The sequence below is a fragment of the Bolinopsis microptera genome, chromosome 1 (genome assembly GCF_026151205.1).
Source record: "Bolinopsis microptera isolate Bmic1 chromosome 1, MBARI_Bmic_1.0, whole genome shotgun sequence".
NCBI lineage: Eukaryota > Metazoa > Ctenophora > Tentaculata > Lobata > Bolinopsidae > Bolinopsis > Bolinopsis microptera.
In genome coordinates this window covers 16,439,258-16,561,467 of record NC_087072.1, presented here as the reverse complement: position 1 = coordinate 16,561,467, position 122,210 = coordinate 16,439,258, and the positions used below count along the sequence as shown (strand labels likewise).

General features: G+C 38.6%; 8 protein-coding genes and 2 long non-coding RNA genes across 17 annotated transcripts; 6 read left to right on the top strand and 4 right to left on the bottom strand.

Annotated features, from left to right (window-relative positions):
• The first annotated feature begins 12,987 nt into the window (after positions 1 to 12,987).
• LOC134819004 (uncharacterized) lies at positions 12,988 to 21,928 on the top strand. Its single transcript, XR_010160717.1, has 4 exons — positions 12,988 to 13,010; positions 15,134 to 15,242; positions 20,369 to 20,509; positions 20,756 to 21,928. It is a non-coding gene; the product is annotated as an uncharacterized LOC134819004 (long non-coding RNA).
• A 10,724-nt stretch (positions 21,929 to 32,652) lies between these two features.
• Positions 32,653 to 37,940, bottom strand: LOC134814953 (synphilin-1-like). Its single transcript, XM_063823323.1, has 5 exons — positions 37,792 to 37,940; positions 35,536 to 35,638; positions 35,141 to 35,237; positions 34,311 to 34,449; positions 32,653 to 33,854 (listed from the first exon to the last, which is right to left on the bottom strand). Exons 1-5 carry the CDS (start codon positions 37,888 to 37,890, stop codon positions 32,727 to 32,729), a joined length of 1,566 nt encoding a protein of 521 aa, XP_063679393.1. The 5' UTR covers positions 37,891 to 37,940; the 3' UTR covers positions 32,653 to 32,726.
• A 14,895-nt stretch (positions 37,941 to 52,835) lies between these two features.
• On the top strand, positions 52,836 to 62,006 carry LOC134815769 (proteasome activator complex subunit 3-like). The gene is made up of 11 exons (XM_063824362.1): positions 52,836 to 52,904; positions 53,121 to 53,153; positions 53,298 to 53,360; positions 53,910 to 54,072; positions 54,270 to 54,304; positions 54,761 to 54,826; positions 60,359 to 60,427; positions 61,235 to 61,302; positions 61,404 to 61,458; positions 61,603 to 61,689; positions 61,821 to 62,006. The coding sequence occupies exons 1-11, from the start codon at positions 52,863 to 52,865 to the stop codon at positions 61,899 to 61,901; spliced, it is 762 nt and encodes a 253-aa protein (XP_063680432.1). The 5' UTR covers positions 52,836 to 52,862; the 3' UTR covers positions 61,902 to 62,006.
• Positions 62,007 to 62,246: 240 nt separating this feature from the next.
• LOC134820827 (sodium/hydrogen exchanger 9B2-like) lies at positions 62,247 to 66,826 on the top strand. Its single transcript, XM_063831497.1, has 11 exons — positions 62,247 to 62,380; positions 62,489 to 62,579; positions 63,325 to 63,427; positions 63,597 to 63,729; positions 63,973 to 64,082; positions 65,132 to 65,358; positions 65,531 to 65,733; positions 65,874 to 65,982; positions 66,093 to 66,229; positions 66,385 to 66,557; positions 66,715 to 66,826. The coding sequence occupies exons 1-11, from the start codon at positions 62,315 to 62,317 to the stop codon at positions 66,824 to 66,826; spliced, it is 1,464 nt and encodes a 487-aa protein (XP_063687567.1). The 5' UTR covers positions 62,247 to 62,314.
• Positions 66,827 to 67,169: 343 nt separating this feature from the next.
• Positions 67,170 to 69,836, bottom strand: LOC134820753 (uncharacterized). The gene is made up of 3 exons (XM_063831380.1): positions 69,165 to 69,836; positions 68,570 to 68,897; positions 67,170 to 67,543 (listed from the first exon to the last, which is right to left on the bottom strand). Exons 1-3 carry the CDS (start codon positions 69,714 to 69,716, stop codon positions 67,170 to 67,172), a joined length of 1,254 nt encoding a protein of 417 aa, XP_063687450.1. The 5' UTR covers positions 69,717 to 69,836.
• A 773-nt stretch (positions 69,837 to 70,609) lies between these two features.
• On the bottom strand, positions 70,610 to 74,723 carry LOC134820685 (uncharacterized). The gene is made up of 3 exons (XM_063831248.1): positions 74,522 to 74,723; positions 71,948 to 74,031; positions 70,610 to 71,791 (listed from the first exon to the last, which is right to left on the bottom strand). The coding sequence occupies exons 1-3, from the start codon at positions 74,721 to 74,723 to the stop codon at positions 70,610 to 70,612; spliced, it is 3,468 nt and encodes a 1,155-aa protein (XP_063687318.1).
• Positions 74,724 to 81,578: 6,855 nt separating this feature from the next.
• On the top strand, positions 81,579 to 84,027 carry LOC134817323 (uncharacterized). Its single transcript, XR_010160538.1, has 3 exons — positions 81,579 to 81,990; positions 83,599 to 83,683; positions 83,875 to 84,027. It is a non-coding gene; the product is annotated as an uncharacterized LOC134817323 (long non-coding RNA).
• Positions 84,028 to 89,335: 5,308 nt separating this feature from the next.
• Positions 89,336 to 93,114, top strand: LOC134826496 (centrosomal protein of 95 kDa-like). The gene is made up of 6 exons (XM_063838880.1): positions 89,336 to 89,608; positions 89,808 to 91,097; positions 91,241 to 91,363; positions 91,757 to 91,863; positions 91,974 to 92,087; positions 92,229 to 93,114. Exons 1-6 carry the CDS (start codon positions 89,350 to 89,352, stop codon positions 92,340 to 92,342), a joined length of 2,007 nt encoding a protein of 668 aa, XP_063694950.1. The 5' UTR covers positions 89,336 to 89,349; the 3' UTR covers positions 92,343 to 93,114.
• A 2,043-nt stretch (positions 93,115 to 95,157) lies between these two features.
• Positions 95,158 to 110,118, bottom strand: LOC134816043 (zinc finger imprinted 3-like). Of its 8 annotated transcripts, none has more exons than XR_010160349.1 (9): positions 110,061 to 110,118; positions 103,934 to 103,990; positions 103,763 to 103,781; positions 103,046 to 103,086; positions 99,380 to 99,506; positions 99,192 to 99,245; positions 96,751 to 96,852; positions 96,399 to 96,450; positions 95,158 to 95,711 (listed from the first exon to the last, which is right to left on the bottom strand). XR_010160349.1 is itself a non-coding variant. In XM_063824756.1 (5 exons), the coding sequence occupies exons 2-5, from the start codon at positions 103,977 to 103,979 to the stop codon at positions 100,402 to 100,404; spliced, it is 429 nt and encodes a 142-aa protein (XP_063680826.1). In that variant the 5' UTR covers positions 103,980 to 103,990; positions 110,061 to 110,118; the 3' UTR covers positions 99,513 to 100,401. The 8 variants fall into 8 exon arrangements, 1 of the variants encoding a protein (XP_063680826.1); XR_010160352.1 differs by having other exon boundaries at positions 99,380 to 99,451; XR_010160347.1 differs by lacking the exon at positions 99,380 to 99,506 and adding an exon at positions 95,983 to 96,034.
• LOC134816038 (uncharacterized) lies at positions 100,032 to 109,770 on the top strand. The gene is made up of 24 exons (XM_063824743.1): positions 100,032 to 100,107; positions 100,821 to 100,933; positions 101,049 to 101,226; positions 101,414 to 101,542; positions 101,817 to 102,055; positions 102,242 to 102,390; positions 102,497 to 102,698; positions 103,239 to 103,395; positions 103,558 to 103,716; positions 104,318 to 104,426; positions 104,720 to 104,879; positions 105,131 to 105,278; positions 105,377 to 105,564; positions 105,772 to 105,924; positions 106,059 to 106,245; positions 106,382 to 106,525; positions 106,655 to 106,982; positions 107,099 to 107,155; positions 107,295 to 107,510; positions 107,671 to 107,880; positions 108,056 to 108,293; positions 108,417 to 108,544; positions 108,654 to 108,888; positions 109,127 to 109,770. The coding sequence occupies exons 1-24, from the start codon at positions 100,092 to 100,094 to the stop codon at positions 109,211 to 109,213; spliced, it is 3,930 nt and encodes a 1,309-aa protein (XP_063680813.1). The 5' UTR covers positions 100,032 to 100,091; the 3' UTR covers positions 109,214 to 109,770.
• Positions 110,119 to 122,210: the final 12,092 nt, after the last annotated feature.

Genomic DNA, 122,210 nt, shown 5'->3' with positions numbered 1-122,210 from the left:
ATATTTTTGTCGACAAAATAATATGTAAATGTAATGTACGCGCACAGATTGAGATAGTGCTCACGAAAGTTACACTTTGTACAAATTTACTTCGAAAATTACGCGGGAATCCGCCCACGTGTGAGCCCCGCGACGGCCAACCGCACCCTAAGGTATGTGTGTAGAATAAGATAATGTATATAGATTGACATCCTATCGTAGTAATTAAGTAGTGACCTAATTGCGATCATCATGTGTACATCTTGTGATAACATAGTTTTTGGTTTTACTAAAAGCGTTGTTAGCTGATCAGATCGCAAATAACTTATCAATAAAATTCACTTACATGGTAGATTGCAGAGTGCAGACCAAGAACTAGAACATGGACTGCATGTGGCGAAGTCTTTTTTTCCATATGGTCAGATATCATACCGATGAGTCAAGTGAGGGATACTTCGACAATATCTTTCCTCTCTAGTCTCCATTATGGATACCGAAACTTTAAACCTTATTCTCGGCTCATTATTAAGTTATTTACCGGGCCAAGAGTCAACACGTTACCTGAGTATGGAATAAATAAGCGCATTGTACTGATTGTAATTCATGTGATAACTTGTGATAACATACAATATAAACCTTCAAATGCAAAAATTCAACCGTCTGCGACCTTGAAAATGGACCTATAGTCAATTTAAATAGACACTTAAAAGTCAAATAACTTGCCTGCATATTCAGTGTAGAGAATACTGATGTTATCTTGTTACATATTACACTTGATAGTCCTTGCTATGGAAAATTATATTAAAGCAACATTACTAATTGGTTTAAAAATACCTAATTTCAAGATAAAAATTCAATACAAACTGAGCTCTTTGTTTTAATATCAATGTTCGAGGGCTTAAATGGTTAAAAGGTACGATCAATGTTTAATTCCACACAATGGTTTACTGTTATATTAAGCAAATCGTCGAGTAACACAGAGTGAAAACAATATATGAGGAGACCATATTAGAAACACTTAATAACTGGTTTCCTAGCAGCGATGTCATGTAGGTATAATAAGCACTCACATTCTGTCGGGCCTATTATTATGGTAATTCGTCCGGTGGGGTTAAACAATTTGAAGGGCAGGCAGGAGCCTCCACAAAAGTCACGTATTCAACGTCCCACTTGATGTTTAAAACTACAATAAAAACTGAGCTCTTTGTTTTAATATCAATGTTCGAGGGCTTAAATGGTAAAGGTACGATCAAATGTTAATTCCACACAAATGTTTACTGTTATAATAAAGCAAATCGTCGAGTAAACACAGTGTTGTAAACAAATATATGAGACATAGTAGAAACTCTTAATAAACTGTTTCCTAGCAGCGATGTTGATGTAGGTATAATAAGCCCTCAATTCTGTCGGGCCTATATTATGGCAATTCGTCCGGAGTGGTTAAACAATTTTAAAGGCAGGCATGAGGAGCCTTCACAAAAGTCACGTATTCAACGTCCCACTTGATGTTTAAATCTATAAATGATCGAAAATAAATTTTCGTGCACATACAGAATGTATGGTTAATAATTTTTATATATCGTAGACCCAAGCTCTGTGCACGGGATGCTTCCTGGAAGATTCCAGTTCTTTTAGCTTTTTAGCGGGCACCCTACCTAAAGCCAAATTGAGATATAATAATCATATTCCTAGGAAAATAATCAGAAATCGAATACCAATCAAATAATATATATATATGAGTAGTAACCATATTTACTATGCAAAAATGCCCCAACCACACAGTGTAAATTAATATATAATATTCAAATTCCATATCATCATTAAAACCTCAATAGTCAATATAATAACCCAAGCAAAATTCAATAACTTCTTATATACGATACCTTACTGTCATACTACAAATTAATTATACATTTGAATTTGTTAACTAGAGAATAAATTTCTAAACCTAATGCAAGTGAAATAATTTAGATGCAATAATGAATGCCTATGTGAGTATCATCTGTCAATGTCCTTGTAAAACAGTCTGTACAAGAGATATGAGTAACTAATATAGAAGAAAAAAACAGGAAGTTGTCGTCTGTTGAAAAATAAATAAAATATCTAGAATATAAATTAGAATATAAAATAACAGTCAATGTGTCGTCAATAAACTGTACAATTATCAAATGTTAAAACTGGGTGATACAGTCACCAAAAATAAATATTAAGTATAATAAGTTAATAAATTAAATGTGGTCTATAAAACTACCACTAGGTATAATAGGTCAATAAATTAAAAGTGGTTTATAAAACTTACCACTGTGCGAAACCCCTTCTCCAGTTAAAACATGTCAGTCCTGTGCAAAATCAATCAGAATGGTAAGGTGGTAAAAAAAGGGAATATCCTTTCGATACATCAATTATATATGCCTCAGATTTAAAAGAAATTAGAAGATACTTAGTTATCGTCGACTATGATTGCAGTGTAAAATTTGTCAATTATATGAATTGTCGACGGTTATAATTAGGGTCTGTTTGTTATAGATGAAAGTAGCTGTTTCTTATACGAATCACTAAAGCTTTTAACATCGGGCAGATTTCGTAGATCTGTTGGAACATTATTCCAACATTTTGCCCCCAAGTATTGAAAGTTTTATGTGATGTTGATCTATTAACATATAAGTTGCAGCTTTCGCCGCTCCTACTACTTTCTGATATGTAACTAAATTTGTTCATAAGTTTGTAGGACAATTGTCATGGATGATTCTAAACATATAATTTGACAGATGGAGTTGTCGTCTAAGATGGAGTGGTAACCATTCATGTCTCTATAAACATTAGGCCTGCCTCTCTGTTTGTGGACGTTGAGAGCTATTTTGGCTTCCTTTTTGTACAGAGTGTCAATGTTCAACAGTTTTGTCTTGCCAGCTATTCAATAGATCGTGTCTAAATTGAATTGTGGTACATGAGTGCATTGGCAAACATTTTATCCTATATTTAATGGGTAGCAGTGCTTTACTTCTATACATGGCACCCAATTCTCTTCATGACCTTCCTAATAATATAAGCTACAGGGCTTTTGTTGTTTAATTTCCTATCTAGAATGAGGCCTAGATATTTTGTCTCTTTGCACTCCTTGAATTGTGAAGTTACCCATTACATTCAATACAAACTGAGCTCTTTGTTTTAATATCATTATCCAATGTTCGAGGGATATTTGAGGGCCTAAATAGTATAAGGTACGATCAAATGTTATTTCCACACTTTGGTTTACTGTTTTAATATTTACCCAAAACGTCGATAAACCCGAGTGTAAACAAATAATGAGACCCCAAAATTTGAAAACCCCTTTAAAATGGTCCCTAGCGCGTTTTCATGTATAAAATTCCTCACATTCTTTCGGGCCTATTTTTGGGTTTTTGTCCGGGGGTGGGTTAAAAAATTTTTTAAGGGAAGGGGAGGGCCCCCCAAAAAAAAGTCAAGATTCAACTCCCACTTTATGTTCAAATCTTAAAATTTTCAAACTTTAGCTCTTTTTTTTAAATTTTATTTTCAATGTTCCAGGATATTTTTAAAGGGGTTAAATAAAAGGTTCTTTTAAAAGTTTTTTTCCACACAAATGGTTTACTGTTATAATTTTTCAAATCGAGAGTAAACCGAGTGTTAAACAATATATAGACTTTTTAAAAAACCGGGAATAACGGGTTTCCCAAAACGTGTTTTGTTTGGGAAATTTTAGCCCTCACTTTTTGTCGGGCCCCCATTTTATGGCAATTTTCCGGGGTGGGGAAAAAAATTTAACCCCGAATTTTTCAAGATTAAAAAATTTTTGTTTTTTACTAATTAAAAAATTTTAAAAAAATAAAATTTTTTCCCCCTTTCCCCCGGAAAAGAACAAAATTTTGGGGGAAAACTTTAAACATGGCGAGGAGGTTAAAGGTCCCCACCCCTGGGGGTAAATTTTTTTCCCCGTATTGCGATGGTAAAATTTTATGATATGAGAAACCCCAACAAAAAAAAACACAAAAATTTAAAAAATAATGTTTTCCCTTTTGGGGGAAAAACGGGGCAAACATAATAAAGACTAATTTAAATTTTAAAAATTAATTTTAAAAGGGGAGGCAACCTCCACACAAGTCCAAAGTTTTCAACTCCCCCCTTGTTTTTAAATCTTTAATTCCCAAAATGGCTCTTTGGTTTTTAAAAATCAATTTTTGGGGGCTTAAATTTTTTTTTTGGGACGAAACAAAATTTTAAATTTCCCCACAATTTTTTACTGTTATAATTAAACAAATTTGTCGATTAAAAAAAACAGATTTAAAAAAAACATATGAGACATATTTTAAAAAACCTGTGGGGTGTGATTGGGGGGTTGGGGGGGGTGGTTTTTTTTAAAAAAGGGGGGGGGGGGGGGGGGGGGGGGGGTTGGGGGGGGGGGGGGGGAATTGGGGGGGGGGGGGGGAATTTTTTGGGGGGTTGGGGGGGAATTAATAATTTTTAAAAGGGGAAAATTTTAATTGGGGGAGAGATTAATTTTGGGGTTTTTAATTTTTAAAGGTGGAAGGGTTAAATATTTGGGAAAAAGGAAGGGAAAATGGTTGAAAAGGGGGTTTGAAAATTGGAAGGGGGTTGGGAGCTGGAAAAAAAATTTTTTAGGGGTTTAAAAAGGGAAAATTTTTTCTTTTTTTAGGGAAATAAAATTGGGTTGAAATTTATAATAAAAGGGTTTAAATTTGGCAGGGGTGGCATGGAGGTTGTAAATTTTAAATTCCTTTAAAAACCCAATTGGGTTTTCAAGGGGTTCCAAAAATTGAGTGCCTTTTTTTTAATTACACAAAACATCCCCGTTAACCTTTAATTAAATTTTAAGGAAAAATCTTAAAAAAGGGAAAAAAATCCCCTAAAATTTAAAATTTTTTAAAATTGAAATTTTTTTTTAAATATACAGTCAGAGGGGTCAAAAGCGAAACTATCCATAATCCTACCAAAACACAGCAAATAAGGGCGAAAAAATTTAACCCCCGGTAGATTTGATAATAACTAAAAATTTAAATTTTAAAAAAACCTTAAAGAAAAAAATTTAATAAAAAGGGCGATCGAAAATTTTAATTAATAAAGCGGATCCAATTTTTAAACCACAAACATGGTTTTTCCCAAAGGGGATTTCTAAAAGGGGACACTCAAATATTTAAAACAATCACATGGGGCCGGGCTTTATTTTGGAGGGGAAATGGGCTGATTCCCTTTTGGGGGTTTTTTATAGTTTGCCCAAAAAGGGTAACCCCCTGGGAGCTCTTCGACCCCAAAAGGGGAGCCCGCGCACTTCGTGCGCGGCGGGTCATACAACGTATGACAACGCGGCTACGCGAGGGACTGATGGATAATAGAACCTACAGTTGTGTCAACTCTACCCAGATGTATAACATTGTGCATTTGCAATTCGGCAGGTCAGTGCCCTATCTAAATAGGGCAAATGTTTGTTCTTAATATATCATAAGTGACGGTATTTGGGCCATTTCGTCCTCTTTGAAAGAAAAACACCGAGTTGGCGGCAAAATCTGCATCATTTGGCACTTTTATTTTCGAAACTGTTTGCTCAAGATAACTAAATACTGGATGTCCCAAAAAACCTGCTTATTTGGCCCATTCTCTTTTGTGCTAGATATGCACTGATTGGAGCTTATAGTTATGGAACTGACGCTAACACATTTTTGTTTAAAATTGGTTCAGTGTAAAGAATTTCAAACCGCGAATCGACTCCCAAAACATTTCAAGGCTCTAACTCATTCAGAAGCTGCTTGATCTAATCTGCTCGTGGGATCAGCTGATCACCTCATTTACTGATTAGGTGCCCGGTACTCAGCTGCATGCCAACAAGTCAGTAGCTATGTTAGAGCCGATCTAGCACCGAATCAGCACATGACACCCGCAATAAATTGCTCATTACATGACAAGATTCATGTGAGGTTTTCAAGCAAGTGAGATGGTCATGGTTATACAAGCTTAGCAACGCGCGATCTTCTATCAAGATATCAGACAATTTGTAAAAAATTGTCATGAGGCTGGCACACCCTACTCAAGTGTATTTAAACAGGAATTAAACAGGAATTAAACAGGAATTAAACAGGAATTAAACAGGAATTAAACAAAATTGGGTCAAACGGCAGATGCCGTGTCTGACCAATATAGGAATAGAAGGTTTAATATTCAAAACTACCCCAATGTAACAAATAACCAAACATGGTGGTAAAAGTAGATAGCCATGTAAAAGAATATAGCATAGATAGCACAGTCGTATGCAGAAAAAAACTCAGCCAAGAGCACTCAACAATGACAAAGAAAGTATCATACAATGTCCACACACTTATCAAAATATACAAAACACGACATTCATTCAGTATTTTTCTTCGGGAACCTCCGTTCATCGACCTTATTTAAAAACCGTCCAATGTCTCTAATAGTTGTTGAGTCGTCGAAGATTTCTCCCGGGTCTTCTCTCATTACTAACAGGTCCCTCGTTCGTTGATGCAGGTTTTTGCGTAGGTCTTCGTATAGGGGGCATTCGTAGAGGATGTGATGCTCATCTTCTATCACTGGATAGGCCCCTGGTAGCTCATAGAGAAGATCTAACAAGTCATCGTCACTTGAGCAGCAATGTCTGCAGGCCCGATGTTTTATGTTAAACCGCTTTTTGCCGTAGCGACCAGTTTCAACGTTAAAGCGGTGGGAGCTGCTTCTGAATTGCGCGATCTTCTTTGAGCAGTTAGGTTTAAGATCAAGGGCTAGATACGTCTCTTGAGCAAACTTTCTCTTCACTAAGTTGTAGAATGATAGTTTTCTGTTAGATGTCCTTTCTGTTTCCCATGAGTTTATAAACCACTTTTGCAAACTCTTTCTAATCTGGCTTGGTCTTAATCCTTGGTTTCTCTCTGATGCCTCGATGGTTTCTTGCATCTGCTCGAGAGTGGAGAACCAGCTCAGGTTTAGGGTCGCCTGCTCTTCGAAAGCGTGTCTAGCAAAGCAGTCACGACCGTCTACAACCATTTGTTCAAGTCTTTCTTTGTAGTTAAACACTTGCTTTGATAGCGTGATGCCTAGTGGATGCCTGCCTGTGTCACCCCATATCGCAGCATTGGATGTTGACTTCCTCACCCCTAAGGTCCATTTCAAAAGAGACAGATGAAAGTTCTCTAGAGGGTCCCTGGCAATGAGTGTACACACGTTTCCTGTTTCTGGTGTGGTGCTCGTGTTTGTGGGGAAGTTGCGGAACAGAGCTGTGCTTGGCAGCCACACTTGGCAACCATACGACACCACAGGTACAATAAGTGTATCATATAGCTTGAACAGTATAGATTTCCTGATGTGGCGGGTATCAATGTAGCTTTTCAAAGAGAAATAACTTCTTAATGCTTTTTGCCTCAGCTTTTGTTGTGTTAGCTTAAGTGATCCGCTCAGAGTAAATGTAATGCCAAGGTAACAGTACTCTCTCCCGGAGGGGATCTGTTGTTCTCCCAGTTTGAACTCATGACTTTCCTTCAGATGCCTTCCTGTTGGGTTAAACACAAGGACTGAAGTTTTTCCAATGTTTACTGTCAGGCCCCATTCTGAGCAGTAATTGTTTAGGACATCAAGCATTTGTTGAAGACTGTGTTTGTTGAGGGCTAGAAGGACAAGGTCGTCTGCCCATAGCAGATGAGTTATATCTGTATCATTTAGGACAGGGACTTTCACTCCTTCGATGTTGTTGAGATCATGTGAAAGCTGGTGGACAAAGCATTTAAACAGTTCAGGGGACATGGGGTGTCCTTGCTCGGTACCACATAATATGTCGATCTTCTGTGACAGCTTGTCTAGTAGCTTCACTTTGGCTGAGGAGTTTGAGTACATGAACTTAATGCACTCAAAGAATCTCCCTTGAATACCCATTTTCCACAACTTGTATAGGAGTGCCTCACGACAGATGGAATCGAACGCTTTGGCATAATCGACAAAGCATGTGTATAGCCTTTGGCGATTCTTGGTGACATACTTTTCCACGCAGGTTGAAAGTGTGAAAATGTGGTCTGCTGTCTGTGCGTCTTTACAGAAACCTAGTTGGTTGGCTGTATCAGGATCACATTGATCACGGAATGATATCAATCTTTTCAGCAATATGCTTGCAAAGAGCTTTCCGAGATTGCTCGCTACAGCGATGGCTCTGTAGTTGTTTGGATCATAGATATCACCTTTTTTGTGTAGTGGTGTAACTACTGATGAAGTCCATGGGTAAATTGATAGGCTTAGGCAGTGGTTGAAGAGGTTGAGGACTGCTTTGAGCATGGATCGTGTTGAGGCTTTGAAGAATTCATTAGAAATTAGATCTTCGGAAACTGCCTTTCCTTTTTTAGTGGCCTTAATGCAAGCACACAGCTCTTCCATCTTTATATCTTGATCCAAAAGCTTGGTCAGGTCGTTACAAATGTTGTTTTTCTGCATCTTTGACTGTAGCTCTGCGATCTTAGAGTCTTTGATGTTCTTTTTGCCGTAAAGTTTACTGAAGAACTTGCAAAAGTTGATCATATCGAAGGCATCAAGACTGGTTGCAGGCGATTTTGTATTTTTAAGAGCTTTGAAGGATTTCCAGCAGATGTTGTTCCCTGTTTCTATGTCCTTGCAAAGCTTCTCAAAGAATTCTGATCGCTTATGTCTGATCATCTTTCTATATTGTCGCCGAGTGTCGTAATAAGAGTCCCTGAGGACCTTGTCCAATGGGGATCTTCCATACTTTTTTGCTAGAATGTTGAGTGTCCTCTTAAGACGGATACATTCACTGTCAAACCATGCCATTTTTGGCTTCATTCGACTCTTCTTTTTGGTGCTACCATATTTATTATGTCTCGGCCCTTTCTGACGACTTGAGGCGTTTTTTCGGGGCATCACTTGTTCAGCAACCTGATGATACAGCTCAACAATTTGGTTGTTAAGGTTAAGAACGTCTTGAGGGGTTTTGCATGAACTTGTAGCCAGAGTTTCCGTCTTTTCCTTTATACTAGGGTCACCCATAGCTAGCAAGAATTTGAGCTCAGCATTATCCTCACATGGCCATTTGTACTTCCTGGGCGCGTCCTCGAGGTCACGCAGTATTTCTTCTGAAAGGGTTATGTTGTGTCTCAGGCTAAGTGTTGTGACAGAGGGTTTGTGATCGGAGAATTTGTTCAAATCAAGGACTCTAAAACTCTTAACGATCGCTTTTATGTCAGCTCCTACAGCAACATAGTCTACAACGCTAGCTCCGCCATAATTCACCGATGTGAATTCCCCTAAGGAATCGCCAAGTACGCTGCCGTTTAGGATGGTTAGATTTGCACAGGCCAGAAAGTCAAGGAGTAACTTTCCTCTAGGATTAACCATCTGGTCCTTGCTAGAACGATCATTGAGACAGGGGTGGCTGCGTTGGCTAAATGGGTTTGCAGCAGATAATGCTTCAGTATCTTCCTCGATGGTGTTGTTCAAGGTTGCGGTCCTTGCATTGAAATCACCTGCTAGTATCACCTTCCTACCGTTTTGAATACTATTCATGGTGAAGTCAAGTAAGTTGTCTAGAGTTGAAGCATCGTCATCGGATGTAATTTTGCTTGATTTCAATCTCTTCTTGTAGGAAGAGTGCTCAGGGGAGTCGTATAAGTTGATGATAACTAGTTCATCGACAGCACTCTCACTTCCTAGTTTTATCCTTACTGATTGGATGTCACTACAATTGGATGTTATTTCTTTGATATCCTTGGCAATAGACCTGTGGACACCAATGCAAAGTCCTCCTGAGCGACTGTTTGGTCTGTTAGCATTAAAACATTTGTAGTCTGGAACAAATATTTTACTCTTGGTTTCCTGAAGACAGAAAATGGGACAAGAAGTGACAATGGCAGCAAATTCAGTGTCATCAATTTTCCTGCCTTCTTTCCCGTTTGAAGCATCGTGTATGTTCCACGAAAGGATTTTCAATGTCTCCCTGTTGTGGGAAGGCAATCTGATCAGGACATCAGTTGTTTTGGGACTATCCATTATGGTTTTTCTTCTGTTGAGGTTTGATTGAGTTTTTAGTCCCTCTTGATAGCTCAATGTCGAGAGATCTAAATAGCCCGTCACGGAGATGAAGCCACAATTTCCGAGCCCCTCGTTCATCGAGACCCAACAAGACTCCATGTGGTCCCACGCTGCACGCTGGATGAATCCTCCGAGATTGTCATTGTGACATATGAGTCAACTTTAAAAACATCAAAAAACATGAAAAAATATGAAAAAATTAGCAAAAATTAAAAAAAATTTTTAAAAAATTAAAAAATTAAAAAATTAAAAAATTAAAAAATTAAAAAATTAAAAAAATTAAAAAAATAAAAAAATAAAAAAATTAAAAAAATTTAAAAAAATTAAAAAAATTAAAAAATTAAAAAAATGAAAAAATAAAAATTAAAAAAATAAAAAAAAAATATAAAAAAATTAAAAAAATTAAAAAATTAAAAAAAAATTAAAAAATAAAAAAAAATAAAAAAAATTAAAAAATTAAAAAAATTAAAAAATAAAAAAATAAATAAAAAAAACTTTTTTTTGCGCGGCTTGTCCCAATTGAGTCAAGTTTTTATATACTTGACTCAATTGGGACAAGCCGCGCAAAAAAACTTTTTTTTTTTAAAACTTTTTTTTGTTGCGCGGCTTGTCCCATATGAGTCAAGTTTATATTCGCGTGCTGCGAGTATGAAAATTAGGTAAAATCAAGACCGAAAATCTTTACCCCCGTAGTGCATTTATGTTCCGGGGTAGGTGGAACATGTTTTGGTGGTTAAATAGTTAGTACTTGACCGAAACCGAGTTTCGACCTCCCAACCCACTCAGGCCACTCCCAGGGGCCACGCCCATCCCAAAATTACTGAAATCCAGGTAAAATCAAGACCGAAAATCTTTACCCCCGTAGTGCATTTATGTTCCGGGGTAGGTGGAACATGTTTTGGTGGTTAAATAGTTAGTACTTGTCCCAAACCATCATAAAAACCGAGTTTCGACCTCCCAACCCACTCAGGCCACTCCCAGGGGCCACGCCCACCCCAAATTTACTGAAATCCAGGTAAAATTAAGACCGAAAATCTTTACCCCCGTAGTGCATTTATGTTCCGGGGTAGGTGGAACATGTTTTGGTGGTTAAATAGTTAGTACTTGTCAACCAAATCAGTCACGAAAGGGAGCACTTCAGGGTATGATTTTATTCGAATTAGTATTACATACTGCAGAAGTCCGCAAAGGGATTAAAAATGACGAAGTTATCAAGCAACCTGTTTATCTTGGTATTGAATTGGGTAAATAATCATGTGATAGCGTGCTAAGATACCGTAATTGGGCTTTCTGCACGATTTCCATAGGGCGGATCTAGTCTCAACCCAATAAACTGATCGCACGTACGCGTAAGGGGTCGTTCACATACTATATAATCGATATTTTGTCAATCATCCTCGATACGTACCTCTGAAGGCATTGTCATACGTTGTATGACCCGCCGCGCACGAAGTGCGCGGCTCCCCCTGTAGCGTCGAAGACGCTACAGGGGGTCATAGTCAATTTGCAAACAATAACAAACCAGAGGGAGAAAAAAATTCTCCCTCCATAATAAAGCGCCGCGCCGTCCGTATTTGTATTGAGTATCTGTGTGTTGCTTATACGAAATATTTGCGGAGGGTTGCTAAGCGTTTTAAATATTAAATTATTTGGAGACATATCGATATACAATATATTTTAAAATGCTTGCAGAGTGTATTACGTTATGAACATCAGATTGCTATATAAAGGTAACAATTCGTCTGCACAGTGTGTGTTGTTTGATGCCCGTCTGCCTTGTCATTGCTTGTTGTTTGCGTCGTGATTCGTGACCCTCATCATCATTTCATTTAATTTTAATAAATTCTGCAACTTCGGCCCTTCTTCAATCTGGCATTCTCATCCTCGTTTTGGCTTAAACTGTCAAATATTAGTCACATTATAATAGCGTTTAACACACGATTACTTTGTGAATCCCTGCGTGGCGTTTCTTTTCTTTGCCACAAAGACATAATTATTTATTTATTATAGAGTGTCGGTCAAAACTGTTAACGTGACCATTGTATTATTATTAATAACTTAGTCGGTTCTTGAGATTTTGCCTTCTTCATATTTGAAACAACTACCGTCCACGGTATGAAGGATAATTGTTATTTTAATTTCTACTAATTTTTAACTTTTTTCTTGTTCTCAGCTCGTTGGGACAGAATTGTAATGAACAAAATAATTATGATTTTATTTGATATGTTTCATTTCTTGTTATTGTTTCTCATTCTAATTTGGTAGACGGCCCCAACGTTAATTAGTATATAATAAGTTTATTATTCTTTTTTAATTAGTTGTCATCCGCCCACACAATTATAAGCAACTTATACTAGTATTACAGCACCATTCATCAATTAGTACATCAAAATATGTCATTTTAATTTTGCATGGCTGAAATGTAACGCTTGATTTATATATACTAATCAATTGAATTTTCAAACGAAAAAACCAGTATCTCTATTAGATGTCTTGCAGTCAAAAATAATGCTGGATTGTTGTTCGACCTTATATTTTTCTGCTGAAGCTCCATGACGGTCGACACGTATAATACCTCTCTTGGAACCTATTTGTACATGTTCAAAGCATGAAACCCGAAGGTGAGTTGTAGACTTATTCTAATATTCTCGTAATATCTCACTGCTTCCCTAATTACCCCCAACTTGAGCTGAATGCTTGTGAACCACATCAAAACCCTGATTTATCATACACGACGATTATTCGCACAAGTTGTCTTTCCCTCAAACAGCAAACTGTGCAGTAAATCGTGGTGTTACTGTACATGGTTTGCCTGGTGAATACCATGATTACAATAATTAGTTATGATAAAAATTCTTGTAACCCTTAACACAATACGCCCACTTTGCAGTTGACGAACAGAGAAAAAATCATATCTTGGGATATGCCGATATTGATCGATAAATCTGTTGATCTTTGAATAAGAGGTGAGAATTAATTTTAAATATATCGAATTTGTACTTTGTTACTTTGTTACTTTGTTGGGCTTCATGGAATCCTCTATCGGGCCATCGAAAAATTCGACCCCCCGGACAGTATAGAAACTGTTTTATCACCACTCCAATCCAGTAAGTATCCTGGAGCTGGAGGCTCGTCCGGAAATGATTTGACAAAGTTGGGAAAGTTCGTTAAAGTTGCTTTGAATTCCATAGGATCCTCGATGGTGAGCATATGTGTTGGGATTACATTCCATAATCGAGGTCCAGTGACTGCAAAGTTGTCATGTAGTGCTTGATTACGTTGACTGCTGGACTTAGCTATACTGGGCACAACTGCTTTTTGACCATGTCTGAGAGTGATCGAGAACTGGATACCAATATCATTAGGGCACTTGCAATGCAGAACTTTCCACATGTTGATGATTAAATACCGTTCTCTTCTTCTTTGCAATGACATCAGATCTAGGGCCTTTAATCTCTGCCAGTAGTTGAGGTGCTGGGTGCCATATGAATCCCTTCTAGCTGTTGGATTTCCTTGTTCTTAGAGCAATTCTACAGAGGACAGCAATACTCTCAATGACTTCTAACGAGAGACTTGTATAAAGTCATCATGGTGGCTTTTTCTCTCGTTTTGAACGCACTTAGCACCCAAGAAGCAACATTTCTTGCACGTTCAGCTATCATGTTGACGTGTGGGGTCCAGGATTGAAAAGTGGAGTGGTCCGTGATTTCCTCGGATGAGGACATCTGTGACGCAACCAAGTCCTCCTTGGGTTGCTGAGATTCGGGATCTGATTTGTTCACAGTACTATCATGCCGGCCCTTCGATTTCCGTGGTTTAATAGGAATACTTGATTCCTTGCATGGTTTACACAACCAAACATAACTAGAAAGAACAGTAGCACTAGTCAAAACATCGTGGAAACTCGTAACAGCAGAACAGTTGTGTGATCCCCGAAAACACATGACAGTGAAAAACAGGTTTCTGATCGGCTTCAAACTCAACAATGTACGTTTCGTTATATTCCAAGCATTCTGATGGCAGTAACGCACGGAGCTCAAATTAAATTCTGTTGATAAGACTGTCCTTTGTATACAGTTTGTTCCCGTCTGAGTCAGCTAAATCAATGTTCAAAAACTATGCACACGGTTCCAACATGTAAGTATCCCAGGCCCGGCTATGCCAAGTGAAAATCTATATTAAATCACGGCACTTTATAGTATTAAGCCACAATAATCCAGATGGAACTTAAAGTTACATTTAAGCCCCACTCTCATCCAGCTCCCACTCTGGTAATTAATGTTTTGGCAACCCCGCACGGTACGCTATAATATTACATATATTGCACCAGTCCAGCGGAGTGCCATGAAGCTTCTTAAATCATCCCCGGTGCAAGCCCCAATTACCAGCAGTATTAAGGGAAGTCGACTCGAGCCCGATACCAATTTATCCTAACCAATCAGATACGCTAACAGCCCTCTTAGAAATGTAAAACTGACCGACAAAACACGTTGACAGAAATTTTGATTAAAAAGATTTTATAATGAAATTTCCTGGACAACAGGGCGAGCCCCTGTTGCCATTTCCGAGCACAAATCCACTAAAAGATTTCAACACAATTATAAGGCTTCGGAAGTCTGGGATCAATGAATTCCTGAACTCCACGGGATAAGAGATCTTTGATTCGGTAGCCCACCGGACAATTTTAGTTTGGAGGAGATTATTCACCTCACCATGGCCGTAGAAGGGCTGTCATGTAGGACTATTGAGCGGTGGACTGTTGAGCGGTGGACTGTAGGCCGGTGAAGGTCGGAAGTAGGACTGTAGAACGGCCCTCCCTTATAGATCCCATAACATGAGGACTCTAGAGCGGTACCCTCCTATAACATGAGGACTCTATAGCTGTTGAAAATTTGAAGATTGAACACTCAACGAAGCTAAGTTATACATTGTAACTCGTGATTGATTATGGTCATGACATTCTAGGATGATAACTTTATTAAAAAGTCATGGAGTTAATGAACATTTTCATTTACTTATTATAAATATTTCATTACTAATATTATAGTGCAACTTAATTTAAGATTATTGTAACGCTTCCTCGTTACAGTTTTGGTAACTCAGCCAATCCCTAGCTGGAACCTTTTAACCGTCTTGGTGCTGATTCATCATGATCCAATCCTGACCTCTCCCTTCTCATCGACTCAACTTCACATCAGGTTATGTACCCTTTCTTTATTTTATAATCAACGTCTAATTAGCTCTTAGATAATGCTTTTAAGCAAACTAGATATCCCAATCAATGTGAATGACCATCATAGTATTTCTCTAACCGATAGCCCAAGGCATAAAAGGCGGCCCTCACACAACATATCAAGATTAATTAAAAGCAGATATTGACTTGACATTTGCTAAACTCTTTGCAGAGTGGTCAAAAACTGAAATGACACGTTTCACAATTTCGTTACTTCCTGTACGGAGAAGCAGGTTCCCAATAGCCAGTTTATTAGAGTTATCGCCTGACATTGTACACTTCTTGTACAGTTACACACGTTGTACACAAGGTTAGCACAGAGTAATACCGTTTTATCAATAGAGATAAGAGAGCTGCGGAATGTACAACCAAAGCAATTAGCAAAAAGGAAATAAAATTGTAGGGTTTAATTTTATTATGAGGTCCTATTATGCATCATATAACGGGTTCGAAATGATACCACCATGCCCACATAGGTCCAAATATCAGAACAAGTCAGTTTACACGGCCACAAAGACTTTCCAATAAGACAGTACCAGTCCTGCTTGAGTTTATCAGCTTTATATCAGATTTGTCATAGTTTGTTGGTCAGCTGCTGTCAGAATCAAGTTCACGACCCCCCACCCTGGACACCCCTCGCAAAGACAAATACTATAAACATCCTGACTCATACTGATGTAATCTAGCAGTGTGGCTAGAACTATGCCAACTATAATTGATAGGTGAACTGTGCTCGGTTGGGCCTGGGTAACATCCGGTGAGCGGACTGAATCCCTAACGGACTGAATCACTACCAATCACTATTGGTGGGGATTGAGGTATATTTGGGTGGTAGTGATTCCGTACAGACTATCACTAACAGACTAAATCACTACCAGTAGTGATATTTGGGTGGTAGTGATTCCGTCCGTTAGGGATTCAGTCCTACAATCCATTGCACAGTTAGTGTGTGTCACTGATAAAATCAGTAATATTTACGGCAGATGCCAGATCCTGTAATAAAACGGAATCATAGCATATGTTTTGATAGATTACATCGGCTACGCTGAAATTTGCTTCGCACACACCATGGCACACATTTGTACATTCCATTGATTGATAGATACTCGCTTAACTCGCACGTGTGCGCGGCTCTGAACGAGCCACAATTATCTGGCAAATATCATATTAGAGACACACCGAATTATAGACCAAAATGTGGCAAAGTTTCATATAAATCACACTTCCTTCAGCATTTGTTATAAAATTTGAGTGCGCATTACAGAAATTTCGAGATCTTCTCAGTGTATAATACGTTGCGTGAATTGTCGAGTTGTACTGGTACAGACAGATCCGTCTGAAAAATTCGATCTGCCGACACACAAAGCTTACAAAAGATTTTTGAAGTGTTTGAGTCCCATTAGGTGCCCTTTATGGCTGACCAACTTTTCCAAACTTGTCCACTTGTCTCTAGGCCACTTTTTGCCACTTTACCACTTACTTTTCCACTTTTCTTGTTTGTCGAATATCTTTAGTTGTGAACATCTTAAAAGGTTGCAGATTAATCGAGAGTGTTCAAATTATCAGGAAGACAATTTTACGTCTGATAATCAGTTAATTGGATAATTATCAATTAGCTAATTAGCAAAAATTTAAAAACTTTTTGGCTCAAAATGAGTGGAATAGCTTAAAACACGGAGAAAAGTAGTTTTTAGTAATCAATTACTAAGTCAAAAGGGCTGAAACTGAAAAACGTTAACCACAGGATATTACTATTAGAGTTTCATAATTAATTACAGTACATCCTTATCGATTCTCACAGAAACTGCACCAAAGGCACATTTAAGATCGAACCGATAGCCTGCTGTGCTATTAATGCTTTAATGCTTTTCATACAAGGGTACAACAAAGTCTTCATGTTATGTATCCTCAATAAATGTAATAGTAGTGTTGTAATTATCATTTTATTGATTTCAATAATGAATCAGTGGAGTTAAGATAATCGCATAATATGTATTTAAAAACACCTCTCTGTACCGTCAATTGTGTTAATCTGAACCGGCTTACCTGGATTACCATCTACCTGTTCTTTTCCTCAACAATCAGACCGAGTTGTGCAAGAAATGTGATTTATCATAGCTCATAATAATTACATCACCCACCGAATGCGATATGAGTCATATCGCATTTGGTGGGTGATGTAAATGATATCGAGCTGTTTTCGATCACACTATCACAATAAGACACAATAGCATGCAAGTCATCCCACATAGTCATATCTGGGATATCATTACAGCCATTAAAATCCCAAACAATTTTTTTTACGCTAAATATATAAACTACATAATAAAGAATGGCTATGCTATAATATACACCAGATACAGAACATTTTACTAGCTCTAATATTGTTCAGATACACCAGACTTTATTAGTATTTATATTGTTACGATACTTACTTACTTACTTACTTACTTGCTTACTTGATAAGGTCTCCTCAATCATTCGAGTGGCCTGCACCAAGGAATTGCTGCTTATGTCGTATCATCTCTCTCCAGTGCTTGCGATTTCCTGCCAACGCTCGGACCTTATCAAATACAATGTCTGAATCTCCTGTAAATGTTACTGCGTCTTCCAGGACACAGGTTCGCCAATTCTTTCTTGGCCGCCCACGTGATCTTCGGCCGTGAGCAGGTGTCTAGTCAAGTAGATACTTTGGTAGCCTGGTGTCCGGCATTCTAGAAACATGTCCAAACCAGCGAAGACGGTTGGCACTGATGTAGGTTATAACCGGGTTTATTCTTGCCCGCTCCAACACTTGAAATTGCTCGTCTGGTGGAACCACTTAATTCGAAGGATTCTCCTCAAACAGTTTTTATGGAAAACTTCGAAGCGATGTAGTTGCTTTGAAGTAGTGTTCAAGACTTCGCTTCCATAAAGTAATATTGTTAGAACCGCTGCAACATATATCCGTATTTTGGTGTTAGTTTGGATATTGCGATTCTTCCAAATATTACCGAGCTGATTGAATGCTCCTGAGGCTTTCTGGATCCGTGCAGATAAGTCCCGGTCAATAGTCCCATCACTTGATATAATCGACCCAAGGTAAGTGAAGTTGCTGACTTGCTGGATAGCCGTGTCTCCTACTGTAATGTCCACCGTTGATGCTTCAGTATACGGCCTCTGTGACGTATTCTTACCGATGGCCATAACCTCTGTTTCCTTCGCATTGATTCTGAGGCCAGCCTGAGCCGCATACTTGCATAAAAGATCAGTCGTCTCCTGGAGACCGTCCTTGGTGTTGTCCATGATAGCCAAATCATCTGCATAGTCAGTATCCAAGACGACTGTATCCTGATCAAAGCTGGTGGTAGCTCTCTGCAGTACTGCCCCGTGTGACAACACTTTGTTATCCTCAGCCCGCTGCGCAGGCAGGTTGATGCAAACATTAAAGATAGGTGGACCCTGAATATCCCCCTGCCCAGAGCCAGATGTAACGTCAAACCAATCTGAGAGCTCATCATTATGTCTGACAGCGCTGACGGTGCCGCAAAAGAATGCTTGCATTATGCGAATGTATTTACAAGGCAAGCCATAATGACTGAAAGCTTTCCAGATAAACTCCCGATTAAGTGAATCGAATGCAGCTTTAAAGTCAACAAAATTTATGTACAGGGGGAGGTTAAACTCAATGCTGTTGTGAATAATAGTACGGAGTGAAAAAATCTGATCAATGCAAGACCTGTTTTTCCTGAACCCGCACTGATTCTCTCGGAGCAGTTCTTCAAGCCCCGCATTCATCCGTCGCAACACTATTATCTGATAGAGTTTTGATGCCGTGGAGCGTAGGGTTATGCCCCTGTTGTTCGAGCAGAATGATGTATCACCCTTTTTCGGGACAATAACAATGATACCCTTAACCCAATCCTCTGGCACATTCTCCGTCTCCCAAACACGTGCAAACAGTTTCTCAAGCATGTCTAAAAGACCAGGAGCCCCATACTTCAGCTGTTCGTTGAAAATTTCATCAATTCCAGGGCTCTTGTGATTCTTCAGACTCTTTAAAGCCTCAGAGATCTCTGTTCTGCTAGGGGCAAATCACTATCACTCAGATACGGAAAACATGGTGCGACCTCTAGACTGTCTAGGTCTGAAAGGTCCACGTCTCCTATCTGCGGGTTTAGTAGTTCAGCAAAGTGCTCACCCCATCGTTTTCGTTAAGCAGCTGGGTCAGAAATCAACTTCTCGGTTTTATCTCTGACAGCAGTTGACTTCAGACTCTTCTTGCCTGACAAGGACTTGATCATCTGCCAGACCTCCCTCTGCTGACCGTGTGAAGAAGCTGTTTCCAGATCGGCTGCAACCCGTAAAGCCCAGTTCTCATCATCCTTCTTGCAGCTCTTCTTAACACGCTTATTAGCAAGAGAATACTCAGATCTATTGAATCCATCACTTGGGCATTTCTGCTTGACCTTACTCCGCTCCGAGACAAGATCCTCTGTCTCTTGTGACAAGTGCTGCTTCTTCCTCCGGCGCGGGCGTTGACCCAAAACCTCCAAAGAAACCTCCCTGATGCCCTCCTTGACCAACTCCCACTCTCCATCCAGACTCTCTTCCACCGGCAGACCACTGAATCGGTTATGCAGTGCGATGCAATACTCCTGCACCTTAGATTGGTCACGCAAATGCTCGATAGCTGGTGCTTTTCTATGTACGATACACCAGACTTTAATAGCTCTAACGTTGTTCACTATTCAGATACACTATTGTTGAGTTACACCAGACGTAGACGTCACTAGTTCTTATATTGTTAAGATACACTATACTTCATTAGTATTTATATTGTTACGATACACCAGACTTTAGCAGCTCTAACGTTGTTCACTGTTCAGATACACCAGAATAGCTCTAATATTATAGATATACTAGGAATATTAGAGGGGGCCAAAAGTGCCGTAACGCCGTTACTCACGTGTTCAATATTTTGAGACCTGTAATTTTGCAGATGGCATTATGTAACTATTCATTCGAGAAGTCCGTCGTCAACATTCGAAAATTCGAATATTTCAGACAATATTAAATCCCAATAATGTTTTATAATGATTTATTTTTCAGAAACTCAGCAACCGCGGCCGGAATTGAAATGCCGAAATCATTTGAAAATTCTCGTCGATATGGTTGGACCATGCGTTTGAAAATCTATAGAGATTGGAGGTCGCTCCGATTTAGTTATTGAAAAGGAAATGTAAAACCAAGGTATGTGATATATGTTGCAAGTGACCCATGCAACAACCATGTGGTCAAGTATTCATTTCTAACCTCCGGTTTGTGCTACCAAGCATTGATTCAGTCGATATTGGTCGCTCTGCATGTCCTTTTAAGTTACTTTTCAAATACATCTTAATGTTGGATTTTTATTAAGCTATAAATATAAAAGAAATCCTTTAGGGTATGCTTAAACAAATCTTTACGTATCATCTAATGTGGCTTAATATATTTCAGGAGACTGAAGAAATCCAAAGATAGAGCCAATAAAGACAGTCAGAGGACCAATTTTATGAACAGAAAAAGGCCGAGCTGGATGAACAGATATTGCTCCGCAGCTCGTTTCCTGGACCTTACTTCATAAAAGTATCCCCATCCGAACCTACAGCAGAACCTCAACCTACAGCAGAACCTCAACTTCCAGCAGAACCCAAACTGTTCTAATTGCCATGTTAGCTGAAGATTGTTCTATTATTAGAAAATAGGCTATAGATGGTAGTTGGGTATATTTTAATTGTTTTGGTAATAATGTGTAAGTAACTGAGCCGCCTACTTTAAAGGATTAGATTTAAATCTTGAATTGTTTCAGAACCAATTACTTCTGGGCTGCCCTGTAAAAATTAAACGGGCGTATAGGTTGTCTCGGCAAAGCCTCCTTAAATTATTGATACACGATCTTAAGGCGAACCTTTTGTAGTTTTTTTGCACATTTCACGGTGTGAAGATGTTTTTACCACGGTAAATTCGGTACACATACTCAAGTTCGACACGTACAACTGTAGTTCGACAAACCCTAAGGTTGGACTTTGTCGAACGAAAGTCCTCTACCTGGACTCAAATTCTACAGGAGAACTTAGACTATCAAACTTAAGTTTAAAATCTCTGGTCTCCAACAACAATCCTTTATGACCTTGAAATCTATTCGTATGTCTTTTTTCCGATTGTTTCATGCTACCCAATGATGTTAGAATTGTAGATTTAACGGAGAGATAAACGACTAATATAGGCGTGACAAATCTTACTTCGTTTTAAAGATCTAGAGTATGCTATATAAATATCTACCACATACCACCTTTTTATGTTATCACAAACGACAAGTAACAGAGTACCCGTCTAGAGATTTGGCTACTGGACCGAAAACAGTATGATATCAGTCTATTTTCCTGTTATCATGCCCTTTAATAGTTTACCCGATATGGACCCAAATATTAACTTTGAAACTTCTTCAAAAACATAGTTCTTTGAAGCACTGACGTACGTAATATTGTTAGTTTATTATACAGATGGATTTTAGTTCTGTTAAATATTATGTATTATTCTTAGGATACCAATAATACAATTTTGAATTATGTGGTTAGTTTGGAAGCTCCATTCTGTAAATATTGTGACTAAAATTATGGCTTTAACTGATTTAATAGTCTCAATACCAAGACTTAAGTATTTATACAGTAAAGCCCAGGGTCCCCATGTAAGCAAGTAAGAATAATTGATTAAGAAAGTGCTGCAAGTCAAAAATTTAAAAAGCCAGAGCCCAGAGATAAGCTTTTTGTCAACATAGCGATCACATCATCAAAAACGTTAACACACAACATCAAATAGTCTGGAACTTTCTAAATGTGACTTAACAGTGCACGCAGTAACTATTTAGCACTGAGATTATCGTTTCGCGCACGCGAGTTCTTCTCGTACAGTTGCACCTGAGATTTCTCGTGCGGCTCGCAAATTACTTGACACCCACATAGTGAAACGACCGTGGGGGTCGCAACGTGATACAATGAAGGCATGTAATGTGATCTCGGAAGGCAGGCCTCCCTTTTGCAGTGCAAGCTCGGGAGCTTTGTACAAAATTTATACTTGTGTTCGAGCTGGAAAATTATTTAAGACAATTTGTCTTTTAAAAGCACCTGTTTGGTACTAAAAGATTCGTCTTACCAAGCTGATTACGATCCTGTAAAAATTATTTCAAAAAAACTGATACTTTTTGAGTTATAGGCATTTTAAGCCTTAAATCTGCCATGTTTGGCCCTTTTTTACGATAAATGTTACTAAGTCGTTTAGGCCACATTTCATACCTTAAAACTCAAAACTGAGAGAAATCCTACTCAAAAAAGTTTGATATGATCATCAGCTACACTCACAACAATTTTTGAAGCGATATCTGCTGACCCGGGTGATTGGTGAAATGTACAGCTTTAGAAGTGGGAAAAATCCCAATTTTTCTTTTTTCACCTTGTTCGTTCTGTAACTTGGTCATTTATTGTTCAATTAAATAATCCTTTAAAGGGTTGTCTTGCACGGAGTGTAAGTAATGTTTAGTAAAAAAATCAGCCAAAAAACTTTTAATATGGCCGAACTATCGGTATTACAGTGACAGACTTCTCCTAATTTTAAACATTTTCGAAAAAGAAAAATATTTTTTTTCTCGATGAGGGAATATTTTTAGAAAATTTTGTAGGTGTGCAATCTTATTCTTTTTGTATATTTAACCATAATATAAAATAAAATCGATGTTCGGAGCAAAAACGTTTTTGGTGTATCTCCCCTTAAAGTACATAAAGGCTGCAAATGTGGCGCACACAAAATATTTAAATCAAGTAAAGTGCGGAATCGCCCTATTTGAAACATTTTACCGCACATATAATATGTTGCCTCTGCACGCAATGCATTGAATTGACTAAATATATTTCATTTTCAGGGGCTTTCTTGCCACAGTTGATGTTCTCTGTGAAGGTGATCCCCACTTCTACCAAGCTTGCGGTATCAATGGAGGAATCAATTTAAACTTAGGAAATTCTATGGCGTCTGGTACAGATACCATGAACAACCATCTAAATCCTCGTACGAACTAAATTATAGTGTTTGAGTATATGCGAACAAATCCGGTTGAGAAAAATTGCACTAAAATATAATATACCGGGATGAATTTGTAGAATTTCTTGAATATTCGATCAATCGTGTTTTTAGAATATATTATTTTTCAGGTGATCACCCGTGCGGATATTTTTGTTTAAATAAGGACCACTATTTCTACATTCCAGATTTCAACTTCAATGGATTCTTTGGTTTTCATTTCAGTGTTTGTGATGGTAAAAATGACTGTCTCAACACAGATTTAGATGAGAGGTTTTGTACAGGGAGTTACAACTCTGACACGTGTGATTTGGTGTGTCGAAGTGATTCTGTGAATTGTGAAGATGAGAGCGTTTGTAACGGGTACAATTATGGTGTTTGGTGTAAATCTGGAGAATACTTGCCCCCCTATTTTCTTTGTCGGAAAATTAACGACTGTTTGGTGAAGCCAGATTATATTCATATAGATTGCTCAATTAATGAAAATTCTACAACCTGCTTCAATTTACTCACAGAAATGATTGAGCCCCTTTACAATGTGTCCAGGTGTGCTGCCAGATTTAAACTTTCACAAATCAGTACAGCCGTGGAGCCTTTACATTTTTGTGATGATTACATAGATCAAACAAACTGCTCGGACCCTTCAAGAATTGGTGTTATTTGCCCAATAAGAGGCTTCTTGTCGTCCATTGCCAAACAGATTATCTGTAATAGCGGGTCTGGATTTTCTCTTAGTGAACCACCAAAGATCCCTCAAATTTGTGATGATGGACTTGATAAAGCCTGCGTTCAGATCAGTTTGTCTTGCTTTATTCACAAACATTATATGTGCAATGGTGAGGCGAACTGCGAGGACTCCAGTGACGAATTAGATGAACTATGTCATCACATGACCACCAAAAAATTCCATCGGAGGTATTTACTGACAGCATTTCAAGATAAGATTCCATTTCCGCTGAAATGGGTTGGTGATGGGGTCAATGACTGCCTGGATGGTGAAGACGAAGTAGACAATTGGCCTACATGTGGACAGGGAGTTACAGCTCGATATGTTAGATATAACAGTCATTGTAAGGAAGTATTTCTGTGCTATAACATCGACCAACAGTTTATTGAGTTCGCTAACCTATGCGATAAAAAAGAATCTTGTCATAATGAAAACAAAATCTGCTTCTTGTCGAGGGAAACAATCACACCGGTCACTACAGCTCTAAGAGATGAAATCGGCAGAGTGAGGCTTTCCTATTGTCTCAAAGGATTGAACGATGTTGAGTATTTAAAAAATAGTACATGTTCTCCTGAAATCATTTTCAAATCGAAGAACATTTTCGGCAGAAACAAACAAAATTCCGAAATCATGGTGCCAGATGCCATGATCGATTGTAGATACGTTTATGGAGAGCACTATGTTTTTCAAAGTTGTCTTGGTCTATGTAGCAATAACTCACTATGTCCCCCCACCAGACAATTATTATGGAACTCATGCCCAGGACAATTTGAAAACGAAAGAGTGTTTACTCAAGGCAGTAATGGTGAACTTACTTTCTTGCTCAGAGATCACAGGACAGGTGAACTCGGTGATGAACTTTTTCGATGTGAAAATAACAAATGTCTCACATATGATAAAATATGCAACCTGGTTGATGATTGTGGGGATTCTTCGGATGAATCTTCTTGCTTCAACCATTATCAATGTGAAATATCTAAAGAATATCTGCCAATAACGCAAAAGTGTGATGGAATTATTCACTGCTCTGACATGTCAGATGAATGTAATGATATTTGTGGACAGAGACTAATTAGTAGCTATTTTATTCGGATTGTCGCGTGGGTTGTTGGGATTTTAGCGATCCTTTTAAACGGAATATCATTATTCAATAACATTTCAACCATTTCGAAATGCAAATCAGAACCAGCACTGTTGAATAATGGTTTGATCGCTGTGATAAGTTCAGGGGACTTATTAATGGGATTGTATATTACTGTCATCTCCGTCTATGACAGTTACTATGACACAAAATACTGCTTTAAAAAGTTTGAATGGATTTCGAGTGACACTTGTGTTGCTCTTGGTGCCATAAGTACAACAGCTTCACATATTTCGTTGTTTTCCATGACCCTCTTGAGTTTACTTAGGTTGTCAGGGATTAAAAATGATTTTGTGATTCCAAAAAGTGTAACAAAAGCAAGCTTGAAGAAGTTAGCGGGTATGGTTGTCATGATAATAACTGCCTCTCTGGCAATCTCGTTGACGCCTCTTGTGAAAGGCCTGGAAAATTTCTTTGTCAACGGAATAAGGTTTGAAGCATCAAATACTTTATTTCATGGATGTCCTAACAAAAAAGTTCTTCAGTCTATACTGCATGAATACTATGGCAGGATAAAGATGGATGACCTGAAATGGGCACAGATTGACACTTTGGTTAAGCCCATGTTTTCACATGATTATGGCGGAATTTCATACAAGCGCCAGTCATTTTACGGCAACGATGCTGTCTGCTTGTTTAAGTACTTTGTGAGAAAGGATGACCCCCAAGGAATATTTGTTTTTGTTTTACTCTGTTTCAACTTTATATGCTTTGCTGTGATAGGAATTTCGTATAGTGCGATAGTGATAAAAACTAGAAAATCAGCCGAAGGAGTCGCCATGAAAAACACGGACAAAACAGCTAAGAAAATGAACGCTAAACTTCATCGAATAACCATCTGGATTACTCTCACTGATTTTGTGTGTTGGGTACCATTTATTGTAGTCTGCTGCTTTCATTATTTAGATATTTTGGATGCGACAGAATGGTACTCCTTTTTCTCAATCTTAGTCCTTCCAATAAACTCTGTCATAAATCCTATCCTTTATGATCGTTCTTTGGAAACATTCATTTATTCAATATACTCTAACATAAAAACAGGAATGATGAAGCTGTTGTTGCTCATCAAGTTAAGACGATCGAATAAAGTTCAAGACAATTCAAATGCCGATGTAGATCCAGGCATAGAACTACAAGAAATGGAGCCCACTGTTAATAAAATGGTAGTTGGAATTGCTCCTGAACCGAAATGAACTTTTAAAATCATGCAGAACACAAGATTTTTGGAAACATACTCTTTTTAGTGTCCTCAGAAGAATCGATACTGGAGGAATGAGATTGATGCTCTTTAATCTTTATAATATTTTCCGGGAATTATTTCCCGAAAAGTCGTAAGGGTTGCCAGAGTATTATGAGGACAGACTGCGAGTCACCTCATACTGGCTTGTGGGAAGTTTCAAAATTAATAACAGTTGCGCACTATATATTACATACTTTATTGTTCTTTTATTCAAATTTCTGATTGTTTCTGAATAGACTCAGTGAAGACATTTCTACGTCATACTCATATTCTCATATTATTTGTTATATAGTAGTGTTGAAAGTATTAAAACATACTTTATTGTATCAGCGCACCTATCACATTACACATTGTTTCATCCAGAACCGGAAAAATTATAACAAATAATACTTTGGCTTAGTTCCGTGCTCGTGATCATTATCGCCCGTAGCACTCAACAGCCAAGATATTATTGTAATATAGACCATCAGTATCACATTGCAGTGCCCTCTAAGAAAATAAAAACTAACTGTCATAACTTCATAATAAACCACTCGTACTGCACAGTTTATTGAGACTCACCTACGCTTTGGTATCATGACTATTGATCTGCCGGAAAATATTTTAAAAATGCATTGACGATTAAACTATTTCATCTCAATTGTCATCGCTAAAACTTGGTAATACTTTTTGGGTTTTAAAATTTGTTTGCATTGTTTGAAAAACAAAGTTTTTAGGAGATATTGTTGTTTGAAAGACTTTTCCGTTTGTTCATTTCAATTTTTTGCTTTTATTTAAGATCTCTTGTGTTTACAACAAGTTTTAAAAGGATCGCTGTTTAATATGATAGCATACACATTGAACATTAATTTAAGGTAAAGTTAAAGGAAGGCACATCGGAGTGAATGGCCATGAACTGAACTGAAATAATGTTATAATGTTATAGTTGATCAGTTGAGTTGATTACTGAATCGAGGTAAATGATGCTTTTCTCTATGAAATAAAATTTTATAATCCTTCAACTACTGTGTTTCATTTAGGTATTGAAACTTTTAAACTTGATTTTGAATTTAATCCTAGCCAAAACTCCTGGAAAATTATGGTCATCTTGCCAGACTCTTGGTAATTCTTCTTCTATTTGAGTATTTGAATTCCCCTCAACGTGGAGTAGAGGTGAGTGAACTTTTTTAAAGATTGAAAACCAAGACTTCCTCAACAATCAACATTGACTATCAAAAAGAGTGGAAACCTTCTTATTTTTCACCTCCTTATCATTGTCTTGAATAAAATTCTGTAATACATATTTTTATACAAAAATAATTCACCAAATTATGCCACAAAAACTGATTTTTGGCAAATTTTAACATTTTTTCCGTGACTGATGTTTTTGAAAGTGCCCTATTATTATATGACGTATTCGATTACAATATAATGGCAATATAATCCTAATAATGGTAATATCATAATAATGGTAATATCCTAATAATGGTAATATCCTAATATATAATATGGGGTAAGGGGAACCCTACAGACCAGGGACAAAAGGAAATCGCGGCATGTACGGATTCGCGATTTTCCCCACTATTTGCGACAAATTTTATGTATAGTTTAATATACCGCGAAATGTAATTCGCGGTATCGCGATTTTTGGCCAAAATCGCCGCGAAATCCTTTTGTCCCTGCTACAGACTCTCTTTGGAGCAGCACTGTTTGTGGCACAGCAGTAAATACTCCTTTTCTAGTACTCTCAGCTGGGGGAAACAACACTGTCCAATGTGCAGGGCATGTTAACACGAACGTGAAAAGGTTAACAAACCATGTCTTGGAAACCATCAATTATTGATGCAGTAGGTGGTACGTGATTCTGATCCGGCAGTAAGGTGGAACATGTGTTTTCCTTTGAGTTTGTGCTCCAGTTGAACATATATCCAAAGTTAGGGTAGGACGCTGAAACTCGTGGCAAAGAAAAGATTTTTTACGGGCTGCACACAACCAAATGTGGTACACCATGTACGGAATCCATAAACGATTATGGTAGGTTATTCTGCATAAACCAGATTCTTTCCAGAAAATCAAGCTTCTTTTCAAACTTTGTCGCAAGTATAATTAATGGAATTATTGAAATTATAGCGTATTGAGTAGTATATATAATTATAGTTAATTATACAATGAAACATAACGAAAACGTTGCTTAATATGTGGCTTACAGTAATACAGTAATCCGGCAACGATCCAGTAACTTCAATTATGCAATATCTACCGCTACCAGCATACGAGGTCACTCTTTTGGAATGACATCAATCTATTGTTTAACTCTTTGGATCTTCTTTAGCCAGAAACCTTGCTTTATAGGAAACTAGAAAACCCGTGGTCACAGGGAGTAAGCTAAAAGTATTTTTTGTTAGTAAGTTTAAATCGCGTCAAAATATCCTACACAACCGAAGATACAGCCGATTAAAATGTTGCTCGCACTAAACACAACGTAATATCAACAAAACCGATAAATATACCGTTTTAACAATCTTTGCACGTGCACGTGCGCTGCGTGTAACAACCCTCGTTACCATGATTACTTAATACTTTAATACTTTTCAACCTTTTGCTTTTTACCGAGTTTGCACGTGGGCGGTCGTACATACAGACATACAGAAAGAATTCTCTGAATTATAGTAGAGAAGACTAGAAAGCCCGTGGTCACAGGGAGGAAGCTAATAGTATTCTTAATCTTTGGTAGTCAGTTTTTATAGCATCAACAAATATTTGTAGGTTTACAACCTACCAAAACGCGCGCCGAGTTGGACTCGTCGACGGTCCTGTATATGGAACAAATATTTTACGAGTATCACCCGTTAAACAAATATCCATCACAACCGAAGATACAGCCGAATAAAATGTAGCTCGCACTGAACACAACGAACTTACTACAAAACCGATCAAAATGCCACTCTCAAATCTTTGCACGTGCACTTGCGCGTTTGAATATCGTTACCATGGTTACTATCCAAATTCCTATTTCTCTGAATCTAATTTGCACGTGGGCGGTCGTACATACAGACAAAAACAATTCTCTGAATTATAAGATAATAGAGACTAGAAAACCCGTGGTCACAGGGAGGAAACTAATAGTATTTTTTGTTAATCATAATGAGTTTAAATCGCGTCAAAATATCCTACACAACCGAAGATACAGCCGATTAAAATGTTGCTCGCACTAAATACAACGTAATATCAACAAAACCGATAAAAATGCCGTTTTAACAATCTTTGCACGTGCACGTGCGTGTAACGAAACCGTTACCATGGTTACTTTTCAACCTTTTGCTTTTTGCCGAATTTGCACGTGGGCGGTCGTACATACAGACAACAAAAAGAATCTTTTGAATTATAATAGAGATTCTTTGAATTATAATATAGAAGAGCGATGACCCGGCGCAAATAGATGTATTCTCAATACCACAGTACCCAGAATTGAACGGTGTCAAACTATGAGTATGGTTGTAGGTTTACAACCTACCAGGACGCGCGCCGAGTTGGACTCGTCGACGGTCCTGTATGGAACAGATATTTTACGAGTAAGTATCACCCGTTAATCAGTATGGGTGTAACTATAGAACATATTAGTATCAACAGTATGAGTAACGGGTTGGCAATTATCAGCTATCAGCTACAAGCAAATCAAGGTAATGATCTTAATACTTTAATAGGAAACTGGGATTTTCTTAATGTGGCCAAACTTGAGAATCTGAGATGAGCAAGGCAAGCGCGTGACAATCGTTGTAACCATTACTATCTCGTACGTATGAGTACTGAGTAGGTTCACCCTAATCCTTACCCGAATCCTTACCCTAATACCCCGAACCACACTGCTGCCATGGGCCCGACCATGTGCCAACTGTCCGTTAAAGTGAGATAATTATCAAATTCTTAACTCAGAAATCTTCACTACAAAACAATTCAATTTAGAGTCATTCTCACTTTGTCTTTGATGGCACTTTCCCTAAAAGATTGGACAGCACCATCTTACTTCCTAATAGCACTCACACACTGTTCTTCTTTCAATATGAGCTTTGTTTATCTCAAGTGGCACCTCTCTGACTATTGAAGCAGAGACCTTCGTCACCGAAACCAAAAAGACTATCATAAAGTCATAATAGAATCTGTCTTGGACGAAGGGACACGCAGGGCGCTGTGGTCAGAATATAACTTTTTTACCATAAAGACGTTGCCGATGTTATTGTTATGCTCATGTTATGCGCATAATATTTGTGGGCAGACCATACCTATTGTTACCGAGCACCAACAACCCTCGCTCTAACAGAGTACCTGATAATGATCTAGTTTTTAATACTACTAAAATAATAGAATCTGTCCCTGTCTACTAAAAATAGCGTCCCTTTTTCGGGGCCCCCATATTATCAGCTCAGCAGCTATTGTCCAACATTGCGGGACCATCATTACTCGTTACTCCTACTCGTCCTAGGAGAGGTAGTATCAGAGGAGAGCAGGGGTCTGGAGCCAGGGACCCAGTTTAAGCACCAGTTTTGTCGTTTACAGAGTTGTTTATGTGGCTCCGCATATTGTCCCCCATTTGGGAAAGTTTCCCTAGCGTTCTCTACCTTAGTGTACTCCGCAGCTGTAGTGTACCATTTCTATAGCGTCGTTAAATGCGTGACATTAATCTTGATCGTATAGATAAATTGCTAAACGATATTTTTACAGAATGAGATTCAAGTTAGTCATATTTGTGGTCTTGCTTGTGGGATGTAATGAAATTAATACAGGTGATGTTTCCACGCATATCGTGTTGGGAGATGCTCACAAGAATCAAAGTGGGAAAGCTTCTCGGGTAATATTCCAAAGGAGCAGGATAAAACTTGGAGAATATCAGAAAGATCGGACAGTCTGGTAATTTCATGCAACAATGTTGAAGTTGCGGAGTATAAATTCTCCGATGGTACCCTGGAAGAGTGTGCTGCTCAGTGGGGTCTGGATGCAGTTAGGATCAAATTTCCAAATGCTCATACAGCTTCTGTTAGTTACGCTGTCGAACCGAAAATTGATACCGGTAAGCTCTTGATTTGAAAGATTTACACAATCATATGTAAATATACACTATCCCTAAAAGCCTAAATAAGCCATGACAACCCAACCCATGACCCCTTTTTAATCCTAACATAAGTAATAACTCCCCTCGCCCCCTCGCCCCCCCCCCCCCCCCCCCCCCCCCCCATTCCTTCAATTACTATTTATCACTTAACTCAGATATAAATTGACGATTATCAGATCTATAATCCTGGAGAATTTTGAATTAAGAACGTTTTTTAGAGAGGCTGGGCCTGGGTTAGCATGTGGATGCTTTGATCACTACCTCTGGGGCATGGCAGTCCTATGGGAGGATGCCGGAGGAATCAGAATGTGTAATATTGGATGGTAAGTGTTGTAAGATGTGTCGTGTATGAACGCTTAAGGGGACATACACCAAAACCTTTTTTGGGACCTGCGATTTGACTTCATATTATGAAAGTACTAGAAAACCCGTGGTCACAGGGAGGAAGCTAATAGTATTCTTTGGTAGTCAGTTTTTATCGCACCAAAAATTATCCGTCACAACCGAAGATACAGCCGATGAAATGTAGCTCGCACTGAACACAAAGAAATTACCACAAAACCGATTAAAATTTCGCTCGCAAATCTTTGCACGTGCACGTGCGTGTAGCAATGCTTGTTACCATGGTTACTATGCAACTTCCTATTTCTCGTCTAATTTGTACGTGGGCAGTCGTACAGACAGACAGACATTCAACAGAAATAATTCTTTGAATTATAATATAGACTAGAAAGCCCGTGGACACAGGGAGGAAGCTAATAGTATTCTTTGGTAGTCAGTTTTTATCGCATCAAAAAATACTAAAAATACTTTAGCACAATAATAATTGTAACTGCAGTTTTACAGAACTCTAAGTCTAAATGCTTAATGAACAGAGGTTCCATCCGTATTCACACTCAGAATTGAGTTTAGTCGTTTTCCAATACGAGATTGGGGACGGGTTCTATAAACAAAAAAACAAACAAGACTCGTATCATGGCTATAGGTATAAAAACTTGAGAGCTTTTAGAATGTTTGTGGGAGCGATCGATAGGCCATGATTGAGTTCTTAGATAACGTAAGAATAACCGTAGAAGAATCAGAAGAACCATTTAATTCGAATAAATTTCAAAATTGAATTTTCATAATAACAACATCTTCATAATCAAGTTATGGCATTCAATTTCAATGTATATTCTTAGCTTTAATACAGCTGCGCAAATGTTCAAACGTATTTCCAAAAGACACTGAATTATGCTCCGTATCATAAAAGACATTTTCACTGAACCGGACTGACTTATTTCCGACGTCAACAATACTAGCCTCCTTAACCAGTTTTTCCGGGATCTGAGATTCTTCAGAATCAACCGAAACAATGTCAAGTTCATTAAACTCGTCAACTTTAAGAGAGTCGGTCTCCTCAGGAGGTGGGCTGACTGGTTCCTCCACGTACCCAGAGTCGGGGGTGGAAGAGGAAGGAGAGAAGTAGTTATCTATTCTAACAGGATAGTAGAGTGGCTCCTCTGGTGATGTTTTGAGGGACTTTTTCTTCCGGCGTTTTCTCCGGTTACAAGGCTGTTTAGGCTCTGCTAATTTAGAGATTCTGTATTGGTGATAGTATTCGTCTTCTTTTGACTTGGTACTTAATTTTATTCCTGGTTTGAGTTCCTCGGGTGATTTTACGGACGGTCGGGTTATGTTATCAATACCCCTAGGAGCAGGTGCAGTGACAGTTGAGTTGGAAACAACCTTGTTAGGTTCTAACGTGACGTCGCGTGTTTTGATGGTGACGTCGCGTGATTTTATTGCGACGTCGCGAGATTTAATGGTGACGTCGCGTGTTTTTTTCGGAACGTCACGCGATTTTACCGGTGATTCGTCACGTGATTGTCCCATAATATCACGCGATGTTATCGTGTTTCTCAGCTCCTGTATTTTCTTAACTCTCTCAAGTTGAAGTCTAGGACTAAATTGACGAGGTCTTGGACTGCTCACCTTCTCTTGAATCTTCTTAGATAACTGTTTACGGTGGAAATCGTGAATAACTTCTTCCTTGTAACACGTGAGTGGACGAGCTCTTGCCTCAGAATGAGAAGGAAGTTTTGGACTGCCAAGTTTCTTTTTATCAATCCAAGATTTGTATGCATGATGAACTTTGTCCGATCGTTTTGCGTCGGCATATTTCTTTATCTCCTCGTCCAGTAATTTTTTGTGCTCCAAGACCCACCTTCTTCTCGTCGACTCTTCTTCTCGCTTCTTCTCATACCACATCACATTTTCGAGATACTTTGAGCACTCGGAATGCCCCCATACCTGAAAATGAATTTGTTAGCATGGTACGAAGAAATAGAATAATTTGAGTGCTATTAACGCTCCTTTAGCATGAGCTTTAAATTATTATTGAGATTAAAGGAGTGTCTATCCCTAATAGTGCAAACATTCATGGAGCAAATTCGTGATAAACTTGACCACTATCATTAATACTGCATGGTTTAAGAATGACCACGCTCGAGCTGCGGTGAAGCTAGCGAGCTGGCTGGACAATTACGCGCGCGCGGCGCAATTTTGTCACAGAAAATGTTTTTATGAAAAAGTTATTACAAATTTGCAGTAAGTCGCTCGCGTGCTCCGTAAAACGAAGTTCTCCGCCCACATGCTCTTAAATCGCTGCGGTGGTTTCATCATCATTAGACATTATCACTATTGTGTTGATTTATTGGCGTGAGCAGGATTGCATGCTGGATGTCAGGTAATATGCTACACCCGAACCTTTGCGACATCAATTGGCTGGAGTCCACGCTTATCCGTACAAGCGACTCTCGCTCCGTTCTTTACGAGAGTAGAGAGACACTTGAGGTTGTTCGCTGAGACAGCTTGGTGCACACTGGTTATGCCCATTTCGTTTGCTCTGAAACACGTGAAGTGGTAAATTTCGAGTATGTATCATGAGTGGGCGAAAACGAGATACTGACCCTAGTTATTAGGTTGCAAAATCCGAATTATAAAATCTTTGTACTTCGGAGAAGCCGGAAGCGGTTAAATAAAATTCTTTAGAAAATTTCTAATGACATGTAAAAGTTGATCCGAGCCTAAATATGGCGAAATTGAAAGGTTTTTGTACCATAATTTAATGTCAATTGCTCTGCATGGAAATAGCTTAACTAAATATAGAGACTCATGCTGAATGGCATTTCTGTAAACAGAACACGAACTTAATAATGTTTTTCCTTTCACAAGGGTTCACTCAGTAGTACCTATACTGCTGTACATCTCATACGTATCAAATCAAATTAATTTGGAACTACAATTAGTATATGGTGGTTCAACAATTTGTCATATTGTTGTTTGGACAGTGTGGTGTGAGAAAGGAATTATAGGGATCAGGAAGAAGTAGAATAACATGCCATGATACCGCCACTTCTCACTAATTAATAACAACTTGATTTATTAATAAGAACCGATCAGTTTTTGGTAAAGAATTTACTCATTAAACAGAAGTTTCATTGTTTCCATGACAACCGAGATTCATACATTTTTCTGAGAAGAGATGTGACCCATATTTTAGGGAATCAGTATGAACACAATTCACTTTCACAAACCTATTAACATCTGCTCCTTCATTGAGAAGGAAGGTAACACAGTCCAATGCGTCAGTCTCAGGTTTAGCTCTGCTCGCTAAATGGAGTGGGGTCCAACCTGAACAATAAGGGGACTTTAAAATCAACGTGTCGTGCAGAACCTTTGTTTTGTAATGTAATCTAATAAGTTGGAAATTCTGTAATTTGATACTTTTAAAGAGGTTTATGACAACAGGTACTCAACCTGAGATATATGCAGGGACCGTATCACCCATGACTGGCAGCTTATCAGGAGAATATTCATTTAACAAATTGTAGAATGAATTTAAGATTTGTTTAATTAATGAAAGTAATTCAACCGGATATTATCCAACTATCAGTAATTAAAGTAAAATAAGCTAGAGATAAGTTCTAACCCGTTTCACTTGTTATATCCACATCAATCTTGAGGTTGTCAATAAGGAACTGCAAACAGTTCAGCTTGGCGTTCATAGCCGCCATGTGGAGAGCACTCCAACCCTGGAATATTCTCAGTTTACTAAAAAGTAAATTATTCTTTCTAAGCTAGCTATACACATCACACAGATACATGTTACGATATGTTAGATCTTTCTTCGATACCACATATTGTGTCGTAGAATCTCGAGTTTACTAAAAAGTAAATTATTCTTTCTAAGCTAGCTATACACATCACACAGATACATGTTACGATATGTTAGATCTTTCTTCGATACCACATATTGTGTCGTAGAATCTCGATATATACTAATGGTAAAATTGTTAGTCTCAAAGTTAACGACGGCAGTCGGCAGATATCCGTGCAAATCAGGTAGTTTCAATGCGAATTGAATAACTATTTAACTCATGAACTTTATTATGTTGAGTTAAAACAATGTGGTCAAAATTAAATCTTTGGATTCGAGGGAGATTACTTATCGACATAATATTGTGTGTATGATGGAAACTTATATCGTAAATCGCTGTGAAATCTCTCGGCGACTGTTTTGTGCATAATTCTCTTTGTGTAGGATTTACTTTGACCTTCCATCCATTAAATATCACCATTAATGGAACATCAGCGCAGCAACCTGTATTCTCTAATCGGGAATTTGTCTGGGAATTGAGCTCTACAATCTGAAATTAATGTACACTATCCTGGTTCCCTTATTCCTGACAATCTATTTAATGCGAGAGCCTTGCACAGAGCACAGCACGGTGGAGCATGTTATATAATGGTTGCCATGACAACTAAGTTGCACGAATATCACAGGGCACAGCAGGAACCAATGATAAGGCCGGGATTATGTCACGTGACTAGTTGTTGTAATCGAGTTATTAGACTTTTCGCTGCGATCTGGCACCGAGAAAATAAACTTAGACCGGGTGACATCTACAAGAAAATAGAATTGTTGTAGTTAGTAGAGATAGATAAAGTTTCATATCTCTGTGACTACAGAAGTAGAGAGGAAGATGTCCAGGTTTGTAGTGGGGTAACAGCACCAGGACGACGCTAATAAATTAGAGGGCTCTATTATACCAGTACGGGTGTGAAGGCGGTAATATTCTGAATTATTATCCGATATCACCTAGGCAATATAAAGGTCAATGTTGAGGCTGAAGGTTCCTGACGGTCAAGGTTCAAGTGTTTAGCGCAGTTCAACACGACTGTGTTTACAAAAAACAAACTTGACCAGGTCGACACAAACATAAGAGAAATGTCGGACAACTCTAGAATATAGTATCATGTCAAAAAATCAAGCATCATGTTGCAACGTTAATGAGCGCTACTTAGGATTGTCGAATGATAAAAGAGTCATCAAATCGCATTCTATGATCTGTCTAAAAGTTTAATGGTGGTCATGCGATTGATAAGTAGAGCTAAGCCGCACTTTGTATCATTAATCAGTATTTTGAACAGTATTCAAGCTTCGAATGAAGGCTTGGATTGGAATCTTATACACAGTGTGAATTACAAATAGGGGCTGAATGTTGAACTCTCTGGACTTCTTAGCCGTCAGTTAAACTTTCGCGGACCCCCACAAACTTTCAACATGTAAGCGACATACCGAGTGCACAAAAAATGAACGTTTTCTTAGTTATTGTGTGACAGCTAAACTTCCTTCATTTCTGACACGTCACTCTAAATACTTCTTACACCAGGACAATTTAATTATCCCTCCAGATAATAAAACATGCAATATCACGACCTCCACTGGTCTCCTAGGGTTGTACACACTTCTGAGACACGGTCCAGTAATGAATGTCACAAGATGAACAGGCGAACTATGAAAATCTCGTTAGAATTAGAATAAATATTGTACTTGTTTATTGTTTAATAACTTAGTTATATACACTTGAATAATGGCATGCACTTGAAGGCTCAACAAGTTTGCAATTCAACTTGAAAGTATTTGAATTATTTAACTTATTTGCGTTAGATAATCACAACAAAGTCTAAGAGGTTCAGAGGAAATCACATACTCGAATAGGTTTTAATGTTGATAACGTGCTTGATAACATCGCATATTTACCTCTCAAATTAAATTACAAATGGAACATTTTTAAGAACTTACTGGCCATAGCTTTATTAACATAATACAAACTGAACAAATTAAAATAAATGACCTCATTAAAATAGATCACCTCATTGTTAACAAATTAAAATAGATTACCTCATTGTTAACAAATGTTGGGTCTGCACCCTTTTCCACGCAGAGTTGAAGCCACTGTAAGTCTCCCACTGCGCAGGCAATCAGTAGGTGTTTCCCCATGTAGCATCTCACGTTACCATGACAACTCTATCATCCTACGATTAATGTAACATCGTTATCATATATAACTTCAACCCTCTGTCAGTCTTATATTTTACAGGGACTTCTGAACAGCTTTCCAGGTTCACAGTTTTGAGGTGACAGCAGATTTGAAATAGTAAGTTTTGATAAATAGTACTAAATTCGAACAGCAAATCGCTAACAATATCTATAAGAAATGAGTGATAAAATATGCTACAAATTTTGTTGTGGCTAAATTGCATCGATCATGTTCAGTTACATTTGGTGGTTTTAACTCGTAGGTGGGTCAAAACAAGTGCTTGTCTTTCTCAATTTGAAGCATACTTAACAAAAAACGTGTCCTTTTAAATCCTACTCCGACATTCTGCTTACCTTAATCCAACGTTGGTTTTTGAAACGTTAAATGATGTTATGTTATTCAGGAAACTCAATATGGTATCTCTGTAAAGTTTTTTTCTCTGATCCTATCAACTAGACAGCACATTTTTTGGAAATAAAATGAAAGTAAAAATAATGTGGTTACAGTTTCTTCGTGTGGAAGTAAAAAGGTAAATGTGAGATTAATGTGTTATATTTGCAAAATATCGGAATTGCTAACCGACTGACTTACAGAGATAGGCCACTGATGAGCCGGGTCGCCGTCGTAGTCTTACAATGACCGTGGTTATAGGGCCCTCAACAGGTTATAGGGCCCTCAGCAGGTTATAGGGCCCTCAGCAGGTTATAGGGCCCTCAACAGGTTATAGGGCCCTCAGCAGGTTATAGGGCCCTCAGCAGGTTATAGGGTCCTCCAGCAGGTTATAGGGTCCTCAGCAGGTTATAGGGCTCTCAGCAGGTTATAGGGCCGTCAGCAGGTTATAGGGCCCTCAGCAGGTTATAGGGCCCCAGGCAGGTATAGGGGCCCCTCAGCAGGTTTAGGGCCCTCAGCAGTTTTAATAGGGCCGTCAGCAGGTCTAGGCCGTCAGCAGGTTATAGGGGCCCTCAAGCAGGTTATAGGGTCCTCAGCAGGTTATAGGGCTCTCAGCAGGTTAAAGGGCCGTCAGCAGGTTATAGGGTCCTCACCAGGTTATAGGGTCCTCACCAGGTTATAGGGTCCTTAGCAGGTTATAGGGCCGTCAGCAGGTTATAGGGCTCTCTGCAGGTTTATAGGGCACGTCAGCAGTTATAGGGCACTCACCAGTTTATATGGCGCTCCAGCATGTTTATAGGGCCGGCCAGCAGTTTATAGGGCCGTCAGCAGTTTATAGGGCTCTCACGAGGTTAATAGGGCTCCAGCAGTAATCGGGCCGTCAGCAGGTTTTTATAGGCCCTCAGAGCAGGTTATAGGCTGTCAGCAGGCTATAGGGTCCCTCGAGCTAGGTTATAGGGCTCGCACAGGTATAGAGCGCTCAGCAGGTTATAGGGCCGTCAAGCAGGTTTATATGGGCTGTTTACGCAAGCTATAGGGTCCTCAGCAAGTATAGGCGCCAGCAGGTATAGGACTCAGCAGGTTATAGGCTCTCAGCAGGTTTTAGGGTCCTCAGCAGGTTATTGGGCGCTCGCAGTTATAGCCGTCCAGCAGGTTATAGGGCCGTCAGCATGTCAATCGGGCCGTGAGCAGGTTGTAGGGTCCTCAGCAGGTTATAGGGCCGTCAGCAGGTTATAAGGCGTCAGCAGGTTATAGGGCTCTCAGCAGGTTAAAGAGTCCTCAGCAGGTTATAGGGCTCTCAGCAGGTATAGGTCCCGCAGAGGTTATAGGGTCCTCAGCAGGTTATAGGGCTCTCAGCAGGTTATAGGGCCGTCAGCAGGTTATAGGGTCCTCACCAGGTTATAGGGCTCTCAGCAGGTTATAGAGCTCTCAGCAGGTTATAGGGCCGTCAGCAGGTTATAGGGCCATCAGCAGGTTATAGGGCCCCTCACACAGGTAAGGGGATTCTCAGCAGTTATAGGGCTCTCAGCAGGTTATAGGGCCGTCAGCAGGTTATAGGGCTGTCAGCAGGCTATAAGGTCCTCAGCAGGTTATAGGGCTCTCAGCAGGTTATAGGGCCGTTCCAGCAGTTATAGGTCCTCACCAGGTTTAAGGCACTCAGCAGTTATAGAGCTCTCAGCAGTTTATAGGGCCGTCAGCAGGTTATAGGGCCATCAGCAGGTTATAGGGCTCTCAGCAGGTTATAGGGTCCTCAGCAGGTTATAGGGTCCTCAGCAGGTTATAGGGTCCTCAGCAGGTTATAGGGTCCTCAGCAGGTTATAGGGTCTCAGCAGGTTATAGGGTCCTCAGCAGGTTATAGGGTCCTCAGCAGGTTATAGTGCCCTCAGCAGGGGGTAATTTTTTGAGGGATAAATGACAAGCAACTGTGATCATTTTCAACCAGAACAAGTCACTGGGCGAATGCAATCCCAATGCCAACTTCTCCAAATGGACTAGATAGAAATCGATATTTGAGTTAAATGAGTAGCTATGCTGTTTATCTTGTAATGAAGATAGTAGGGTATAGAGTATAGACCATCACTGCCTGACAACACTAGTCATCATCTGGAGGTAAAGTAGATATAACGATTGAAGAACACTCCCTTAGAGCAGGTTAATAAGTAAATCACTTCTCATATGTAGTTGAATAAAATATCATGTACATTGTACACCTTATGTTTTGTGCTTATGTTTTGTTTTCAGACCAACTAAACCATTTTTTCTAAAATTCTCAATATAGTTTGAAATATGTATTATCGTCATCTATGAAAGTATCCAGCGGTAGAGAAAGCCAAGAGTAGACATTTTCCGTATTCCAACTTAATGTCTATGTACTTGAAAATTTAATAATATATTTAATATCATTTTTGTATCCTTGTATCTTTGTATCCTAGTATTCTTGTTTGTGCATTTGTAAAATAATTTCTTCTCATTGTTATGGTAAGAGTTCATATTTTATATAGAGTTTTTCTTGGTAAACTTCTGAGTGCAACAATCTTGCTTTACAATAGCAGGGCCGTAATTTCCCCCCTCCCCCCCCCCCCCCCCCCCTCCCCCAAGATTTTTTGCCAAGAGTTTTAATTTTGTTTGTAGTTTACTACAAATAATAAACTATAATTTAGGATCAATGTATCATCAGGACGATACAGTGAAACGACCGTGGCTGTCACAACGTGATACAATAGGAAACTGCACAGATCACTGATGTTTGTTCCGCAAGGTGCCGCGCCGCCGAAGCTGATCATTAGGCCTGAAAAGTGCCCACCGTTAAAAAATCAGATCACTGTCACTTTTTATTCTAGATTATCACATTTAAGATTAAATTTACTATCTAACAAGAATTGCGCCGGTTTGCGGACGCTAGATTTCCATCGACCGTAGGCATTACCTTTTGTCGATCGTTTAAATTTATGTTTGCAAAAATTATTAATAATGTTTCTTCATTCTACATTATTGGCCCCTACGAGGTAGGAAGTGGAAAGGTTGCCTTTATCATGTTTGCGTGTGAATATAAAAATAAAGCTTCTAATGTATGCCGTCAGTCGCGCAGAGAATATTTTAAACAGTGTTTGAAAAGCCGCGCGGCATGATGATGTCTGAATAAAATAGTCTGAGGCGCAGGAGTTGTTTCGCGTTGGATAAAAACTATTCACGTGTTTTGAGTTGGGGTGTGGGTGGCACAGGTGCTAGGGTCGCGTGATCGAACAATTATAGAAGGAAACGTTATATTGTCTCCCCTTCTTTTGCAACAGTCATGACGTAGCAGGCCATCTTTAAGTTAATAAACTGTACTAATACAAATAGTTTTATTTGGTAAGACTCAGTGGTATTGTAAAATTGACATACTTGTACGGGGCATGGTTTGTAAGATTATGTTATCATAAATATTTCATACATTCGCTGTAAACGTTCTTTAATGTTTAATTTGAGCAACAATGAAACAAATCGGTTGTTGCACCGATAACTCACAACATAACGTGAAATTAGTATGTTATACTTGTACGGGGTCCGGACTCTAGGGCGTAAGACTCTATAGGGCGTAAGACTCTAGGGCGGCGCCCTACAAAACAGGACTCTTCGGCGTGAAAATATCTAAAGCGTGAAAAAAACAGGACTCTAGGGCGTGAAATATAATTTTTATATTTTCGATCAAAATGAATCTAATTTCATTTTTAATAAGGATGTCCGTTGTCACAGGTTCACATGGAGTATTTATCTCGACCTAAGATACAGCCAATGAAATGTAACACTGACTGAGCATAACGAAAGCGGATTAAACTTATTTCAAAACAATACTGTACTATTATAGTATGCATATTTGATATTATATACATATATAATATAGAGTCCCGGTCCCATACATAATGATAAACTTTAAATGTAAACAATACTGATAGCTAGTGTCTTAGAGGTGGGAAGCTGTCAGTCACCAACATTTTATTGTCAAATTATAAAAGCTCACCAACACACCCTGTACAGTAAAGAAAGATGTTTATAATCAAAACAATAACAATAAAAACATGATCTAGTGATCTATCCCATCATTAATTCATTATCATTTGTTTCCTACTACACTATGTCCGATCTTTCGTTTACTTTAATCAGAGGAAGAACGGCCAAGAGTAAGAACGCACTGCACCTAGGATTCCGGTACTCTCCAGATGGAAAATTAAGAAAAGATGGGTCACAGATTTGGAGATGTGTGAAGAAAGCATGATCCTGTAAGGGGTGAATCTGGACCAAGGGTTTGAGCCTCACGGAGACACCTGCAATTCCAAACAACCACGAAGCTGACTTCATAGACGCAGAAAATTAGAAAAAACAATATTTCACGCCCTAGAGTCCTGTTTTTTTCACGCCCAAGATTTTTCACGCCCTAGAGTCCTGTTTTGTAGGGCGCCGCCCTAGAGTCTTACGCCCTAGAGTCCCGGACCCTACTTGTACTTGTAGCGCATCAATGATCATCATTATTTATATTAAAATCCATTTAAAACAACAGAATAAATTATTGTAATTACATACGTACGCTGACCCATGACCGTAACTTGTAACTGTTATGAAAACTTCAGTCAGCTTGGCGCCGCGCATTTAAAAGTTTAATACAATCGTCGAATCGTGCAAACGTGTGCGGAGGGTAACCATGGAGATGACACCATTACTGCTCCGCGCGCAGAGAAGATGCATTTAAATGGTTATGCGGAGGGTAATGCATGTTTTCCTTTGTGACACAATTCATGACTCACGTGACACGAAAAACATACCTACCCACTATACCCGTCCTCAATTCCTACAACTTCTAACCATCTATTGCCTTTTTAAGGCGATGGAAAAAATGCTTCTATACATAAGTGCAAGATTATTTCTAATTGCTAAAAAATTCAAAATTTTGTACTCAAAAAGTAAAAAATTTGCCCCTTGAACCCCTGAATTGGGCTCTGCGCACACCGTGCTTTGTACACTGCTACAGTTGACAAACCAGAGCAGGCATTGCTCGCTCGGCTGTGATCACCCAAGTTCAAAAATGGAATTATGGCCCTGTAAAATAGACTATGCTTAACCAAAGATGAAGCACATTCTGCAATAAAGAAGAGTTGGACAAAACGAAAGGGGTCTACGGAACAACACTTAAAGATAGCGGCCATGACCACCAGCTGGAGTTTATAGACACTAACACCACCCTGCCACGAGACAACAGGAAGAGATCCAGGAATCCCATACAGCTTCAACTTGACAACCAATATAGAAAAACATATTTTCAGATTGCCAGGCAAGCAATTCCCCAGAAGAGAAATATACGAAGAGAACGAGAAGGAGAAGAAGGATGGGTACTTAGAGAGAGTGTTGAATGTGAAGAGGGCCACCTTCAGTCTTCACCCTGGCTGTATTTCTCACATCTGGAGGCATGTCCAAAGAGTGTAAGCAGTTTGTAAACAGATTAGCGGACCTAATAGCCAGGAAAAAGAAAGACAGATATTGCGACGTGGTGAGGCATGTGAGGACAAAAATAAGATCCGCAATGTTAAGAACAATGTTGCTCTAAACAGAGCCCTTGCGCTTGCAGTAGCGCAAACCGCCGACCCGGCTTGTGAAACAAGCATGCCTGCAGTGGTGGAAAGCACATGGTTAGGTGAAAGGACAATGCTCATCACCTTATGAGGTTACAAAGGCAAGAAAATGGAGAAGAAATATGAGACCCCTTTATCAGAAGTCTTTTACAACCTCGTCCCTGCTCCTATGATGGAGTACATGTGTATAATATATACTTGATTGATGATATTTCAGTAGCAGTGGACAATTTCTGTTACTTGTGTATTGTGTATTGTGCTCTCATGCCAATTGTTGACCATTGTTAATGGTCTGACCCGGCGCGCGCTACTTCGTAGCACTTGCCATTTCGAGAAGAAAGCGGCGCGCGCTACTTCGAAGAAATTTAGACGAGTAACATCCGTCAAGCCAATTGCATCACTTGATTTAATTTTCACTAGTCCAAAAAAGCAATTCCCCAAAGGACACCGGTTTCGCAATTTTTCATCCAGTTGCCTACCTAATGTAATAAAATTCATTCTAGTTTGTAGGTTTAAAACCTACCAAGACGCGCGCCGAGTTGGAACAAATATTTTAGTTTTATATTTTACGAGTATCACTCGTTAAATCCTAGAGAGCACCAGACACATAGCTCAGAAGGAGACAACAAAAAGGCTGCGGGAAATGTGCAATCGCAGGAAACCAAAACGTGCCCACTGAAACTTTCAGTAGACATATTGATAGACGATGTCAACCCTTCGATCCAGATCGTTGCTCTGCGAATTAACTAAGCAACGATATCGTCGATGCGAAGTAAAAATGATAATTTGCGTGTGTCCTCCAAGTTGCAAGTAGACATGTAATTTGCACTTTTTTCATTTGTGGTTGCGATAAACATTATTTGATACGCGGCGCGGCCTCATTAAGTACAACATTGTTGTATCACGCGGTGACCCCCACTGCCGCTTCACTATAGTGGCGCCCCCTGTAGCGTCTTCGACGCTACAGGGGGAGCCGCGCACTTCGTGCGCGGCGGGTCATACAACGTATGACAACAACATTGCTGATTGTGTTGTACATTGTAGGTTTAAAACCTACCAGGACGCGCGCCGAGTTGGACTCGTCGACGGTCCAATATATGGACATGGAACAAATATCACCCGTTAATGATCGTGCTACAACATACAAAATTAAACATATACTGTAAATTTAGAATTAAATATTATTTGATTCGATTTGTTTTTATTATAGCAACAATTAACAATTAGCTGCACATTTAAATTTTATTTAAATATTCATCATTTTTTTAGTTGCGAAAATGGTTAATTTATAAAATTAATAATAAACGGATTATTATTTATTGTTTATTCAATAATTAACAACTATTTTGTAAAATGTGCGGCTCAAGTTGTATTTGTCAATTGTCATACGTTGTATGATTTGACCCACTTGTATCACACAGGGGGAGCTGAAACCAGGTTTTCAATCAAACGCTGCCATGTGTAGTCAAACGTCGCCAAAAGTTGCTCTCGTCCAATGAAATCGCTGCATTTTGCAAGGCAAGCTCCGCAGTCCGCATATGAATATATGTAATTCAATTATGCATACTGACTTGCAAAATGCAGCGATTTTATTGGACGAGAGCAACTGTTGGCGACGTTTGACTACAAATGGCAGCATTTGATCGAAATCCTGGTTTCAGCCCCCCTGTGATCACGTCGTGACCCCCACTTGTATCACATCGTGACCCCCACGGTCGTTTCACTGTAGAGTTTCTACGATACAGGGGAGCCGCGCACTCGTGCGCGGCTGGTCATACAATGTATGACTATTAGTAGAGGCTCTTACGGGCAAAAAGACGTGTTTTCTGCTACGAGTTTAGAGACCTAACCGCTAATTGGACACAATAGTATGATGTCTAAGGATCGATAATATGTTAAGAAGTATAAATTTGGCCTTATTAGTCACGTGCTATACCAATGCGCGTTTTAAACTTTGACAGTCTATTACTCTAAGGCAAATAAAGTAATTATATCCATATTTTGTCAGCAATAAGATCACATTATTTTCTATTTAGTGTGAAAATATGAGCTAGAACGGACATAATCTCGCTGAGTTATAGCTGTTTGAAATTTATGATGAACGCGCGGGTGCCAATTGATAACAACTAAATGCTTTTGCGCGTAGTGCGCGTCGAAAATTTGGCAAAAACGCTTGCGGAGTGACAATATTCAAACTTCGATTAAGTATATGAAGTGGGTACTTCTCGGAAAGGAAAAATTTAGGCAAACACGATGTGACTATTTTTGGGTTGATTTAATACAACTGCAAAAAATTATTCAAACTTAAAGCAAAAAAGTCAAAATTTTTACCACTTTTTTGGATTTTTACCTCTAGTAGAGGCTCTTACGGGCATTGTCTGCTCGATACGTTAGGGACCCCAGATACACCTTACTAGACGTATTTTTGACCGTAGAATCGATTGAAAGTGGTTTCAAGATGATTGGACTGATTGTTCTGGGGTAAAATCGCAAAAAACCGATTTTTGGGCCAAAAATAGGCCAAAAAACCATGTTTTTTGATATTTTGAGCAAGTTAATTTTGTTGGCATGTCGGCAAAACTTGCATAAAGATAGCTAAAAGACAGCCGCACAAGATTGTATAAAAATAAAACAAATCCCTCTATTTGTTCTGAGGTAAAAATCCAAAAAAGTGGTAAAAATTTTGACTTTTTTGCTTTAAGTTTGAATAATTTTTTGCAGTTGTATTAAATCAACCCAAAAATAGTCACATCGTGTTTGCCTAAATTTTTCCTTTCCGAGAAGTACCCACTTCATATACTTAATCGAAGTTTGAATATTGTCACTCCGCAAGCGTTTTTGCCAAATTTTCGACGCGCACTACGCGCAAAAGCATTTAGTTGTTATCAATTGGCACCCGCGCGTTCATCATAAATTTCAAACAGCTATAACTCAGCGAGATTATGTCCGTTCTAGCTCATATTTTCACACTAAATAGAAAATAATGTGATCTTATTGCTGACAAAATATGGATATAATTACTTTATTTGCCTTAGAGTAATAGACTGTCAAAGTTTAAAACGCGCATTGGTATAGCACGTGACTAATAAGGCCAAATTTATACTTCTTAACATATTATCGATCCTTAGACATCATACTATTGTGTCCAATTAGCGGTTAGGTCTCTAAACTCGTAGCAGAAAACACGTCTTTTTGCCCGTAAGAGCCTCTACTACTCAGAACAAATAGAGGGATTTGTTTTATTTTTATACAATCTTGTGCGGCTGTCTTTTAGCTATCTTTATGCAAGTTTTGCCGACATGCCAACAAAATTAACTTGCTCAAAATATCAAAAAACATGGTTTTTTGGCCTATTTTTGGCCCAAAAATCGGTTTTTTTGCGATTTTACCCCAGAACAATCAGTCCAATCATCTTGAAACCACTTTCAATCGATTCTACGGTCAAAAATACGTCTAGTAAGGTGTATCTGGGGTCCCTAACGTATCGAGCAGACAATGCCCGTAAGAGCCTCTACTATATGAGTGCGCGGCTTCCCCTGTATCGTAGAAACTCTACAGAGTCGAGATCAAGCTATATAGTATATTATAGTGAAACGACAATGGGGGTCACTATGTGATACAAAGTTGTATGTGGTTTCATAATAATAAACAATTTTTAAATTGTAAAAACAAAAAATGAAGTTTCAACACCAAACACGCATGACACAGAAGTTTATAATTTTCATATAATCATTTAATCTTAAATAAAAACAATATTTATAATAGTTATTTTATTAAAACTTTTTTCACTAAATATACACAAAATAAAATATGTTCTTAAATTTTTAGTTTTAAGTGTCGCGCATGTTGAAAAACGTATTGAATCGAGCGCTACCATGACATTCGCTAACCAATTTTAATTATCGAGTAATAAAGCCGCTGATGGTACGTTAGGTCACTTAGACATGTTCCTGTTTTATTGCTCCGTCAGAAAAGGAGTTTTTCTTGTGGTGCCTTCAAAGTGAATGGAAAGGACTCCTCGTTCAATTTCAATCGAGCAAAGCTGACTAGCGGTGACAAATAAGTGAGATATGAGAGAGTTCTGTATTCTGTTAGGTGAAGGTTACATATCTTCGACCTCTTGGCAGCTCCAGGTACAGTAGTATTAACACGATGAGATTCCATTCATTTTCATCTATAACCTCTGCACTGTGCAATTTGTTCCACCTGATATCAAGACAATCTCGACCATGAACCAGGTCAAGGCAGTGCTTGATAGATTTCTTCGTACGTTTCCTACCCCTTGTTACACTGGGCCTAACAGAAATTCTCTGTTGGAGTGAGTTGGTAGCAAGAGTCAATAATTTGTAGTCGCATTTACTACCTATGGAACTGATAGCGGTGGAGATACTCGTTATCGTGGCCTAAGCAAGCTAGATCGAAGCTAACCCAAGATTGACAAGGCTAAGGTTTGATAACAACAGATTGTACAATTAGATTAGATTAGATTAGATTAAGAATAATGACATAAACATCATCACTAGTTTTAAACATTCTTTCTGATTTCCTCATTATCAGAACTGTGAACATTTCACAGCCTTCGTCATTAAAAAACAAACAAATTCTATAACTAACATAATTGTCATAATTTATTTACATATAAAAAAGTTTAAAAAGTTAAAAACCGTTAATTTAAAAAATAAATAAATAAAAACAAATTCATGAGATATTTATTCCCTTTCTCTTGGCAACACACGGATTTTTATATAAATATTGGACTTGTTGCTTCTTCTTTTCGATATAATTTACACCCTCTATTTTTGCTAAAACTATATTTGACACTTCCCAAAAGTTTCCTGTGTCTACTAAATTATTAATCTTTTTAAATTCTTCTAGATTAATTTTAAAATCAATAACAGACACTGAATTTCTAACAAAAGATGGCAATTTATTCCAAAAGCTGATAACACGCTCTGATAAAAAATTATTAGACAAGGTTTTAATATTTCTATCAATATTGTTAGATTTAGTGCTAACAATTTTATCTCTCGATCTACTTAAATTGAAAATATCTTTTCCATACTCAACCAATCCATTTACAATTTTGTAGGCTTCAATCAAATCTCCTCTAACCCGTCTCTCTGCGAGTGTTGTAATCTGTAAGGCATCCAACCTTTCACTGTAAGGAAGTGTTCCAATATCATCAATAAGGCGTGTGAACCTTCTCTGGACATTTTCCAGTTCAATGATAGTAGCCCAATTCCCATGGCAGGCAGGTGGAGACCACAACTGAGCACAATACTCCAAGTGGGGTCTTATTATAGTTTTATAAACATTTCTCATAACATTAATTTCTCTTATAATGAGATTCCTTGTAACCCATGCAATCATACTGTTTGCTTTACTAATACAACTTTTAATATGTTTCGACCATTTCAAATCTGAAGAAGTTAAAACTCCAAGATCTTTCTCTGCTTCAATACATTCAAGTGTAACACCACTAAATACATATTCTTGAAGGGGATTTTCATTAAATGGAACATGCATTATTTTGCATTTGCTAGGATTAAACTTTAACAGCCACACATTTTGCCAGTTTTGCAAGCTTTCTAACATATTGAAAGTGCTTTCAGTGTCATTGGCATCCATAATAACTTTAAGATCATCTGCAAACAGTTTTGATATACCATTAATACAATCAGGCAAGTCATTGATAAAAATTACAAACAATAAAGGGCCTAAAACAGACCCTTGTGGGACGCCTGATAAAACATCACGAAGGTAGGAATATGCTCCACCAACAAATGTCTTAAATCTTCTTCCAGATAAAAAGTCTTTCACAATATCTAAAGTGTTACCACTTATACCCAAATTTCTCATTTTTGTAAGTAGTTATAGTCTATGATGTGGAACACTATCAAATGCTTTACAAAAATCTAAGTAAAACACATCTACGGGTGCACCATCTTCTAATAGTTCGATGATACATTCTACACTCTCTAATAGATTAGATAAACACGATTTATCTTCTACAAATCCATGCTGGTTTGGATTTATCTTCTTACTAACACAACTCATAATATGCCTCCTTACTAATTTTTCATATAATTTACATAAAATGCATGTAAGTGACACTGGCCTGTAATTTAGGGCATCTTTCCGACTACCCTTTTTATAAAGAGATGTAACATTTGCTGTCTTCCACTGTTCTGGAATTTTCCCACTTGAAGCACATGTTTGAAATAATTTAGTCACAGCAGAAACAAAACTTGAATTATGTTCAAGTTCTTTTAATAATTTAGGATGAATGCCATCTGGCCCTTTACTTTTACTAATATTAATTCTTTTCAGTTCTCTGCCAACATCATCCATTGTTATCTCAATATTTTCAATGTGTAACTCATCCGCAATAAAATAACATTCTCTGTTCAAAGGTCCATCTGGTTCTTTGACAAAAACTGAAGCAAAAGCATCAGCCAATACTTCGGCAGTTTCAAAATTACTTTTGGTCAAAGATCCGTCCGGTTTTTCCAGGGATGATACACAACTTTTTAACACTCTTTTCCCTCTTAAATATGCATAAAATGGCTTTGTATTATATTTCATACACTGTGTAATTTTTCTTTCATAATTAACTTTACACTTAAATGACTTACTATCAAACTGTCCTTGTTGGTTCAGTGCAACATTAAGATTTTCAGAAGAAGGATTATTATCAAAAATATACCAACATTTATCTGTCTTTTTCCTGCATCTTTTTAAGGATGAATTTGCCCAAGGCTCACATTTAAAGTTCTTTTCCGTCGGAACTATATCAGATACTAAGTTAAGCTTTGAGTGTAACTCACTCCACATATCTTCAGAAGTTAAAGTACCCTCACTAAAAGACCAGTCAATTTCAGCTGATCTGTGTAACAATTCTTTGCCAGAGACTTTTCCCCATAACTTTCTAGGCTCCTTTGCAGCCTCATCATCTTGCTTACTGTTACTAAGACTTAGATTTAATTCTACATTAAAACAAACATGATCGCTCTTCCCCAAGGGGGAGACAATCATTACTTCATTGACAATAGCTTCGTTGGTAGAGAGAACCTGATCTAGTGTACTCTCTTGAAGTTTACCGCTGACAACTCTACGTCTGGTAACTTCATCTGTGATATACCAAACCAAGCCATTGTCTTGTACACATTCCATAAAATTCTTTTCTATAATTAAACCCTTATTACTTGTTCCTAAAGGAGCATTAACAGTTCCACTAAGCCAAGATACATTTGGTAAATTTAAATCTCCAACTAGGATTGATTCAACATTAAAAACAGCTAGTTTTGCAATCATTTTGGTCATCGCATTGTTCTGCGCTTTAGAAAGAGACATTGATCTATAAATACATGCAATATTTACCCTACCAATGTTGCTATCGAATTCAACAGCAATCGAATCAGTGACCCTAAACCAATCTATGACAACTGGGTTCAAAGAGTCTTTAATATAAATAATACAGCCTCCACCACTACTAACAGAACTTTCTCCTACTTCTTCATTAACTGTAAAATCTCTATCTTTTCTAAATATTTTGAAACCAGGTATGCTAATTTCAGCATCAATAATTTCATTGTTAAAATGAGTTTCATTTATGCAAACACAAATGAGTTTCATTTATGCAAACAATGCAAACATTTATGCAAACAATTAAAATTTCGGCCTGACATATAAACGACTTTCGAATCGTACATTTAGCTTAATTAGGGTATTTAAAGCTTCTCACAGTCACTATAATCAATCATGATCTATAAGTTGCCTTTAACAAATAATTTAAGTTAAAATTAAAATTTAATAAATTAGACATAGCATTTAATTTTCTTGTTATTTATAACTGATCTGATATGAATTGAAATGTAAATCAAATTTAACTACATATTCTCGATTCTTAATTGTTTCATAAATTCAGGCATCTGATATGTTCATTTCAGGAAGTATGAATGAATAAAATAATGTAGTCTTTGTTGAGGTTTCAAAGATGAATGATGACGATAACCCTATGTTGATACTGGAAAATGTTGGAGAAGATAAAAAGTTGGAGTTCATTAAGAAATGTATTTATCGTATCAGTGATGCTTCCACAGTATCACTCACAGATCTTTGCAAATCATTTCCGGAAGTTGACCCAGCCTTAATTATGATATGTTTTGATGCAATCCTCAAGGACACAGAAAGTTATGTTACAAACAAAAGAGACAACATTGATGGAACTCTTCTGCAGATTTTAAAGGCTGAATCTGATAACATAATTGACAGTTTTAAAGATAATTTCCTAGCCAATCAGGAAGATCTGCTAAATTTTGACTGGAAAGCTAATTTAGTATTAGAAAGTAACTCTATCTCAAACCTCAGTGAACCTCTGGTGACTTTATCATTCAGTATAAAAAACCAGTCTGATGTTATTGTAGAGTGTAACGAGGAAGAGTTAGATTCTCTTATCCAGGAGTTAGAAAAAGCTAAATCAGAAGCTCAGTCCATTTTTTCATAACATCTTAGTGGATCTAAGTTTGTTCCCAATTCACTAATGAAATTCGATGGACTTGTGTATTTTAGTTTGATTTGAACATTTTATGTTTGTGTTTTTACCAGAATTAATCAATAGATGACTTCGTTTTTTGGGCAATTCTTACTGCTGTTAATATATTCATGCAGGGATTTTGTAAACTGATTGTTACACTTGATTTAAATTTTTACAGAAATAACTTTGTGCCTCTTACCCATCTCTTGATATTATTGTTTTACGTGTAAAATATTTTAAAGTTTGTATTCAGCATATCCACATTTATTTTGAGACTCTCTATGATATATTGTTTATTACTGGTAGTACCCAAAATATAACTGAGTACTATAACAATGGAGCTGTAAGTTAAGAAAGGGTAACATTTACTAATTTCATCACACAAACTTAGTACAAGTATTCGATGAGCAGAACGACGCTAACAAGCCAAGAGAATACTGCTATCGTAAGTAGACTCAGCCATCAGTTATATTCCTGAACATTGTAACTTTTGGTTTTGGTTTTTTATTATTTTATAACTAATATGTATTTGGGGCATTGTGTACGGAAATAACCTATTATAATTTATACTGTATGTAAATTGTAAACAAAAAAAGATAGATTTGAACTGAAACGCGGCTTAGATTTTAACTACACTCCGTAAATAATCTTATCCTCTCAGGTTGATAAATACAAGAATGAATTCTGCCAGGAAGTGAGCTGTTTTATGTTTCTTATGTTCTTACAGAATATATCAACATTTTAAATTGGCTCAAGCCGTCCATCATTGTTCTGGTTTAGTTGAATTACTCAGTTCCATAATATTGAATTCCTTTATTTTAAATACTAATTTCTTCAGGTGGAGGAAATTCTCAAGGATGTTTTCCCCAAGAAAATAATAGAGCTTGACAAGCTTTATAAGGTAAATTTACTCTTACTGAATAACTGAACAAACAAAACTCTAGTATATTTCTAATTTCCAAACTTATGTATTTAATGATTGTATTTGTGTTCCTTTGATATCATGTACAGTAAAACCCCGATTTACTGCGGAGTTTGAAGAAAGCAAACATCCGCGGTAAATCGGGGTTCGCAATAATTCGGGGTTTTGTTTGTTTACATCATATGTGTTAAGCCTTATTTGGGGAAAGGGAGCTTGGAGATGGCCGCGGTAAATCGGGGTATATGCTAAATCGGGGTTTATGCTAAATCGGGGTGTATGCTAAATCGGGGCGCGGTAAATCGGGGTTTATACTAAATCGGGGGCGGTAAATTGGGGTTATGCTAAATCGGGGCGTGGTAAATCGGGGGTTTATGCTAAATCGGGGCGGGGTAAATTGGGGTTCATGCTAAATCGGGGGGCGGTAAATCGGGGTTCTACTGTACATCAAGTTTATAGTTAAAAACCTGTCTCCCTGGCCATGTACGAAGTTTGGTTTATAACCTTTGTAATCCTGTATCATGTCTTTAGAGTGATCAACTAAAGCTGAGTAGAGCTGAAGAAGTTAAGGAAGCGGCTAAAGCCTCGCTGAAGGATGTGATAGCTCAAAAAGAAGCAACTAGTATTCCACCAGCAGCCAAGAGGAAACGCAACGCATCGTCTTCCATTGAAAACGGAGATGACACTAAGAAGGGTAAGATAATTTGAGCTGACTTTATAGGAAAACTTTATTAGACTTCTAGCGTGGGACTCGATGTACTTAAATTATAGACCCCTTTCTAGTGCGGGCAGTGTGAGATTGTTATCTCATTGACATTAGGTGTACAATATTTAAAACCAATTATTTGTGGTTGCTATTTTTCATTAAATTCACAAATATTTATTTTTCAGAGATTCGATTTAGCACTAAAGTTAGCTGCAATCCAGTAAGTTTTGGCAAAATACCTCGTTAGGAATATATTTATTTCATGGTCGAATTTATTGCAATAAATAACATGAATAATAGAATACTCTATCGATGATAATTCCATTATTATTCCATTATATCGCTATATCCGAAGCTTTGGAGGGAAAAAATGAATTTTTTTTATTTGTCTTGATTGATATGTACTAGTACCTTTTATTATACCGACAATAATCACAGGCAGCCGATCTGACATGGTTAACCACCCTCCTTGATGGTTAATCATATACGAGCGGAATATAAATACCTCATTTCATTCATTATTATATTGCATAATACCCGATTGATTTTATTCTATTCTATTCTATTCTATTCTATTCTATTCTATTCTATTCTATTCTATTCTATTCTATTCTACTGTATTCTATTCTATTCTATTCTATTCTATTCTATTCTATTGCTAATTAACAAATTTCAGGTTGTTACAGAGCTGATAGGATTTTTAAAGCCAGAGATAAGAGAACTTATAGAGTACTGTAACAAAGTGAGTGTATTAACTTTTTATTTTGTCATACGCATTAACATCATACATGTTCCGATACTTGGTGGTTTAAGTTACAAAGCCATATAGTTAATTTATTTAATTTGTTTGTCCATGCATCAAGCATTGATAATTAAGGGTTTCTTATATTAACTAGTAATATAACTTACACGGTCAGACAATGAAAATGGTCGACTGCTAACAGACTAATATCTTCTTAATTTAATCTTACAAGATCATAATTAAATAATCTCCTTAAATGTCGGGGGGATGTTAATATATATAGATAATGATGCTGTATTCAGTGTTTCAAATACACTGCTCTATTTTTAACATTTTGAAGAGGAACCTTTTAGAGCAGAAATAACATTGTTGAGCAAACATGATGATTGATACTTTCAATACTTTCAACACTACTATATAACAAATAATTTGAGGACCCCGAACTCAATTTTGATTCTCTACTGACTCTGCTGATCTGCACTGTTTCACTTTGTAAAAGAAGTGCGCAATGATCGGAGAAGGTGGTTTTGATGATGAGGGTAACAGGTCCTCAATCTCGTTACAGGATGATACGCCAAAGAATGACAGGAATGTTAGCGAAGATATGTTATCCCCGCAACGTTTCACACCTATCCTGAACTCATCCACATCCTCTGAAAGTACTCAACAGCGACAAGGTAACACTCTTCAATACCAGTTTGCCTACATCAAAGACGGCACTTGTAATACCTGTAATGATGTTCAAGCTAATGACACTGCTCTTACCTGCTTTTTGTGTAAATCGTCATTTCATGCTGTTTGTCGAGATGCTGATAAAGATAGGATCAATAATGCTGTAATCTGTCCTCGCACTTTCTTCAAAGCATACTCCAACAGAAACGAAACCAAGGGTGTTAACAGTTCCAGATTTGGGACTTTTACGTTTGTGTGTAATGTCTGCAAGACACGCTCTGAACAGAACTCCGCAGTCAGTGCCGAAAGTAAAGTCGACCTGATTGACAGGCGAGTAGATAATCTGACCCAATCTATGGAGGACATGAAGGGTTTACTTATGAAAGTTGTGAATATGAAAACATCTCCGGACAAAACTGAAATTTCTTCTCCTCCATCTCCAGCACCAGTTGCCCCTTCATATCGCTCTGTATTAATCATGTCCAGCAAAACACCAGAAAATCAAGCAAAAGATCGCCAAGAAGAAGTTGACAAAATCATCAAAGACAACGCCATTCATGCTGACAAACGGTATGTCAACAAGAATGGGGACATTGTGGTTGTGTGTCCGACAACGGCTGACAGGGAAAATCTTGTCAAGAAAGTATCCCAGCAACTTCCAGATATGAAAACGCACCAGCCACCAGAACGTTTGCCCACAATCTCTGTTGCTAACCTTGCTGATAATTATTCTGAAGAAGATCTAGAAGACCTGCTCCTTCAAGCTCACCCCAACATTAAGGCATTAAAATCCCAGGGTGAAACATTTTCTGTACTAAAAGTTAAACCTCAGATCAAAAACAGCAGCAAGCATCAAGCTACTATACGAGTTAGTAACAATATCAGGAAAATCATAGAACAACAGGGAGATCGGCTATACATCAGTTCGTTTAGTTGCAAAGTTTATGATCAATTTCATGTAAAACGATGCAACAACTGCCAAGGTTTTGGACACTACAGGTCGGAGTGTGAATCAGAAAAAGCTATTTGTGGTTATTGTTCCAAGAATCATACGTCAGAAGATTGTCCAGAAAAGAAAACTAATAGTCCTATCCCATGCTGCATTAACTGCTCTAAGGGCAAGTATCGGGATGAAAGAAACACACACACGGCATTTGATAGGACATGTCCAGCTTATGTTGCTGAACAGCAGCATCTCCGCAAAACTATCAATTACTACAGTTCAAAAAACTTGTAAGCAGTGGTCTGAAATCCTCTCCGGCGGAGATTCTTGGCTGTTGCTGGAATGTGAGATCTCTCAATAATAAGATTCAACCAATCATGGAATCTATAATCGACCAAGGAATCTCTGTCCTTTTTGTCACTGAGACTTGGCTCACCAGCATGAAGAATGATGTTACTGCTACCATCAAGTCTTACGGCTATAACTTGATTCACTACATCAGGAAAGACTCTGCTAAATGCAGAGGCGGAGGAGTTGGAATTATTTACAATTCAAGTGATTTGAACCTTACTCCTGTGTTTGATAAGTGTGGAGATACGTTTGAAGCAGTTTTAGGCAAATTTCGAGACTCATCGGGTGATACTGTCCTCTGTGCTTGTGTTTACCGACCAGGGTCATTGACTGATGTATTTTTTGAAGATTTGGATGAGTTTATTGGGAACATATTCATGAAATACAAGAAGTTTTTAATCTGTGGTGATCTTAATATTCATTTGGATGATCATAAATCAAGAAACACGGCCAAACTGACTGAAGTATTGGCCAGCTATGGACTGCATCAATACGTGAGAGATCCAACTCACAACAAAGGACATATTCTGGATGTTGTAATCTCCTCCCATCAGATAGTCAATCCAAAGAGTGTCACAGTAGACTCGCACACCTCGGAAATGTTCCCAAACTGTGACCATTTCCCGGTTACTTTTAGCCTCACAAAAACAGTTGCAAGCAATCTCAACAAGAAAAAAGTTATCACATTCAGAAATGTCAAAGAAATTGACAAAAATTGTTTTGCGGATAATCTTGCTGAGGAATTGGTTACTGTAATGGATCTGAGGGTCTATCACAAGCTGAAATGCCGTCATTTGAAAGCCGCATCAGCCTATACAACTCTAAGTGCCTAACTGTGCTGAATAACCATGCTCCTCTCCTCACAAAGGAAATCAAAGAACGTAAGTCTGCCCCTTGGTTCGATGGTGAATATAAAGCACTTAGAAGCCAAAGAAGAAAAGCCGAGACAAAGTGGAAAATCTCCGGATCTTTAACTGACAAGAAACACTATGAATCAATCAGAGAGCAGTGCACAGAACTCTCAGACAGGAAGAAACATGAGTTTTTCAAAGTCGAATTCATAAAGCACTCCTATTCTTCTAAGAGTCTTTTTAGATTTGTGGACACCTTTCTTGATCGGGATAAAAGCATTGTGTTGCCTTCGTCGGAGTCTCTCAAGGATACAGTCGAAAACTTTAACGTATATTTTCAGGAGAAAATAAAGGCAATACGAAATAACTTTGATCATGTGGAGTCTGACAATCAAACGCCCTCTTACTGCGGAGAAAAACTAGCTGAGTTCTCTCCAACTACTCTAGAAGAACTAGAGGAGATAATCAAGGCATCTGAGATCAAGTCTTCTTCAATTGACCCTCTACCTGCAAACATCTTTAAAGAAAACCTTGAGGTTCTACTACCCGTCTTAGTTGACATAGTAAATGCTTCATTATCTTCTGGCAGTATTGATGGCGCTAAACTAGCTCATATCACACCCCTGATCAAGGGCCAGGGATTAGATAGTGATAATCTCAAGAATTACAGACCAATATCTAACCTTAGTTTTGTGGGCAAGTTGATAGAAAGAGTAGTGCTCAGGCGTCTAAATGAACATCTAGAAAACAACAACCTGAACATCCCACAGCAGTCTGGATACAAATCAAAACACAGCACCGAGACTCTGCTTGTGAGAGTTGTTAACGATCTACTCATTGCATCTACAGAAAGCAAGGCAACTGTTGTTCTTCTCCTAGATCTCAGCGCAGCTTTTGATACAGTTGACCACTGCAAACTACTGAACATCCTCAGAAATGAGTTGGGAATAACAGGGACAGCTTGGAAATGGTTCAGCAGCTTCCTCACAGGTAGATGTCAAACGATTAAAGTTGGAAATGAGGAATCTTATGAGATAGTGATTAAGTTTGGAGTCCCACAGGGCTCTGTGCTGGGTCCGGTCCTGTTCAACATCTACATTCGCTCTTTGTACTCAGCAGCACATGATTTGAACTTCTCCATCCAGGGTTACGCCGACGATCATCAGCTGTATAAAAGTTTCAAGCCAAACGAGGAGCCCACCGTCCTTATCAACGATGTTCCCAAATGTTTCCAAGAAATTAATGACTGGATGAAAAAACATTATCTACAGCTCAATGCAGGAAAAACTGAGATTCTTGTCTTTGGGACACCGCTTGTCCTCCAGCAGCTGTCTATAGGGGGCGTGTTTGTTAACTCTGAGACGTGTGTCAGGCTGTCACCTGTTGCAAAGAACCTCGGATTTCGTCTCGACTCTCAACTAAACTTTGGTGAGCAAATCAAGCAACTTAAAACATCCTGTTTTCTGAAACTAAGAGACCTTGCTAAGATGAAAACATTCCTAACAACCAAACAGATGGGAACACTGACTCAAGCAATTGTAATCTCATCGCTTGACTACTGCAATGCACTTTACTATGGTTGTAGTCAAGCCTCAATTACGCAGCTGCAGAACATTCAGAACCGAGCATGCCGTCTGGTTTTTGGATTAAAGAAGAGAGACTCAGTCGAGGAGAAGCTCAAATCCCTTCATTGGCTCAAGGTGAAGGAGAGGATTGAGTTTAAGTTATGCTTACTGATTTTCAAAGCAGTCAATGGTGTTGCTCCTGCATATCTGTGTGATCTAGTAACATTTGTTAGTTCGAGTAGCAGAAGAACTTCCTCCTTACACCTACCCGTCGGATCTACAAGATCACACCCAAGAGCGTTTCAGACTGTTGCTCCGAAAATCTGGAACCAACTACCAATTGAAATTAAGACTTGTTCCGATGTTGATCTGTTCAAAACATTATTAAAAACTCACCTGTTTAAGAAAAGTTATGGCATGAGCGATTAATTGACAATATAATAACTTTATGTTATTTGCTTAAACTGTTTAGGATGCAACCTAATGTCATGATCTTTTTGAACTTATTAGCAATTAGACTGTTAGCTCGCTTCACAAGCATGTCATCTTCGTTCCAAAACTTTTTATGTCCTATGCATACACTCCTTGATAGTTATCTTGATCTAGTATCTTTGTTTCACACAATAGAGCATAAGTTTTGTGGTTTATCCACTGGGCTTAGAGTTTGTGTTTAAGCTACCAAATTTTATTATTATTATTTTATTGATGAACCCAATCTTTCAATGCGCTGAAATAAGATCCTGATTATGAAACCAACATAATGTGTGACGTTCACTCCAAAAACAGTATTATATTCATTATTCAAATGACCCTAATCAGTGGTGTCGATTTCTTTGGTAATTACTTCTTTTTAAATTATTTTGTTTAAGTTTTCTGAGTTACATCAAGGGAAGGTTACCTGGCCTAGGTTATATTACCAAATGAAAGCTCTCCACATTATGAGTGATGCGTTTACTGCTGCATTAGAATGTCAAGTATTCAGGAATATTCTTACATTACTCTTATATAATCCGACTGTGTGCTAATTCTCAAAGGAACAGACAATGCATGTTGTTAACTTTGAATTTTACTTCCTACATTTAAGAAATTTAGTCTTTTTTATCGTTTAAAAAAAAAACTTCAATAATTTAACAAAATATCATTCAACCAGATAAAGATGTGGATACAACTACTCATACCAAAGATAGAAGATGGCAACAACTTTGGCGTTTCAATTCAGGTAACAGCTTTATAACCATATTTTTGGAGCCGTTCTTTGTCTTCAACTCTCTGACATGAGTTATGTACATAATATAATATGTAGATAGATAGCTTTATAAGCTCAATTCGTTGTTTTATTACATAATGTTCAGACAAATTTCCCGGCCTCCAAATCAGACCAATGAGGTTTTGAACATGACATCTATTTCGTGTTAATATTCTCTCGTATTACTTAAACAATAGTATCAAGTTACATAATTGACAAGCGGAACACAGTTGTGAGTTGTCGTGCCTCATTTAAAGGGTCTTTAACAACTGAACTTGAATCTGGCGCGCAATTAAATTTTGTGTATACTTTTTCAGCATTCGGCTCGCGCGTTTAGTTAGCGATAAACGCGCGCTAGTTATTACACAGTCTTAGCTTGTGCGTGGTCTGTGTTTATGTTAACACCCTGATGTCGTAACTCGGAAGGATAACTGCTTTAAAGTTCGTTATAATTCCGAAATTATCAAAGTACAATCAACCATCATACATCAAAATTGTCCTTAGCAGACTCTCGTTTGTTGGCCTTAGGAAAAATTTGACAAATGTCGTTGCGTCATCAAGTGACAAGTGACCTTATGGTATTTGTAAATGGTCAGGTCATTAGCAGTTACAGCTTGTCGTCACATATTGGTCAATTCGATGGTATAATATTCGTAGAGACTTAAACTTTGAGCAATTTACAGTTTTTATATTTCTGCTTATTCGTAGTTTCATCTTCCCGCCTTTTTTAGTAAAGACTCAAATAAAGATTGACATTAGATTTTATCCTTTGTCTTTCAGGAAGAGACAATCTCTGAAGTATCAACATTTTGTGAATTTGCAAAGGGCTCCTTCGATGATATGTCTCGGTAAGAATTGATTTTTTAACAGGAATTCTTCTATGAATCTGTTCACTGCCCATATTTTACAGTCTCCCTAAATTTTCGGACATAACACGTGGAATTTTCAGGTACTTCGTCACGCGGGGGAAAGTTTCCTCTAAGATCGTCAAATACCCGCACTTGGTTAGTAACCAAAGTTTCTTAGTCTCCAGTTGTAAATCAGGTGACTTAGTGGTTTAACTAGCGGAATTAATTGTAATTATACTATGTTCTGTTAATGTTGGACCAAAGTAAGTTAATCATTATTGTGATATTGATTATTTGCAGGAAGATTACGTAAAGTACCTGACCGAGTTAGACGAGAAGCAGTTTCTGCATATCCGAGTGTTCACTAACGAGCTCAAGATGATCTATGTGAGTACCTCTCAGAATATCTAGCGTGTAACTCTCTTCTTCAGTTTCGTGTTTTCTTCTGTTTTTAAATTTTGCAATAGTTTTATTTTCTAGTTTTCTTGTTTTTTTTTTCAACTTCTACGTACCCACAGTGTTGTATGTTTGATATCATCAACAAAAACCTGGAGAAGATCAAGCAGCCGAGGAGTCAAATGAGTTCGAACCTCTACTGAGCATTCAGTTAAAATCATCTTATGCAGAGAAACCCCCTCTTGATGTCACGGACTGTTGAACATCGTCACTATCATCGCAAATTCGGGAGAATTCTTTTAGATTTGGGTTTTTAATTGAACTGCTTTTATTGTATTAATAATTAATTCAGTTTTAAAAAGTTTAAAAAATAAAGAAGAGTTATTTACTGCATTATTTCACTATTTAAACTGCAAGGAGGAAATGACGACTTAAAAGTGTTATAATCTGAAGTATGATTTCAGCTATTTCCTGAAAAAGTCTAGAACTTGAAAAGTAGTAGATCGTATTTCTGAAGCTCAGAATGTACTAAAACTGTGTTCATTGATCGCGTCAGTGTTTTGTTTTGCTCTGCAGAGTTAACGAGCATCTAGATTTCAGTCTCTCACAGTGCACGATGTCTAGTTTCAAGTCAAGATTTCTTCAGTGGTCTAAGTCTGCTACTGGGAAAACTGTTTTAGAGGTGAAGTTACACATCTTGCTATTTGTACAACTTTCAAATCTCTGGCTACTTAAATTGTTCACTAAAAAATAAGTTATCTGCCATTTCCAATTTGGTTCACCACGTCAGGTTACTACAGTGGTGTTGCTCCTAGTGCTAGGGTGGACCTCCTGTTGGTCCGTACTCGGAGATGAGTGTCTCCCTGACTCCAACATCTTCGGTGAGCATCTTTTTTAAATTTCGTGGCCTGGTGCAGATTATAGCAGGTACTGCCCGTACATCAAATTCACATTGATTATTTGGCCATTAATTTAACCCGCCATAATTAAACGAAGAAAGGTATGTATAATGTACCTTCTATTCCGCAGTCTATGTATATTGTATAATTTATCTTCTAGTCCGTAGTCTGTATATTGTAAAATGTACCTTCTAGTCCGCAGTCTACATGTATATTGTATAATGTAGCTGACTTTTTGAATTCACTGCCCGGCCTCCATGTACTGGTGTTGACAGTTTCTAATACATTCAATGTACTCTCCTATTACGCAATACTCTCTGTATAATGAGTGTAGTACATAGGACAGGGCTTTCTTGGGAATTTAGTTCAGTGTTATCGAGAAGTTCGGATTATGTAATCTTTGAACGATTTCATGATGATACATGACTTGCCTTCGCTATGGCACCATGTGGCCATTCAGCTGTAAATTAAACAAACCGGACCTAAATTCAACTAATATTAGAATGATAAGAAACTGCAACATATTACATATACCTAAAAAAGGCATCAATGAATTTAGCATGAAATGGTGAAAGTTGTGCAAAAATGCTACGCTTACAATCAATTTAATATTGAGTTCTAGTAGATGAAAACCAAAGGGGTGACCAATCCTACCAAATTGGGAGAAATATGTTAGTTATCTATACATTTTACATGAATTATGGGGATTATGATTTATGGCACTTAGGTATCCTGGTATCCTGCGTTTGCGGGAAACTCCTGGGAATGTTGCTTGGTCTCGTCAACATTCCACCTCTCATCGGGATGATCGCATCGGGAATTCTTTTCAGGTTTTAAAATCTTCAAATTTTCCAAATGGAGCGTTTAAATTTTGGAATTTTACGAGAGATCCTGTAATATTAGAATCTCCTAATTCCTATCTCCTTCATTATCCATTTTATTTAGTCGTATTTAGTCCCTTACATTGTAATGTAATGAACAGTGAACACCTCTCCGCAGGAACGTGCCTAAGATAAATGTAGCAGGTGATATAGACGTGAAATGGTCCTCTGCTCTCCGAACCGGGGCTTTTGTTATTCTGCTTCTTAGAGCTGGGTTGGGACTTAGGTTGGACATTCTTCGTAAAAACAAGGTGTGTTTTTTAATTCGCATTATTCTTTGTATCCTATATTTATCAATAGCTCCAACCTACCTTTTTACTATACATGTACATAGTAAAAACTACATGTAGTTTAAGAAAAAATTCTTTATTTTGGGGGTCGAAGAAGGTTTGGACTTTGGTCATTGTCAAACGTTTGACGATAAAGTTAGCTGTTATTGATTTACCTAATTGATTATTCCACTTAATTAATCAATTAATATAACTAATACTCAGATGCTGGTAGCGTGTTTGTCAGTACTACCTTGTGTTGTGGAGGTCATTATAATTGCCTGTGTTTCCCGACCTCTTCTAGACCTTCCTTGGAACTGGGCTTTTCTCCTCGGGTAACACCGTCTTCTTCATCCTTTCTAAAACCTATAAATCTTACTACAACTAAGAGCTCTATTATCACTGTCGATCAGTCCAATAACACACATTTACACAATATTCCAATAGAAAGGTAGCCCCCATCCCAGGTTTGTGATAGTAGCCCCCATCCCAGGTTTGTGATAGTAACCCCCATCCCAGGTTTGTGATAGTAACCCCCATCCCATGTTTGTGATAGTAACCCCCATCTCAGGTTTGTGATAGTAACCCCCATCCCAGGTTTGTGATAGTAACCCCCATCCCAGGTATGTGATAGTAACCCCCATCCCAGGTTTGTGATAGTAACCCCCATCCCAGGTTTGTGATAGTAACCCCCATCCCAGGTTTGTGATAGTAACCCCCATCTCAGGTTTGTGATAGTAACCCCCATCTCAGGTTTGTGATAGTAACCCCCATCCCAGGTTTGTGATAGTAACCCCCATCCCAGGTATGTGATAGTAACCCCCATCCCAGGTATGTGATAGTAACCCCCATCCCAGGTTTGTGATAGTAACCCCCATCCCAGGTTTGTGATAGTAACCCCCATCCCAGGTTTGTGATAGTAACCCCCATCTCAGGTTTGTGATAGTAACCCCCATCCCAGGTATGTGATAGTAACCCCCATCTCAGGTTTGTGATAGTAACCCCCATCCCAGGTTTGTGATAGTAACCCCCATCCCAGGTATGTGATAGTAACCCCCATCCCAGGTTTGTGATAGTAACCCCCATCCCAGGTATGTGATAGTAACCCCCATCTCAGGTTTGTGATAGTAACCCCCATCCCAGGTTTGTGATAGTAACCCCCATCCCAGGTTTGTGATAGTAACCCCCATCTCAGGTTTGTGATAGTAACCCCCATCCCAGGTTTGTGATAGTAACCCCCATCCCAGGTATGTGATAGTAACCCCCATCCCAGGTATGTGATAGTAACCCCCATCCCAGGTTTGTGATAGTAACCCCCATCCCAGGTTTTTGAAAGTAACCCCCATCCCAATTCCCAGGTTTGTGATAGTAACCCCCATCCCAGGTTTGTGATAGCTGGAGTATCCCCGGCAGTGGTGATCCCTAGTATGTTGTCCCTGATAGACAGGGGATACGGAAACAGAGCAGGAGTCCCTACCCTTCTCATGGCTGCTGCAACTGCTGATAACGCCTTTACCATCACCGGGTTCAGTGTAGCCCTCAAATTTGTCTTCCCGGAGAGTACTCATGCTGCTATGGTTATCATGGAGGGGCCTATTGAGGTCGTCTTGGGTTAGTTTGCGTTCTTCTCCAGAATATATTATTTTACACTTTTACATTACAGTACAGGATTTTTAGATGACGAGTTAGTATGACTTCTCTAGCATATGACCCACTTGTAATAACGATAATTAGCAATTTATACCACTTACCAAGACATAGTTTTAAGAGACCCTACATTTAGGTGGAGTATGTGGTGTGGTACTAGGGTACATCCTGTCCCACCTGCCTCCCCACTCCCCTCACCAGGCATCAGTACAGACCCTCCTTCTCACCATGGTGGGGTTCAGCTGTGTGTTTGGGCTAAAGAGGGCTACCTTCGCTGGGGCAGGGGTCCTGGCTGCTCTTGTTATGTCTACTGTAGCTGCTCAAACCTGGCAGACTAAGGTAGGAGCCGCTGGTTTTTAAGTCTTTTACTTTCACTTTTATTTGTTAATAAATTTATCCAATGGACTGATAAAGTTTAATTTGTAGCTCACTATCCTTGTCGGCAGTATTTATCACCTCTCACCTTGTCACCCCAACAGACTGAGATATCAGCGTCTCTACAGAAGTTATGGCTGGTAGGGGAGACTCTGCTCTTCACTCTGGTCGGAGCTCAGGTGGAACTTTCTTTACTCAACTATAAGATAGTCGGTGAGTTGGAGAATGAGGCCTGTTAACTCTGATCATTTGCTACTTTAGGATAGTGAATTAGCAATATGTTATTGTGTATTCTTTAAATCTGGAAGAGTTTAAATGACCAGGTTACGGTGTGGTTTGTTTAATAGTGGGAGTATTGCTACGATGTGGGGTGGCGTTCCTCTCCGTCCACTGCTCTTCCCTGCATCTTAGTGAGAAACTGTTTATGTGCGCCTCTTGGACTCCCAAAGCTACTGTGCAGGTATATTATCCATGTATTTCTCTAAGTTTTCCTTGGTTGATAATCTATTATTGACTGTAATAATTTATAATTAGCTGTTATAACTGTTCTGAAACTCCCTTTTCAAGTTCTGAAACTCTCTTATGTTCCAGATAACCGACATGCTCCCTTTTCAGGCTGCTATTGGGTCAATAGCTCTTGACAGAGTACGAGAGACCCTCCCAGGAGACAAGACAGCAGAGTTGTACGGTGTAACAGTGTTGTGTGTAGCTGTGCTGGCTATTATCGTCACCTCCCCACCTGGTGCTGCTCTCATTTCTCTACTCGGACCTCGTCTACTAGACTTTAAGTACAGACTACACTTCTATTTATAGGAATTATCCCTAGAGCCGTTTTACTTAGCACAAAAAAATTCAGTCTGCTTCAAGATCCCCTTGATCGGTTTGGTATTTGGTAAAATTCTTTTTTTTTTCGCACTCACTGAAACTAAAAGATACCTTTTACAGGTCAGAAGAAGTTGAACCTATCCGTGTGAAGGAGAGTGAGAAGGAAGAAGTATCCACTGGTTTAAACAGCGTACATAACTCTGACGATGCAGATGGTTATAGGAATGTTTAACTCAAGAATAGCAGATACACGAATGGATTGAGATTTACGGTTCATTATAGCACTCATATCCCTGAAATCAGTTTGACTAGACGCTTAATTAATGTTACAATAATTAAATCGGTAAATAGAATAGTAATTTTACAATATATATATAGATAACATTAATTCATTAATTCATCAAATCACTTCAGACTTTTCGTAAAATTGTTGTACAGTCATCATTATCACAGTCATCACTCCCTTCCATCTTTGAAGTTGTTGCTCTCTTGCCCTCGACCCCGGTTGGAACGTGGTGAGAAGGACTTGGTCTGAAGACATGTCTCAGTAGCTGTTTTAACACGGAACATGTGCCTTATCTGTACCTTCTAGATTTGTGTTTCTTTACATAGTGCTCGAAGCTCTCCAAACTGCTGTCGCTCTCCGAGCCCGACGAATCCTTGTACTCGATAACAGCGGGGTCTTCCCATCTCTTCATAATGCACATGCTGCCCCTCGCCCTCTCGCTGTTTCCCAAAGTCATCGTCCGTATCCCAGGGTCCACATCGAACCGGACGTTAACCGGGTGCCTTCTTCTGAAGTTACAGCACGAGCCGGAGAATGTGCGCATCCGGAGTGAAATCCGGCCGGACATCTCCACGTTATAAGTGATGAAGATGACCGGATCGAAGGCAGAGTTCATGAAGGGCAGGATTACACCCGTAATGAACAAGATGGTGCAGTTCGGCTCTGAAATTGTTAGACATAATTATCAATTATAATGTGTTCTACTTGAAATGAAATTAATTGTAACACAATATACTATATACAGTTCCTGCTCAGAGTAGAATCGGCGGCAGCAAGCGTGGGACTACACATAAACGAAGGCAAGACCAAGGTCATGACACTGAATATGGAGGATCGATCTAGCGACCTACAAAGTCGATCCGGGGAAGCCATAGAAAATGTAGATGATTTCATCTACTTAGGCTCCTGGATTGAGAGCACAGATAGGGAGATAAGGGTTAGAAAGGGAAAAGCGTGGGGTGCCCTACATAGACTGAAGGATATCTGGAAATCCAAACTCTCAAAGAGCCTAAAGATTAGATTGTTCATAGCGGCTTGTGAATCAGTACTGCTCTACGGATCAGAAACCTGGACACTGACAAAGGCTCAAGAGAAAAGTTTGGACGGGACATACACAAAGATGTTGCGTATGGTGCTGGGTATCTCATGGAAGGACAAGGTCAGCAATATAACTTTGTATGGTAGCCTCCCAAGGCTGTCAAACAAGTTACGAAGCAGGAGATTAAAAATGGCGGGACACTGCATCCGACATCCTGAGCTACTTGCCAGTGATTTAGTCTTATGGGAACCTACGCACGGTAGAGCACAGCAAGGCCGACCAAGACAAAGCTACTTGTCTATGTTACTGAAGGAAGTTGGGACAAACTCTAAAGAGGAACTGCGAACCCTGATGCGGGACAGGGATATATGGAGGGGGTTTTCTGGCGTACATCGGACTTAGCTCCGACATAGTAGTAGTAGTAGTAGTATATACAATATGAATATGGACATCATTATTCCAATTGTGATAAGTCCAATATCGGCGCTATGAAAGACGATAGTATGATAATAAAATCCAACAATGATTCAATATAACCAAGTGAACAATAGTACATGGTTGGCCTCATGTTTTTATCTAAATGATTTGTATGAAACAAAAGGTCAGCCTCGTACAAAATAACAATGGATTGACAAGGGTTTTCAACTTACTTTTGTCGGATTTAGGGTAAGCAACATCGATTAGCATGAGGACCACATAAGGCAGGTAACATGCCAGTAACAGCGCCGTCAGAGCCACATCTGTAACCTTGCTCTGACCGTATGTTGGCTGCTGGACCACACCTCTGTAGGTTTGATCTGCCTTGAGTTTGTGCAGGTAGTCCGCTCTGTGTTTCTGTCTCTGTTTGTAGAGACACACTGCCAGACTGGTGAGTATGATGCCTAGAGGCAGGACGTACAGGATACATATGGACACTATCCTGAGACTATTTTTCTTAGTGTTTCGCTCTGGGTAGTAGATGTACTGTTGCATGTTTACCTGGTAGATTGATTGGTGGTCAAGTTTTAAGTTTGATGAAAAGCACAAGTCAAGCAGAATGCTTTAGTTAAATCGGTTAACTTCTACTATACATGTGTTCATTGTTGTGACAGTAAAATAGTATTTATATCAATGAAGAATTATTAATATTTATTTGATATTAATATTTATATTAATGAAGAAGCTGCCTTATTTCTTATACCAACCACAAGTAAAAAGTACCTAGTAGTCGTATAAAATTAGAAGCCTAGAGTGACTAAACCGTACCTCTGCTGGAAGAGCGAACTGGAAGTCGAGAGTTCCCGCCAAAAACAGCATCCAGCCAATGGGGAACAGTAAGATAACAGCAGAGCTTGTCCTCCTTGAGAAGACATGAGTGGGACTGCAGTACTTGACTGCTCTCATCGATATGAGAATAGTATTGTAGACCAACTTGGAGTTCCTAGCAGTGGAGGTGAGCGTGTAGGTAACAAATATGAGGTAGTTGAAGAGTTTCTGGGAGCCTGGGGTGTCTTCAGGGGAGTAGAGCACGTAGAGGAGGAGGAGGATGGTGTGGATGACAGCGTCCAGACCCAGGACACTGTTACAGAGCGTGGTGATGAAGTAGTACAGGGGGAAGACCCCCTCCCTCTTCTCCCTGTAGTAGCCTAACACGTACATGTTGAGCAGCACTGTTTGTAGACCCAGCATGAAGGTGAAACCTGCGATGTAGGTGTGCTGGTCCCCTTTTATGTCCAGCTTAATTATCGCGCTCTTATTAAATGTGTACGCGCCAGAACAGAGCGTTAACGTCCTCGGAATAAGCCATCCTTCAGCCATCGCAATAGCTCCTACGTGAAATCAGAGCTTTGACTGTTCTGATCTCTCAAACGAAGGAATGCTAAGATTGAAAAATGACAATGTATTATAAGCAGGAGCTGGTTTTGTCAAAGGAAAATAGACGACGAAATATCCTGTCGAGAAATCATTGTTCAACCTGGACGGTATTTATGTCAAACTTGGAATAAATGAACTTTTTGTGGTCAGCTGTAATGTTTTAATAACATCCTCAATAACGCCATTATGAGCCGAATGATGTTCCACCCTCATTTTAATTGGTACACATCACTTGGTGTAATGAAAAAGCTATGCTATAGTGTAATCCGACTAGTAACTGTAGTGATGGCATTTTTCTTTCTTGATATGCTGAGCTACACGAGTCTGGATAACTAAGGTGGTCTATTAATGCTTCGTTTTATACAATTTCAATACTGTGAACCATGACCATGTCACATGTTCAGTGTCGTTTTCTGGAAAACTGGTAAAAAAGATATTTAAGTCTAAAGAAAAGCGGTCCACTGACAGTGGTGTCTACCAACTAGTGTCTACCACAGTATAAGAGAAACTAATAAATGTATAATATTCACCTTGCTCTACTCAAACAATTAAATTATAAGATATTTAAAATACATCGGGCTTGTCAAAATAGTCATCTACATTATAGCATTAGCAATTAGCAAGTGCTCACCACTTTTCATGGCAAAGTCTATTAGTTTAGTAAGTTCCTCAAGGGAAAATACTACAATATAATCAAGGTACGATGTTGGATACCTGAGTTCTATATCTTTCGATAGCAACTCCATCTATGTATCTGCTTAGCTTCCATCACTGATCCTGGTACTTGAGATTCCAGGTGTGGCTTTAAACAATGTTTTAAGGGCCCAACACTCAGCTCACTCAGTTGATGGTAGAACAGTGGGTCTTTGTGCGATGTTGTAGCAGGGACTCCACTTCTTGTTTTCTCTTGCTAACCAGATTGCATAGGAACATCTGAGAGCAACCAAAGCCGCCTCTTGGAACACTGCTTTCTTTACTCTCTTTGTAACACCAAAGTAGTTTAGTAGGGCTGGTAAGGTATGATGCCAGAAGCCTCTACACCCAACCTCTACCGTAAAAAGCTGAGCTTTCCACCCACTGCCATGCAGCCCAGGAATAAGCTCTCTGTTGTAACGTGCTTGTTTACGTTCTACTTGGTCACTAAAGTTACTCTCGTCACCAACTGTCAACTCTACTAATATGACCACCTTTCCTTTATCAGACCAGACTACAATATCGGGACGTTCTGCAGTTCCGTAAATGTGCTGGGGGAACTGTGCTGGGAGGTCATCTTCGTCCCAGATAATCTGCCAATCTTGGTCTTTCTCAAAAGGGCTCTCTCTTTTCATCTTCGTCTTCGGTTTTTGGTAACAGCTGCTAGATGACTTGAAGCCTGTCCAGTCCTGAACTTCAAGTTTAAAATCTTTGTTGTTGAACTTCTCGATTTGATCCAGTAGGGATTTCGCAATGACCCGCAGCACGTTGTCATGCCTCCAATTGTATCGTTTGTTGTTCAGCGAGAAGTTGCAAGCTACCAAAATGTGCTTAATGTTGCAGTGTCTCCATCCGCAAAGTGGACAGTGTCCTGTGTCAGCATAGTTCCACAGGCTCATGTTTGCTGGAGTATTTGCAACGTCATGGGTTGCATTGAGGTGGAACTTAAGAAGAGCAGGGCTCATCTTGTAGTTGTAAATAAGGTTGTTCCAACCTAGGTCTAGCTGCATGGTGTTTTCCCATGTTAAGAATTGTCCTTGAACTCCCTTGTCTACCAGTGTCAACAGGATATCCTGCTCTGAGATGTGGGATACCAGTTCTTTCAGTTTTTCCTTTTCACTGGCTACACTCCTCTTGGATCCCAAGCCCATCCTGCCTTGCACTGTTACCCCTACTAACTCTCTGAAGTAGAGATCTCTTTCTCTAGCACTCAGCTCATTAGTGTAACCCCACCGACTGCTCCCTTCTTGTTTCTTGGCCCTGTGCTCGTAGACCTCCTTAACTTTAGGATCCTTGCTGTTCTTTAGAGAGTAACCTTTGGACACCTGAAGGAACTTGTATAAGTCCGATAGTCTTTTAAGATTCAATCCAAAGCAATCCTTATTTCTGTAAAGCACACTGACAGTAATTGTCTTTGTTACACCTAGCCATTTCTTCAGATACTTCGTACATATTGCTTCAAGATCTTTGACAAAACTAACCGGGAGATTGTAGATCATCAGGTCCCAGGAGAACTTGCTGGTTAGGAGGTTGTTGTAAATCCAGCATTTCATCACTCCATTAAGGCCTGATCCGTCCACTGCCTGAAACAGTGTAATCAGTTTGTCTTCTATCAGCTTCTTGGTATCTTTAAGGCCCAGATCCACATATATCCAATGGCCAAGAAACTTCATCGGTGTATTTCCAATAAACTGGATTTGAGCTCCATCTATGAAAATTTCAGGGTCATAGGACACATACCTTCCATCTATAACCTTCATCCCCAGGGATACGCATTTACTCGGCTTGGCTTTCATTTTCCTTGACCAAGTAAGAAATCTTTCCATCACATCTATTAGCTTCTTCATCTTTTCCAGCCTGGGAGACATCAGAGTTAGGTCGTCAGCAAAAGCACGACTTGACGTGCTGCTAGAACTAAAAGACGGCTTGTAACCCAAGTCGCTTTGATTTTTCAGGAGATCCAATAGTAGGTTGAAAACTATTAAGAACAGTACAACCGATAGAGGGTCGCCCTGAAAAAGACCTAACATATAAAAGAACCAGTTTGTTTTCCAGTCCTTTGTCACCACTCTCACAATCAGCTCATCATAGTACTTAAACATATATTCTATGAGCCAGTTTGGGAACTTATAATGTCTTAGAGCATATATTATCAAGTTGTGGGGAACCCGGCCGTACGCGTTCATTAGGTCCACCCAAACTGCAAAGATCTGTCGTCTATTAGATTTGGCATCCTTCAACTCTTCCATCAGAGCCTGAGTATGCTCGAGGCAACCTGGTGTCTTACGCAGGAATCCTTTCTGGATAGACGTGTCTATGTAGCTATTGCTGACCATATACTCTAGCATTCTGTCCGCTAGTAATCCCATCTGCAACTTCCCACTAGTGTTTGTTTTAGTGATGTTTCTGAACTTACTAGGGTCATCTAAATCCTCAGTTTTTGCTATCAGAATGGCTTCACCTACTCGCCATTGCAGCGGGACTCTCTGGCTTTCCCATAGAGAATCCAGCAATTTGAATACTGCTTTCGCCATTCTGGGACATCTCTTATATACCAGATATGGGACTCCATTCGGACCAGGTGATGATTTATTTCTACGGCTTTTCAGCTTCGTTTGAAACTCATCCCAGTCCAATCTCTCCATCTCAAATGCAGTCTTTGGTACTGGGGCATCGGGCAGTCCTTTAAGCTTTACATATAGAGCACTTCTCTCCTTATCACAGTACTCATTCTTAAAGAATCTGTCAGCCACTTCCTTGGAGAAATTAGGGGGTTTGTTCTTCTTATCCCCGTCCAGCAGTTTCCTTCCAAATTGAAATGGGTTTTGTTTAAACTGTGACTGTTCCTTTTTGCTCTCCTTATTCTTCTTCTTCCTGAGCTCATTACGACGGCTTTTGTTGTGTAAGCGCACGAGTCTCAGGTACTCAGTCTTAGCTTGAGCCAACATATTCTGATCATTGCTTCTCCTAGCATCTTTCTTGTTTCTCTTAGCCTCTCTCTTGGCCAAGCGAATAACTTTTGTCTCCTTGTTCTCCTTTTCCTTCTGGGGAACACGAGGTTTCTTCGCTTCCTCTTCACCGAATCTGCTTTCCAGATAGCTGTATACCAGCTTTTCTACCTTCTCCAGTCGGGACTCCACGTCCTCTGCTGCTACATTGTTCACCAAAACAATCAGGTCTTCATCAATTCCCTTCCATACTCCCTTCTCTGCTGCTGTTGGTAGTTTAAGTTTCTTTGTGGCCTCCATCCCTATGGCAGGCGGTTCTAAGTCTTTAAAGTGGAACTGTATATCAGAGCTTGCAGGTCCCGTTTCTGCGCTGTGGTTGTAAACCTGGCTTGTTCCCTGCTCCGACAAATTATTACGGATGTCATCTCCCCTCACCTGAGGCTCGGTTATGAGCTCCGCCGGTCTCATCTTACATCTCCACAGATGTTTTGCGACTTGTTTGAACTCGCGCTTGCACCATTGACAAATATTGTCGTCCTTTCTCAAAGGTCCTTCATCAGTTAATCCGGGTTGACCTTTGATGCTCCCCACCTGATCGGAGGTCTTGAGGCATTTATCTGTATATTGTTTTGTAGTGATTGCTTTCTGTAAAGCGGGGGCCTACTAAGCCTATTGCTAAACTCTGCACTTTCGCAGGGGTCATCAGTCTTTCCAGATGTCACCAGTCTTTCCCAGGCGTCACTCGGTCTTTCCCAAGAGTCACTAACACTTTCGTCAGAGTCAGCTGTCTTTCCCGCTGTCAACAGTGAAACTCGCCTCCCTGCAAGGCGCCATGTCCATTTCCATTGTGAGAAAATACTACAATATAATCAAGGTACGATGTTGGATACCTGAGTTCTATATCTTTCGATAGCAACTCCATCTATGTATCTGCTTAGCTTCCATCACTGATCCTGGTACTTGAGATTCCAGGTGTGGCTTTAAACAATGTTTTAAGGGCCCAACACTCAGCTCACTCAGTTGATGGTAGAACAGTGGGTCTTTGTGCTTTCCACCCACTGCCATGCAGCCCAGGAATAAGCTCTCTGTTGTAACGTGCTTGTTTACGTTCTACTTGGTCACTAAAGTTACTCTCGTCACCAACTGTCAACTCTACTAATATGACCACCTTTCCTTTATCAGACCAGACTACAATATCGGGACGTTCTGCAGTTCCGTAAATGTGCTGGGGGAACTGTGCTGGGAGGTCATCTTCGTCCCAGATAATCTGCCAATCTTGGTCTTTCTCAAAAGGGCTCTCTCTTTTCATCTTCGTCTTCGGTTTTTGGTAACAGCTGCTAGATTACTTGAAGCCTGTCCAGTCCTGAACTTCAAGTTTAAAATCTTTGTTGTTGAACTTCTCGATTTGATCCAGTAGGGATTTCGCAATGACCCGCAGCACGTTGTCATGCCTCCAATTGTATCGTTTGTTGTTCAGCGAGAAGTTGCAAGCTACCAAAATGTGCTTAATGTTGCAGTGTCTCCATCCGCAAAGTGGACAGTGTCCTGTGTCAGCATAGTTCCACAGGCTCATGTTTGCTGGAGTATTTGCAACGTCATGGGTTGCATTGAGGTGGAACTTAAGAAGAGCAGGGCTCATCTTGTAGTTGTAAATAAGGTTGTTCCAACCTAGGTCTAGCTGCATGGTGTTTTCCCATGTTAAGAATTGTCCTTGAACTCCCTTGTCTACCAGTGTCAACAGGATATCCTGCTCTGAGATGTGGGATACCAGTTCTTTCAGTTTTTCCTTTTCACTGGCTACACTCCTCTTGGATCCCAAGCCCATCCTGCCTTGCACTGTTACCCCTACTAACTCTCTGAAGTAGAGATCTCTTTCTCTAGCACTCAGCTCATTAGTGTAACCCCACCGACTGCTCCCTTCTTGTTTCTTGGCCCTGTGCTCGTAGACCTCCTTAACTTTAGGATCCTTGCTGTTCTTTAGAGAGTAACCTTTGGACACCTGAAGGAACTTGTATAAGTCCGATAGTCTTTTAAGATTCAATCCAAAGCAATCGCAGGGGTCATCAGTCTTTCCAGATGTCAAATTTCCAGCTCAAATTTCGAGAAATGTGGTCTGATTTTAATAATACTATGATGTCGATTAATCTTAAACCAGTTAGGCAAACTTTAGAGATGAACATGCAAGGGTACATTCCTCAGATCCTGAACAAATATAGTCGATGATTCTGAAGTCAAAATTGCTAAGTTTATCCACAAAATGTGATTACAAGTCTAACTAAAACGATTACTAGTCTGACCTAAATTTAACCGAGCGGTATTACCAATTACGTACAAAGATTACCCCTCGCTACAAAGATGATAGATGGAACATGGCTAATGCTATGGCAACCCACTCAACTCATGAACCACCACTAAACACTATCGTTAACTTCTTACAGAATTGATTGTGAATATTAATGGATAAGATGTTCTTTAAGCTTTAAAATAAACTTTATATAAATCTGCACAGATGATATAAAGTTTTCTAATTTTTTTTTCAGTCTAGGGAGAAATCAAACTTGATTTTAACTGGTGATACTCGTAAAATATTTGTTTGTCGACGAGTACAGTCCAACTCGGCGCGCGTCCTGGTATAGTAGGTTATAAACCTACAAACTTGATTTTCAGTTCATTCCAGAAATTTGTTTGTTTTAATGTTAATTTGTATGTTTTAAAATGTTCAATATTATTCAAAATTATCATGTTTTGCTTATTTCGTTTGTCATGTCGACAATAATGCGATACGTGTACATGGTTTTTTAATTTCAGGTCAGATAAAAACAGCCACAACTTTTACAAGTACGTACGTGCCCGTGTTGTAGCGCGATGCACTACTGGGTCACGCCGCGCATTTTCTCGTATGCAGATCGGCGAGATGCGAAGGATTGACATCGTGAATCAAGTGCCCGCGATCTTCATTATGCTGATCGAAGATAAGTGTACAATTTGTATGTCACACGTTCAACGGTTCAGCACTTTAGCAAGCTCTTAATTGACGATGTCAATTCTTCGCAGCTCGGCGAGGCCCAGTTGCGCATCTCGTTAGTTGACGATGTCAATTCATCGCAGCTCGGCGAGGCACAGTAGTGCATCTCGCCGATCTAGTTGCTCTATCCAGAGCCCTTGCGCTTGCAGTAGCGCGCGCCCGCCTCACGGCGGTAAAAAGGGCTCTAGCCATGAACCCACCCAACGATTTTGGCACCACTGTACAGTGGTGCCAAAATTACCCGCGCTTTTGTCCTCATATCCGACGCCGCGCGTGTCCTTTTAGTCATTTCACATTTGTTCGCCGCTTTGAATAATTTGTGTTCGACAAATTTCTCGTTGGATAAGATTTGAGATTAATATTATCAAATTTTCAGAAAGCTCAGTTAGTTGTACTGCACTGTATTGTTTCTTTACACTGCCGAACGCCCATGATTCTCGAAACTCACACTTTTTATTCGTGATAAATTCCTTGTGAAACAAGCGCGCCCGCAGTGGCGCGAAAGCACATGGTTAGGTGAACCGATCTAGCTTGTAGCGCGATGCGTTACTGTGCCGCGCCGCGCACTCAATAATGCTTCTCACAGCGACAGTAACGTGAATTCCAGTTTTCCAACTCCCAGCTGCTGGGAGTTGAAACTACCGGAGCGCATTTTTATTTGAATTCTATTTGGAGTCGAGCGCTACGTTATACTCTTATATATAGCTCGTTTCGAGACTAAATCTTCATTTGTTCAGTTTGTCTTTCGATTACGTTTCTACTTTTATTTTAAATCGTGTATGCGAATCTTCTTCATTAATCATATGAACCAGCTGATTTTCGTAACGGAAGAGATATCAAGAATCTATCTTTTGAGCTTTAGTTACGTTTCTTCTCAATTTTGATAGAACATGGAACAGTTGTCGTTTTAGAACTAAGAACCTGTTGTGTTTTGTAGTAATTAAGCAATCTTGGGCTGAAACCATTTAATTCATTAATTCCGTATGATCTATTACTCAGCAAATTGAAGGTCAGGAATATTTTCATTTACATTGGGGACGGTACGATTACCAGCTTATTAAGCAAATACAGAAACTCGACTGACTTGTTTGAGTTTGTGTAAGTTAGTTCAGTTACTAGAAACTAATGTCCTCTTTTACAGGAACTTCAAAACTGTCAACGCCGGTTTAAATGCTTTTATACAGAAACTGATTTAATATATGTACATATATATATATATTGTATAAGGCCCTTATAATAAGGGTAAGTCAAGATCACTGTCCAATTTTGATATTTCAATTTTCAATCATTGATTTATGAAGTAGCATGGTTGTTGAATGTTTAAATTGGTTTAATAGGCTTGTTCGACTATTTAGGTTCTACTTCTGAGCAGCATAGGCCGATCATAACACATTTCCCCAAAATATCGTATTTCAATATCATTAATATATGTCAAGAGATACATTACTATGTTACCAGGCCTGGCAGGCCGGCTGTTCGGATTAGTATCCATTATTGCTGAGATTAATTATACATGGTGAGTATATTGACCAATACCAATCGTTTAATCGGTATTTACCTATTATCGGTGTCGTATTTTCAGCTAAATATTAAACAATCGAAACTTAAAAGGACCGTGGCCGTAACTTTGTACCCTCCTAGTCTTAGGTTATCACACCCCTATTTACCTCTTAATCACAGCCTAAATGTAGGAGTCATACAATAACATGATTATCGCTTGGGCAAGTTACATTATATTAGCCTCATCAGGTGAGCAGTCATGTAGATATATATTAGCTGTATTCGATTTAGGTAAGAAGTCACAGAAACTTGGAAGCTGATTTATTTGTATCTCTCCTAGTTCTGTGTAGGCTGCATTAAGGTTAGATGCTAGGGATACAAAATACTTATATTGAATTCATTAGCTATAACTCTGCGATCAGTTATCTTTTCATTGTCTATGGTAAATATAGGTCTGATATCACGTTTCTGTTTGCCACGAATTTTATTTATCAGCTCCCAGGTTTTCTTGGAGTTTCCCTGAGTTTCAAGAAACTTGTCAGAATAATATTCAGATACTGCCTTTTTACGAACCTTTTTTAGAGCCTTTCTATATTTCTATATGTAGTCATCATAACGGTATCTTTTATTACAGCAGATAGAACACAGGCATGTGCCCCCTTTTGTGTCAGTTTCGCCTTGTTTACACTTAACTTTCCTGACTTTTGCCCAGTCATCATACAGTCCATGGCAGTGGTTTACTGAGGCTATAATCCCGCCAGTAATCTAGGGGTTGTTCTGGATAGTGCGCTTAGTGGTTTTGGGTACAGCTAGTTTGCAGGTTTCGTCAATGCTGTTTTTAAAGATATCATGAAAGTTAGTAAAATCTATAATTGGTTCATTGTCTAGTTTGTATTGCATCACTTGATTTAATTGAATGAATATATAATACTGTTTGACACACTTCCTCTTGTCTAGTTTGTTACCCAAGACTTCAGCAAATTTATCAGTGTTTGATTTATAATAGTCATAATATTGAGTGTGCTTGTGAATATTTTTGGTCTTGCTAATTTCCCAGTCAAATATTGTAAATATAGGGAGGTGGTGAGATAATATGTGATCAGTTATGACATTAGGGCTGGAGTAGATAAGAAGTTGTTTTATCATTTAATAACCTGAATTTGTGTAGTCGATAAGATTTTGTTACCTTCTTATTCTGTACTTTCATGCTTATTAACACTGCAGCATGAGATTAGTATCCGCTCTGAAACCACAGTGTATAGCGTGTGTATTCTACCATGTTGCCCACATAAAACAAACATACGGGAGCCCTTTCAAATCGTAGGTTGTGTTTTAGTACGGCTGAGGCATTGTGAAATGATGATCAACACGACAGAATCAGAGAAATACTCTGAAACAATTTCCTAGGTTGACATGACTTTATTACTACCAAATTTGCAGGAAGTATGGTTTCTTGTCTGTTGCTGAATTGGATTTCAATTATTTCTCTCTTCTAATGATGTCGCAATCAGGCTAGACTGCAATTTTTAGGTAAGATTTTAAGTGATTTTCAGATTAAATTAATATATTTTAGCTTAGTGCAGGGTTAAAAAGGTAGAAACTCTTATTGCACTATATAATAATCATAATACTATAATATAATTAATAGGTTCATCAAAGTTTCTATCATGATTATAATCGCAATGAATTATCAATTTAGTTTAATACAAGTCTCTTCAGGTATCAAAGGGACACGCCTTAAAGAACAGTGATAACACTAAATGTATAGAAGCCTTATATAACAAGCCTACAATAACAGCTCAAAATGGTCGTATACGGCGGAGCTGACTGCTAGGGAGCGAGATCTCTACTTCCAGGAGCTGTTTGGAGTAGTAACTAAAGACCGAGCAGGACTCAGATGTAAACATGAGTCCTCCCCGGTGAACAAGGTAGTACAGGGCAGGTTCTTGACATGGGAGACACAACGCAATTAGACTTTATTGGAACAACCTCATCTACAACTACAAGATGAGCCCAGCTCTCCTTAAATTCCATCTAAACTCGACAAAAGGATTTGGCTAATACCCCTGCTAATATATGAAGCTGTGAAACTATTCGAGCACAGGAAACTTTTGGAAGACGTGTAACTTTAACCAGCTCCTGGCTGTCTAGTGTCTGTAGTGTAGCAAGAAACTCCAAGAGATACAACTGGGGGCATGACAACGTTCTGCGTGTCATAGCTGGAGCCTTGCTAGACCAACTCAAGACGTACAATTCCGCATTTTCCACGCCCTTCGACAAATAATCGTTACGGTTCAAGTTGGAGGATGGGAGCTATGATAAGCTGAAGTTGAGGAAGGAGATGCCGTTCGAGAGGGCGAAAGACTGGATGCTGATCTGGGACGAGGACACGATACCTGCCCAGTTCTACAACAAATCTACAACACATCCGAGAGACCTGACATTGTAGAGAGAAGTAATTCTGATTGAACTGACTTGTGGTGACGAGAGTAATTTCAGTGACCAAGTCGTGCGTAAATAAGTACGGTACAACAGAGAGCTGGCATCGACAGGTGCGTTTGGAAAGCTCAGCTCTTTACGGTAGAGATTGGGTACCATACTTACCAGCTCTACTCAACTACTTTGGACTGACGAAGAGAACGAAGAAGAAAGCACTGAATGAGGCTGCTTTGGTCGCTCCTAAATGTTCCTATGCCATTTAGTTAGCCCGTGACAGCAAGAAATGGTCTACCTTCTACGAACTCGCAAGGTAGAAGCCATTAACTGCGAAAGTTGGACCCATAAAACATGTGAAAGCTGCAACCAAGATCGCAAGTACTGGTGGAATACACGTACAGTAAATGCTTGCTGACTAGATGTATAAATGGAGTTGCTATCGAACGATGCAGAATTCAGGTAAACATCTAAACCTGTTATAGTTGATTTTTCTCATACACATTATAGCTCTTAAATTAAAAGCAAATCAAAGCCTTCATGTTGTGTAGCAGGTTGGTAGGTAGGGCGTGGACTTTGAACTAATTATACTTGGTAATGCTTAACAGGTAAATAGGAGGGAGATAATAAGCAGTTATCTCCCTGGTCCATCCTTAGTCGCTGAGATGTTGCTAATTATTTTTAAAACAGAAAGTGGCATAACTTATGTTCTGATAAATATTTTTGCTTCAAAATTTTACAGAATGTCAATAACAGGTAGTCAAACATTTGTGGCAAGTTTTGTGTAAGTGTGAGCTTCACTGAGCTTATTTGACCAATTTAAAATAATTAGCAACATCTCAGCGACCTGTAACAATTTTAAGAGATAAGGATGTGTCCTCTAGAAAGTTCGACTCTGGAATGTTATATGTAGTAATATCATCGGTCGTTAATTTCCGATGTAAATGCTGCATTCGGTAGCATCATTTCGTAGATCATCAGAGAATGCATTTACATCACTGCTTTTTTTATCCAACTCGTCAAACTCGTTGGATAAAACTATTTTCACAACTCAAAGTTGTGAAAATAATGTTATCACATTATAAGCAGTGATGTAACTGCTTATTACACCATATAATTATAATACTATATATAATAAATAGGTTCATCAACGTTTCTATAAGGATTATACTCGTACTGAATTATCAATTTAGTTTATTTAGTCTCTTCAGGTATCAAAGGGACACGTCCTGAAGAATGCAGTGATAACACTAAAGTTATAGAAGCCTACAATAACGATGGGTGCGGTTGGAAAGCTCAGCTCTTTACGGTAGAGATTGGGTGTAGGGGCTTTTGGCACTACATACTGTTCCAGCTCTACCGCGGAGCTACTTTGAACTTACGAAGAGAACGAAGAAGAAAGTATACTTATAAATGAGGCTGCTTTGGTCGCTCTTCGATGTTCCTATGCCATCTGGTTAGCCCGTGACAGTAAGAAATGATCTACCTTCTACGACAACGCAAAACATGTGAAAGCTGCAACCAGGATCGCAAGTACTGGTGGAATACAGTAAGAGTAACACTAGATGCTGACTAGATGTATAGATGGAGTTGCTATCGAACGATATAGATAACTCAGGTAAACACGTAAATTTGTTATCATAGTAATTTGTTGATTTTTCTCATACACATTATAGCTCTTAAATTAGAAGCAAATCAAAGCCTTCATGTTGTATAGCAGGTTTCTATGCAATTATGATAGTAAATAGGATCTGGCCGACAGCGACTTACATTCTTACGTAGTATTTCGATCATGTGCAGATTATCACATGATCGAAATATTACAGAGATAAAATGTCACAACAGTGAAGTTAGCTTGGATCAGAGCAAAATCACATGTGATAGCTACGAGCTTTAGTTTTCTTGTAGGCAGTGTAATATTATCCCGCATAACTTGTCATTTTCTTCACGGCAGTGCTTTTTGTTCTGCTTTGAACTAACTATGCGTAATTCAAAAACAAAAAATTCTATCTGAACCGTACGTCGTATGAGTCGGACTTTTTAAAGTTGCGTACAAGTACGTACTTTTCCCCCGAAACGAGTCCGTACTTCTCATCTTAGATCTCAAGGCAACACTACTTTTTACCACTTTTTACCACATTCTTACCACACGAACTGTGAAAGCTCAGTACTGGGCCCATAAACCATGTGAATTCGAGGAACCATGGAACATTCTTTGAAAATGACAGTTAAAATTGAATAGTTAGTATGTCACTCAGATCTGTAATCTATACACTCACCTCGGAGCTGAGCCAACTCCCTACACACATTTAACATTACACACTCCAATGTAATTACCGTTAAGTTTAAATATTTAATACTACTAGCACGTGCGCGCGGCTCAGATCACGTTCTCTGATCTCTGCAGTCACGGACAGAATTATATACAAGTTTCATATAAAATACACTTCCGTCGGCATTTTTTGTAAGTCTGTCTGCGCTTCTATTAATTCCGGCTGTTATCACTGGCGTGCTGATAGGCGCTGGTAAAATATGTTACACAGCCGATAAGTTTAATGATCAGTGACTGTTTTTGTACGACGCCACCGTAGAATTTGCCACCAAAGAGTTCCGGACCCACTTACTTGACTTGTAAAATGAACCATACTATTAATTATTATAGCTGATCACTAACTGCAAACTGTTTATGACATGATAGCATTCTATCCAGCGATTTTTTAGCAAGCTTCTACGGTAAAAACGTCAACCATTCCAAACCCCACCGCTCTTCCTCGTCGCAACAGACACAGAAAGAGGGTATCGTTTACTTAACTGGCGTGCACTGTTCTTTAAGTTACGAGTTGGTTAAATTAGTCTAAAACCGGAGGGGGGGGGGTGGGGGGGGGGGGTTGGAACTTCGGTATTTTTTAGGCACGTCACGTGAATTGTCAAGTGCAGACGGTAGTATTAATAGTTTTAAGAGATCATATTATGTGCAAATGACACGTGACATGGATCAATCAATATCAATATTTATATAGCCACACACTTTTACAATCGCTAGATTGTAATAAGAGTAAATAGCACAATTTTTATCCATGCAATTCATCCCACGTAACTGGGATATTATTAGACTTAGCTATTAAAATCCCAATCGATTTTTACGCTAAACAGAACGGCTATGCTAGAAGCCTTAATGAATGGGTTTTATATAGAATTAAATTCTAAACGCACACTTAATTTTCAGGAGACGATATATTTTTGGTCAGAAATTTGCGGAGTTCTTTCGTTTTGCCATCAGTCTTGGCTGTAATTGTATCTCTCAAAATCAGGTATTCACTATATTACTATCCTGCCTGGCTAAAACCCTGGTTATTAAAACTAAAAGCCTTCTTGCTGTTCATCGTTAATTAAAAATAAATCAGATTTGTGAATAATTTACTGTCATCTCCTTGGTAATTTCATGATACTGATAGAATTTTCTCTCATTTTCATACGTAGTACCTTATTTTCTTTCCCTCAGTGACGGTTCGAGGAGACACTGCATTTCACTGCTCGGTGACGACACGGGGATATAATATGAGGCTGTTATCTCTCTTAGAGTCCACTGCACGTCGTCACAGAGCCTCAGTCCAATCAAAGCAAGCAGCAAAGATCAAAAAAGACTTTACGTCCAATGTCAGACAAATAAATTTCGACGGAAAACTCCTAGCAGACCTCGGAGGATTTAGGAAAGTGAACAGACTGGCTGTGGTCCTAGTACAAGATGAAGAGAACAAGATACTCGCAATCTGTAAGACGAGGGACTAGGACGAAGCAGACAAAGTGGAGAAGATGCTCGACGACCAGATAAAATAATAGCCGTTGGATTTGATACGACATCATCCAATATTGGAGTTCACAGAAAAGCATGTACTATTCTTCAGCAATTCCTCATCGACAGATCCTCTGGATGGCCTGCAGCCATCAGGTCCTGGAGGCGGAGCTTGTAAGAGGATCTCCCTACAAGCAACTGTTCGGTGACACAACATCACTCGAAATAACCCTTTTGAAGATCAAGAAGACCTCCTGGGAAGATTTCGATCTGCAGAACATCGTCCTTACCGATATCCTTACATGCTACAGGAACGACGTGTTTATATAGTAGGAGACCTTCTATCCTTTATTAATCACATCCACCAACTCAACAACCAGCCCAGGAAATTACAAGGAATTCCTAGAGCTTGCTTAACTAATCCATGGAGAAAGCATATATATGAAGAAAGGATACGTCTTCCAGATACAAAGACCTGGAGCTGACCACCGTCCACCATGCCATCTACAATGTAGATGGCATGGTGGACGGTGGTCAGCTCCAGCTTCTACATTATGATAGATACCATTTCACTGGACGAAGAAGAGAAATGTGTTCACTTTGTTGTCTTCGTTTACTTGAGAGCTTGGTTCAGCGCTTCTTTCCTTGAATCTGCAGCCTCCGACGACATCCGTTTCTTACAGAGTCTTCAGAAGTACAAGAGTGTGGACAGAGTATCAGCCATCACCACGATAGTCCTCAACAGGCACACATGGTACCTGACTGGAGAGCTTGTCCCACTATCCTTGTTTGATGAAGACCTACCTCTAGAGCGAAGAAGTCTCTTTGTAGCAAGAATAGGACAACAAACTCTTGGAGCAATTCAAGTTGGAACTTGAAAAATTGTTTGGTTGTTATTGAGCGGGTATTGAGCCTTATGAACGTCAATTATATTATTATTAAGCCTAATTGATCAAAATTTATTTGGATATATTTTGGTTTTATGAACCTCTTCATAATAGCCAGGTGGTATGACCAAATAAGGATGTTGGTCTAATTTCTCGTACGGATTAGGGTTCTCAACATACGCTCTACACTCTAGTTTGGGTTTGGATTTTAAATAGTCACTAAGGACAACTTAGAGTACGTGTTAAAGTATGTTATGTGTTAGTATATATATGCGAAGATAAATCATCTTCGCATGTTTAGTATAGACCTTGTTGTGAAACTTAGTACGGTGCTCCGCAGTTAATGTCATTCTGTATTATACGAAAATACATAGCTAGTAAGAGATGTATCTCTCGTATCGAAATCTTTGAAATATCTAATCGATAGAGTCGTATTACCTGGGGACCCCGTTTTAGGTTTTCATACACGTATTAATTGAATATTATTAAAATTAACTAAAGTCTCATATTAATATAACGACTTTGTTTGAGAACACAAAGCCTGGGGTCGCCGGGTAAATTCAAAGCTAGAAGCATGGTGAGCGATTTGTGTATTTCTCGTAAATCTATTTGTCAATAATTTACGAATGACTCCATCATGTACTGTTTGTTCTCTTTAAAGTATGTAATCAAATTATTAGAATATGAAAGTTAACATACATATACATTTTGTGATATGTCTACCACCTTTTTCCACTTGAAATTGCACTAACTTTGTGATTAAAAAACAGTTATCAATGGTCTATTTCAAAAATATCATGAATCTATAACACATTTTTTTAGTCGAATGTGATTAGCGTCTTGAAAGTTTACACGAAGTCAATCCTGTGAAAGTATACTCCTTGCTTAGTAATTTCTACTATTACACGTGTTTTTCTTTCCGGTCACGCCAAATTATAATGATATTAGTGTGTAAAGTAATCGTTGACATCACTCCGCAACTGCGCGTCTTTTGGCGCGTATCTTGCTGGAATTCATCAATTCCTCTCTAGATCGGCGAGATGCGCTACTGTGCCGCGCCGAGCTGAGATGAATTGACATCGTCAATTAACGATCTAGCGTGAGAAGCATAATTTAGTGCGCGGCGCGGCACAGTAACGCATCGCGTTAAATTACAACACATCTCGCCTATCTAACGAAGGTTGCGAGAAACATTATTGGATGCACGGCCCATTAACGCATCTTAATTGACGATGTCAATTCAGCTCGGCGCGGCACAGTAGCGCATCTCGCCGATCTAGAGAATTGACATCGTCAATTACAATTAAGCTCTTGTCTCATGTTGTAAACTTTTGTATCACGTGGTGACCCCACTGTCGCTTCACTATGTCTATAGTGTAGAGTTTCTACGATACAGTTGATACATGTTTCGTATCCTTCGCGCGCGAAAAGTGGCATGCAACATATGTCAACGATACAGGTTGTAGCGCGATGCACTACTGGGTCGCGCCGCGCATTAAATAATTCTTCTCGCAACCACATATGCAGATCGGCGAGATGCGAAGGATTGACATCGTGAATCAACGATACAGGGGGAGTTACCTGAGGACCCCAGGCTTTAATGTTGTTAAACAACATTATAGAATAGAGATTAGGCGGAATGACAGGCTGAGCACGGCCCAGTAAAGGGGGAGCCGCGCAATCGTGCGCGGCGGGTTATACAACGTATGACAAGTAGACCATTGTCATACGTTGTATGACCGGGTGCGCGGCTCCCCCTGTATCGTTGAAACTCTATAGTGAAGCGACAGTGGGAGTCACCACGGATACAATGGGGATCACCTTGTCCGGCCGCCGGATCAAGCGCGATCAACAATCAAAAGGGGTTGCGACGTGTGTCAATACAAGCTTTAAAGTTACAGTGCACAAATTTGAAATTAAAAATTTTTACTTTCAATTTTTGTTTTGTATTTGCTCATAAGTTAATTGGCGATCATGTCAATTCATCTCAGCTCGGTGCAGCACAGTAGCGCATTTCGCCGTTCTTTGTAGTGCGATGCACTACTGGGTCGCGCCGCGCATCAAATAATTCTTCTCGCAACCACTTCGGTAGATCGGCAAGATGCACCACTGTGCCTCACTGAGCTGCGAAGGATTGACATCGTGAATCAAGCCCAAAGCCGGTCTGTGAGAAGCTTGACCATTGTTCATGATCTGGCCCGGCGCGCGCTACTTCGAAGAAATTTAGACGAGTAACATCCGTCAATGAGAAGCCTCATTGAGTGCGCGGCGCGGCACGCATCGCGCTACAACTCATAAGTAGGTGCACGATAAAAAATAAACTTGCTCGGATTTTTAAAAGTTTGTATTACTGTTTTCTAGAGACTGTGAGAATTTTTCACAATACCAAATTTGTTATACCTTTTTGGAAAGATCAATGAGTTTCGCCTAGGTGCCATATTTGATGGTGTTCGGCTTTTTATTTGGAGTAAAAGTCGCGTAATTTGACCTTGTCATACGTTGTATGACCCGCCGCGCACGAAGTGCGCGGCTCCCCCTGTATCGTCAGGACGATAAAGTGAAACGACCGTGGGGGTCGCAACGTGATACAAGAGTATCACCCGTTAAGTATTTATATTATTCGGATAAATCTTCGGTTCCTTGAATGAGATCATTCTGAAAATTGGCGACGACCTTCCAATAGGGCTTTCACAACTGTCCGAAAAATTTGGTGGATATCGGAGTTGATATAGTGATCAAAATGGGGCAAAATACGCTGCTTTTAGCTGTAACATAATGTTTGATGGTTGGACATGCTTTAAATTTTTCAAGAGTCGGAAACTGCCATCTGTTCTGACATTTATAGACTTTAAGAAGGCTTTTAGCAGTGTACATCGTGGGAAAATGTTCAAGATTCTAGGAGCTTACGGCATTCCAGTCAAAATCGTAGAGCTTATACGGCTCATGTACGAGAAGACAATGTCCAAAGTCCTAACTCCAGACGGAGAAACGGAATTGTTCGATATACTAGCAGGTGTTTTACAGGGTGATACCTTAGCACCTTACCTCTTTACAATAGTCATCGACTACTGTATGAGGCAAGCCGGGCCATAGGTGATGATGCAGAGCTTGGAACTTGGACTCACTCTCGAAAATAAAACTTATATCTGAGGACATGGACAAGGCTAACGAGTTCCTGCTCTGAGTAGAATCGTCGGCAGCGAGTGTGGGGCTACACGTAAACGAAGGCAAGATCAAGGTTATGACATTGAATATGGAGGATCGATCTAGCGACCTCCAAAGTCGATCTGGGACAGCCATAGAAAATGTGGATGATTTCATCTACTTGGATTGAGAGCACAGCTCAGGTAGAGAGATAAGGGTCAGAAAGGGAAAAGCATGGGGTGCTCTACATAGACTGAATGATATCTGGAAATCCAAACTCTCAAAGAGCCTTAAGATTAAATTGTTCATAGCGGCTTGTGAGTCAGTACTTCTCTACGGATCAGAAACCTGGACACTAACAAATGCTCAAGAGAAAAGTTTGGACAGGATATACACAAAGATGCTGCGCGCAGCTCTACGCAGCTGCGTATAATGCTTGGTATCACATGGAAGGACAAGGTCAGCAAAATAACTTTGTACATGGTAGCCTACTAAGGCTGTCAAACAAGTTACGAAGCAAGAGATTAAAAATGGCGAGACAATGCATCAGATATCCTGAGCTACTTGCCAGTGATTTAGTCTTATTGGGCACCTATGCATGGTAAAGCACAGCAAGGCCGACCAAGACAAAGCTACTTGTCTATGTTACTGAAGGAAGTTGGGAAAAACTCTAAAGAGGAACTGCAAACCCTGATGCGGGACAGGGATATATGGAGGGGGCTATCTGGCGTAGATCGGACTTATTTCCGACAAAGTTGTAGTAGTATTAGTAGTCTGCACTGGATAATTAAATTAATTAAATGTTGCTCCACCTGGCATCAAGACGATCTCGACAGAAGTTTTTTAGAAAATTAAGGAAATGTGAAAATACTGTAGTAGTAGTAGTAGTAATATAGTAGTAATATAATTATTATATACAAAATTTATTATCAGAAGTCCAATAATTTTCCAGTATACCACAATGTAACTTATAGAATAGATTATTGACTTATGTTCCATGCAAGTGTGCATGTGTACTGAAATTAGTTTCTGCATTTGGACATTATTGGTTTCTTCCAAAAAATGGCATCAAATATCTCTTTTTCCCTTTGTGAGATCACAAAATGCATAGCGTATTGTTTTATTATAACTACATTATATTTCACTCAGAAGAATGGTTTATGACAAGTCGGTTATCAAACTCCTTCAAGTCTATGGTGATGACCCTGTCCATGTCACCCCTACTGTCATCATAAAGATCTATGAGAGAATATTTGGTCATCTGCCAACAGGTTGCATAAAAGATCCCACCTGTCAGACAGATGATGTCCTGAATATATCAAGAATTCTTAGCTATCTTCAAGATTATGTTTTGAAAGTTGATCTGAGTCACATTGATAGCCTCAAAGTTGTCCATGGAGATCCGATCTCAGGTACACTTTACATTATTGGTATTATGAAAATAAAAATAAATTGACATGTTGTGATATTGCGTTGGTTTCAATATTGTAGGACACTAACCTTGATAGAATGTTGCATATAATATGTGAAACTCATGATCTAAACTTTTATTTTTAGGTTCCTTTCATTTTTTCACATCTATAGAACTTAGCAAATTAGCTTTCTTTTCAGTCGAGTATCTACTAGAGATTCTAGCAGGGTATGTTGAATATATCCTGGATGGTGATGGAGACAACAGTCAGAATATATCTGACCTCACTGATGAAGAGGCAACTCCCAAAGTTGTGAACAAAACTTACACGCCAACTAAAGAAATTCTATCAGAATCCCCTATCAGATCAATACTTAGATTTGACGATGAATCAGATTCAACTGATGAAATAATAGTGGAGCCTGAAATTCGTAACACGTCAGCTTTCTTGGCTGGTTACAAGGAGGGAATGGCCACGTCTTATGAGCCAGATGATTTGACAGTAAGCATTGATAATAAGAACAAAGCATCTTTACTTGACCGGCTCAATCAGCTTCCAAATCTATCTGAAGCATTAAAGAATAATGGGGTAGATGTGCATGATTACTCAGCTTCTTCAGAGCAAATCAGTAAAGTAAATGACACTGATGAATTACTGGAAGCCACAGGAAATACGAATGACTTGCTTGCAGCATCTGTTTCAGACCTAGGAGACTGTGTTGCTCAGTCCACTCCATATCCAACAAAGGCTGAGTACAGAGTTAGCTCTCCAGTTGCCACTCAAACTGACCAAAATGTGGTGAAAAGCCAAGAGTACCCTAAAACTCCTGACCAGAAATTAGATGAAAGCATAAAAACCAGGTTGTTATTTTTACTGGAACAGAGTGGAAACAAGAAGTCGCAGAAGCGGCAGGTTAGATTTAACGTACCAGATTCACCTAATGATGAAACAGAAGATCCCAATAAGTTGATGGAACAACAGAGGTTCGAATATGAATTGGAGAAGAGGATACTAGAGGAGGAGCTAAAAGAAAAGGTGGACCAGCTTGTTTTAGAGAAAAAGAAACTTCGAGAAATCACCAAACAAAGAACCACTCCTAGACCGCCCAAGAAGAAACCTATCAAGAAAACACCACAATCTAAAACTAAACCTAATGCTACAAAATCTGAAGTTAAAGCATCTGGACCACAAAGCACGAATAATGTTATACAAGACTATCTTCTCCCACAAATGCTGGACGATTTTCCGTACCTACACGTGTCTCCGCAAACAGCAAGGGTTCTGTGGAACAAGCAAGTTAAGCAGATCAATGCTCTGACACAGACTGACGGTAGCAAGACCAAGCTGATTAAGAAGCATCTAGAAGAAGAGGAAAGGAGACAAGAGTTGCTGCTGAACCTGATGAAGAAAGAGTTGGAGTTTGTCAACAGGGTCAGCAATGAGAATGCTATCAAGGATGAAAAACGTTTGCTGACAGCTAAATTAAGAGGTCAGTCTTTTTAAAGTTTTATTAGATAGTTCATCCAAATGTAACGACCTTTTTTTTCATTTGATATTTCTTGCCATTTTTGGTATAATTAGTGATAAAAATTGCTGAATATTAGGTAGAAAATAAAAATTTCATTCTTTCAGAAAAGAAACTCACCACTGCACGGGTTAGGAAGTATCACCAAGATTACTGTCGGAGGACGAAAGCAAGAATGTGCAACAAAAGTTATAAAGAAGAAGTTATGTTTAAGCAGCTATTCGAAAAAGGTTGGTTATTTCAGTTTTCAACTTTTGGCACCCCCTCCCCTTTTGGCGCTCTTGCCTAAAATTGGACAAATTATATGATTTTAGAGGATACACTGGTAAAATATCTAAAAAAGTGTGTTTCTAGAGCAGAACGCGCAGTTTTGCTAGTACAGTAGTTAAGTTTTTCCAAATTGTCCCACATTCAAACGACGATTTGGGGCCCCCCTAAGATGGCGCCCCCCACACAGCAGGGTCGGCGGGGCCCTTCGTTACGCCACTGCCCCCCCCCCCACCCCGGCTAAAAAATACACTTATGACTTCTTTATAACACGGTGGTCAAAATTACTAAACACAAAACTGACACTTTAACTATTTTTACGATTGTGTACATTATCGGGTTTACTTAATCTTCAGGACTGAAGGTTCAGAAAGAGAACTTACTGGAAGCCAAGAGACTGGCCAAGGAAGATAACGAAACCGCAAGGATGAAACATGAGAAAAACACGAAAGAGTTAGAGAATGTCAGTATCTATAGATATTTTTATATTTTTTAACTGATCTACGGTTTATGATCCCTTACAAATCTCAGTACCCACCAGTGCAGGATAAAATAAAACTAATTTTGTTTCAGTACTACACGGACCAGTTTGATCTGATGGCGACTGAGGTAGACAAGGCAAAGAAGGAGAAGGAAATTCTGCAACAAGAAAAGAGACTTCGATTGAACAAGCAAAAGATACATCAGGTGAAATTATGTTCTTGAATTACTTTACTGACATGTATTCTGTTCTACTCCTGGAAGAAAAAACTTATTTTAAAATTGATAATGCAATACATGATTTTAAGTATGAAAGTCAATTGTAATCTAGCTTTTGGTATATTTCAGCGCCAGAAGATGAAAGAAGAGATCGAAGTTCTCCAAGAAAACTTAGTCAGATCAGACGAACATCTCCACTACAAAGAAATTGAGTTTGACAAAGCCCTTCAGAACATTCATTAAGAGAGGGACATATTATTTGTATCAGGTTTTTGTAAATAAAACTTACATTATTGAACGAAGTGGGCAATTAACTCATCAGAGTTTCTTACAAACAGTGTGTATACTTTTTATTTAATTAGGGAAAACTGCTGGCAGTATGACAATGTGACCACACTTTTCAAATTTAGTTTAACTTTTCTTGATTCCAGCCACTGATTGCCACTGACTCACAAGATTGCTTTATTTTACCGTAAATTATTGTTTTGTAAATGAATAGAGCAGCTATATAAAATAATTTTATATATGTATTTAACTTGATTTGTACTCACTACAACATCACATATTCATACAGATGACGTTTTATAACTGTTCATATGGAATGATGAGATATAGTTGTGTCTTTTTTTCGTTGGCTGGCTGGATCTTTTGATCAGACTGTTCAAGACTTTAGGTGTGTTTTCACCCAAATAATTATATGTATCAATCGAGAGATCTGCGCATCGAGTACTTACCCTATGAATATATTGAGGAGTTTAGATTTTAGGCATCATCACGTTCATCACGTTATCTACTCTGATTCAGCCTGGCGATTATAGAATTTTCATTTTCTGCTGTTTATTTTCAGGTTGGGAGATCATCCTGTAACCGATAGTGTCAAAAAACAAGGGCTGTCGTCTATCTGGAAGCTTGGTCTGGTTGTTTACTTCTTTTGGGAGAGTGCTCCAGAGTTCGACACCTCGTACAGTAATGTGATGATTTTACGCAGCTCAAACCTTCTTCATCTTATTGCTTTAATATTTGGTCCTCCTTGCTTCAGCTACTATAATTGTTAGCCTTCCCATAATTTCGCTTTTCCTGATCAGAATTCAAGTTGGGTCAGGGCTGCAAGAACATCAAACGTTAGTCTAATAAATCAGATCCGTATAGAAAACATACGGTCCTGATGAAAAATTCAATCAAACTTTTATCGATTCACTGCTCATAATAACAAATGCGTGTTGTGATCTGTACTACTGTAGTAATTTTGATTTATGGCGGTTTCGATTTATATGTTTAAATGCGCGCGACCTAATTTCTTGTGCACTTTTTTCATCGCCTGCAGTTGGCGTGCTACGCGCACGTGAGTTTACATACGCAAGATGCAGTTTACCTCGTTTTCTAGCTATTTCTTGGGCAGCAGAACTGAGAACCCCATGGTCCATTCGAAAGCCTGGTAGTATAGTTGGGACCACTTAATTAGATTTAACGCTAATACAAAATCAACAGGGAGATAAATAAGGTATTGTGGTCCATTCAGATCAGTTCATGTTTTGAACACTTATCTCATTTCGCTGGATTGTACAACTTTCGTCTTGGTAGATTCCAAACACAAGGAAATTTTCCTTCTGGTTGGTAATGTACTCAATGATGGAAGTATAGTGTATTGGCTATGCCCCGCTTACTAGTTTAGCTCTTTCTAGTCCCCTGCTACACGGCATGTAAACAGGGATTGGCTAGTTAGAGGCGGTCCGTGTAGGCCTTACACTGTGCTTTCAGCAATACTCATATAGCTACACTGAAATTTTCCTCGACTGACTGATTGTGACTTCCCTAGCTGTTCTCATTAATCGGACTATTGGTTTATCTGAATCATGAATATTCTCAAGCATTCAATACTTATGTTCACCTAGATTCTCAGTAGATCACGTTTGGTAAATAATTGAATTATAATATTTCAAAAATACTTTAAAATGTAAATTCCAAATGTCAAATATTAAGATTAAAGATATTAATTTCTCGCTTTAATAGATTTAATGGATAGCAACAACAGGGACTTGTGGGTCTGAAACAAAATTGGAGGACTTAAGGCGGATAGAGTTCTGTGGACACAATTCGCATCGACACGTTGCGAAGCCGCCTTTGCCCTTTAGTCAAGTAAGTCAAGCCAGTTAATAGTTTAACTTTAAAGTAGTCCGTTTCCGTAAAAGCTATAACAGTATAAGACTGCCATAATTTTATCAACGACTTGGATCAGAAACGTTCTAGAAAAAACTTTAAAATGTGGATGATCATTGACATTTGACATTGATATCAAATTAAAATTTGTGTCATTCTTACGTTTTGCATTTTGGGAGCTATAGTGTCAGTAGCTGATGATGTTGCGTCATTCTACACTGAACTATCACGTGACTTAGTTTAACACGTTCTCCGGATTGTGGATGGCTCTGACGGATAATTCATAACTATAACACCCTGTTCTGGCCCGACCCAAATCCTAACCCAATCCCGGCCTAAAGCTTAAGCATACATCGCTGCTCAAACCCTAAATAACCCCAACGAGAAATTGGAGTTACTTAATTATATCATATATGGCCGCATGTCGCTTTTATGTATGTGGTACCCGGTCTGCTGGCCTAAAAGGACGCTTGGCCTAACTGGACTATTGGTCTACCTAAGTATCTGTATACTGAAAAAACAGACGGATGGCCTAATCCTAATTTAGAACCGATTATAGACCAATACCCCACTTTAGGTCGCTTGGCCTAACTGGACTTCGTCATTTCTCATCCGTTTTGTTTCATTTTTTCAGATCAGATGCAACATTTAATAATCTACCGTCTCTGAAAAAAATAGGCGTCCAGCATGTTCTGAAAGAACAATAAAGGTGTTTTAATATTGAATGGGCGTGGTCTAAAATATTTGAATTTTAAAATTTTGGCGACGGAATCACAACACCCCGGCACGCGCAGATGGGACCTCCTTTGGACGTTTTATTGCTTATTTTGATAGGAAACGTTTTGTAGCCGAATGAAAATAACAACTTTTTATTTGAGTTATTAATAATGATACAATGTGATTGCAAATTATTTGGCAAACATTACTGTAAAAGATTCATAAAAATTGGTAGAATTTTATAGTTAATATGATTAAAAGACTCCGCACATTACCAACTTTTTAAACAAATACGCGTCAAAGATTAGTAGTTCAATTGCGAATATCATATTTTGTTAAAAGTTTTGTTTGCTTTTTGACCTTCTACTCCGATAGCCGAATATCTTATCTACAATACAATATAATTTTTATGTACACATTAACCTAATTTAAAAAATGAGTGAAGCTAGAACGAAAGAGATGTTGCGACGATAATTTCTAGTTTTAGTAGCGCAATAGAATACGTCAATAATACCCTCTTGAAACAATATTTAGGCTTCAAGTTCATTACAAATAACGTTAATAGTATTCACAGTCAGTTGTTAGACTGACTTTAATTCTATCACACGAAACAAAGGTCAGTGAGTAGTAAACCCTTTATTCAAAATTGTCACTTTCATTTGAATCCAGAGCAAACAGGAGATTCATTTTACAAGTTGCAGTATCGGGTCTGATTACGGTTTCCAATGGTTTCCACTTCTGAAAATAAATCTGAAATGAAGCTAGGAAATAAATAATGTACACATATGAAATACATGATAGATTCTTATTCTTAAGACGGGAGCCCGCGGTCCCGTCTTTACTCGTCGAGGGCGTAATATTAGAAATAATTGCTTCCACTGAGTCTTGAAATGAAAGCTATTTTTAAACAGATATACAATGTTACACAGACGGCTCCAAAATGAATGAAAAAGTTGGAGCAGGAGTGTACATTGTGGACAACGACAACCCCACATGTGAGGAGTCATACCACCTAGGAATAAACTCAACCGTCTTCCAGGCCGAAACCTTTGCCGTAGGCACTGCGGCAAAAATATTACGGGAATCTGGGACCAAAACTAGAAAAATAATCATAAACTGCGATAGCCAGGCGACAATAATGGCAATGAGCAACATCAAAGTCAAATCTAAAAGCACCAGCACGGCTATAAGTGAGCTTAACCAACTAGCAATTCAATGGACAACCAGGTCCTACTACGATGGATACCAGCTCACAAAGGCTATGATGGTAATGAAAAGGCAGACTCTATTGCCAAAAAAGGCTCCGACAATCTGGACTCCGCTCAAGTGCAACTACCAATACCAAAAGTATTATGGAAGGGAGCACTGCGGAGTATAAGTCATCGGAAGATGAGGGAAATATGGAGAACTTTACCCAACACTCACTTTTACAAGTTGCAGTATCGGGTCTGATTACGGTTTCCAATGGTTTCCACTTCTGAAAATAAATCTGAAATGAAGCTAGGAAATAAATAATGTACACATATGAAATACATGATAGATTCTTATTCTTAAGACGGGACCCCCGGTCCCGTCTTAACTCGTCCCGCGAATTAAAATGCGTTTTAGTGCGCGTCACTGGTGTACTTTTCTTAGGCGTTTAGTGGTTAAAGGGAGGTCCCATCTTACAGCGTCGAGTTCAAATCTTGAGCAACTGTGAAATTTAATCGAACTTTATTACTTTTGTTTGTGATTCTGAAAATGATTATTCCAGAAGTTTATGAAATTAGGAACTTACGTAGATGAGGGCAATCTTCGATACTACTACTAAAAGCTTCCCAATTATTTCCATCCACCTAGGACTGCTTCAGAAAAATTTCTTATCTTGTAGAATTCTAAACTGAAAATAGTTGAAAGTATCATTATAAGAAATGCATAAATTCCACAATAAGACTTTTGGTTATACTTTAATCGTGAGACATTATCTGTTATTGCTTAAAAGTAATTCGTTCAGACGAATCCACGAGTACAGTATGGGGTAGGTGTGCTGAGTACTTCATTTGGTGCCAAGATCAAATTCATCACATTTTATGTGAAATCTGGCCTCTAATCAATTGCTGGAAGATCTGGATACTGGTGAGTATTAGAAAGGAAACATTTTCTGACACATAGTGATCAACCAACCAGCTCCCTGGCTCCCAGCATTGACCAATCAAATCCCATCATCCTTATCATATGCTAAGAAAATGTCAGTCACGTGTAATTTTTAGTACTGACGCAGAAAACTGACTGATAGTGTTAAGAACCGGAAGTTTTGAGATTGAGAGACCAGGAGAAAAGAAGAAAGAAGACTTAAGCCTGCTCTTTGAGTTGACCTGTGGGATTGAATAATAAGGTAGGTGTACTCGCATTATTATGACATGACTGTTTGAGCTAAAACTGTACATGGTATTAAGAAGGATATACTTCCGGTTTCGACCTCATTCCCAGACCCAGCTTATTGATTATTTCTGAGCCCGGCCAAGCTAAAAAGCGGTCCCGGTCGATCCGTGTCGACAAGTTTATAAAAAACAATCGCACTTCCGGTTATCAATCGACTTACAGTCCCTTTAATGCTGAAGGAAATTCACCTTTACTCTATAAAGTTACGTTATGCAGTCGAGGACAGTTAAAAACAGACAGTAAAACACTGTAATCTATTTATTTCAGCGCCCAGCTTAGTATTAAAAACGTGTCCTAATATAACCCTAGTCGTAGTGTTACGATATTTGAAGAATTACTCTACGTCTGTTCCAATTCTTGTTTGTCACCAGTTACGAAAAATTACGTCTCAGTTTACACTGCACTTCTACATCAATAAACTACACAAATAACACGCCAAGACCACATATATAATATACACTATACAGCATATTATGGCCTACATTATAATCATGCGCTGTGGTGGATTACGAAAACAAGTGTGAGATTATCAAATTAAAACACTATTCAACATGTCGGACACAGTGCAATTTAAGTAAAACCTAAAGTAAACAGCCGAAAACTGTACATACAAACACTGTGTTTGCATAGCAAGCAACACTCAGTGGGGAGTGTGGAGGGAGGGATAGATCCAGCCGATGTAGGTATACTAGTGCTTGCAGTGCTTGGAGTAAGAAGATTCCTCTCTGAGTCTGATCATTATACTTCACTTCTCTTAAAAAAGAGTGGTGTAGTGGTATTTCACTCGCCTCCCACGCAGAAGACCGGGGTTCAAACCCCGTCTGAGGCAGGCAGGCCAGGTCACCAAGCTGTGATTGGTACAGGATTTATCCTGGTAATTATGCTCGGAGGATATTTATTATATGGATTAGATTTAACTTTCATGTAAAGTTAGTCTTGTTCAAAGATATTGATACTTGACCAATTTATGAGCCAAAATTTATGAAGTATGAGTTCAGGGGACTAGCAAATGGCTTATCTTCTAATCTACTAATTGTAGGTATATATTAAAGTATATTATAAAATGTAGGATTTTTTCCGATTTTGACCCGGGGATATACTTTAATATGGTTGCCACCCCCCCCCCCCCCCCAACTCTATGAAACCACCACATAAAGAAATCATGGCCAATGCACTATCGACGACTGATTAAGCCTCAAGCCGCCCCAAATCCTGATGGAATCCTTGGATCCGATAGTTTTAAAATTCAATGCATATCTAACTTCTCCAATACAACACATATGCTCTCAGTCTCTTGTATCTGATTCTGTCCCACAGTGCTACATGAACTTGAAGTGATCCCTACATTGACCCCATCGTACAAGAATGGTAGCAGGCCGTACCGTAGGACACTTCCATCCAACTGTCCTGTTTGATGTTTCTCTCACATCCCAGGAGATCAAGTTCTACATTATAAAGTTATAAGTTCTACAAATACATTCGCAAGCACATGATAGGAGAAATGGATATATTTAAAAGATTGTTGAATAACTCAACCTATATTACTGGAGAGTATATAAATGACTCTAAATATTGGATTACGGAACCCATCTGTCAGCGGGATTTGCTTATTGTATGAAAACTGCACGTGACTTTTAGCGCGCACGAGTAAATTACTTGCTTTGTTTGTAATTTTAACCAAATTTGCTAGTTTCAGTCACAATAAAAGATTGCCCTTTCTCTCCTATTATATTATGTAAATAATTACTACACCGTTTGATATTCTTAATTCACAACCCTTTCATATAAAACACTTACGTATTGTGTAGGCTGCCAAATGTAATAAAACCAAGATGTGATATTCTTCTTCACCTGGAGAAATAATAATAATATTAATGAAAGTTATTTAGGTGTTCTAAATTGTCAAATTATAACAATACATGCTTCATTTGAATCGGCGAATGTGAAGGAGGTCTATAACATGAGAAAATATAAGTGTAATTTACCAAGACGTCTGGGCTAGTGACTGATGCAGTTGTGGTTACAGTGTGTCAGTGTGTGCGTGGAGAGAATTGTAGCTAAATATGTTTGAAATAAAGCAGGGAGCAACTTGTTTATTTGGAAACTGCCCACCTGTTGCAAAGTAATGTTTGATATTTCACTTGCTGTTGGAATAAATGTCACATACTGACAGGTTTTCCCAAGGACATTGTAGCTTTACATAATATTGCTCAAATCATAGATATACTTTTCATCCTGAATCCTAAAATAACTTTTTACAGTGTAATCACGATCAGGCAGTTTAATGTGGCAGTTAAAAGTCTGATAAGTGCATGTTATTTATCTTAGATACTTGATCAGACTTGAACAGCGGTCTGTTTTTGAGCTATGATAGTAATGAAACCGACATTTCATCGGATACTTGTTTCAAGTCATTTCGTCATTTGTTAGATTTCTGTGCGTTGTAAATAATAAAGTAGTAGGCATATATTTAAACATATGCGTAACATTACCACATGGTTGAAAGTGCTTTATGTTTTTATTTTGGTCCCTGGCTAACATTTTTATTCATGATGTTAAATTTTATAATTGAATTGATAATGTAATGATACTTCAATTTATCATAGTCAATAACAAAGTTAACATCCTATCACCATCAGTACAATAGTTAATGACATGACGTGAGAGAGCGAGGAACCTGTCTGGTAACTTAATAAAATGACGCCACCGTCAGGTTAGTTTGCTAGGTATATTACCATGATTGTTAATTACCTATCTTCATTTTAACTGTTTACATTCTAGCAGAATTTCTAACCTAGATATAATACAGTTCAATGTATGTAATATAGCGATTGAATGCTATAATTTGAAACCTAACTACCCCGTTTAGTACACAATAACCGTATAGGTACTATATTACACGTTGGTCACCCTCAGATAATGACAGTTCTCATTAAAAAGGCTGTTACAGCTAATGGTCATTTTGCGTCACATTCATCACTGGGTTATTAATATGTGTAACATTGATCTACTCCTTGTGGGCAGTTTTCATGTGATGCCACAAGTTACGACGCTGTTTGTATTTCTTATTGCATAGGTTGCACTCAACAAAGTTATTTTGGTGAACTTCCTTAATGTGCGCATTTAACCTATGCTGTTCCCTATCGCCTTTACCACACACAGGGCAGTATTTTAACTGAATGTGTCCGGAATTCGGCTTGTGTACCTTTCGTACATGCTTCCTTAAATTGGCAGGACAGGAGTACCTTTTGTCACACACCGGACACACTGTTTTTTTGCCCACCTGCACCACAGGAAGACTAGTTTCAACTTCAACTTCCTTTGCAATTCCTGTGAAAGATGAAACAAAAATGTTCAGTCAGTCTGCTAGCAAATAAATATAATCCGAGTTCAAGCACACAATTAACCCTAACTCTTTTGTCGCAGATGGAAGCACAAAGCCAAAACCACGTCGGAAGAGGAAGGGGGGAAGTTTAAGTGGTTTGTCAAAAGCACGTATGGCAAAGAAATATTTACGATCAACTCCAAATATCAAGAAAGTAAGCCATGACTAATTATAACATAATTTTTAAAAGGACAGGTATACAGGTTGTGAATTAATTATTAAAGGCCAAGGAGTTTATAAAAAGAAATAACTAGCACCTTCATTTTCAGAGACACGAGGCGATGAAAATTGTTAACCAAGCACACAGTATCACTGCACTTCAGCGAGCTTGCTGTGATGGAAATGATGAACAAGTCAAAACATTTATAGATGAGGATTTGACTGACGAAAACATCTTGCGTAAAGATTTATGCGGCGAAACTGCTTTACACGATGCAATCAAAAATGGTATAGCTTCGGATCAATTCATTTTTGTTAACTGAGACCTTTTCACAATATAAGATAGCCGAAATAGATAGATGACAGGTTAATTGATCTAGGGTTAATGGGTAATCAACTACCACAATGACCAGTATGATAAGCCAAGTTATAATCATGAACATATTATGACATAATAATCAATCTTTTTTTACAGGGAACACAGAGTGTTGCATGTTGTTACTAAATCGGTTACAGAGTCCCATGCCAGCACAACTATCCCAGGAGCTTATAAATATATGTACTGAGGATATGTCTACAGTAGCTGATAAACTAAGTCGAGAAGGTAACTTTCCTTAATCTATATTAACACCTACAATATGAAGACAGCTGAGCGTTATATTGTAATTCTAATTTGCAATATCGGGGTTGGCGGTAATCAGTATATCTAATACAACTGTGTACTGTACCATTATTATTACCGAAGAACGAATACATGGGTGGAACACATCAAAGTAAAACATTTAAATGCTAAAATATAATTTCTATTATTATAAATATACAGTTATGCTAAATCAATCCTCAAGAAAAAGTTCAGCCATCATAATAACGTATTTTAGTATTTCAGCAATTCGACTTCGACAACGGAGACGTTTCTTCTCAAGAAACAACTAGCGATTATGCACGTGCTCAGGAGGTTCAGAATGATGAAACGTTTGATAACCAGTCCGAACCAATAGAAGTCCAACCTAAGTCTATTTCGTCATTTGATGAGCTGAAGGATCAGCTGTCCAAAAATTTAGAGAACTTAAGGTTTCTATGGGTGGAGAATAAGGAAACGCTCTTCTTATTAAACCAGGTAATAAGCTGAAATCACTGAGAAATATTAGTCAAATACATTTAGAGACGACGATAAATTTATATAACTGTGCTGCGGTAATGGATCAATAATTTATCGACATATATCGGTATTCTGCATTGATTGAACAACTTTCAAAGCGTAAAATGTACGTATGATAACTTAACTCTATTTACCCCTTTTCAGTTTCTGCTAAATTCAAGTCAGATTGGTGCAGATTTCCTTCCATTAAGAATGTTTTTGGAAGCTGTAAAATTGAGAGTCAGTCGCGACCAGAAGGGAAAAGTTCCACAAGCATCCAGAATAACAAAGCTCTTCTTAGCATACTGCTATAGGTAATTCTTAATACAAGTTAAATATTACTTCAATTGTTTTGTTCAGGAAACCGGAAATTTCTCAGTTTATGTTACCGAAACTGTTCATATATCTTAAGTTTTGCAGGCTGTTCGGAAAGCAATTCCTAAATACTATCAGAGAGGTCGGGTTCCTAGTCCCTACGGATACAACCCTTCGCGACGTGGGTTCGAAGGAGTTTGACATTCCGCCTAGGATTCAGCCAGGGTTTATTGGTGGGATGATGGAAGAGGCCATTGCTAAATATGGAAATGGGAAAAAACTTATTTTGTCAAATGATGAGAGAAAGGTATGATATGAAGCGACTATCTCTCATGATCATGATAAATTACATTGCATTAGCTCTGTAATTCCCTTAAACTAAAATGAATATAATCATGAAATATATATATAGGTGGTTTTAGCAGATTATCCATGTACAATTTCTTATCAGGAGTACATACAATTGCGGAAGATTAATTATATCAGCCTACTAAAATTTTGTATTTTGTACTTATAATATGTACTTGTAATCTGTACTAAAATATTCAAGTAATGCTGTTTTAACTCTGCTTTTGGATAGAAATGATATCTATATTCTACATAAATATATATATATATATATATATGTCAGCTAAAAAAATAAAATAGGTTTACCGTTGTTATTGTTAGTATCCTCTAGCTCTAAATCTTGGTTTCTGAAATAAAAAATGAAAGAGTTGGTCATAAATATAACTGGTTATGACTGTTGCAACGATCAACATGTCATATTGGGCATGATTTTTACCCTACGCTCAGAGAGCAGGTTGGAATATCCCACTGTCTAATAAACATATGTATTATACTATAGTGCAAGGCGGGGATAGTCAACGGAGTGGGAGCTGCTGTATACCCGGGTCATAAGTCTTATGAGAAAGTGAAGCAGAAAGAGTTTGCTCACCTTGAGAGGATGGGGAAATTAAATTCTGTATTGGTTCCTACCTATCTGTACCCCTCTGATTTTACAGGTTTGTTCGTATTGCAATAAAATTTATTATTAGACTTTTCTTGGTAATACAGTTTCATATTGGAGTTTACCTGGCCTGAATTGCATAAGCATGTGCTTTGTACAAAAATTCAATTTCATTGAGTTAAAAATCATAGTCAGTAAATCAAATACTTTCCAACAGAGTACTGTCTTGAAGAATTCGACTATAATAATGAATCAGAGGCTTTAGAGCAACGTAGCACAGGCTACATGAGAAACCTAAAACGGAAGGCAGATGACGGTGACTCAAAATCGGCGTATCTATATTCGAGACAGCTTGCAAAACGGCAAGAGTATGCAGGTTTGTCTTATAAATTTACTCTCAATAGTTTATAAATGTGGCTTACCGCGACTCGTCTTGAAGTCCTGGAAAATATTTTGATGAGGCATTAATAACCAGTAACATAAAATATAAATTATTCATCAATCATAATCTTAACAAATATATTTTAAAAAGTTTAAACAACGATTTGAGAATGTTGAGAGGTATAAAAAAGTGTATAACTATTTAAACTAACCGCTATCAGACAAATCCAGCCCTATAAAGTAACTTGAAGCCGCCATCTTCAACTGTTCTGAAGATATATGTAGATAAAGTTTATTCACATTAAAAAATTCAATTCATTTTTCTTATATTTGAGCATCTATGAGAACTTTGCTGATTGCCATTTAATATTATATGTTGAGTTTTGTCAAACGAGACGGGACCATCACATCTTCTGACCATTCCTTACTCCCATAGAGAAGTAATTTCGATAAAAGCAAATTTACTTTTATTCTTGTTATAATTGTGTAACCACAATATATTTGAGAAAAAACGGATAAATATTAACTTGATCGTTTTAAATTTAGATTAACCAATAAAATGAAGTTTTTATCTTGGTAAATAAAATACATTTTAGAACACCGTCGGTACAAATCTGGTGCGATGATAAGTTATGCAGTAAATCTCAAGGATATACGGTCGCGACCATATTACCTCTTAAACCCTCACAACATTAACGGAGATAAGTAAGTAATAATTCTAGTTTCTATCCAAATGATATCAAATTTTACCAAAGTTGGTTCGTGTGCAATCTTTGATTGTTGATTTAATGAAATGTATGCAAAATCGCGAGACACTAACCATCACTGAATTTAACTCTCATAAACTAAGATTAAAAAGGCAATACATGATTCCCTTACTCAATACATGATTCCCTTACTCATGTTAAAAATTTTTTTAAATAAACTAAATTATTTAACGCCCTTTTTACACTAAATTTACTCATTAAGGCGTTGAATGTTTATTGCCTTATTTGCAGCGACATGAGATATTTATCTGAGACATCCGTACAGTTTACTTCAACAATTAACAACGCATTGTTGAAGAAGAGTCAAGTACCTGCTGCATTGGGTTTCCGAACAGTGGCTGAAGCAGCCAGTGTTCAACATATAAATACGCCGGTACAAGATCAAGACGAGGTAAATCTAAAAATGCTCAGATACATAACTTAAACTATTAATGCTGGATACATGTCTATGATTTACCGATTGTTTATGTTCTTCTCCAGGAAACTGTGTTTATGTTAGATTAAATTGTTTAGATTAATTTTTATTTATATCTCACTATTATATTCTTTATTGTGAGTTTAAATTTCAATGAAATCGAATTAGCTGGTACGGCGCGGTAGTAGGTTAAAAATATTCGAATATCAATCAAGAGCAATATTCAGGATGAATCCGTGGGAGATATCAACGACTCACATCTTTTTGACGACTCAGAAATATTCTCTGAGCAGAGAAAACAAGCTGTAACAACCCTTACACATCTAGTGATGCCAGAGTATTATCAAGATCTAGTGCTCATCCAGGAGGGGCTTGGTAAGATTGTCTTTTATGTTGACAGTAGTGTGTGCGGGAAATATTTTAATCAAAAACCTTTCTATTAGAAGTGACAAAAATGAATAGAGTTCGTTCAGGTGTTATTAGAAAAGACGCATTAAGTGGGCCAGGTTTTGTGGCTCACGCAGACGCTTCGATGGTCGGCTCTGTAGAGAATCCGGTCATAAAGGCTTCAATCCACATAACGAAGACAGATGCCTATAAGGAGACCCCAAGGGCTGAGGACTTAGCTATGCTATACTGTCAGATGGCAGCATTCCTGCAGGTATTTACAATTCGTTCAATAGATTCAATTATACTGCTTTGTAATATAACGTCAGGTTAGAGCTCCAAACAAAGTTTTTAAGTAAAAAGTTTGGCGAATAATTAATGTTAATGATAAATGAATTGTTAATTCTTGGTTCAAATCAAAGTTCAGCTCATTGTGATAAACAGTTTAATAAAAGATTGTAGCAATCATTTTATCTTACAGTATGCAGAAGATCCTTTCAAACCACCAAAAGGAATTGTTGTTGAAATCGACCGGTTCGATTGTTTCATGCGCGTATGGGAAGTGGAAATAAAACCAAATATCCTAAAAGAGGTCTTACAAGTTATCAGGCAATATTTCTGTTCTGGAGTAGAGGTATGTAGTAAAACTTTTATTAATAGCTAATTCAATGATATTCGTAAATAAGACAAGAGCACATTATTCCGAATTTTGCCTACACAATTAACAGCTAACTTCTGGTTCTTAACCCATTGTCACTATACTAACAGGGCATTAAGGAGATAAAGAAAAGCTTGCCCAAATCAATCAGGGATCTGCGATCTAAACTAGAGGAGCTTGTAAAGGAAGCTCGACACATGGGGGATTTTCCACTACTTACCTTCTCTCGAGGAGATGTTCTACCATGCAGAAACTCAAACTACAATTTCTGCCCAACAACAATTGTTGATAGATTAGGTTAAAATAAGAGAAGAATTAAATCACCTATTTTAAAATTTGAGTCCTTAAATGACAGTTTCATTAAATAGTATATTTATGTAACTAAATATAATTTCATACTATGTTTCATTACGAACATCATTAACCCAAACAGGTCTTAGTGGCACGTTTCTAATTGAAGCATTGAGACAAAGTCGAGAAGATGCATACAGCTACACGCTGATAAAAGCTTGCACTATTATGATCTACACCTTAGCAGACGTAATGAGGGAAGCAAGTGACGTGACATATTTTCCAAGTAAGAATAATACATTTTGGAGAATATTCTAGATTTTAACATGTATTATTCATAAGTTTCGATTTGAAATTGCTCAATATTCCGATCGAAATATTCAAATAACTACAAATGTCATGTTTTCACTTCCAGTATTTTGGTATCCTGCTGCCACTGACTTGGGATGTGAAATCGACAAAGCGGTTACCGAGTACGTTCTCAACGAGCTGAAAAGGCGTGGTCTTGACGTTGTAGCCTCATCCTTTGACGGCAAAAGTCACCCTAGAGTGACGACTGGAATGAAAGGAGAACCTCAAACTTTAATCCAGCTTGCCAAACAGCACTGGAAAACAGTCAAAGAGCTTAAAACTGTAGAGGAAGTGAGAAACAAGTTTTATCTGGAGAGAGAAAAACAAAGGGAACAGACATCTAAGGTTCCAAGACTGACGTTACTAGCACTTGAAAAAGTTACACAACTTAGGTGAGCGACATAAAACAAGCAATATTCTTTTAAAAAGAAGCTTGGCGTCAGTTGTTTAAATTGTACTCACAATCAAATATAATCGCTACTGTGCTCAAGTCAAGGATATTTTTTAGGATCAACTGCCAAGAAAGACTAAAAGGAGTTAATTCTAGTTTGCCACAACGATATCGGTGAGTCAATTGATAGTTCATATTATACGATTGAATATTTTAGTGCCATATACTAAAATCCGGACACTAAAATTCTTATCGACACGAAAAAACAACTTTTTGGTGTGGATTTAGAGCTGGTAAACAATTGAAATTGCAGGTCTCTGATAGACAAGCACTACCCTGTCCAGCGAGTTGCGGTTTGGAGACAGGAACTAGCGTACATGACGTTCGGAGAGAAGTACGATAGTTTCCTAAACAAAAATGAATACCACGAAGAAATGAACAAATTGTTTGGGGTTGTATTCTACAACCCTCCACAAGTCTGTGACAAACCCCTCTGGAGTCTTCTTGACTATACCCACAACTTGAACAGGTTTACGTTTATCTGATCACGTAGGGCACGTAACATTGTAAACATTCAGATACTTGTTTCTACTAACTTAGAAGAGTGGGAGGAATATATTTTTGGTTACATTGAAAGCAAATATATTTGTAAATTCCCATATTTTCATAAATGAAGCAATAACAAACAGGCTGAGGACGTTCACGTACTCGGGAAGAATCCCTGGAGTAAATCCGACAGCCTGGCAAGTAGCAGCAGATACCAAAGACCCAGTGACTCATCGACCAGCCACTAACCTCACTAGATCCATGTTAGATGCGGGAGGAAAGGACCAAATGTCTATCCGGCAAACACGGACATTCTTTTCCCCGAAAGTACAGTGTGTCATGAGAGAGAATGGGTAAGACGAAATTTTTTAACTAACTGGAAGTACGCATAAAACAACCACCCAAAACTTGTCCTGCAAATAAGGAGATGTATTGACGTCGAATAATAGTTAGTCGAACCTAACGTTCAAAAATCTGAGAACTTTGACATGGTATAACAATTTACTTATAGTTATATGGTTCATTTAGGTTCTACAACGAAGCTGACTGGGCCCAACAATGTTATGATTACCTTATATCCGTTGATGACCGCCACATAACAGCTGAAAATCGTCTGAAAAGCTGGCTAACCCTCTGGAACACATTGATGGGTTTCGTGAACACAACAAAATTTCCACCTTTAGGATCCACGCTTCCTTTGTTTAAAGACGATCAGGACCAGGGGATGATTGACAGCGGAATCCCACAAAAAAAAGGAATGCCAGTGGTAGGTTTCAGACTGGTTAGCTGGCAATTGGGATAAGATAATGATTTCGGTATAGATTAATGAGTTTTAATGAGAAATCAAATTGTAATCGGTACTTATTTCAAGTTCATGCAATAATCGCAGGAACTTTTTGAAGCAACGTTAGCGGCAATCCAAGCTCGTGTGCAGCTGTACGGAGCATGCCCTAATGGCTATGCAGCGAGGGCCATCTCAAGCATAGACACGGAAAATTTCCATGGTATACTCCACAGGTACGATTTAAGTACACTGACCTTAAGGTAATGAACAATGAGTATGCACATTAAAACACATTACTTAGATTTAATGACGTCTTGCAAACCAACTATCACCTTTACTCAGGCAGCATCACCATGGAGCCCAGACCGCATCCGTATACGAGGTAGAGGGTTCCCTTGCACACTTGACAGTTGCCCTCAAAATAAAGAAGGAGCCAGCTTTCGTGGGACTGCTAAGCCCTATTCAGGAGGACGATTCGATTTACCCAATTCCTATGACAGGATTTAATATCTCCCAAAGGATCAACCTCGTGAACTGTAACTTCGATTTAATAAAAGGCTCGAACAAAAACAAAGAGGTAAACAAAGCACAAATTAAGACTGCGAATATTTAAGTGAAGACTACAGTCATTATTTATTCATTATTAAAACTAAAATATGTAAACTAAAAGCATTATTACGCATACCAAAATTTTATAAGATCACGCAAATTTTAGTATTCTACTGTATTCATATTCGTTTAATAAATCTACCAAGCGCCCTACGGGTGAATTTGTGTAAGACCAACGGCCACACTAATACTCTTACATGTTGCAGGCAATCCCTAGACGTTTACATGAACCACCACGGGGAGCCCTTCCCGTACGAGCTGCAGGCAACCATAAAGCTAACGAGGAATGCTAAAAGACACGTTTAGACACTAATTGGTTGACTTTTCCAGAGTAAAATGTTTGTTCAAGTCACAGAATTAAGGTCAAGTCGTGACTGTGTTTTTTATGGAATAAATGATTTTAACCTTACTAACCATTTGATTCCTACAATTTACAAGAAATTTTCTATTCCTTGATCCGTGGGTATTTAAATCTCACTAAAATTATTTGTCTAGAAATGTGCCTGTTTGTTCAGGCCATGACCTTATAGTCAGCCAATTGGCCATTGCTGAAATTGAATTTAATTTATCTTTCTTCAAGTTCTCTGCCGTGGAGGCAGAGCTGGGGGAGTTTTTTGACACAGCAGCACTGTAAGACCTAATCTCAGCTTGAACAGTATTTTCTACAGCGGTTTCAACAGTTCCCTGGACTGAATCTAGCTCTTTAATCTTAATGTCCAAGAGTTCCCCTTGCAACTGAATTACTGATTTCTGAGAATTAATCTTGCCACTTTTTATTTCCTCCATTGTTGTCGCTTTTAAAAAGAGTTCCTTATATACAACAATACCCTGAAACGCATCGAAAAGGTGCTTTACTAAAACGTCATTGTATGGTTTCTTGAACTTGTCTAATGTAATATGATTATCTTCATCACAGAAAGGTGTCGAAAATAGTATTAGTGATGGTATTAGTGTTACTACTATAACGGCTGCCAACGCGGGAAATATTAACTAATATAATCCTAAACACCGAATCTAAGTGTAGTTGAGTTCAATAATTGGTAACTTGTTAACTAAAACTTTGATTTACTCTTTAACTAAAATTTGCTGAAATCAAAATGTTGTTACATGATAAAAAGGTACAAATAACCAAAAACTTACCGAGTGATCAATTAGTCCACAGTCTTTTCTGGCGTCCAAACTTGCTTGTTAAAGTTAAACGTTAAAATTTATGAATAATAATAAAATGGAAATAACAACCAAATAAAACAAAATATGAAATAGTAACACCCCGACCTTCAGTCCCAGTTTCAAAATGTAAGTTATACCAGATATATTATTTTAGCCCTCCTCGCGAACGGTAGGCTAACAGCTAAGAGTCTTATAATTATGGTCTAATCAAGTTTAGATGAAAGAATAAACTATACAATGGAATAATGAAGGTATTGTGTATTGGCTATACAATGATGCTCTCCAAGACAAAAAACCAAAGGTGAGAAGAAAGTTCGCGACCACAACTAATGTCAAATCTAAGTAAACTATAGGTAAAAATATAATATTAATCATAAGCTAAAATGTACTAATCTTTGTATTCTAAATGGGGAAAAAGAAGAAACATTGTCAGTCAGTCGAGAAAATTGTCAGTCAGGCTATATGGCAGCTTTGTAGATGTTGTGACTATGCTAGTAGTGGTCCCAGGCTTGCGACTGGAATTGCGGTGTTAAATCGATTTAATGGTACCAACGATCCACCTCCCACTTGTTGTTTGGTACTTAGCATTAATAGTGTTAGCTGTAGCCATTTATAGCAAGAATCTTAAAACTAAAGGGGATGACAAGGAAAAGAGGAAGGAAAAAGAATAACGGGACAAACAATTAATTAAAGTATTTATAGGAGCATTAGATATTGTAATTACAAGCTTCAATAATAAATCACTGACTAAAACTTCTAATTAAAATGACACTTGGTACGCTCGCCCATTTTCACTGGTCAGTCTGAACTTCGGTTTAGCACGTTGTACACTTATTCACCTAAGTTTCAGAATTTGTTCAGTTTAGCAGAGTTAGTACCCGTGTTTCAATAAATCAAAAGATATCAGGGGAGTTCTTTAATAATGTTACGGTCATCTAGAATACCGAACTTCCTGAAAACGTTATCATATTTCCTCAGACAACGTTTAATGCCTTTAATCAGTCTATCACGGCTATATCCTCTATCAATTAGAATTTTGAATATTTTGTGAAGATGGGAGGTAAAGATATCCAATCTAGTGCAAACATTACCATATCTAAGAACTTGACTTGAAAAAACGTTGTAGCCAACCTCGGTTGGGATGTTACTGTGAGGAAATGTAAGGGATACAACATGAAAATTAAAATCATCAGTTTTGTTATACACTGATATTTCTAGTCCTTCTGTGGAAATATTAATATTTAAATCAAGGTAGTTAATGATTTTATTATTGGAACCAGCTCGCTCCATCTCCAATGAATTAGGATAAATATCTTTAATCAATTTATGAAAGTAAAGGTAGTTAATAATAGATAAATCGTCAACATATCGTTTATTATTGGATAATATCTTTGCTAATCCCATTTTCTTTTCCTGAAGTAAACGTTTCATATAATTAAATTCCTTTTTGCCAACAGTGAGATCAGCTATAGGGGAACTTGAATTTCCACCCATAGGAATACCCTTGGTTTGTATGAATACAATCCCACCGAAGACGACATAAGTGTTATAAATAATAAATTTAACAGCCTCTTTTAGGTCATCTTGACTAAAGCAGGCATGAGAATCATAGGTTTTATTGGAAAAGAAACATGTATTACTGTCTCTTTTAGAAATACAAATATATCTATTACGGTCTGAAAATATTAAATCAACAACTTCATTAATCATATTCTCTACTTCAATCAAGTCTAATCTGGTATAAAGAGTAGTAAAATCATATACTTGTATATTATAAACATCGCTATTTTTGATAGCTTCAAGGAATTCACTTGAGGAATCTATGCTCCAAAACATGTTTATACCGCTGTTGTTGTAGATTGCCTCGCAGTATTTCTTGAAGTATTTCCTCAAAAGTTTCAGACAACAGTTAACTTGGACGTTAAGTTGTTTCGTAACGCAAAAACGGGCACCTGCAATGAACCTCGCCTTGTAAGGGTTCTTATGAAGCTTAGGGTTCCAGAAGATGCGTGCTAGTCGCAAGTTTTTATCTTCAACTTGTACATTAAATCTCTCCTTTAGACTCTCAGATATTTTATTGACATAATGAGTCTCGTCTTCGCTACAGGGTTTATATGTATCATTACCTATACATTCTAGAGTATTAGGATCAAAACCCATTTCATTGACAAGAGTTTTTACATAAAACTTTTTACAAATAAATGAAAAATTACCAGAAGCTTTGTCGATACTACAAATAATGTATTTACTTTTCAGCAATTTAAGACTTCTTTTAACATCATCTTTTTCCAGTGTGTTTTCTTTTATTTGACGTCACGCAATAATACAAGCAGAATTAGAATTTTACTCCGCAAACAGTTTCGTTCGTACAATCAAACGCAAATGTGTCATTTGTGCGCGGCTTTTAAAACCAGCGCGTTGGCAATTTTCACAGATATCGGCTAGAAAGATTTTCATGATTCTACTATAAAAATTACTCAAGTTATGACTGTTTCAATCACCAAAATTTCTATTTTTTTGTGAATCTTTTTACAAAGATACTTATTTAAACTATTGCTTTGTCAAACTTACATAACGTAAAGACACAACATTTTTATTGTACATGTAAATTAAACAATTTAAAAGCGGACTGTATCATTATTGATAAGTCTAATAAAAAATTATAATTTTCATTCGGCTACAAAAGGTTTCCTATCAGAATAAGCAATAAAAACGTCCAAAGGAGGTCCCATCTGTGCGCGTCGGGGTGCACAAGTAGGTACAGTATGCCATCTGCAAAGCAACAACTCTCAAATATAAAACACGGCGGAGGTATAAGACCCAACGTATGTGTACTGACTTTTGGCCCACACTGTATATATGTTTATTTAGAATTAGATAGTGATACAACAAGCTTATTAAAATAGAATTAATTTATGATAATCAAATCAATAACATATTTCATTGCAACAAAATATCGAATATATCAAACGGTTCGCATCACACTGTAGGCCATCCGTCCACTCAGTCCAGTTATATGCGACCTTAAGTGGACTGGTGGCCTAAACTCTGATCTAAAGTAGTATTAGGCCATCAGACCTCAAAACGGTCGCTTGACCTAACTGGTCTCATGGCCTAATTCATGGTTTTAGGCGTTAGGCCATCCGTCCAGTTAGGCCAAGAGACTTAGAATCCTTAAATGTTTTAGAAAAAATCTCAAATTGTTCCAGTGTATGTAAAAATTGATTAAGCACGCTTGTTTGTTTGATAAATATATATAAGCAGCACGTAAATACTTTGATCAAAATAGGATAAAACAGCTTTCAGTTTCATTATCAAATATATACGATAAGACACAATTAAAACTTGCATATACTTTTTCGCGCGTAAAAAGGATATGCATCGTGTAGCAAGATAAAACGATGAACAAAATTAAATTCCAATAAACAATACACAATCATCCTTTGACAAATCATAGCTAGCCCTGTCAATGATGAGCTATGAAGAAATCGTGCCATCGTGGGATCTCATCAATGCTGGCCGGATTTAAGTTCATTAATTAATCGAGTTGTATAAAAGGTATCCTTAGATAAGAAATTGCTCCTTTCATAAGAAATTGCTTTTCGTATGTGTTGGCTTCTTCAAAGCAAGTGAATGAGAGATAGTCACATTCAATATTTCCAATCATGTAACACGTTACGTAACGTCTTATAGCTAGGGTCAAAGACTGCATCTTGTATCGTGTCACGTGACACCTCACGCGGCGTATAGGTATAGCTGGTAGCTGGTAGGGTCAGAGCCCAGAGGGTCTAATGGCTCATAAACATTTAATAAGTACACTTGATAATAGTTAATACCAAATACGGATAAAATCTGTCTAGTGTCCTGCATGCTGACGTTCACATATACCGTTTAATATGGTTATTACAGTAACCATAGTGGTAGATATTCAGTCCTCCAAACGGACTCGATTCCTATTTCCCACTGGAACGAATCTCTATCAGGAGTATACAGTTTGGGGGTCCGGGTAGGTATTCGGTCCGCTTATCGAAAATCGCTGCTGGAAGAGTGGAAGTCAACCTCATTAATATTTCACTAATGGTCCTCGGCTATTTACAGTATGCACTTGAATGGCTTCCGGTTTCCCTCCTCTCTGCTCTTCATCCGTGTAGTCACCCTGGAGGAGTTTGTTTCATACTCGGGACCCACGCGTACGCCATTTCCTTGTAGCAACGACCATGTGAATACTCTGATCTTATGGTTAAGAAATACAACAACTATCGGATTCAACATGGACGTGAAACACGGTACGATGACGAAGGTCAGATAAACATATCCATATCTTGCTAGATTAGTCTTGGATAGATAAAGTTGATGGCTGACAGGCAGTAAGGAAGATTCATGATAAGGATGATCCAGCAGCTTCTTGTTCTCGAGTCAGCCTCAGCTCCTCTCTTGGAGAAGATTCTGCCTGTGGTCAAAAATGAAGCTACTATTCCCAGGATACACTGAGCGATGTTCAACCAGTAGCAACAGTCCACCGTGAGAATAATAATGTAACGTACCGAAGGGGTGAGTTCCAAAAACTGACAGAAAGCAAACCCGAAGTTGTTGACAGCCATAAGCAAGGAGTAGAGAGTGATGTAGGAGAGGAACACCCCCTGGGGGATGTGGAGAAATGGGCAGAATATTGAGATCATACGGACGATGGCCAGGGCAGAGGTCGTCACTTGAGAGAGGCAGCCGAACGAGCACATTATTAGGCTAGGCACTGCGTAGAACCTGAGGATTAATCGAATTTATTGACGGTACCGCTCCCAACGGTCAAAGTGTAAAATTATTATATACAATACAATTTGAAAATATAAAGATAATATCAACACATATTACTAGTCCATCCTGGTATGAGGTTGATGTCGCTGTTCGTGTCGTCGCACCATTGGACTGCTCTTCCTCTGTGTCCTCGGATGGCGGCGAGGGTTGTGCGGAGGATTGAGAAGCGGAGTTTTCGGCGTATGTGAGAAATCGTATCACTATAGGGTGTTCCCCTTTTGTTTGATATGAGTGTTGCGATTCTCTTATGGAAAGCTTCAGCCTCTTTCCCCATGCTTCCGCTGGTGGAGAAAACGAGGGGTGTAAATGTGCTTTTCTCCACTTCCAGGACCCGGCTGTTATATGTTCGTTTCTTTTCAGTCTCGTGTTTCTGAAACACTTTGTCAATGGGCCCACTGTTGCTTTTATTCCCGTCATGAAAGACTCGAACGTCGAAAAACGTCTTGTCCACGGTGTTCCAGACCCCCCTTGCCGTGATGTCCAGCCTTGCATCTGGTCGGGTGTTAGTCGTCTTGAGTTTGAAGGTTTCTCCTGTAAGAGGTAGCAATTTTGGTTCTGTCCGAACGTCTTTGCATACCTCTTCCAGGAGACTGGCTTCTAGGTCGCGGATCTGGTTGTGCCGCATATCCCTGTAACCTCCCATAGCACAGGATAGTGCATGGTCTATGGTGTTCGCTTTAGAGCATGCACATATCTGCGGTCTGTCTCTGATTGGGTGTTTATATCTCATCAGGACGGCGTCGGAAAATTCCTGCTTTGATAACGTATAGTGGAATTCCTCCAGCGGTAAAGCGGTAAGCCATGACGATGCTCCTTTCTGGCAGAGAATGTCCAGGTTTCTGCTGATGTCGTCAGTACATTTTGCTTTAATAGAGGCCAACTTGTACTTATTGTAGAGGGTTTTCTCACTAGAAATGCCATTTTTCGCATGTTTGATCTTTTGGTTCATTTCATGGGTTTCCTCAGGGGAGAGTGTGAGTTTCTGGTTTAAGATAGCCTCAGTGAGAGGTTGTGTGGCTTTCCTGGAGAGGCTATATTCTAATGGGCACATTTCCACGGGATTGGATACAGCTAGGCCTCCGAATCTTGTGGGTAGGCTGTAAATGTCCCTATCTGTGTCCGTGAAAGCATGGTTTCCAACTATTATTGGTAGAAAACTTGAGCGAATACATGCCTCCAGTGGGGCGAACAGGTCGGCTATATTTGGTATTGTCCTCATCACGTATGTCCACCTCTTGCTGAGTCCAGTGATATACGCTGAGTACGCCAGCTGGGGTTCGGTTAGTGCGATCTTGCATAACTCCTCAAGCTCTGTGACCCATTTTGCCACCTTATCTTGTACATATTGCTTGATAAATGACTGTGTCCCTATGGCAGCGCCGAGGTATCTCTGCCCTCCTGATTTATCCCCAGTTCCCTCCTGAGTAATCTGGATTCCTGTCCCATCAAATAGCTCTCGTGCCTTGTCTAGGTGTTCTTGTTTGACAACTAACCATGTCTTTGTGGCATTTGGGAAGTATCCTATGGGAGGTCCAATTATCAGAAGTTTGTCCCACCAGGCTTTGAGTGACTCCAAGTAGCCGCCAGCTCCTCCGTCGTCGGCGTACCAGATATTCTTACAGCCGACGATGAGTGACAACTCTTGTAGAAGCATGAGAGTGGAAATGGAATAAAAACCGGACGCACAGTTGTCACCTTGTGTTGTTCCTTCTTTAGATAATAAGTGATTGCCATCGGGGAGGAATAGTTTCGATGAGTTTCTGTAGGTGTTAATTAGGTACGTGGCGAATTCGGGGCAGGTGTGTCTGATGTTGTGCAGTGCTGTCTGGCGATTGAGGCTGTTAAACGCGTTCGTTGCGTCCACCAGTAGGACTCCCTGGCAGTCGTCTTCAGCAAATATGTCGGACATTGCATGACAGGCGGCTTCGCATCCTCCCTCTTGACCCGCAGAAAGCTGTAGTGGCCCGACGGAGTTGATGATTTCGGGCTTCAGGAACATGACCACCGTTTTTCCCATTATTCGTCGCAAGACCTCACCAATACCTATAGGACGAATGCCTGGGTTCTTATCGAGAGGTATAAGTCTACAGTTTAGCAAGGGTGCGATTGGCTGCGGGTCAACGTTCTCGGTGCAGAGCCTCCTACATGCCCTGGCTATTGAATCACAAGCGTCTGAGGAGGATTTTCCGAACGACTTTGAGCACAATATCCTCCTCCAGGTGTCGCTGTCAAGGCCACTGGGCCCGCACGCTCCTTTCGTGATTTTTGCGGCTTTGTAGACCAGTTCGGCGTCGATGTTTTCGAAGATGACAGGTTCGACGATGGGCACCTTATCCTTTTTGAGTACTCCAGTTGCTAGTGGGGCTGCGTCAGGATGTTTGGTTTTCAGTTTTTTGACAACTTCGGGACTGATTTCCAGGGGTTGTGAGTTGTTGTTTGTTATCCATCTCAGAGCTGCCGCAACCTTGCCCTGTAGCATCAGTCGTGTGAAAACTTTGGCAACATGGGTTTGGTTCTTCTGCTGTGTGTTTTGGGGTATTCTCTTCTGTATAGCCTCACATTCCGACAAGAGCTTTTTGAACTTTCCTGCTTTCCATCTCTCCAAACGTTCTCCGAGGTATTTGATATGATCTCGATTTTTTGAGGTTTTCGAAGGTTTTTGGAGCATTGTTGCAGTAAATACGTTAAGAGCTAGAAATGATATTGATTCCATCGATGTTTTGTTGATCCAAAGGTCAAGCAGTCGAGTTATTTCTCCGATAAATGCTTTGCCGAGGGTACCTGATGGGATCTTGAAGATGTTACGTTTCCAACTGACTATTCTGTTGTACATCACGTGGAGTTGGTCTGTAATTTCCTGTCCTTTGAAGCTACCCCAGGAGATTGTTGCTGGAATTTCCTTTGCTGGTTGAAAAACTGGTAATGACTGATCTTCGGTGACTACACTCTTCTGAACATTGTTTTGAGTTACTGATGTTGTGTAGTCTAAGGTGTTCGTTTGTTCCTGACCCAAACCGCTGAAGGGTGCACGTATTAAAGTTGGCAGATCTGTTGTTCTTGGTGTAAGTAGGCTATGAGTGTTTTCGTTGAGGTGACAGGACAGGGCTGGCATCTGAGGTACTTGATTTGAATTTTCCATTTTCTTGGAGTTTTGAGAGCTGATTCCTACAAGGGGCTAGCTGGAGCGTGAAACACTTCCTAGCTGCACTGATTGTCTGGTAATGAGTTGATTACATGGGATAACGTACAGTGACTGACCAGTAAATTGATTAGAACTGATACTTTCGGTGGTTTGAGTAACAGGGTGACTTCGAGGGAAAGGGTAATGTCGCTAATCGACAGGAGCTACGGAAATGAAACGAAACGAAAACTGTTTGATATAGATTCGAATTTATTAAATTATGGGAGAATTTATTAAATTATGGGAGATTAACCTCTTCAGTAGGAAGTTCTACTGCTCCAAAAAATTAATATAATTTTAACAATTTACCTGAACATGTCGTCAATTTTCTGGTCTTTGTTTGTATTGACCGCCAAGTCGACATCAGTTGAGATACAGAAGTACAAGATGTGAAGTACAGGATAACTGTTTGTACAGAAGTCAGAGACGGACACCAGCATGAACAGCTTCCTACTTAGCTTCTCGGATTTGTTCTTCCTGAATATTAATTTATTAGTTGACTAATCAACGAATCGAGATCAATTCAGTCGCTCCCTAAAATAGTTTAAGCGCATTCAAATAATAAACGGATTGTTTGGTTTTGTAACAATGATTTATTAACCAAGATGACTTCATAACCGATCTCAAAAGCTCTTAAAACATTTAATTTAGCATCTCGTTTGTGACAGGTAAATGGGACAGAATTAGGTAACCTGTAGTAAAGAAGGATCACAGGGTTAAGTAAAGTTGATATAAAGAATCCGGTGAAGAGAAACACAATAACGAACAGGTTCAAAGATATGAGTTGCTTGTGTGAGAGGTTCGTCATCCATCTGATCATCTTGCTTTCTTCCAAGTGTTATCAAGTTAATAAATTAATTAATAATTATTTCAGAGCTTAGTTCGTTACTTGGCGATTAGTCGATCAAATATTGGTAATATAAATATAAACATTCAGCTGACGACGATTAACACATGTTTATTGAAAGCTTCTACAAGTTAAATCATCGTATCACTTATATGTTTTTAACCCAACTCCACTCAGTATTGGTAATAGTATTACTTCTTGAACCGGCTTATATGTTTCACTCTTAGCAACCGAAGAATTCGAGCTTAAGACAAATCGAAAATCGATTCTGTCAACAATTGGAAATTATCTGCTCATTATAATTATAATATTAACTAAACTATATAATTATAATATTATTGTATTGTATCAGATGCCATCGTGGAGTAGGTGGTCTCCTGCACCTTTTCCCCCCGACATAATAGAAAAAACCTAAACATGCAACCTGCAACCTGCAACCTGCAACCTGCAATCCGAAGGTGATTGCAGCCCTTACGGAGGACTATAAGGTCTTCATGCTTCTGTAATTAAATTATACATAACGATAACTTGTAAACCCCAGAAGTTTCCAGTATCGTCATGAATCGATACACTTACTGAGCTTGGTGTCACTTGGCCATGAAAATTGAAAAAAGGCTGGGATTGACCGTAAAATTGTATAGAAATAAATACCCTTCGTAACATTTATTCCTCTGAATTGAAAAACGACGTAGTATGCTGAAAGTATGAATCAGTATGGATCGTGGTGTGAAGATTAGGTACACCTCTGTGTAAACAGATACAGGTTATGAAGTTTAAACATGAAGTAATATGGTGTAAAATGTACATAAAATCGCAGTTCAAAAAAGCATAAAAAACAGAGACGCGAACATCACGTGTTGCTGTCATATGGGAGAGTAGAGATAATAAGGGTTAATTACCGATTCAAAGTCCCAAATGATTTAAACGGGTGGAAAACGGAAAATTGCGGGGTAATAATGGAACTAATAAATACTGAGTGTGGTGCTACATAATGACTAATGATCCTCCTCGATAGAGAATTTAAAAAGAGTTTAGAATAAAATGTTACGGAAAAATGCGAAGAAAAAGGTTTACTATGCTATACTCTAGTAGCAGGGAGTAGTTGAGTGTGCACTTGAGTGTGATTTCTGACCACACAGGGTTGTTTGTTAGGTCATTCTAAACCAAAATCGTTTAGGTGCACAATTTGTTTCGATAGAGACCTTACAGGGCAAATTACCTTACAGGGCAATGACCTTACAGGGCAAATTTTCTAAATTACCCTCAGTCGCGTATACAGGATTTTTGTATTTCAACTCCTGAAGGTCTTGCTCCTGAAGGTCTTGCTTCATAACTTGTATATAAATGTGGTCATTGCGGTAATTTTAAGCTAAAATTGAAGTCTCTATGACCTTCAGGAGCTGAAATACAAAAATCCTGTATATAAGCGACTGAGGGTAATTTAGAAAATTTGTCCTGTAGGGTTGTCTCTATCGAAACAAATTGTGCACCCAAACGATTTTGGTTTAGAATGACCTAACAAACAACCCTGTGTGGTCAGAAATCGTACACATCGAAGTGAACACTCAACTACTCCCTGCTACTAGAGCTGTACTAGGATAAACAGGGGATTAAAGATGATAATTGGCACGCGGGGGCAAAGGTGCATAATTTTGACAGTCGACAAGAGGACGAGTAAGATTTGAACAAAAGGAGGAGAAAATTGCTACAAAATAAGTTTAGCCCCCTCGAGTCTCTTATTGGTTGGTCAAGAGAATACAATAATTGGTCTCTAATGTTCTTCACATTGGTACATGAGGAATTGTATCTCCTTGATAGGTAATTAGAGAAGTAGGTACTATATCAATATGATTAGCACTTCTCTAATTACGTAGCTGCACAAACTAAGTGCACAATTATTAGGACCGCAGGAAAACTGTTGAGGTAAATATAAAGATATATGCTATGATCGTGTCGTGTGGCAGGTTAAACCTGAAGATCAGAACAGAGAATAAAGGGTCTAAATATACCAATACTATGAAAGTGTGAACTGGGGGTGAAACAAGGGCTGTCCGTGGATGAACTAAAACTGAAATGGTCCTAGAAATTGAGATGATTCAGGAAATCAATTGAGCAATAACTTATACAATCGACAGTAGAAATGGATAAAACGAAACGATGAAATAACAATGAAGAATTCGAGGATGTTGTAACATTGAGTGCTCCTAAACGCGGAAATAAACTGCAAATGAAAATAAGATGTCAGGGAAGATACGGAAGATACAGATCTGAAAATACAGAGGAGAGATACCAGAGGATACAGGATACGAATTGAGGATATAACGGGTTATGTATTATGATAAGAATTAAAAGAGATGAACTTAATATCTACAACGAGAAGAACTACAGTTGTAGTACTGGCAACAAGAGTCGAGACTGATAACTGGTATGAACTGTTATATGACTGGAAAACACTAAATGAAACATTGCTAAATATGATATGGTGAAACTGAAAGGAGGAATTAGAGAGTTGTGAATGATAATATGTTAACAAGCTAGTAATATCGCACAAAAATTAATTTTGTTTGGGTTGTGACACCAAACCAATAATGAAGACTCTAGTTTCTGTATCGAAGTAGATGTTTCATGATGTGTGACTGGATTCCATTTGTTGGTGTCTCATCTCCATCCAAGATATGATCGATGCGCGTGTAGATGTCTCAACTCTCGGAGCAAAGTGCAAATAAAACTATACAAGGCCAAAATTGCGCTCTCTAGGTGAAGTCTATCGAGGCTAATTATAGAAAGTTCAATTCGAAGAGCAGTGAAAATCGAAACACACGAAAATTTGAAAATTGGAACCCTTATTATAATATTGGAACTCTTATTATTATATTAACTAGTGTAACCCGGCCATTGGGTGAGCAATTCTATTCGAAGTGCCCTCACGTATCCAATAGCATTTAACATAATCGCATAATCGGTTCTTTCTCGTGGATAATTAAGTCATTATTAGGCACCACATTCCATGATCATAACTCATAAGGTCCGTACACCCTGTACCACGACTATTACACCTAATCACTCCCGTCTTGAACCGCTTTCTATTTCTATTTAAATCGTTTTAGAAAATAACCCTTGTTAACTCCGCACCACACCCGCCTATTATATTTGAAAACACGCATAACATTGTCGTATGAAAGTATGAACTCTCTCTCTGCAGTCCAAGCAAACCGCAATAAGTGCAATCCCCCTAATAAGCTTATACTTATAGTATTATCTTGTGGCTAACCTAATTATG

What these genes read in the sequence shown, in the direction of transcription:
- LOC134814953 (XM_063823323.1), bottom strand. Translation starts at nt 37,890, where the DNA reads ATGGGGAAACACCTACTGATTGCCTGCGCAGTGGGAGACTTACAGTGG. An exon ending in CAACATTTGTTAACAATGAG is followed by an intron (nt 35,639 to 37,791) that starts GTAATCTATTTT and finishes AGAATATTCCAG; the next exon opens with GGTTGGAGTGCTCTCCACAT. An exon ending in GAAGGAGCAGATGTTAATAG is followed by an intron (nt 34,450 to 35,140) that starts GTTTGTGAAAGT and finishes CACGTGTTTCAG; the next exon opens with AGCAAACGAAATGGGCATAA.
- LOC134815769 (XM_063824362.1), top strand. Translation starts at nt 52,863, where the DNA reads ATGAGCAGAACGACGCTAACAAGCCAAGAGAATACTGCTATC. An exon ending in GCCAAGAGAATACTGCTATC is followed by an intron (nt 52,905 to 53,120) that starts GTAAGTAGACTC and finishes TTATCCTCTCAG; the next exon opens with GTTGATAAATACAAGAATGA. An exon ending in ACTTTGGCGTTTCAATTCAG is followed by an intron (nt 60,428 to 61,234) that starts GTAACAGCTTTA and finishes TTTGTCTTTCAG; the next exon opens with GAAGAGACAATCTCTGAAGT.
- LOC134820827 (XM_063831497.1), top strand. Translation starts at nt 62,315, where the DNA reads ATGTCTAGTTTCAAGTCAAGATTTCTTCAGTGGTCTAAGTCTGCTACT. An exon ending in GCCTATTGAGGTCGTCTTGG is followed by an intron (nt 65,359 to 65,530) that starts GTTAGTTTGCGT and finishes CCCTACATTTAG; the next exon opens with GTGGAGTATGTGGTGTGGTA. An exon ending in CTCCCAAAGCTACTGTGCAG is followed by an intron (nt 66,230 to 66,384) that starts GTATATTATCCA and finishes CTCCCTTTTCAG; the next exon opens with GCTGCTATTGGGTCAATAGC.
- LOC134820753 (XM_063831380.1), bottom strand. Translation starts at nt 69,716, where the DNA reads ATGGCTGAAGGATGGCTTATTCCGAGGACGTTAACGCTCTGTTCTGGC. An exon ending in AGTTCGCTCTTCCAGCAGAG is followed by an intron (nt 68,898 to 69,164) that starts GTACGGTTTAGT and finishes TCAATCTACCAG; the next exon opens with GTAAACATGCAACAGTACAT. An exon ending in TTACCCTAAATCCGACAAAA is followed by an intron (nt 67,544 to 68,569) that starts GTAAGTTGAAAA and finishes TAACAATTTCAG; the next exon opens with AGCCGAACTGCACCATCTTG.
- LOC134820685 (XM_063831248.1), bottom strand. Translation starts at nt 74,723, where the DNA reads ATGAAAAGAGAGAGCCCTTTTGAGAAAGACCAAGATTGGCAGATTATC. An exon ending in CTTTAGTGACCAAGTAGAAC is followed by an intron (nt 74,032 to 74,521) that starts GTAAACAAGCAC and finishes AACAATATACAG; the next exon opens with ATAAATGCCTCAAGACCTCC. An exon ending in TGATGATCTACAATCTCCCG is followed by an intron (nt 71,792 to 71,947) that starts GTTAGTTTTGTC and finishes AAGTTCCTTCAG; the next exon opens with GTGTCCAAAGGTTACTCTCT.
- LOC134826496 (XM_063838880.1), top strand. Translation starts at nt 89,350, where the DNA reads ATGGTTTATGACAAGTCGGTTATCAAACTCCTTCAAGTCTATGGTGAT. An exon ending in GCTGACAGCTAAATTAAGAG is followed by an intron (nt 91,098 to 91,240) that starts GTCAGTCTTTTT and finishes TCATTCTTTCAG; the next exon opens with AAAAGAAACTCACCACTGCA. An exon ending in ACACGAAAGAGTTAGAGAAT is followed by an intron (nt 91,864 to 91,973) that starts GTCAGTATCTAT and finishes ATTTTGTTTCAG; the next exon opens with TACTACACGGACCAGTTTGA.
- LOC134816038 (XM_063824743.1), top strand. An exon ending in TTCTTAGCATACTGCTATAG is followed by an intron (nt 102,391 to 102,496) that starts GTAATTCTTAAT and finishes TAAGTTTTGCAG; the next exon opens with GCTGTTCGGAAAGCAATTCC. An exon ending in TATACCCACAACTTGAACAG is followed by an intron (nt 107,511 to 107,670) that starts GTTTACGTTTAT and finishes AATAACAAACAG; the next exon opens with GCTGAGGACGTTCACGTACT.
- LOC134816043 (XM_063824756.1), bottom strand. Translation starts at nt 103,979, where the DNA reads ATGGCGGCTTCAAGTTACTTTATAGGGCTGGATTTGTCTGATAGCG. An exon ending in GGATACTAACAATAACAACG is followed by an intron (nt 100,725 to 103,045) that starts GTAAACCTATTT and finishes CATCTTTCACAG; the next exon opens with GAATTGCAAAGGAAGTTGAA.